General features: G+C 37.3%; 2 protein-coding genes across 4 annotated transcripts; one reads left to right on the top strand and one right to left on the bottom strand.

The window, feature by feature from the left end:
- Window positions 1–19,064: 19,064 nt before the first annotated feature.
- On the top strand, window positions 19,065–57,580 carry LOC133657685 (acetylcholine receptor subunit alpha-like). The gene is made up of 10 exons (XM_062059304.1): window positions 19,065–19,149; window positions 44,839–44,981; window positions 45,070–45,114; window positions 48,326–48,435; window positions 48,507–48,702; window positions 52,949–53,186; window positions 53,258–53,481; window positions 54,989–55,103; window positions 55,186–55,310; window positions 57,452–57,580. The coding sequence occupies exons 1-10, from the start codon at window positions 19,095–19,097 to the stop codon at window positions 57,578–57,580; spliced, it is 1,380 nt and encodes a 459-aa protein (XP_061915288.1). The 5' UTR covers window positions 19,065–19,094.
- lnpk (lunapark, ER junction formation factor) lies at window positions 52,462–91,472 on the bottom strand. Of its 3 annotated transcripts, XR_009827335.1 has the most exons (18): window positions 90,665–90,818; window positions 89,084–89,156; window positions 85,542–85,583; window positions 82,818–82,868; window positions 82,599–82,735; window positions 82,438–82,496; window positions 80,258–80,298; window positions 80,095–80,178; window positions 77,780–77,831; window positions 77,413–77,523; window positions 76,119–76,211; window positions 75,874–75,979; window positions 75,725–75,795; window positions 73,812–73,976; window positions 73,413–73,496; window positions 71,624–71,843; window positions 54,972–55,109; window positions 52,462–53,483 (listed from the first exon to the last, which is right to left on the bottom strand). XR_009827335.1 is itself a non-coding variant. In XM_062059302.1 (16 exons), the coding sequence occupies exons 1-16, from the start codon at window positions 91,430–91,432 to the stop codon at window positions 71,647–71,649; spliced, it is 1,386 nt and encodes a 461-aa protein (XP_061915286.1). In that variant the 5' UTR covers window positions 91,433–91,472; the 3' UTR covers window positions 70,215–71,646. The 3 variants fall into 3 exon arrangements, 1 of the variants encoding a protein (XP_061915286.1); XR_009827336.1 differs by lacking the exons at window positions 73,413–73,496; window positions 90,665–90,818 and adding an exon at window positions 91,413–91,472; XM_062059302.1 differs by lacking the exons at window positions 52,462–53,483; window positions 54,972–55,109; window positions 90,665–90,818 and adding an exon at window positions 91,413–91,472 and having other exon boundaries at window positions 70,215–71,843.
- Between the last annotated feature and the right edge of the window lie 16,028 nt (window positions 91,473–107,500).

Raw genomic sequence — 107,500 nt, forward strand, 5'->3', positions numbered from 1 at the left:
AAATAGAAGAGCAAACAATAACACCTTTTTCAGTGTGGCTGCTTGTTTTTGTTTGTTTGTTTTTGGATTCCGGGTCGCACAGCACAAGTTTGAGTTGAGTTTTTTCTGTGAGTCTATAAGTATTCTGTAAATATTTATTTACATACCTTAATTGTTTCCAAACGGTGTCTGTAACGCGGCAGTAAAACGGCCGATCAAACAAAACAGAAGTCATCGTCATGGACCCACTAGCTGCCGAAGCTAGCTCTGTAATCAGCTAAACAATACAAAAAGAATGCCATTGTAAGTTAATAATACTAACATAGACACTTGTAAATGTTTTAGCACATTAGCTAATGCTAACGACGCTAGCTTGATTACATTACGATAGCACGTACACATATGCATGAAAACACTCCTACAGACATTACACATGGGACGGTTTAGTAAGTAAGAATTGTTTTAGTTATATTGTAAAACTTACAAACGTTGCTCGGAGTGATGAATGATGAATCCATACGAGTAGTAACGCTATGGACGGCTAGAAGACCGGGCGGCAACTGTACATTCAATAGGTTTAAAAAAAACAAAAAAAACAAGAGCAAACAATAACACCTTTTTCAGTGTGGTTGCTTGTTTTTGTTTGTTTGTTTTTAGATTTATAACTGTTTTAGTTATATTGTCAAAACTTACAAACGTTGCTTGGAGTGTTGAACGAAGAATCCATACAAGTAGAACCGCTATGGACGGCTACAAAAAGGACGGCAACTGTACAACCAATAGGTTTTAAATGAAAATAAAAATAAAAATAAAATAGAAGAGCAAACAATAACACCTTTTCAGTGTGGTTGCTTGTTTTTTTTAGTGTTTGTTTTTGGATTCCGGGTTGCACAGCACAAGTTTGAGTTGAGTTTTTTCTGTGAGTCTATAAATATTCTGTAAATATTTATTTACATACCTTAATTGTTTCCAAACAGTGTCTTTAATGCGGCAGTAAAACGGATGATCACACAAAACAGAAGTCATCGTCATGGACCCACTAGCTGCCGAAGCTAGCTCTGTAATCAGCTAAATAATACAAAAAGAATGCCATTGTAAGTTAATAATACTAACACAGACACTTGTAAATGTTTTAGCACATTAGCTAATGCTAACGACGCTAGCTTGATTACATTACGATAGCACATACACATATGCATGAAAACATTTCTACAGACATCACACACGGGACGGTTTAGTAAGTAAGAATTGTTTTAGTTATATTGTAAAACTTACAAACGTTGCTCGGAGTGATGAATGATGAATCCATACGAGTAGAAACGCTATGGACGGCTAGAAGACCGGACGGCAACTGTACATTCAATAGGTTTAAAAAAAACAAAAAAAACAAGAGCAAGCAATAACACCTTTTCAGTGTGGTTGCTTGTTTTTGTTTGTTTGTTTTTGGATTTATAACTGTTTTAGTTATATTGTCAAAACTTACAGACGTTGCTTGGAGTGTTGAACGAAGAATCCATACAAGTAGAACCGCTATGGACGGCTAGAAAAAGGACGGCAACTGTACATCCAATAGGTTTTAAATAAAAATAAAAATAAAAATAAAATAGAAGAGCAAACAATAACACCTTTTTCAGTGTGGTTGCTTGTTTTTGTTTGTTTGTTTTTGGATTCCGGGTCGCACAGCACAAGTTTGAGTTGAGTTTTTTCTGTGAGTCTATAAGTATTCTGTAAATATTTATTTACATACCTTAATTGTTTCCAAACGGTGTCTGTAACGCGGCAGTAAAACAGCTGATCAAACAAAACAGAAGTCATCGTCATGGACCCACTAGCTGCCGAAGCTAGCTCTGTAATCAGTTAAATAATACAAAAAGAATGCCATTGTAAGTTAATAATACTAACATAGACACTTGTAAATGTTTTAGCACATTAGCTAATGCTAACGACGCTAGCTTGATTACATTACGATAGCACGTACACATATGCATGAAAACACTCCTACAGACATTACACATGGGACGGTTTAGTAAGTAAGAATTGTTTTAGTTATATTGTAAAACTTACAAACGTTGCTCGGAGTGATGAATGATGAATCCATACGAGTAGTAACGCTATGGACGGCTAGAAGACCGGACGGCAACTGTACATTCAATAGGTTTAAAAAAAACAAAAAAAACAAGAGCAAACAATAACACCTTTTCAGTGTGGTTGCTTGTTTTTGTTTGTTTGTTTTTGTATTTCGGGTCGCACAGCACAAGTTTGAGTTGAGTTTTTTCTGTGAGTCTATAAGTATTCTGTAAATATTTATTTACATACCTTAATTGTTTCCAAACGGTGTCTGTAACGCGGCAGTAAAACAGCTGATCAAACAAAACAGAAGTCATCGTCATGGACCCACTAGCTGCCGAAACTAGCTCTGTAATCAGCTAAACAATACAAAAAGAATGCCATTGTAAGTTAATAATACTAACACAGACACTTGTAAATGTTTTAGCACATTAGCTAATGCTAACGACGCTAGCTTGATTACATTACGATAGCACGTACACATATGCATGAAAACATTTCTACAGACATCACACACAGGACAGTTTAGTAAGTAAGAATTGTTTTAGTTATATTGTAAAACTTACAAACGTTGCTCGGAGTGTTGAACGAAGAATCCATACAAGTAGAACCGCTATGGACGGCTAGAAAAAGGACGGTAACTGTACATCCAATAGGTTTTAAATAAAAATAAAATAGAAGAGCAAACAATAATACATTTTCAGTGTGGTTACTTGTTTTTTTAGTGGGTTTTTTTTTGGATTCCGGGTCGCACAGCACAAGTTTGAGTTGAGTTTTTTCTGTGAGTCTATAAGTGTTCCGTGTCTGTAACGCGGCAGTAAAACGGCGGATCAAACAAAACAGAAGTCATCGTCATGGACCCACTAGCTGCCGAAGCTTGCTCTCTAATCAGCTAAACAATACAAAAAGAATGCCATTGTAAGTTAATAATACTAACACAGACACTTGTAAATGTTTTAGCACATTAGCTAATGCTAACGACGCTAGCTTGGTTACATTACGATAGCACGTACACATATGCATGGCGCCGTAGAACAAACAACAACACACCATTTCAATTTGCCGTTTTCTAAGCTGCAGGATTCAAAGTGGAGGGAAAAAGTAGCGGCTTATTGTCCGGAATTTTCGCTAAATACTTTTTGAGAACACGAAAATGCACCACAATAATAAGGATACCTGTGATCATTTCGGTCCCGATAACATATTTATTGTTTTGGTTGTGCATATTTGAGAGTCCACCATCCTTGCCTTAACAAAACAGAACCAATTTATTTGTAGTTTGTCATTTACGTTATTCAAATTTTGCTTACTGTCAGGTTCAAACACTGATGACAGCTATTAAACAAGACAAGAAGCAAGGAATTAAACAAAGACAGAATTAAATTTGGCTCAATGAGGAGAAACGCGTACACCTGTACCCTTGCACAGTTCCACGCTCTGACGAAAGATTGTACGCCTCCTCTTTTATTTGGACTTTCCCTGTTTACATGGCAACAGCTGTTTCTAAGGGAGGGGGGGTCGTAAACAGCCATTGCCTTTGATTAAAACAGTTCAAACAAAAGGTCGTAAAACAGTTCAAAGAAAACGGTGCCTGGAGGGGAGTCTGGTCCTGCTTCCTCTCCGCTTTGTAGTTCTCGGGTCAAGACAAAATCTTTTTGTGGATTACAATACATCAAAGAAACAGAACACCTTCATGTTGCTTCCCATCCTACACGGTGGAGTTTTACAAGCCTCCTCCTTGGTAGGATCAAAGACAGCTTTTGTCTGCTCGTTGGTAAAACATTGAAACACAAAGTTTTGTGATAACTTAGATACAATTACAAATACAAAGTATATTTTATTTTTAAGAATTGTTTTATTCAACTTGTATAGAATGCAGCTGACCCTGAAAAAGGGACAAGCGGTAGGAAATGGATGGACGGATGGATGGATTGATGGATGGATTTAAAAGTTTACAATCTATTTACAATGTTAAAATACACAAAACATACAAGTTAATTGCATTGTTGTTATGTATTATCACTATATCAGTGGTTCATTTGGTCTCAAAGTAGCGCTGGCAATGATATCATTTATCAATTTGTGGGTCAATATATATCATCCACATGCATACTTCCCACAGAATCGAACCATAGGCCTTCTCGCTGTGAAGCACGAGCGCCAACCACTGTGACAGCGTGCTGCCCTAATTGGAACTAATGGCAAGTATATCTAGTAGGGCGGTGACTCTTTGGGGACCACACCATTCAATTCCATACTTGGGGGTAACGATTCGATTCAGAATCGATTCAAAATCAATACTTGTTTTTAGCGATACCAGTTCTATGATGAACTACATTTCTCTATAAAATAGAAAACAGCTCTGATTAAGGTTTTACATTACTTGAAAGAAAACTGTTTTTGTTTAATAACATTTTACCCAAGCATGTAATAAAGTTGTAGAGGTTTCCCTCTTGTGGGTTCTCCTGACCGAAATAGATCTGCTCGGAAGCCCGGGGGTCTGGGTTGAACAATCTTTTATTGTGCTAACACACCAGGTCACAACTTTTCAGTCCCTGAATCCAACCACCTGCCAGCTGTACTTCGAGGCCGGGTTTTACACACCCCGCTTCGCGGCAGGCCCGCAGACCACGCCCCCCCTCCACAAAAGTCAAATACAAATAAGGCAACAAGAGAAGTATCCAACACTTCTTTTCAAAAGTAAATCTGTACAGCAGATATAGATGTGAAGTGAAGTATTAGTATTTATATAGCGCTTTTCTCTAGTGACTCAAAGCGCTTTTACATAGTGAAACCCAATATCTAAGTTACATTTAAACCAGTGTGGGTGGCACTGGGAGCAGGTGGGTAAAGTGTCTTGCCCAAGGACTAGGATGGCGGAAGCGGGGATCGAACCTGGATCCCTCAAGTTGCTGCCACGGCCACTCTACCAACCGAGCTATACCGCCCCGGTATCATCTGCATCACAGGTGTCAAACTCAAGGCCCGGGGGCCAAATCTGGCCCGCCACAATATTTGATGTGGCCCGCGAAAGCCTGGAAATAATATGCGTTAATAAAATGCTTAATCTTTTCTTACTAAATATATTTGTTGTTTCCGTTTTTAACATTAAAAATCATTTACTGCATGCAATTGCACATCTTTTCATATTAAATATTATTCAAATATTATATAACATATTCCAAAAATATTTTTTGTTAAAATAAAGATAAATACTAGGGATGTCCGATGCTTTAAAATGTAATATCGGAAATTATCGGTATCGGTTTTTCTATTATGGGTATCATTTTTTTTTTTTTTTTTTTTTTTTTTTAATTAAATCAACATAAAAAACACAAGATACACTCACAATTAGTGCACCAACCCAAAAAACCTGCTGCTGGTCCACTAATAGTACTAACCTTTAACAGTTAATTTTACTCATTTTCATTAATTACTAGTTTCTATGTAACTGTTTTTATATTGTTTTACTTTCTTTTTTATTCAAAAAAATGTTTTTAATTTATTTATCTTATTTTATAATTTTTTTTTAAAAAGGACCTTATCTTCACCATACCTGGTTGTCCAAATTAAGCATAATAATGTGTTAATTCCACGACTGCATATATCGATATCGGTTGATATCGGTATCGGTAATTAAGAGTTGGACAATATCGGAATATCGGCAAAAAAGCCAATATCGGACACCCCTAATAAATACTGTACTTAAATATCTGCCTGACTTACGATTTCAAAACAAATTATCAATCAAATTGTAGACTGTAAAATTGACAATAGTTTTACGGTTAAATTCCGCCGACTGAGTTTTTTACCGTAAAATCAACTTTGGTACTATTTTTTTTCCATATACAGTAAGACACTTAAACATTAAAACAAGATTTTACTGTAAACTGTAAAGATTTTACTGTAAAACAAAAAACCTGGCAGCTCTGTTGCTTGAATTTTACCGCTAAAAACAGTGGCATTGTTTCTCCATTCCATTTATTCAATTTTTTTATATGCTGTAAAAAAAAACACTGCTTTTACAGTAAAATTTTGGTAAAACTGCCAGTTTGTAAAGAATTTTTTTTTTTTTTTTTTTTGCAGCTAAAGTAAAAAAATATATTGATAATGTACTATATACAGTGTTTCCCACACATTCATTTATTTGTGGTGGCCCGCCACGAAAGAATTACATCCGCCACAAATAATTGTTTTTTTTTGGGTTTTTTTGTCCTGTCCAGCTTCTCAGGCAAATCATATAGTTGATGTAGATGCCCATATAGGCTGTTCAGATTTACTTTACAAAAGAGAAGTGTAGGATACTTCTCTTGTTGCCTTATTTGTATTTGACCACTACTGTTTTCTGTTTATTTGTTACTGACTGTGGCAGGACACCTCTGCCTCTGTTTCACTTTATGTTGCTGGTAAATAATATGGTTGTAGTAGTAGGCTAAAGTTAAATTATTTAGTATGCACTAATTAAAGGGGCAGAGCTTTAAGAGACATTTTAGCTTTTATATTTTATAATATATATTTTTTGAACCACAATTAATAAATATATTTCAGTGAATAACTTATTGTTCAAATCTGTACATAAATATGTACATAAAGTGTTGTAATTATATTGTAAAATGGATGGATGGATGGATGGATGGACGGACGTTTAAAACAAAACTGTTATTATTAATTAGTAAGTATACATTTTTTGAGCCTTTTTAGAGAAAATCATATCATTGTAGTAAATTATGCAAATAGGCCAGGGGCTGCCACTCATTCAGCGTTATGGCGAGTTGTCTTTTCCATGCACTTGTTTTTGTGAAAATAATGCCTACTATGAACGGCACCCTGGGGGCCAAAAAAAAAAAAGGGTTGGGGACCCCTGGTGTAGAATACATTTAATAAACATAAGTGTGAGGAGCGGACAATGCAGGATCAGGAACTGCACTTTTTGGGGATTTTTGCCTATCATTCACAATCCTTAGTTTGTTTTTGCATTCTAATGTGTAATAATCAGCTCCTTCTAGGTGGCTTGCAAAGCAGATAATGGGAGGAATCAAATCTACCTCTAAATCAGGGGTGTCAAACTCATTTTAGATCGGGGGCCACATGGAGAAAAATCTACTCCCAAGTGGGCCGGACTGGTAAAATCACGGCACGATAACATAAAAATAAAGACAACTTCAGATTGTTGTCTTTGTTTGAAAATAGAACAAGCACATTCTAAAAATGTACAAATCATAATGTTGTTGGGTTTTTTACACTTACATGTTGCGGTTAATAGTATTCTATCTTTATTCAAATTACAGTTTGTTATTTATGTAGTTTGATCATTTTCCACGACTGATGTACTTAAACATTCTGTGGTTTATTTTGTACATATGTAGCATCATCTACAAAGATACAAAGAATTGCCATTGCGACATCCAGTGGACACATTTAGAACAGCTGTTTCTTTCATTCAAAAATTTCAGATTAATTTTTATACTAAGTAAACTCATCCCGCGGGCCGGATAAAACCTGTTCGCGGGCCTGATCCGGCCCTCGGGCCGTACGTTTGACACCCCTGCTCTAAATCATTCTAAAAATGCCTCCAAAAAACGTCACTTTACAAAACATCTTGTGATCTGAATATCAACTAAGTGTTAACAATATTACCTGGATAGTAGAAAGCTGTGTACATAAACCCAGAAGTTGGTCAACTTTGACATCCACCCGATTCGATTCGATTCTTGGGGGTAACGATTCCATTCAAATCGATTCTCGATTCAAAATCAATACTTTTTTTTAACAACATTGGGCGTCAGTTCTATGATTGACAACATTCCTCCATGAAATAGATAAACAGCTATTATACATTTTTATCTTACTTAAAAGAAAACTGGTTTTGTTTGATAAAATTCGACCCAAACATTTAATAAAGTCAAATACAAATAAGGCAACAAGAGAAGTATATTTTCTAAAGTAAATCTGTACAGCAGATATAGATAATATACATCAACAATATGACTTGTCTGAGTGGCTGGACAGGACAGATTACAAAAAAAATAAAAAATTTAAACAATTTAAAAATAAATCCATTCATCCATTTCTACCGCTTGTCCCTTGCGGGGTTGCGGGGGGTGTTGAAAAAAAAAAAGAAGATATTTTTAAATGTTGTTTAATTGATTAGGAATCGTTGCAAATAAAAAATAAAAACGCAATTAATTTATTATGAATGTTACTACATTACATATACTGTATACTTACATAATGTAAGTATATATGTTCAATTACCTCCATTTTTAGCTGACTTTTTCTAACTTTTACAAAACCCAAAACCAGTGAAGTTGGCGCGTTGTGTAATTCATAAATAAAAACAGAATACAATGATTTGATAATCCTTTTTATCATATATTTAATTGAATAGACTGCAAAGACAATATATTTAATGTTCCAACTGACAAACTTGATTTTTTTTTTCAGATAATCGTTAAACTTAGAATTTATTGGCAGCAACGCATTGCAAAAAAGTTGTCACAGGGACATTTTTACCACTGTGTTACATGGCCTTTCCTTTTAACAACACTCAGTAAATGTTTGGGAACTGAGGAGACACATTTTTGAAGCTTTTCAAGTGGAACTATTTCCCATTCTTGCTTGATGTACAGCTTGAGTTGTTCAACAGTCCGGGGGTCTCCGTTGTGGTATTTTAGGCTTCATAATGCGCCACACATTTTTAATGGGAGACAGGTCTGGACTACAGGCAGGCCAGTCTAGTACCCGCACTCTTTTACTATGAAGCCACGCTGTTGTAACACGTGGCTTGGCATTGTCTTGCTGAAATAAGCAGGGGCGTCCATGGTAATGTTGCTTGGATGGCAACATATGTCGCTCCAAAACCTGTATGTACCTTTCAGCATTAATGGTGCCTTCACAGATGTGTAAGTTACCCATGTCTTGGGCACTAATACACCCCCATACCATCACAGATGCTGGCTTTTCAACTTTGTGCCTAGAACAACCCGGATGGTTCTCTTCCTCTTTAGTCCAGAGGACACGACGTCCACAGTTTCCAAAAACAATATGAAATGTGGACTCGTCAGACCACAGGACACTTTTCCACTTTGCATCAGTCCATCTTAGATGAGCTCGGGCCCAGCGAAGCCGGCGGCGTTTCTGGGTGTTGTTGACAAATGGCTTTCGCTTTGCATAGTAGAGTTTTAACTTGCACTTACAGATGTAGCGACCAACTGTAGTTACTGACAGTTTTCTGAAGTGTTCCTGAGCCCATGTGGTGATATCCTTTACACACTGATGTCGCTTTTTGATGCAGGGATCCAAGGGCTGTAAAATAATCGCTTACGTGCAGTGATTTCTCCGAACCTTTTGATGATACTACAGACCGTAGATGGTGAAATCCCTAAATTCCTTGCAATAGCTTGTTGAGAAACGCTGTTTTTAAACTGTTCAACAAATTGCTCACGCATTTGTTGACAAAGTGGTGACCCTCGCCCCGTCCTTGTTTGTGAATGACTGAGCATTTCATGGCAGCTGCTTTTATACCCAATCATGGCACCTACCTGTTCCCACTTAGCCTGTTCACCTAGGCTAAGTGAAGTGTATATACTCACAAGAAACCGAATAGCTTTGTCTTTGACCTTTTTTTTTACTTAAAGAAAGCAAATTAACATATTATATGAGAATGTTATGTTATGATTATCTTTAACCAAATCACAGCAGTGCTCAAATTAAAAAACAGCATTCCCTCTCATGTGATATTGCTTAATTAACATTAATGATGTGCACTTTAACAACTAGGCTTACAACTATACCTAATATATAAAGGGGTGGAAAAGTGACTATTACCTGCAGGGCAAACATTAGCTAACCAGAAGGCAATAACAATGTAAACAAAAAACACCTGCTTAAAAGATCTAATAAAAATGTCCCTGAGGAATGTAAGGTGGGAGTACTGTAATTACCTAACGTTACATTATTATTTTCCATAACAATTTAGCCCCCTCCACAATATTAACCCGACGTTAAAACAGAACTAGCTATTTATTGATTAGCAATTGCTGAATCATGTAACACTAGCTTAATGCTAAAAAAGCCAGGTTACTATCACATTCTGTAACAGACAAATAATTTCATGTAGGCTAACGTTACCTACCTGCTACACTACCGTTCAAAAGTTTGGGGTCACCCAAACAATTTGGTGGAATAGCCTTCATTTCTAAGAACAAGAATAGACTGTCGAGCTTCAGATGAAAGTTCTCTTTTTCTGGCCATTTTGAGCGTTTAATTGACCCCACAAATGTGATGCTCCAGAAACTCAATCTGCTCAAAGGAAGGTCAGTTTTGTAGCTTCTGTAACGAGCTAAACTGTTTTCAGATGTGTGAACATGATTGCACAAGGGTGTTCTAATCATCAATTAGCCTTCTGAGCCAATGAGCAAACACATTGTACCATTAGAACACTGGAGTGATAGTTGCTGGAAATGGGCCTCTATACACCTATGTAGATATTCAATTAATCAATCAATGTTTATTTATATAGCCCTAAATCACAAGTGTCTCAAAGGGCTGTACAAGCCACAACGACATCCTCGGTACAGAGCCACCTACGGGCAAGGAAAACTCAAGATATTGCACCAAAAACCAGACATTTGCAGCTATAATAGTCATTTACCACATTAGCAATGTATAGAGTGTATTTCTTTAAAGTTAAGACTAGTTTAAAGTTATCTTCATTGAAAAATAAGGACATTTTAATGTGACCCCAAACTTTTGAACGGTAGTGTACCTCTGTCTTTTTCTCGTTTCCCCTCCTCTTCTTTTCTCTTTTTTCTTCCCTGGGCACCTGACAGATTTGGCCGTTTTGACATCTTGTGTTGAAGGGAGGGAAGGGAGGGGGTGCACCGTGCGGGGGGAGGGGGGGGGGGGGGGGGGCGTAATGTTGTAACAAATAATATTTCTATTAAAGGCCTACTGAAATGATATGTTTTTTATTTAAACGGGAATAGCAGATCCATTCTATGTGTCATATTTGATCATTTCGCGATATTGCCATATTTTTGCTGAAAGGATTTAGTAGAGAAAATCGACGATAAATCTCGCAACTTTTGCTCGCTGATAAAAAAAAGCCTTGCCTGTAGCGGAAGTAGCGTGACGTCACAGGAGCTAGTATTCCTCACAATTCCCCATTGTTTACAATGGAGCGAGAGAGATTCGGACCGAGAAAGTGATGATTACCCCATTAATTTGAGCGAGGATGAAAGATTCGTAGATGAGGAACGTTACAGTGAATGACTTGAGAGGCAGCGATGGACGTATCTTTTTTCGCTCTGACCGTAACTTAGGTACAAGCTGGCTCATTGGATTCCACACTCTCTCCTTTTTCTATTGTAGATCACAGATTTGTATTTTAAACCACCTCGGATACTATATCCTCTTGAAAATGAGAGTCGAGAACGCGAAATGGACATTCAGTGCCTTTTATCTCCACGACAATACATCAGCGAAATGCTTTAGCTACGAGCTAACGTGATAGCATCTTGCTTTAACTGCATATAGAAACAAAAGAAATAAACCCCTGACTGGAAGGATAGATAGAAAATCAACAATACTATTAAACCGTGGACATGTAAATACACGGTTAATGCTTTCCAGGCTGGCGAAGGTTAACAATGCTGTGCTAACGACGCCATTGAAGCTAACTTAGCAACCGGACTGCACAGAGCTATGCTAAAAACATTAGCTCTCCACCTACGCCAGCCAGCCCTCATTTGCTCATCAACACCCATGCTCACCTGCGTTCCAGTGATCGGCAGAAGGACGAAGGACTTCACCCGATGCGTTTGGCGGCCCGGAGACGTAGGAAGTCAAGGTGAAGTCGGCGGCTAGCGCGGCTAGCGCGGCTAGCGCGGCTAGCGCGGCTAGCGCGGCTAGCGCGGCTAGCGCGGCTAGCGCTCCAACAAAGTCCTCCTGGTTGTGTTGCTGTAGTCCGCTGCTAATACACCGATCCCACCTACAACTGTCTTCTTTGCAGCCTTCATTGTTCATTAAAAAAATTGCAAAAGATGTCCAGAATACTGTGGAATTATGAAATGAAAACAGAGCTTTTTGTATAGGAATCTACGGGGTACCATAACTTCCGTTACTCGGACTTCGTCACGCGCATACGTCATCATACCGCGATGTTTCAGCCGGATATTTCCCGGGAATTTTAAAATGTCACTTTATAAGTTAACCCGGCCGTATTGGCATGTGTTGCAATGTTAAGATTTCATCATTGATATATAAACTATCAGACTGCGTGGTCGGTAGTAGTGGCTTTCAGTAGGCCTTTAAATAGGCTTTACTTTGCATTTGAATTAATGTGGGATTATTTTTTGTATTTAGAAATAATAGTACCAACTTTTTTTCTTTTTTTTTCTCCAACATTTGTGGCACTGGCGTGGCGCCCCCTGATGGACGGCGCCCTTAGCATTTGCCTATACGGCCTATGCCACGGGCCGGCCCTGGTCTAGTCAGTTGAATATAAGTTGAAAAGGATTCGCAAATCATTGTATTCTGGTTTTATTTAACTGGTTTTGTGTTTTGTATGTGCGAGCTGGAACGTAACGAGTAAGGGTGTTGTGAACGATCGGCAAAACTCTTCCCAAAAAGTGCAGTTCCCCTTCCAAGTGAGCGAGCCGCAGACTCTGAATGGCCTCGCTTGGTCGGAAGCTTGCAATCACTCCTCGCCCGGCGAGATTTGGATTGAGCCCCCGATGCTCACGCAGGGTAAGCCCGTCTTAACTCCCGCATACGCTCTTATTAATAATTCACTTCTGGCTCTGGCTGGCTTACATTCATCATCACGCCTCAACATGGCAAGAAAAAAAATCAAAACATGTTTCTTCATTTCCTCCAATGGGAACCCCTTTTTTTTTTTTTTCCCGCCCACGCATATTTAATTTATCTCTAATCCTCCGCACCTTTCTCATGTAATTACACGACGCTGCCTTGGCGTACGTCCTATGAAGACGTTTGCTCGCATGCTTCCTGTCAACAAGGAGGGAGAATAAAAGCCCGGTGACGCAACCTTCCAACCTTGCCTGATTATCTCCTTCTATTCAATCAGCCTGAGGAAATTATGCCTATAATAATAATTTTTTTTTTTTTTTTAAAGTGCCAACTCATAGAACACACGTCGTGTCCCCGAAGAAACCGCCATTGTCAGCACGGGAAAGTTGGGCCCAAAGGAGAAAATAAAGTTTCCTCTTCTCTAAAGATATGCATCTGCCATGTCAGAAGGGGCGCCGCTGCCAAGGAACAAAATGGCGATGTTATCGGCGCTATATTACAGACGCCATGAAGGACTTTGAGCAAGTATTTTAAGTCACAATGGCAAAAATTAAATATGCGCATGGCATTATATTCACAGATATTAGACGTTTCATCACTCAGGGGGGCTTTCTTCTTTCTCATTGCATGATGATGATTTAAGAGCGTCTATTTCTGGTTCACACACATATATATACATATAAATATATATATAAACACACACACACACACACACACACACACACAAGGAAAGAAAAGAGATTTAAAGGTCTGTTTGTATGTTTCTGTATAGGCAGGGGGAAAAAACAGACAAGGGATTATACATCAATAGCCTGGGAGAGAGTAGACCTCAGTTACACACACAGATACACACACACACACACACACACACTGGCAGTGTGCTTACACGGTGCTACACTGCCATCTAGTGGATGAGTTGCCTGCTGTACCAGTAGGGAAAGACGAGCAAGAGATACTTTGATTCGTTGCAGGAAATGCCATAACAGGTATTGGGTCTCCCTAAGAGAACTTTTTTTTTCTAAGTCCATTAAAACAAAATAAAAAATAAAACAATGATATAAGTGTAGTCATAATAAATTATTAAATACAAATAACAAATAAATTCAACAAAAATATTGAAAATAAACCTTATTAAGTGAGAATGTTATGACAATAATTATCACAACAGTGTATTTTACCATGTTATGTACATTTACATTTACACCGTTGTCCAGACTGCTTTGTCCTAATCAGGGAAAGTTGGAGCCTATCCCAGCTAAATGGAGTGTTCCAGGCAGGGCACACCCTAAAAAAGTTTCAATATACGATTTTCCCTATGTCTATTTAAAAACATTTTTTTATTTCAAGTTTTGGGCCGATTGCACTCAAGGAGGATTTAGAGGGGAGCAAAAATTGGTCAGTTTTGTTTTGTTTTTTGACATTTAAAGGCCTACTGAAATGCGTTTTTTTTTTATTTAAACGGGGATAGCAGGTCCATTCTGTGTGTCATACTTGATCATTTCGCGATATTGCCATATTTTTGCTGAAAGGATTTAGTAGAGAACATCGACGATAAAGTTCGCAACTTTTGGTCGCTGATGAAAAAAGCCTTGCCTGTACCGGAAGTAGCGTGACGTCACAGGTTGTGGAGCGCCTCACATCTGCACATTGTTTACAATTAGAGATGTCTGATAATATCGGCCTGCCGATATTATCGGCCGATATATGCGTTAAAATGTAATATCGGAAATTATCGGTATCGTTTTTTTTATTATCGGTATCGTTTTTGTTTTTTTGTTTTTTTGTTTTTTTTGGTTTTTTTTTAATTAAATCAACATAAAAAACACAAGATACACTTACAATTAGTGCACCAACCCAAAAAAACTCCCTCCCCAATTTACACTCATTCACACGAAAGGGTTGTTTCTTTCTGTTATTAATATTCTGGTTCCTACATTATATATCAATATATATCAATACAGTCTGCAAGGGATACAGTCCGTAAGCACACATGATTGTGCGTGCTGCTGGTCCACTAATAGTACAAACATTTAATTGTACTAATTTTCATTCATTACTAGTTTCTATGTAACTGTTTTTATATTGTTGTACTTTCTTTTTTATTCAAGAAAATGTTTTTAATTTAGTTATCTTATTTTATTATTATTTTTAAAAAAGTACCTTATCTTCACCATACCTGGTTGTCCAAATTAGGCATACTAATGTGTTAATTCCACGACTGCATATATCGGTTGATATCGGTATCGGTTGATATCTGTATCGGTAATTAAAGAGTTGGACAATATCGTAATATCGGATATCGGCAAAAAGCCATTATCGGACATCCCTATTTACAATCATGGCCACCAGCAGCGAGAGCGATTCGGACCGACAAAGCGACGATTACCCCATTAATTTGAGCGAGGATGAAAGATTTGTGGATGAGGAAAGTGAGAGTGAAGGACTAGAGGGCAGTGGAAGCGATTCAGATAGGGAAGATGCTGTGAGAGGCGAGTGGGACCTGATATTCAGCTGGGAAATGACTGAAACAGTAATAAACACAAGACATATATATACTCTATTAGCCACAACACAACCAGGCTTATATTTAATATGCCACAAATTAATCGGCATAACAAACACCTCCCCCCTCCCGTCCATATAACCCACCAACACAACTCAAACACCCGCACAACACACTCAATCCCACAGCCCAAAGTACCGTTCACCTCCGTAAAGTTCATACAGCACAGATATTTCCCCAAAGTTACGTACGTAACATGCACATAGTGGCACGCACGTACGGGCAAGCGATCAAATGTTTGGAAGCCAAAGCTGCGTACTCACGGTAGCGCGTCTGCTATCCCACTCAAAGTCCTCCTGGTCGTGTTGCTGCAGCCAGCCGCTAATACACCGCTTCCCACCTACAGCTTTCTTCTTTGCTGTCTTCATTGTTCATTAAACAAATTGCAAAAGATTCACCAACACAGATGTCCAGAATACTGTGGAATTTTGCAATGAAAACAGACGACTTAATAGCTGGCCACAATGGTGTCCCAATATGTCCGCTACAATCCGTGACGTCACGCGCAAACTACATCATACCGAGACGTTTTCAGCAGAATATTTCGCGGGAAATTTAAAATTGCACTTTATAAGTTAACCCGGCCGTATTGGCATGCATTGCAATGTTAAGATTTCATCATTGATATATAAACTATCAGACTGCCTGGTCGGTAGTAGTGGCTTTCAGTAGGCCTTTAAACGGGTCATATTATGATTTTTGTTTTTCAACATCTAAAAAGGGACATTATATGCACAACCAGCTTTTCTTATCTATTGCTGACGAGGACCGGAGGGAGGAAGCACATTACACCAGTTTTAAAGTTGCCGCATTGGCTCCCCCGTCCGCTTCAGGGTCGATTTTAAAGTTCTATTATTAGTTTTTTAAATGTCTTGCGCCTTCTTATCTATCTGGCCTAATTTTACCATATCAACCATCGAATATATCCTGAGGTCCTCTGGCACTGGCCTTTTATCTTTACCGAAGACCAGAAAAAAGACCCACGGCGAGGCGGCATTTAGCCACTATGGCTGAGATAGGCTCCAGCCCCCCGCCCCCCCCCCCCCCCCCCCCCCCCCCCGCCACACCAAAAGGGACAAGCGGTAGAAAATGGATGGATGGATGGATGGGCCCCCACCTGTGGAATGGCTTACCAGAGAGCCTCAGGACTGCAGACAGTGTTGAACTTAAAAAAAAAAAAGCTAAAGACACACCTTTTTAGTCAGGCTTTTCACTAATCATAAGTCTTTTATTATCTATTGTGGTATTTATATTTACATTTTTGCATTTGTTTGGTTGTATGTTTTGTGCTGTGTATATACATACATACATACAGTATATATATATATATATATATATATATATATATATATATATATATATATATATATATATATATATATATATATATATATATATATATATATACAGTATATACATACATGTATGTATATATATACACTGTAAAAAAAATCCTATTTTTATGGTTAATTTACTCTAAATTTCTACTGTAATTTTTTTTTTTTAATTATTGTTTATAAAACTGTAGAATTGAAGACATTATCTGTAAATAAACAATCCGCCTGTTAATTTAAGTAATATGCCAGTAATGACAAACTATGTATATTTCTATTTTTTTTACAGAAAAATACCAAATTAATTATACATAGCATTTTCTGTTTTCTTAAATTACTTTCAAATTCATGTAATATTACGACATGTTTCCGTAAATAAAACGTTTCATGAAAATGTCTGTAATTATAATGTTTTTGATCATTATTTGGTTTACAATGTTTTACTTTAATTTTATGGTTTTCGTTTGGCAGCCGTAGTTGCCAGTAGATGACCGTTTTTTTACAGAATGTTTTATATATATATATATATATATATATATATATATATATATATATATATATATATATATATATATAGTAGTAGAGCCCATTATTACATTTAAACTAGTGTAGGTGGCAGTGGGAGAAGGTGGGTATAGTGTCTTGCCCGAGGACACAACGGCAGTGACTAGGAAGGTCAGCAGCGGGGATCGAACCTGGAACCCTCGAGTTGCTGCCACGGCCGCTCTACAGACCGAGCCATGCCGTCCTTTATTTTTAAGACACTTCCTCCAAACGAGCCGTTTGGAATTAGCCCAGTTTGTTCATCCATATATGGTAAATATTTACCCAAAGTGCTTTGCGCGTGTCCGCCATTGCAGTAGTAGTAGTAGCACTGTAGTCAATAAGTGTGGGGTGCCGAATGTAAAAATTCAGTCGCACTATTTCTCACATTTAACTCACTTTTCTCACATTTAGGTTTAAATCAATTGATTAATCTAAATGTTGTATCTAAATATAAATGTTACATCTAAATGTTAACTATAAATAATCAATATAAATACACTAAATATCAATGTTAACATTCAAATTCAACATTCAGAATTAACGTTTGGATTTAATATTTAGATTTAACATTTAGGTCCAGCCACCCAAGAGGGACAAGCGGTAGAAAATGAATGGGTGGATTTAACATTGATTTAACATTGAGACTTAACATTTAGATTCAACATTTGGATTTAACATTCACACCCAACATTTAGGTTTAACGTTCAGGTTTAACATTGATATTTAACAGTTATATTTAACATTTAGATTTAATATTTACATTTAGATGTAACATTTATATTTAGATATAACATTTAGAGTCACCATTTATTTTAAACTTAAATGTGAGAAAGGTGAATTAAATGTGAGAAATATATCTGCTTGAAAACTGTGACCGAATTTTTACATCTGGCACCCCGTAATAACCTTCTTGTTGTGGGGCGGACTGGCTCGTACATGCACATGCATCCTCCGCTGTTGCCGTATTTAATGCAAAGTAGCGTACAGTCCGAACTTATATCCGTCAGGACACTTGCTATGGAAGCGCTTAAAAAAGGTGAAGACCCTGTCGAAGTGGAGGCATGTAAATAAGACCCGCCCACAAACATTTTGACCAAATAACCACCCTTACATGTTATGTAGACCACAAGGAAGTGATTTAAAGTTACAAAAATAATCATAATAAGACCCCTTTAATGCGCCTTACATGCAAAACAGAATATAGTAGGAGTGGGAAAAACTGTAAGGGGGAGCACAAAAATGGAAGGAATCGTATCACGCGTTAGATTAGGACACACCAGACTGAATTAAGACTCATAATAGAATCCCTATAAGAGGTGAGTTCCGTGTGACTCACACCGCTCACGTGTATGTGTGTGTGTGTGTGTGTGTGTGTGTGTGTGCGGACATACGTCCATTCCAGCAGTGACGGCCCTCAGCTGTCCGCCTATCTGTCTCTCCTGCTCGGTTGGCGTCCTATCTGGCCCGTACAAATGTGTGTGTCATTATTCACGTGCCCCAGAAACGATGACAAAGTTGATACACACACACACAGATAGATGCACAAAAAACACACACACACACACACACACACACACACACACACACACTCGCAGCTGTCCCCAGCGCCTCCAAGTGTGCTGAGAGGTCAGGATGCTGTCGGATGAGCGGGGGGTTAGTCAGAGGTTTGCCACCAGAAACCAGAGCCCACTCACTGACCGGCCCGCCTCTCCACGACTCCCCCTAAAGCGAGGGCCGGCAAACTTTCAGTGCAGGCTGTCGAATTTTGGGAGTGTTCTGACTGAAGCGGAGATATGAACTTGCCGGGGGTCCAAGTCCTGCTGGCTGGGATTCTCTGTGGACTGGCTGGTGAGTGTGTGAAATGTCAGCTTTGTTGTCTGTAAATGCATCAATAACGCCAATGAACTGCACAGGATACTCGTCCTATTGTACCTCGTTAGCTACTGTAGTGAATCAGTCATGAGTGACAACCAATCGTGACTATGCGGAATGAATGCAAACAAAAAATGCGTTCCACCACTTAAACCGTGCTCACCCTTTAGAGCACAGCTGTAACTTCCTGCCACTAAACCTGCAGAAATAGTTCTCAGGTTTCTCTCTGTTTACATTTTCACATTTTGCACTATTTTCTTACACTTTATGAAAGCATCCTAGGATGCAAAGCGGACAGGATTCGATAGTTAATGCCATATAATAATAATAATAATAATAATAATAATGATATGAGGTATTGTTCAGGATTGAGAGGGAGAATACCAGCGTAAGGTTCCAGCTCACATGGGCACAAAGGGCAATGAATTGGCCGATCAGCTGGCAAAGCAGACACTAACGCTAGAGCAGCACAGAAAAGGTCAAATCATTAATTAAAGGACATCTTATGGAAGGTGGAAATTACTCTGGGATATGAGTACAACAGAAGACATGTACCATATTGTTCGGACTATAAGGCGCACTTAAAATCTTTTCATTTTGTCAAAAATCGACAGTGCGCCTTATAACCCGGTGCGCCTAATATACAGACTAATTCTGGTTATGCTTAACGACCTCAAAGCTATTTTATTTGGTACATGGTGTAATGATAAGTGTGACCAGTAGATGGCAGCCATACATGTGTGGACTGCAAAATAAGATTAAAAGATTAATTAAAGATTAAAGTACCAATGATTGTCACACACACACTAGATGTGGTGAAATTTGTCCTCTGCATTTGTCCCATCCCCTTGGGGAGCAGTGGGCAGCAGCGGCGCCGCGCCCGGGAATCATTTTGGTGATTTAACCCCCAACTCCAACCCTTTGTTGCTGAGTGCCAAGCAGGGAGGTTATGGGTCCCATTTTTATAGTCTTTGGTATGACTCGGCTGGGATTTGAACTCCAACCTACCGATCTCAGGGCATAACGCCAGTGATCAACACCAAAACATTAAATGTTCCACTGAGAATATAGAACATTACACACGGCGCTCAAAAATCTGTGAAAATGTTTTAGTACGACTTTGGTAAGCTAAGAAGCTGCACTGCTATTACGGCTACCATAGTCAGACGTACTGTGCTTCAACATACGGTATTATTATGGCGTGTCTTTAAGGACCCCAAAATGGCACCTATTAGCAGACATATTATCTGGTGTTTTATTTTGCAATATTATGCAACTTTGTTTTACCTATTGGTACCTGCTGATATTTGGGATCTGCGTAAGTCCTGAAAATTTGCGTGCGTCTGCCATTGTAGTCTGCGCAGACTCCATAGTCGATAAGCTCCTTTTTTTTTTTCTATCTTCTTGTTATGGGGAATTTATCCTCTGCTGTTGCCATTTCTAATATAAACTAACGTAAAGTTCTAACTTATATCTGTCAGTAGATTCGCTATGGAAGCGCTAAAAACTACCGGTATAGTGGTTTTACACAACTTACCCATGGAACTTTCGTTATTGACGACAGACGGACGTTTTTTCACGGGACACTAGTGAGCCACGGATGAGGAGATGCTTCTCCGTTATTGATTGAAGTAAAGTCGGAATGTCATTAAAACATTTAGCTCCATTTTTTGACACTTCTTCCGCTACACCAAAGATGACGGGGAGAAGACGCTGTCGAAGTGGAGCCACGTAAATAAGACCACCCACAAAACAGCGCAACCTGCAGCGACGGTTCAGAAAGCGACTTGAAGATAAAACATAATCTATGCAACATTTTTGACCAAAAAAACACCATTACATGTGATGTAGACTGTCAGGTTCAAACACTGATGACATCTATTAAACAAGACAAGAAGCAAGGAATCAAACAGAGACAGAATTAAATTTGGCTCGGTGAGGAGAAACGTGTACATCTGTACCCTTGCACAGTGTCATTACGCTCTGACCAAAGATTGTACGCCTCCCGTTTTATTTGGACTTTCCCTGTTTCTAAAGGGACGGGGGTCGTAAACAGCCATCGCCTTTGACCAAAAAAACACCATTACATGTGATGTAGACTGTCAGGTTCAAACACTGATGACATCTATTAAACAAGACAAGAAGCAAGGAATCAAACAGAGACAGAATTAAATTTGGCTCGGTGAGGAGAAACGTGTACATCTGTACCCTTGCACAGTGTCATTACGCTCTGACCAAAGATTGTACGCCTCCTCTTTTATTTGGACTTTCCCTGATTACATGGCAACAGTTGTTTCTAAAGGGACGGGGGTCGTAAACAGCCATCGCCTTTGACCAAAAAAAACACCATTACATGTGATGTAGACTGTCAGGTTCAAACATTGATGACATCTATTAAACAGGACAGGAAGCAAGGAATCAAACAGAGACAGAATAAAATTTGGCTCGGTGAGGAGAAACGTGTACATCTGTACCCTTGCACAGTGTCATTACGCGCTGACCAAAGATTGTACGCCTCCCGTTTTATTTGGACTTTCCCTGATTACATGGCAACAGTTGTTTCTAAAGGGACGGGGGTCGTAAACAGCCATCGCCTTTGACCAAAAAAAACACCATTACATGTGATGTAGACTGTCAGGTTCAAACATTGATGACATCTATTAAACAGGACAAGAAGCAAGGAATCAAACAGAGACAGAATAAAATTTGGCTCGGTGAGGAGAAACGTGTACATCTGTACCCTTGTACAGTCTCATTACGCGCTGACCAAAGATTGTAAGCCTCCTCTTTTATTTGGACTTTCCCTGTTTCTAAAGGGACGGGGGTCATAAACAGCCATCACCTTTGATTACAAAACAGTTCGAAGAAAAGGTCGATTCAAAGAAAAGGTTGTAAAAGAGTTCAAAGAAGTTGTCGTAAAACAGTTCAAAGAAGAGGTGCCAGGAACTTGGGAAGATCCTGCTTTCTCTCCGCTTTGTAGTTCTTGGGTCAAGACAAAATCTTTCTGTGGATTACAATACGTAAAAGAAACAGAACACCTTCATGTTGCTTCCCATCCTACACAGTGGAGTTTTACAAGCCTTCTTCTTGGTCGGACCAAAGACAGCTTTTGTCTTCTCGCCGGGAACTCACGGCAACACAAAGTTTTGTGATAACTTAGATAAAATTATTCTGACATAGACCACAAGGAAGTCTTTTGACCCCCTTTAATGTGTCGTATAATCCGGTACGCCTTTTGTTTGAAAATACCCCTGAATAGACCCACAGGTGCACCCTGTGGCCCAAAAAATACAATATATGCAAAACAGAGCACAGCCGGAGTGGGAAGAACTGTAAGGGGGAGCACAAAAAAAGGAAGGAGCCGTATCGCGCATTAGATTAGGACACACCAGATTGAATTAAAGTTAAAGTTAAAGTACCAATGATTGTCACACACACACACGAGGTGTGGCGAAATAATTCTCTGCATTTGACCCATCACCCTTGATCACCCCCTGGGAGGCGAGGGGAGCAGTGGGCAGCAGCGGTGGCCGCGCCCGGGAATCATTTTTGGTGATTTAACCCCCAATTCCCACCCTTGATGCTGAGTGCCAAGCATTGAGGTAATGGGTCCCCATTTTTATAGTCTTTGGTATGACTCGGCACAATATATGCAAAACAGAACTCAGTAGGAGTGGGAAGAACTGTAAGGGGGAGCACAAAAAAAGGAAAGAGCCGTATCGCGCATTAGATTAGGACACACCAGACTGAATTAAGACATTGCACCTTATAAATAAACACCCCGACAGGATTATGTGACAACTGCATTGTGGGAAATACAGTAGAGAAAGTAGAAAACTAAGAGAGGGAGTTAGCGGCAGGAGGTTACTCTCAAAGGGGTACTAAGTAGCAACCAGAACATTTTAGTTTGGTTCACACTCCAATACAGTAGCTGGTGGTAAAAGAAGAAGAAGCATTTCTTACATATTCCTTATTTTTGCACCTTCATTTTAAGAGCTTATTGTTAAGGTTTGTTGTGATTTTACAATTTTGTTCACATTGTTTGTTTTCCATGCTTCCGTTTAATTTTCTGCCTTGATAGCTGAGGGGATAATAATCCGAGGAAGGTTACATTTCAAAGAAACATGTTTACATTTAACCTCTAAAGGCCTTAGTGGCCACATGCGTGGACAGCACCTTTTAGCTCTTATTTCCAAAATTGTGTACACTACTGAATTGGGGTGTTATGGTCGCTTATGTGGACACTTATACTGCCATCTGGTGGTGTCAGAAGAGTATAACATACAATAGAATTTGGAAGGAAAAAAAAGTGTAAAAATAAAAATGTGCATGTCACTACACATGAAGTACACGTTTGTGTACTTATGGACTAAGTACATCATATTAAAAGACGATTTTTAGTTTTTATTCTAATTAGGGTCCAATAAGCCCAAATAGCAAAGAGAAATTTAAAAAGAGCATGTAAACAAACAGCTTGGGCCTTAAAGGCCTACTGAAAGCCACTACTAGCGACCACGCAGTCTGATAGTTTATATATCAATGATGAAATCTTAACATTGCAACACATGCCAATACGGCCGGGTTAACTTATAAAGTGCAATTTTAAATTTCCCGGGAAACTTACGGTTGAAAACGTCTATGTATGATGACGTTTGCGCGTGACGTCAATGGTTGAAACGGAAGTATTGGGACACATTGCATCCCAATACAAAAAATCTCTGTTTTCATCGCAAAATTCCACAGTATTCTGGACATCTGAGTTGGTGAATCTTTTGCAATTTGTTCAATTAACAATGGAGACTGCAAAGAAGAAAGCTGTAGGTGGGATCGGTGTATTAGCGGCCAGCTGCAGCAACACAACCAGGAGGACTTTGAGTTGGATAGCAGACGCGCTATCCGACGCTAGCCGGCTGGCGTAGGTGGAGAGCTAATGTTTTCAGCATAGCTCTGTCGAGGTCCCGTAGCTAAGTTAGCTTCAACGGCGTCGTTAGCAACAGCATTGCTAGCCTTCGCCAGGCGGTACAGCATTAACCGTGTAGTTACAGGTCCAGTGTTTGGTAGTATTGTTGATCTTCTGTCTATCCTTCCAGTCAGGGGCTTATTTCTTTTGTTTCTATCTGCATTTATGCACGATGCTATCACGTTAGCTCCGTAGCTAAAGTGCTTCACCGATGTATTGTCGTGGAGATAAAAGTCACTGTGAATGTCCATTTCGCGTTCTCGACTCTCATTTTCAAGAGGACATAGTATCCGAGGTGGTTTAAAATACAAATCCGTGATCCACAACAGAAAAAGGAGAAAGTGTGGAATCCAATGAGCCAGCTTGAGCGAAAAAAGATACGTCCTGCACTGCACTCTAGTCCTTCACTCTCACAGTCCTCATCCACGAATCTTTCATCCTCGCTCAAATTAATGGGGTAATCGTCGCTTTCTCGGTCCGAATCGCTCTCGCTGCTGGTGTAAACAATGGGGAAATGTGAGGAGCCCTTCAACCTGCGACGTCACGCTACTTCCGGTACAGGCAAGGCTTTTTTTTATCAGCCACCCAAAGTTGCGAACTTTATCGTCGATGTTCTCTACTAAATCCTTTCAGCAAAAATATGGCAATATCGCGAAATGATCAAGTATGACACATAGCATGGATCTGCTATCCCCGTTTAAATAAGAACATTTCATTTCAGTAGGCCTTTAAGAGGTTAATATATTTTTATCCTCGACATTCCATAGGTCATAAAAAATACCAATAATTATCAATATGGACCGATATAAATCTCTTATATGGCGATACAGTTTTCAGCCGTATCGCCCTGGCCGTATTGCCGACATAACACACAACTAAGGGAGGATTGACAAATAAAAACTTGGTAAGAATCCCGCATGTAGACTTTGGTGGTCACAAACATGTGTTTCAAAGAAGGGGGGGGGGGGGCGGCGGAGGGTCTCCAACCTGTTGTCCTTGAGAATCCCCAGGAGACAGCTCCGCATTGTCAGCATTCCTCCCAGCCTCCATACTGGAGGTATTCAGTCAAGCAGGTGTCCTCTCCTCTCACGCACTCATTTGCCATCACTCAAAAGTTTTGCGGTCAGCTCACTAACTTTTCCACAAGGACGCCGGCTGTAAAACTGGAAAAAACCCGATTCAAATTCCTCAAGACTCAACCTCCAATTCCGTTTTATAAACACTGTGATAAGTACGGGCCGCAGAAGTACTCAGTTGTAATACACTTTTCTACCACCTGTGGCAGTAGTGAGACTATCAAACACTATGTGGTATTTTAAGCTTCATATTGCGCCACCTTTTTCTAATGGGAGACAGGTCTGGACTACAGGCAGGCCAGTCTAGTACCCGCACTCTTTTACTATGAAGCCACGCTGTTGTAACACGTGGTTTGGCATCGTCTTCCTGAAATAAGCAGGGGCGTCCATGATAACGTTGCTTGGATGGCAACATATGTTGCTCCAAAAGCTGTATGTACCTTTCAGCATTAATGGTGCCTTCACAGATTGTGTAAGTTACCCATGTCTTGGACACTAATACACCCCCATACCATCACAGATGCTGGCTTTTCAACTTTGCGCCTAGAACAATCCGGATGGTTCTTTTCCAAGACGTCCACAGTTTCCAAAAACAATTCGAAATGTGGACTCGTCAGACCACAGAACACTTTTCCACTTTGCATCAGTCCATCTTAGATGAGCTCGGGCCCAGCGAAGCCGGCGGAGTTTCTGGGTGTTGTTGATAAATGGCTTTCACTTTGCATAGTAAAGTTTTAACTTGCACTTAAAAATGTTGGTTTTCAGCCTTGTTGCTTACATGTAGTGATTTCTCAGGGTTATCCTTTTGATGATATTATGGACTGAAGATGGTGAAATCCCAAAATTTCTTGCAATAGCTGGTAGAGAAATGTTGTTCTTAAACAATTTGCTCACGCATTTGTTGACAAAGTGGTGGCCCTCGCCCCATCCTTCTTTGTGAATGACTGAGCATTTCATGGAAGCTGCTTTTACACCCAATCATGGCACCCACCTGTTCCCAATTAGCCTGTTCACTTGTGTAATGTTCCAAATAAGTGTTTTTCAGTCTTTTTCCCCACTCGTGCCAGCTTCTTTGAAGCATGTCGCAGGCATCAAATTCCAAATGAGCTAATATTTGCAAAAAATAACAAGGTTTACCTGTTGGAACATTAAATATCTTGTCTTTGCAGTCTATTCAATTGAATTTAGGTTGAAAAGGATTTGCAAATCATTGTATTCTGTTTTTATTTACCATTTACACAACGTGCCAACTTCACTGGTTTTGAGTTTTGTAAATACAGTATTACCGTGCCTGGAAATGAAATAGTGGTGACGACTTTAAGATATATATTCAAACAGTGTTCGCCACTTCTAGCTAATGCTAATGACGCTGGCTTGTTTACATTATGATAGCACGTACAAACATGCATGAAAACACTCCTACAGACATCACACATGGGACAGTTTAGTAAGTAAGAATTGTTTTAGCTGTATTGTAAAACTTACAAACGTTGTTTGGGAGTGACGAATGACGAATCCATACAAGCAGAAACGCTGTGGACGGCTAGAACAATCAGCAGCAATTCTACTTCCTGTTGAAAGCACTACCGGAAGCAAACTCGTCCAATGGACGGCACGATAGCACAAACAACAAAACACATCGTCAGTGTATTTACTTGTTTGCTTGTTTTTTACTTTTTATTATAATCCATAAATTAGCCGCACCCTTTTATAATCCGCGGGGTTCAAAGCGTAAGAAAAAAGTAGAGGTTTATAATCCAGGATTTACGGAATTGCTGATAAGACCGATGAATACCGGTATGCATATTGGTACTTAGACTTAGACTTAGACAATCTTTAATGATCCACAAGGGAAATTGTTCAACACAGTAGCTCAGTTACAATGATGGAAAGTGTAAGGATGGAAAGGACAATGCAGGTATAAATGGACTAATATAGCTATAAAAAAAAATCTAACATATATACGAATATATACATAATATGTGTACAGAATAATTTATATACAGATATATTATATTATGTCTATAACATATATACAATATAAACCACTGACCATGTACAATATTACAGTAAATACAGTATATATGACAGCAGCAGCATAAAATAGAGAGTAGGTCCAGCAGGAAATAGAAAATAGACATTATAAATAAAGAGAAGTAGCTAACATGTCAGGTGTCAGGTAATAGGCAGATGTCATCTATTGCTGTAAGGCGATCTATTATACAGCTGGATGGAGTACGGAATGAAGGAGTTCTTGAATCGCACAGTACGGGAAGGAAGTTGAAGGAGCCTGTTGGAGTATGAGCTCCGCTATCCCTTAATTGTCTGGTGGAGTGGGTGGGCAGGATTGTCCATGATGGCCAGCAGTTTGTCCAGTGTCCTCCTGTCCCTCACTGACACAAACGCCTCCAACTGCGTGCCAATAGTTTGGCCGGCTTTCCGGATCAGTTTATCAATCCGGTTTGAGTCCCTTTTCCTGGTGCTGCTCCCCCAACCAACCACTGCAAAGTACAGGGCACTGGCCACAACAAACTGATAAAAGATCTCCAACACACATTAAAGGACCTAAGCTTCCTCAGGAAAAAGAGTCTGCTCTTGCCCTTCTTGTAAACAGCTTTGCAGTTGTCCTTCCAGTCCAGTCTGCTGTTCAAGTGGACTACCAGGTACTTGTACTGCTCCACTACTGCCACCTCCCGGCCCTGGATCTTGATGGGCTCCACCGGGGTCACTCTCTTCCTGAAGTCGATGACCAGCTCCTTGGTCTTGTCCACATTAAGGACCAGATGGTTCGCCTGAGACCACTCCACAAAGTCAGCGATCAGTGTCCTGTACTCCAATTCCCGTCCCTCTCCGATACACCCGACCACAGCAGAGTCGTCAGAGTATTTCTGCAGGTGGCAGGACCTGGAACTATACTGGAAGTCTGAGGTGTACAGGGTGAATAGGAAAGGAGACAGGACGGTCCCCTGTGGAGCACCTACACCACTGACCACAGTATCCGACAGGGAGCTCCCCAGTCTGGGGCCTGTCAGACAAGTAATCAGTGATCCAGGAAACAATGGATGAACTGACACCCATCCGGAGCAACTTGTCACTCATCAGAATTGGCTGAATGGTGTTAAAGGCACTGGAGAAATCAAAAAACATGATCCTCACAGTGCCCCTCCCACCATCCAGGTGAGAGTGAGCATGATGCAGCAGGTAGATAACAGCATCGTCCACTCCTACATGGGGCTGATATGCAAACTGTAGAGGATCCAGGGAAGGAGCCACCAGTGGTCTCAGCTGATCCAGCACAAGTCTCTCGAGGACCTTCATGACCTGGGACGTCAGGGCAACAGGTCTGAAGCCATTTGAGCCCGATGGGATGGGCACCGGCACCGGCACCGGCACTATGCAGGATGTTTTCCATAGAACTGATATCCGTTCTAGCTTCAGACTCAGGTTGAAGATGGAGTGCAGGATCCCAGTTAGCTGAGCGGCGCAAGTCTTCAGGACCCAGGGGTTGACTCGGTCAGGGCCTGCTGACTTAGCTGGATTTACTCTCTCCAGCTGCCGTCTTACAAGTCCAGGTGTCAGACACACAAAATCCTAACAATTCACATCCCTAACAACAACAAGAGTGGGTTAGGGTTAAATCAGCTCTACTTCTTCCTGTTCTTTTTCGAACACGCTGAATTGTATATTTGTAAATGTGCAAATGTTGTGAAATTTCCTCGCTCCTAAATATTCCAAAGTCAACTGTCGGCTTTATTATAAGAAAATGGAAGATTTTGGGAACAACAGCATTTCAGCCACCAAGTGGTAGGCCACGTAAACTGACAGAGAGGGGTCAGCGGATGCTGAAGCGCATAGTGCAAAGACTTTCTGCACAGTCAGTTGCTACAGAGCTCCAAACTTCATGTAACCTTCCAATTAGCCCACGTACAGGACGCACAGAGCTTCATGGAATGGGTTTCCATGGCCGAGCAGCTGCATCTTGTCCCGACAAGAAATCTGCGTTCAAAGAACTCCGGCTTATTAGTGATTCCCAGAGCCAAAAAAAAGTCTGCGGGCTATAGAGCGTTTTCTATTCGGGCTCCAGTACTCTGGAATGCCCTCCCGGTAACAGTTAGAGATGCTACCTCAGTAGAAGCATTTAAGTCCCATCTTAAAACTCATTTGTATAATCTAGCCTTTAAATAGACCCCCCCTTTTTTAGACCAGTTGATCTGCCGTTTCTTTTCTTCTCTCCTCTTCTCCCCTGTCCCTTGCGAGGGGGAGTTGCATAGGTCCGGTGGCCATGGATGAAGTGCTGGCTGTCCAGAGCCGGGACCCCGGGTGGACCACTAGCCTGTGCATCGGTTGGGGACATCTCTGCGCTGCTGACCCGTCTCCGCTCGGGATGGTTTCCTGTTGGCCCCGCTGTGGACTGGACTCCCGCTGATGTGTTGGATCCACTGTGGACTGGACTTTCACAATGTTATGTCAGACCCACTCGACATCCGTTGCTTTCGGTCTCCCCTAGAGGGGGGGGGGGGGGGGGGGGGGTTACCCACATATGCGGTCCTCTCCAAGGTTTCTCATAGTCATTCACCGACGTCCCACTGGGGTGAGTTTTTCCTTGCCCGTATGTGGGCTCTGTACCGAGGATGTCGTTGTGGCTTGTACAGCCCTTTGAGACACTTGTGATTTAGGGCTATATAAATAAACATTGATTGATGATCTAAGCCATGCATCCACCAAGTCCAATTTTGGACTGCGTTGTGCCGAATGTGAATTTTGGTGGAGGAGGAGTTATGGCGTGGGTTGTTTTTCAGGAGTTGGGCTGGGCCCCTTAGTTTCAGTGAGAGGAACTTTAAATGCTCCAGGACACCAAAAACATTTTGGACAATTCCATGCTTCCAATTTTGTGGGAACAGTTTCTCTTCCAACACGACTGTGCACCAGTGCACAAAGCAAGGTTTATAAACTAATACAAATTTTAAAAAAAATCTATATACACCTGCTCAGTGGCCTTGTGGTTAGGGTGTCCGCCCTGAGATCGGTAGGTTGTGAGTCATACCAAAGACTATAAAAAAATGGGACCCATTACCTCCCTGCTTGGCACTCGGCATCAAGGGTTGGAATTGGGGGTTAAATCACCAAAAATGATTCCCGGGCGCGGCCACCGACTGGCCTGCACAGAGTCCTGACCTGAACTTTTGGGATGAACCCTATGGGTTTGGCACTTCAAGTTCTTATGTGAGTCAAGGCAGGTGGCCAAATACTTTTGGCAATATAGTGCATGTTGGACACTATTCTTCTTCGTCTTTTTCCTTTTCCTAAGACCGCTTGTTGACGCTACATCTTCCATCATATAAAAGGGGACTTCAGAGTTGCATGTACAGGAATATTTACAGAGCTGGTGGCTCCGCTGTATCTCATCTGAGGGTCACGTCACAATACGGCCAGGCTTTTTTTCCTCCGATGTGATGGATGACGATCGCATTGTCCAATCCGACCGTTTCGAACAAATAGATGCCGTGTCCAGAATACCAGCGGTGTTCCCGGACGAACGAGCCGGCGGCCGTTATCTGCATCGGGGGCAGATAAAGACGCGGTGAAAAACGCGCCTCTCGCTAAATCATTTGACGGACTTTATCGCCGGCCGCACGCTGACCCCCCCCCTTACAATATTTACTGTTGGAGGATTACGGGTGCGTACATCAAAAGGAGGATTATGTTGGCTGGAGAACATGGCTGACATAACACAGGAAGTATATGCAGCTTATGTAATCAACATCAACAACAATGTCTTTAAAGGCCTACTGAAAGCCACTACTAGCGACCACGCAGTCTGATAGTTTATACATCAATGATGAAATCTTAACATTGCAACACATGCCAATACGGCCGGGTTAACTTATAAAGTGCAATTTTACATTTCCAGCGAAACTTCCGGTTGAAAACGTCTATGTATGATGACGTATGCGCGTGACGTCAATGGTTGAAACGGAAGTATTCGGACCCATTGAATACAATACAAAAAGCTCTGTTTTGATCGCAATATTCCAGAGTATTCTGGACATCTGTGTTGGTGAATCTTTTGCAATTTGTTTAATGAACAATGAAGACTGCAAAGAAGAAAGCTGTAGATGGGGTCGGTGTATTAGCGACAGACTACAGCAACACAACCAGGAGGACTTTGAGATGGATAGCAGACGCGCTATCCGATGCTGGCCGCCGACCACATCTATGATCGGGTGAAGTCCTTCGTCGCTCCGTCGATCGCTGGAACGCAGGTGAGCACGGGTGTTGATGAGCAGATGAGGGCTGGCGTAGGTGGAGCGCTAATGTTTTTATCATAGCTTTGACGAGGTCCCGTAGCTAAGTTAGCTTCAATGGCATCGTTAGCAACAGCATTGTTAAAGGCCTACTGAAATGATTTTTTTTTATTTAAACGGGGATAGCAGATCTATTCTATGTGTCATACTTGATCATTTCGCGATATTGCCATATTTTTGCTGAAAGGATTTAGTATAGAACAACGACGATAAAGATTGCAACTTTTGGTATCTGATAAAAAAAAGGCTTGCCCCTACCGGAAGTAGCGTGACGTAGTCAGTTGAACATATACGCAAAGTTCCCTATTGTTTACAATGATGGCCTCATGAAGTGAGAGAGATTCGGACCGAGAAAGCGACAATTTCCCCATTAATTTGAGCGAGGATGAAAGATTTGTGGATGAGTAAAGTGCAAGTGAAGGACTAGTGGGGAGTTGAAGCTATTCAGATAGGGAAGATGCTGTGAGAGCCGGGGGTGACCTGATATTCAGCTGGGAATGACTATAACAGTAAATAAACACAAGACATATATATACTCTATTAGCCACAACACAACCAGGCTTATATTTAATATGCCACAAATTAATCCTGCATAAAAACACCTGCGTGTTTGTTACGCTAGCTCCTAGCTCCTCTGCTAGCTCCTAGCTCCATAGAACACGCCAATACAATTCAAACACCTGATCAACACACACAATCACTCAGCCCAAAAGACCGTTCACCTAACCCAAGGTTCATAAAGCTTATATATTTTTAAAAAGTTACGTACGTGACGCGCACATACGGTCAAGCTATCAAATGTTTAGCAGCCAAAGCTGCATACTCACGGTACCTGATATTCAGCTGGGAATGACTACAACAGTAAATAAACACAAGACATATATATACTCTATTAGCCACAACACAACCAGGCTTATATTTAATATGCCACAAATTAATCCTGCATAAAAACACCTACGTGTTTGTTATGCTAGCTCCTAGCTCCTCTGCTAGCTCCTAGCTCCATAGAACACGCCAATACAATTCAAACACCTGATCAACACACACAATCACTCAGCCCAAAAGACCGTTCACCTAACCCAAGGTTCATAAAGCTTATATATTTAAAAAAAGTTACGTACATACGCAAAAAAAAGTTGCGCACATACGGTCAAGCGATCAAATGTTTAGAAGCCAAAGCTGCATACTCACAGTAGCACGTCTGCGTCTTTGTCATCCAAATCAAAGTAATCCTGGTAAGAGTCTGTGTTGTCCCAGTTCTCTACAGGCGTCTGTGTATCGAAGTCAAAAGTCCTCCTGGTTAGAGTCTCTGTTTTCCGAGTTCTTCCATCTTGACTGCATCTTTCGGGAATGTAAACAAAGAAGCGCCGGCTGTGTACTGTTGTTGCTGACTACGTTCGAAAAATACGTCCATTTCGCACCGACAACTTTCTTCTTTGCTTGCTCAGCTTCCTTCTCCATAATGCAATGAACATGATTGGAACAGATTCACGAACACAGATGTCCAGAATACGTATTGGCTTCAATGTGGAAGGCATACCCGTGTTCCCCGGGCTACGTCACGCGCATACGTCATCCTCAGAGGCGTTTCGAACCGGAAGTTTAGCGGCAAATTTAAAATGTCACTTTATAAGTTAACCCGGCCGTATTGGCATGTGTTATAATGTTAAGATTTCATCATTGATATATAAACTATCAGACTGCGTGGTCGGTAGTAGTGGCTTTCAGTAGGCCTTTAAGCTTCGCCAGGCTGGAAAGCATTAACCGTGTAGTTACATGTCCCTGGTTTAATAGTATTGTTGATTTTCTGAGACAGTCCTGTAAGTCGCACCCCCGGCCAAACTATGAAAAAAACTGCAACTTATAGTCCGAAAAATACGGTAGTTTTTAACTCAGTATGACAGTATTGTTCTTGGAAACCGGAGAAAACTCTATTGAATCAAAAAAAAAAATGTTTCAAGGATAACTCCTAGACCAAACCAAAGTGGAAAAGTGGAGCCTTACTTTACTTAAGGCGGCTGAGTCGGAAAACCGGGGCGTGACATCCCGCACGACCCAGGTCCCGTACCATGGCTCCGTTGGAGAAAGTAAGAAGGACACAAGAAGCTAAAACCGCTAAAAAGTGAAGTAGCAAAATCACAGATGAAAGAGTGTTTGTACACTTTAATTAAAGTTCAGCTGGAATAACACATAGTTTATGATCTAGATCAGGGCTATTCGCCTACATAATGAAAAGGGCCGCAGTTTCAAGAGCCCAAGGTCTCACGTGGTGTTTCTTTAGAAAGTGCCTCCGCAGGTTATATTCCTTCGAGGCTGTGTTTACTTTGTGAATAAGCTTTCCCACAGCACTGTCAATAAATTCATTATTCTGCCCTGGCTACTCGTTCCCAGCGTGCGCCGCGAGACAGATAGTTAACAGCATGGAGAAACAGAAGCTATGTTTTGTTAATGATTGATATTCCTTATTTTGAATTATTGTATTTCTTTATAGGTCTTCCTTTATTTAGGTTTGTAAGACGGAAAATATTAACATTACGAAAGTTTAACATCCATTGTGTGTTTTACATAAATAACGTCCGTGGTGTACGTCAGTGTTTTTCAACCTTTTTTGAGCCAAGGCACATTTTTTTCATTGAAAAAATCCAGAGGCACACCACCAGCAAAAATCATAAAAAAATGAAACTCAGTTGACAGTAAAAAGTTGTTTTCGCAATTGTTGAATATGAATTCAAAGCATAACCAAGCATGGATCACGATAGCTCTTGTCTCAAAGTAGGTGTACTGTCACCACCTGTCACATCACGCCGTGACTTATTTGGAGTTTTTTGCTGTTTTCCTGTGTGTAGTGTTTTAGTCCCTTGTCTTGCGCTCCTATTTTGGTGGCTTTTCCTGTTTTGTTGGTATTTTCCTGGAGCAGTTTCATGTCTTCCTTTGAGCGATATTCCCCGCATCTGCTTTGTTTTCGCAATCAAGACTATTTAAGTTGTGCGGAGGCTGTCCTTGTTTACGGGGACTTTGTTGATCGTCGTGTCATGTACGGATGTACTTTGTGGACGGCGTCTGCTCCACACGCTGTAAGTCTTTGCTGTCGTCCAGCATTCTGTTTTTGTTTACTTTGCAGTCAGTTCAGTTTTAGTTTCATTCTGCATAGCCTTCCCTAAGCTTCAATACCTTTTTTTAGAGGCACTCACCTTTGGTTTAAGCATTAGATACCCGTTTACCTGCACGCTGTCGTCTGCATATTGTGATCACGACAAACCATGTTCCCGGCTTCTACAAAGCAATTAGCCTCCTGCTGCCACCTACAGATATGGAAGAGTATTACAACAAATTACATAATCTCCCACGGCACACTAGACCAGTGTTTTCCAACCTTTTTTGAGCCAAGGCACATGTTTTTCATTGAAAAAATGCGGAGGCACAACACCAGCAGAAATCATTAAAAAATTAAACTCAGCAGTCGATATTGACAATAAAAAGTCGTTGTCGCAATTGTTAGAGTTAGAGTTAGAGTTTGAGTTTATTTCGAACATGCAAGCATACAACATGATACATCACAATTTCCAGTTTCTCTTTTCAACATGTTCGAAAAGGAGTAGGAAGAAGCAGAGCTTATTTAATCCTACCCCTTTTCTTTACATAACAGTTGCTGAAACTTTTTTGTTCACTTCCTGTTCTCAATGTATTCACAATAAACTCCATAGGTAATCACAATAAAAATAAATCAATAAATAATAGTAAGAATTTAATAATAATAATTGGTGAAGAAAGTCATATTTCATATGATGAGATAAGTAAGATTACTTTAAGAATGAATGAATGGATGGATGAAATAAATGGAGAATGTTTGTCATGGTTCTTCTTCTTTGTACTTTGTAAACACTTTAAGTTTGAAGAGTTTCTTGAAGTGGATCATATTAGTACATTGTTTGATTGCTTTGCTTAATCCATTCCATCATTTAATTCCACATACTGATATACTGAAGGTCTTAAGTGTTGTACGTGCGTACAAATGTTTTAAATTACATTTTTCTCTAAGATTATATTTCTCCTCTTTTGTTGAGAAGAATTGTTGTATATTCTTGGCTAGCAGGTTATAGTTTGCTTTGTGCATAATCTTAGCTGTTTGCAAATTCACTATGTCGTGGAATTTCAGTATCTTTGATTCAATAAATAAAGGATTTGTATGTTCTCTATATCCAACATTATGTATTATTCTAACGGATCTCTTTTTGTAACACCGTTAATGAATGAAGTGTACTTTTGTAATTATTTCCCCATATTTCTGCACAGTAGCTCAGATATGGTAACACTAGTGAGCAGTAGAGAATATGAAGGGATTTTTTGTCTAGAACATGTTTTGCTTTATTCATTATTGACGTGTTTCTTGCTACTTTATGTTGTATATTTTTTACGTGAGATTTCCAGTTCAATTTATCATCAATCATTATACCTAGAAATTTGGTTTCATTTACTCTTTCAATTTCTATTCCGTCTATTTGTATTTGTGTTTGACTTTCTCTACTGCTATTACCAAATAGCATTATTTTAGTTTTACTGAGATTCAACGATAATCTATTTTTGTCAAACCATCTTTTTAATTTGTTAATTTCTTCTGTTATTATTTGTATTATCTCCTGTGTGTTCTCTCCTGAACAAAACGCTGTTGTATCATCCGCAAATAATACTAACTTTAAATCTTTTGTAACTTTACAAATGTCATTTATATAGAGATTGAATAATTTAGGTCCTAATATTGATCCCTGAGGTACACCACAGGATATATTTAGCGTTGTAGACGTGTGTTCGCCTAGCTTCACGTATTGTTTCCTGTTCGTTAGATAACTTCTTATCCAGTTTAAGACTAACCCTCTGATGCCATATCGTTCTAGTTTTTTTATTAAAATATTGTGATTAATTGTGTCAAATGCTTTAGTTAGATCCATAAAAACTGCTGCTGCACATTTTTATTATCTATTGCATTGGTAATTTATTTTGTAATTTCAATTAAAGCCATTGAAGTTGAGACATTAGCTCTGTATCCATATTGGTTCTCTTTGAGTATTCTATTTTTATTTATGAAACTCTCTAATCTGTTATTAAACAGTTTTTCAATGATTTTAGAAAATTGTGGAAGTAAAGAAACAGGTCTATAATTTGTAAATTTATGTTTATCTCCAGTCTTATAAATTGGTGCAACTTTAGCTATTTTCATTTTGTTTGGAAAAGTACCTGTTTGAAATGATAGATTACTAATATACATTAATGGTCCTGAGATCTCTTCTATAACCTTTTGTATCGTTTCCATATCAATTCCATTACAATCAGTTGAAGTCTTAGATTTACATTTTTTAATGATTGTCACTATTTCCTCCTGTGTCACATTACTGAGGAACATGGAGTTGGGATTTTGCTCTATGGTATCATTATAGTCCTCAATTGGAACTGGGTCTGGAATCCTTTCTTCCAATTTTGGTCCAATATTTACAAAATAATTATTGAAGCTTTCAACTACTTCCTTTATGTTGTCATTTTTTTTTATTTCCGTCTAAAAAGTATTGAGGGTAGTCCCTCTTTGTGCCATTTTTAATAATGCTATTGAGGATGCCCCATGTTGCTCTCATATTATTTTTGTTCCTGTCCAATAATTCACTGTAATATTCTTTTTTGCATGATCGTAGTATGTCTGTTAACTTGTTTTTATACTTTTTGTACTTAATTTCTGCCTCTATAGTTCTTTGTGCTATAAATTCTCTATATAGTGTATTCTTCTTCTTACAAGCATTTTTTAATCCTTTTGTCATCCATGGTTGATTATTCTTTCTCTGTTTATTACTGAGTTGTATCCATGGACAATGTTTGTCATAAAGTATTATGAACTTGTTTAAGAAATGTTCATATGCTTCATCAACCTCCTTTTCATTGTACACATTGTCCCAATCTTGCTTTTGTAGCTCAATTTTGAAAGCAGTCATCCTCTTCTCTGTGCACAGTCTTCGAAATGTCCTTTTGTCTTCCATTTTCTTCTTGTAGTGTCCATCATATATTGTAAAAACTGGCAGATGATCACTAACGTCGGTTATAAGTAGACCACTTGTAGTGTTATTGTCAAACTCATTGGTAAAAATATGATCAATAAGCGTGGCACAGTGTGCTGTGATTCTGCTTGGCTTTGTGATTTTTGGATATAAACTGATGCTGTATCAATGAAGTCATCAATAGACTTTTGCTTGTTAGGGTTCAATAAGTCAATATTAAAGTCACCACATAAGAACATTATTCTTTGACCATTGTCCATGTAAGTTGCCTTGATCCATTCTTCAAATGTTTCTATACTTGACTTAGGTGATCTATATATACAACTGATGAAAATGTTTTTGCTTTTTTCATGACATATTTCAATGGTTATACATTCTAAGATATTATCTATAGCAAATGACATGTTTTTTACCACTTTGTAGTTCAGGTTCTTCATTACGTACACAGCTACTCCTCCTCCATGTTTGTTGGTTCTGTTGATGTAGTTTAGTTCATATCCTTCCAGATCAAAATCTATTCCTTTTTTATCATCAATCCATGTTTCTGTGACAGCAATCACTTTGAATGGTTCGTTGATGTGTTCCAAAAAGTTCTTAATGTTGTTGTAGTTTGCATACAAGCTTCTGCTATTAAAATGAATAATTGACAATTTGTTATCACATGTAATGTTGCTATTATATTGATCATCTGTATAATAAAAACAATTATTACTGATGTGGGAGAAAAAATTTGTATCTGGATCTATATCATTTTCCAAATCCTGGTTTTTGTAATCTTTGTTGCAGAAATTTTTTAGTTCCATATTTTCTTGTTCAACAATCTTTGATGTTGTTTCAATAATCTCAATAAGTGTAGGTGGATGCAATCCTGAATGTAGGTCCTCTTGTTTAGTCGTCCCTTGGAACATAGTAGTGTCGATGCTGAATTTGGGTGTTTGTTTTCTGTCAGAGTCCATTATCATCGTTGTTGTGGTAGCTGTGTAAACTTTAAAAATTGTCCAGGTCCTTGATGTCATGGACAACAATTACTCTTGCTCCTGGACCTCCATTCAGCTTGATGTAGATTTTACAGTTGGTGCTCCAAGTTCCCTGGATTTTTCCCTGCTTCCTCAAGTCGCGTGCTTTCTTGGCGATTCCAGCATTACGTTTTGTGAGATGCTCATTCATGTACACATTTGTTCCCTTCAGCTTCTTTCCCTGTCTCAGCAATGCCATTTTAGATTTTCTGTTTACGAGTTTCACGAGCACGACTGGAGTGGCGTTGTTGTTTCTTCCGTTCAGTGGGATGCATGTTTCCATGGTATTAATGTCAATTTCAATTTCCTTTGATTGCAGGAAGTTGACCACTTGCTGTTCTGCTGAGATCATATCCATTTCATCTGGTTCACCTTCATTATTCACAGCTTTCGCATAGGATCTTGGTTTAATTCGGTGCCCAGTCACGATGATATCATTCATTCGTTTGTCCTGATCCATTTCATCTATGATGTTCCTCAACATGTTGTTGTCTTCTTGAAGGATCTTCATTCGTTTGCCCATTTCAGTGGCTTCATTATTTCTTCTGTTGTTCTGAGATTGCAGATTTTCTATATTTTCCTGCAGACTTTTCACATCTTGTTTGTGTTCTGTTGTTACTTTTCTTAGATATTCTTTCAATTCTTTTTTCATTTCTTTCATTACTTTTTTCATTTCTTTCATTTCTTCAAGTTTTTGTATTATCACTTCTTGATTCCCATCATGTCCTGTGTCCAACCTCAAATCTTGTTCCCAGTTGTGTTCTGTATCAGCTGACCCCGAAGGTTTCGGGATTTCAATCTTTCCTTTACCTTTTCGCATCGCGGCAGTCACTGACGTCAGTGCCTCTTGCTTGTGTCTTAACGGCAGTTGCTTCTTTAGCGACTTGCGGCACTTTAACTTGTTTTTTCCAACAATTTCGTATCTTGCGACGTTCAGAGATCAATTTGAGGTGTCAGCCTGTCAACTTATATCACTCTGCGACGTCGGGATCACTTTAAAACAGCTGTAAACTCGCCGTAGCTTTTGGTTGCTAGGCAACCGCTTTGAACTGCGGCAAGGCGCCTTTGGCTTGAGGCTAACGGCACTCCAAACTCGCCTTCTTTCAGCGTATCAGTGCCTCTCAACTGACCAAAATCAGATTGAAGATGCCAGGGTACTCTCCTGTGGCTGTGATCGCAAATCAGTGGTCAAAATCTTCAGATTTAACAAAAAACTCCGGTAGCAAGAGCGGAGCCTTTCTCTTTTGCGTCCTTTCTCATTGTTGGATATGACTTTAAAGCATAACCAAGCATGCATCAATATAGCTCTTGTCTCAAAGTAGGTGTAGTGTCACCACCTGTCACATCACGCCCTGACTTATTTGGAGTTTTTTGCTGTTTTCCTGTGTGTAGTGTTTTACTTCTTGTCTTGCGCTCCTATTTTGGTGGCTTTTTCTCTTTATTTGGTATTTTCCTGTATCATTTTCATGTCTTCCTTGACCGCTATTCCCCACACTTGCTTTGTTTTAGCAATCAAGAATATTTCAGTTGTTTTTATCCTTCTTTGTGGGGACATTGTCGATTGTCATGTCATTACATGCTCCACAGTAAGTCTTTGCTGTTGTCCAGCATTCTGTTTTTGTTTACTTTGTAGCCAGTTCGGTTTTAGTTTCGTTCTGCATAGCCTCCCCTAAGCTTCAATGCCTTTTCTTAGGGACACTCACCTTTTGTTTATTTTTGGTTGAAGCATTAGGCACCTTTTTACCTGCACACTGCCTCCCGCTGTTTCCGACATCTACAAAGCAATTAGCTACCTGCTGTCACCTACTGATATGGAAGAGTATAACGTGGTAAGTCTGCCAATGTCCAGACAGCACAGACACTCAACAACAACACATTATTAGCGGATTATAATTACTGGTTTGCAAAAAATATTTTTAACCCGAATAGGTGAAATTAGATAATCTCCCACGGCACACAAGACTGTATCTCACGGCACACTAGTGTGCCGCGGCACAGTGGTTGAAAAACACTGCACTAGACTATATCTCACGGTACAGGCAAAGTGGTTGAACAACACTGGTGTATGTTTAATAAAATAGAAGGTTTAGTGTTAACACACACAGCAAACATTGCACACACGGGGTTTAACGCAATTAAACCTAAGGTGCAGCTTTGTCGCCCTCTGCTGGTCAAACTCAGCGCTACACGTATTCAACCAGTTTGGATCGGCAGAGTTAAACACCCAAAACCAACACGACCACGAATACAAAAGACGTCAAAAAGTTGGCAATTTCGATACACTCACACCTTGTTGTCCGGTCGCTGTCAAAAGTCCGGCTATCGCGATACCACCATCTTCTTCTACTCACCCCACTGCTGGTTCATTGTGACTCATACGCCACGCTGTTGCCCCCTGTAGGGATGGTGGGAGTACTGCCTACAAGAGCAACCCGGCTTTAAATGGTTTCATCAAGCCTATTTGGGTGTTGTTGACCTGTTTTTAACAGGTTCTATTTTCATCGATATGCCCAAGGAATGTGTCATGATTTCTATCGATTTATCGTGATATGGATTTTTGGCCCACACAGCCTAGCAAATCAACAGCAACCGTCCAAACAAACCTCCAACCATTCCCACGTGCCTGTTTGTTTATCTGGGAAGTGCGACTAAATGTGGGGAGAGACCCCCGTGGAAGGTGAGGAGGAAACGGGAGTCGAGCGGTGACTGATGGCCCCGAGCGTCGGGTCGCTCCCTCCCTCCCCGTCTATTTCTGTCGCCGGACACATCAAAGGCGGCGCAACAGACGAGACGCCTTGTCCGTCAACTGCCTTTTAAGCCAGTTAAGATTATTTAAAAACGATGCGTGGCACACATCCAATTTGCATTACGCCATTTGTATCATAAGCAATACAGTACGTAAGTTTGGGGGCCTTCTACATCATCAGTGTTTAGTTTTTTTCCCTAAAAAGCCTGACGTATCAGATCCGATACATGCATTACACGTATAATCCACATTGGGGGCAGTAATTGACGTATTAGAGGGCTGTCCAGTTGCAAGATTGCCTCAAAGAAGAAACGAGAGACACCTTTTATAGTAAAATTGTTTTGAAAATGTGTGTATCAAATTTGAAACAGCAGGTATAAAAGGAAACGTAATTGTAAATTAGTCAATTGGAATTTTATTGCATTTCATGCATTATAAAAAAACATTGCGGTACTGCGTGAGAGGGTACACAATGAACAATAAATTTTAAAAAAACATGCCAAAAAATGATGTAATCAGAAGACTTGGAAGATGTTCATTGAGTTCATTTTGTAGGGGGGAAAAAGCAGATAAAGACAAATTACAGTTATTTCAAAAACTTTCTGGCTTTGAGAAACACTAAAAGAACATTGTGGTACTCAGTAATAGTTTCATTTTAAGATCAAGCCGAGTGAAAAAATGATGGAATACCCTGCAAATTTGCACTTCCAGAGGTAACAGCTGCATCAGATTGAATAGTCTGCAGTTATAAAGGACTGCTCACACCTCGGAGAGCTGTTGCATCAGGTGGATTGACATGAATCATGGGAGTTGCTAATTGGAACAAAGGAGAGGATTATCAAACTTCTTTAAGAAGGTAAATAATCACGCAGAGCTGCAAAATATGTTGATTTTTCACAGTAAGCTGTGTCTAAAATCTGGACCGTGTACAAACATGGAAAGGTTATAAAATCCTCTCCAGAAACTGGAGCCACCGTCTGTGACCCAACTGTAAGAAAGCGCCTAAGGAAATGGGTATTAAATACAGAAAAGCTAAACAAAAGAAGTCATTAACATCTAAACATTAAACAAACAAGGTAAGGAAAAGCCATGGTGGACTATTGATGACTGGATGGAAGTCACATTCAGTGACGAATGGTGAATCTGCAATGTTTGGTTTTGGTTCCAATGAGATTTATGAAGACGACTGCCTGAAGAAAGCGTGCACATTTGCACAGCCATTGATGATACGGGCTGCATGTCAGGTAATGATGGATGTCATCACATCTTTAATGAATGTACAAGTTCACATTGTGGCTCTTGAATAGGAATTTCCTGAAAATTTGGGAATTTCGGGAATTTTTGAAAATGTTGATACTAGCACAATTGTCGTAGATGATGTAAATGGGTTGGTGTAGGAATTTTTACAATTCATTGAAAAATGTTAACGTAGTAACAGTTTGAGTATTCCGGAATTCCTGGAAAACTGTAAATTTGAACGGAAAAAAAACGAAACTTTTGTTGTCCCAACTAAGAGAAATTATTTGATGGCAGAATGGTTGGAATTGGTTGAAAATTGTGGACTGTGAAAACTTTCCAGCAAGAGGTGAAAACAGGGCTTTGGAAAAACGGGAATTCTGGGAATTTTTGGAATTTCTTTGGACTTGGAAAATGGTGGTTTGATTGTTCAAGTTGAGTGGAGTGTGTGGATGGTGGAACGGCTCAAATTGGGTGGAAAATGTGGGAATTGTTCAAGTTCGAAAAATGGCCCATTTATTTTCAATAGGAAAAAGGTCCCAGAAAACCGGGAATTTTTAGAATTTTAGGCATTATAGAACTTTGAATACGTCCATTCATTTGAATTGGAATTTCCTGTAAATTTCTGAAAATGTTGATACTAGCACAATTGAATGAGTATTCTAGAATTCCTGGAAAACCGTAAATTTGAACGAAAAAAAACCTAAACTTTTGTTGTCCCAACTAAGAGAAATTATTTGATGGCAGAATGGTTGGAACTGGTTGAAAAATGTGTACTCTGAAAAGTTTCCAGCAAGAGGTGAAAACAGGGCTTTAGAAAACCGGGAATTCTGGGAATTCCTGGAATTTGTGTGGACTTGGAAAATGGTATTTTGATTCTTCAAGTTGAGTGGAGTGTGTGGATGGTGGAACGGCTCAAATTGGGTGGGGAATGTGGGAATTGTTCAAGTTCGAAAAATGGCCAATTCATTTTCAATGGGACAAATATCCCGGAAAACTGTTTTGGGGCGCTTACGATTTCCGGTTCAGCGGAACGTTTTGATACTAGAAAGGTTCTGATCGGATGAAAACTGTGGGCCGTGGCCTCCACCAGACTACGTGAATGCTCGGACATTCATACAATATTAGAGAGGCCCTTGGACCTCTGCCAGGCCCTACTTTCCAATAGTAAAAAAATAAGTCCTGAATCCAGACGGTGATCCGGATCAGCCCCAAAATGTAATCACATGTTTCTTATCCCATTTCCGCCAGCATACACGCACACTGTGACACAAACGCAAGGTAACGTAGGATAAACCGCCAGGATCAGGCCCGACATGTAATCAGTTGTTTTGTATCCCATTTTGGACATTTCCTGAAATGTTCATGGAAATCTGCACGTAGCTTTTTGAGTTATTTCGCATAACCAGCTCACTAGCTAGGTCATTAGAGTAGCATTGTTTCTTCAAAGGAAAATTGTAGAGCGAATGGAACAAATTGGGGGTCAAACATGCCAGGGCTATTCGACTAAATACAACTAAAAGCTAAGGACCGGTGGACCGGACTTCTCCCTTTACCAACCAGGACTATTTATTCTGTCAGAATTACACATTTCAGTAAAACAGCCCTGTGTTTTTGGGAATTTGCTGCAAAATTGTTAGATTTGTAGGAAATATGGGAGATTTGAACTGAACTAAGGGGTCAGTGGATTTGGTCCGCTAGCCGCCGGTTGAATATCTTGGCGTGCGATGTTCCAGATGCTGATTTCTACACATTAACACTCTGTAAAATGAGATGTATAAAGCATGGAGGGGTACTGCCAAGGCTCAGGAAGTGCTCTGTACATAAAGAATGTGCCATACGAGGTGTTAAATTCGGGTTAACTTCCTGTCAAGCGGCCTCTTAGCACCTAGATGAAGTTCTCTGGTCCCCAGCGGGACTTGATCGCCGCGCTTATCGCCGGCTCGCCAGTCATTCGGTCGGTCTGCTCGTTGATCCGTCTGCGTCCGCCTGTTCCTGCGCGTCTGTCATCTGATCGACCCCTCGCTCTTCCCGAATTCCTTCTCCACGCTGACCAGCTGAAAGGCTCTCGGGTTGCTGGTCGGACGTCACGGGGTTCATTGTGAGAACCACAGAGGCGTCGCTGTCACGCCAGTATTTGAGGGGACGCGGGACGTTGACTGAGTGACCGGCATGGCTCCGCCTCGCGCCTCCTGCTGGCCGCTGCGTGAAACAACACTGGTGGACCTGGTCCAAACCCTTCTGTCCATGGTCCAAAGCCTTCTGTCTGTCATGCTCTTGTGCGGCAGGTCCGGCCGCCTGCTCGGAAGACGAGACCCGCCTGGTGAAGCACCTGTTCACGGGCTACAACAAGGTGGTCCGCCCCGTCAACCACTTCAGCGAGGCCGTGGTGGTCACGGTGGGACTGCAGTTGATTCAGCTCATCAGTGTGGTCAGACCCTCATTGCAGAGACATGAATGCCATATTTCTTCTGCTGCCGAGTCGAAGCTGCGTTTATACGATTTGTTTTCCCCTTCAGGATGAAGTCAACCAGATTGTGACCAGTAATGTCCGCCTCAAACAGGTAAGAAACTGTTGTTCGGGAACTGAACAATCATTCTGAAACACACGACAGCGGTCCTCTATTCCGCCCATAGAACCCAATAAATAAACATCTAGAAAGTGCCAACAATACCCCATTTACAAATTGTGACTTGAATATTTAATATTAGTGATATTTTTATTACAAGCGCTAAAGTCGACCAACTATCTATAGCGGCGCTTGTGTGCCAATGTTGACAATAGACTGATCAATTATTTATGATCATAAACCATGCCTCTCACCAGGATAGTAGAAGGATGAGGACGTATTCCGACAAGTTGGTACACTTTATTTAGACCCGGGAATGGCGAGAACAACACGAAAATATGTTTCTTCACGAGTCATTCTTCATCTAAACCAGGGGTCACCAACGCGGTGCCCGTGGGCACCAGGTAGCCCGTAAGGACCAGATGAGTAGCCCGCTGGCCTGTTCTAAAAATAGCTCAAATAGCAGCACTTACCAGTGAGCTGCCTCTATTTTTTAAATTGTATTTATTTACTAGCAAGCTGGTCTCGCTTTGCCCGACATTTTTAATTCTAAAAGAGACAAAACTCAAATAGAATTTGAAAATCCAAGAAAATATTTTAAAGACTTGGTCTTCACTTGTTTAAATAAATTCATTAATTTTTTTACTTTGCTTCTTATAACTTTCAGACAGACAATTTTAGAGAAAAAATACAACCTTAAAAATTATTTTAGGATTTTTAAACACATATACCTTTTTACCTTTTAAATTCCTTCCTCTTCTTTCCTGACAATGTAAATCAATGTTCAAGTGAATTTATTTTTTTTATTGTAAAGAATAATAAATAAATTTTAGCTTCTGTTTTTTCGACAAAGAATATTTGTGAAATATTTCTTCAAATTTATTATGACTAAAATTCAAAAAAATTATTCTGGCAAATCTAGAAAATCTGTAGAATCAAATTTAAATCTTATTTTAAAGTCTTTTGAATTTCTTTTAAAATTTTTGTTCTGGAAAATCTAGAAGAAATAATGATGTGTCTAGCTTGGTCCAATTTGTTTTATATTCTAACAAAGTGTAGATTGGATTTTAACCTATTTAAAGCATATCATCAAAATTCTAAAATTAATCTTAATCAGGAAAAATTACTAATGATGTTCCATAAATTATTTTTTTAAATTTTCAAAAAGATTCGAATTAGCTAGTTTTTCTCTTCTTTTTTTCGGTTGAATTTTGAATTTTAAAGAGTCGAAATTGAAGATAAACTATGTTTCAAAAATTAATTGTCATTTTTTTCGTGTTTTCTCCTCTTTTAAACCGTTCAATTAAGTGTAAATATCATTAATTATTAATAATAACATAGAGTTAAAGGTAAATTGAGCAAATTGGCTATTTCTGGCAATTTATTTAAGTGTGTATCAAACTGGTAGCCCTTCACATTAATCAGTACCCAAGAAGTAGCTCTTGGTTTCAAAAAGGTTGGTGACCCCTGATCTAAACTATAATATATCAACGTCCTACTAGTCGGCATCCTAATGACGTACATTGTTATACTTCCGGTAACTTGTTTTTCTTTGTCATTTATGTAAATACAGTGTAACCTCGATTTCCGAACTCAAAACGGTTCTTGAACAGGGTTCGTAAATCGAAAAGTTCGTATAATGAAGAACATATATGCGTAAGAAACAATGTGAATATGAATAATGGGTTCAAGTGTCCCGCGGTACAAACTGTTGTTACCTTCACCTTTAAAGGAGAACTGAACAATCATTATGAAAAACATGACCGTGGTGCTCTATTCAACCCATAAAACCCAATGAAAAAACATCCAAAATACGCCAACAATACTCCATTTACATTTGGTGACTTGAATATTATTAGTATTCGTGATATCGTTATTACAAGCGCTTACGCAGACCAACTATTTATAGCGGCGCTTGTGTGCCAATGTTGACAATACCGACTGATCAACTGCTTCCTTGTTTCCTTGCACTTCAACCTTTATTTGTGATCATAAACCATGCCTCTCACCTGGATAGTAGCAAGATGAGGAGGTAGTCCAACAAGTTGGTACACTTTGACAGCCAATTTACTCCCGGGAATGGCGAGAACGACACGAAAAGATGTTTCTTTGCGAGTAATATGAGTCATTCTTCATCTAAACGGGAATATATGAACGTCCTAGCAGTCGGCATCCTAATGACGTACATTGTTATACTTCCGGTCACTCGACTTTGTCATTTATGTAAATACAGTGCAACCTCGGTTTACGAACTTAAACGGTTCTTGAACAGGGTCCGTAAATCGAAAAGTTTGTATAGTGAAGCACATTTCAGGGTAAGAAAAAATGTGAATATATGTGGGATCTGAGGCGAGGATGTCGTTGTGGATTGTGCAGCCCTTTGTGATTAAGGGCTATATAAATAAACTTTGATTGATTGATTGATTGATTGAATATGAATAATGGGTTCAAGCCTCGAAATAAAAAATAAATAAGATTTAACCAAATAAAATTACATTAAAATAATGAAATAAATAAATAAATAATTTATTTTTTTATTGTTGACATTGTTACTATTGTTGTAAAACAAAAATTGTATTAAATGAAATCCAATTTAAAAAATAAATCCAATTTGATCAAATAAAGTTACATTAAACAGTGAAATAAATAAATCAAATAAAATTGGTATTGTCGACAATATTGTCGACATTGTTACTGTTATTGTAAAATAAAAATAAAATAATATATATATATATTTTTTAAATATATATATATATATATATATATATATATATATATATATATATATATATATATATATATATATATATATATATATATATATATATATATATATATATACTGTATATAATTACATTAAAATAAATAATGAAATAAATTAAATCAAATACAATTTTTATTGTCGACAATATTGTCGACATTGTTACGGTTATTGTAATATAAAAATATAATAAAATGAAATGCAATTTAAAAAAATAAAAATTAAAAAATGTATATATATATATATATATATATATATATATATATATATATATATATATATATATATATATATATATATATATATATATATATATATAATTACATTAAAATAAATAATGAAATAAATTAAATCAAATGAAATTGTGGTTGTCGATATTTGACCTATCGTTGCACCCCTACTTGGTTGAAGCCACTAATTGAAGTGTTTGACTGTGACGCGCAGCAATGGACTGACGTGAACCTGCACTGGAATCCTGACGACTACGGCGGCATCAGTAAGATTCGAATCCCGTCCAGAGACATCTGGAAGCCTGACTTGGTGCTTTACAACAAGTAAACAAACCTTGCGCATGTGTGCACAAACACACACATACTGACCCTCTGCCATCTCTCCTCCTGGCTAGCGCTGACGGCGACTTTGCCATCATCCATGAAACTAAAGTCCTGCTGGAGCACACTGGAAAGATCACGTGGAACCCTCCCGCCATCTTTAAGAGTTACTGCGAGATCATCGTCCTGCATTTCCCCTTTGACCTGCAGAACTGCAGCATGAAGCTGGGGACGTGGACCTACGACGGCCGGCTGGTCGTCATCAACCCAGTGAGTTTGGACTTGAACAGACATGCATTAATAAAACCTTTTTGTTGTCTCAAATGCTGCAAATTCAAAACACCACAATGATAAACTGTGGAGGATTGTAATAGTTTACAATACTATTTAGTAGTCGATCTACATAGCTATATTCGCCCATGTGGTCGTACATTAAAGCAGGGTTGTGCAAAGCCATTTTTTTAACATTTCAAAATACTACAACTACAAAGAAATAACATTAAAAAGTGTAATGAAAGAGCAAACCGGTGAAATGTAAGGAGAAAAAGCTGCATTGTTGATTCTAATAACACAAAGCTGCTATGTAGGCTGTCTTTTTTTCTCTTTAAAATTGTCGTTGCTGAAAATATAATAATGACTCAAAATCAATGTTGGTACAAATTATTGACATGTTGAAGGCTCCAATTACTTCACATCAAATATTCCACTTTGAAATATTTTTTTGGGAAAAATATTTCATAATTTGTGTGTTTTCCATTAAAAAAACTAAAGTTTTCTTTGACAAAAAGGGCAGAACACAAACAAACAGAAACAATTAAAAAATAAAAACTTGACAGCTATATCTGAAGTTAATCTAGAGATTTGAGCGTTAAATGAAAAAATAAAAACAAATTGATGACCTATTTTAACATACACATATTTATATATATATATATATATATATATATATATATATATATATATATATATATATATATACATATATATATATATATATATATATATATATATATATAAAATGTAATATAATATATACACACACACATATATATGTATATATAATATATATATACATATATATGTATATATATACATATATATGTATATATATATATATATATACATATACATGTATATATATATATATATACATATATATATATACACACATATATATACATATATATATATACACACATATATATATATATATATATATATATATATATATATATATATATATATATATATATATATATATATATATATATATATATATATATATATATATGTATATGTATGTATGTATATATAAAATATAATATAATATATATACACATATATATATAAAAGTTATTTTTAACATTATGATTGAGATCATTCCAAAAACTTAATTGTATTGGCTTTTACAATGAACATATAAAAATGGCCCCCACATGCTTTAATTTTTCAGTGTGCAGCCCTCAGTGGAAAAAGGTTCGTAAACCCCTGCATTAAAGGCATAAAGAAAAATGTACCTTTTCATTCTGCCAAATTTCTTCCGGGCATCCTAATCATTTCATCTCGGGCGAACATCCCTCAGGTGTGGTGGCTAAACTTGCAGCTTTTCTCTCATGCAGTTGTTTTAGCTGGCGCGTTTGCCCCTGTCAGCCAATATAAATCCGAGAAAACAATTTAAAAACAGATGAATAATCAATGTATCAAACTTTATTTATATAGCAGTTTTCATGTAGAAACACAAAGTGATTTACACAAAAAAAAAAAATAAAGAGAAGAAAAACAGCACTATTGACAATAAAAACAACTAAATATGGCACTGAGGGTTGAGATATAAAAGCCACTTTTGCAGCGTCTACACTGGAGAATAACTAAAAATAACGCCACCAAAAAATACTATAGAACATAGTTTTAAAATATGTAAAATTAAAATATAAATAATACATTAATAAGCGAATGAAAACATAACATTGAAAGAATAGTAGTACTAATATTGACAAATGTAATTGAAAAAAATAACAATAAAATTATAAAAAAGCCTAAGAGTTCAAAATGATCAGTAAAAAGCTTCATTAAAAAGTGTGTTTTTACCTTTAAAATTTTAATTTAAAAAACTACGAAATAAAGAGGCAGCTCATAATTACTCTCAAGTTGGTTTAAAAATAATTTCCACTAGGCCGTGTTTCTCTTTCATAGTCAAACTAAAAAAATCAGAAGAATGTTTCTCAAAACAGATGCTTGATTAAAAATAGTTTAGTCTCAAATGTAAATAATTAAGTTTGGAAGTCACCGGCGTTCTTATTATGAAAATCTGTAAACAGGAAGTTGCACAATTAATCACAGTGAAGTGCAGCGGTACCCCTCATTCTGCAGTGACGTCATCGTCAGAGAAGTGTTGTTTTTTGTTTTGTTTATTAAAGCTGCTTCTTTGGCCCAGGATCAACGTGATGATATATCGAACGCCTGCAGGGTTTAACCCCCTCTTGTTGACTCGTTTTCGGGACAGAAAGTAATCCAACATCTGCTAGGTTAGCTAAAGTAGCAGCTAGCCATTAGCACGTAGCCAGCAGTAGCCTCCATTATTAGCCTTTGACGTTACCTTTATCACACAAAAAACATTATTACAGCTTGGTGATACGAAATGTGTTTAAATGAAATGGCAAGCATAAACAAAATGTTAGCGAGGGACTTCTTTCTACAGACTTGTCGAAAGCTCATTTGTCTTTTTTCCATAACTTTATTGACAAACTGACAACAACGATGCCCACTTGCGTTTTACTTCCGCCACCCGCCCCTCGGAAAAAAATGACGTCATCACACCAACAAGGAAACTCACCAAAACAATTATGCTACAGTGCGTCATATAAAGAAATGTTTTTTTTTTTTTAATACCGAAAGAACGCTGTTAAACTTGTATGTCCTCGAGTAAAATGTAATATTCACAAATCCAGAGTGATGTCATTAAAAACAAATATTTTGTTTAGTTCTGAAATAAATACATGTGTATGACAAAGATAAACAAAACGGCCATCAAAATTGCACACGCTATAAAAAAAAACATTAAAAATAAACAAAAGTTTTGTGATTTTAAATATATATATATATATATATATATATATATATATATATATATATATACATATATATATATATATATATACATATATATATATATATATATATATATATATATATATATATATATATATATATATATATATATATATATATATATATATATATATATATATATATATATATATAATAAATGGGTTATACTTGTATAGCGCTTTTCTACCTTCAAGGTACTCAAAGCGCTTTGACAGTATTTCCACATTCACCAATTCACACACTGATGGCGGGAGCTGCCATGCAAGGCGCTAACCAGCAGCCATCAGGAGCAAGGGTGAAGTGTCTTGCCCAAGGACACAACGGACGTGACTAGGATGGTAGAAGGTGGGGATTGAACCCCAGTAACCAGCAACCCTCCGATTGCTGGCACGGCCACTCTACCAACTTCGCCACGCGAATATACAGGTATATATATATATATATATATATATATATATATATATATATATATATATATATATATATATATATATATATATATATATATATATATATATATATATATATATACATATACGTATATGTATATACATATACGTATATGTATATACAAATATATACATATATATATGTATATACATATACATATATACATGTATATACACATATATATATATATGTATATACACATATATATATATGTATATACATATGTATATACATATATATATATATATGTATATACACATATATATATACATATGTATATACACATATATATATACATACATATGTATATACATATGTATATATATATATATGTATATACACACATTATATATATATATATATATATATATATATATATATATATATATATATATATATATATATATATATATATATATATATATATATATATATATATATATATATATATATATATACATTCAAGCCAGCATGTTTCCTGGTTTTGAAAATTCCCTGATTAGTTGGAATTACCAGGAATTTACCCCCATTGAAAATGAATGGGCAATATAAAAACCTCTCCATATCCCACATTTCTCATCCGATTTGAACCGTACATAGATTTTCTCCAAGTCTTTCTCCCGCAGAACGTGACTTTTCAGTCACGTCCTTATCCTCTCTCCCCTCCTGCTCCCGGCCGCTTACTGTTAAAGACAACAGATGATTAGATTAACACGTACCACCTGTGAAAACTAATCACTTACCAGCTGTGTCTCGCCGGCAGCACTGCCACGCCCCCGTCTGATGGTGCTCTGCCCTCAGCACCATGGACAGAGGCGGTGACCTTTGCTCCTGCAGGCAGCGCTGGCCACACCTCCCTCCACAAACATTTATTTGTGTAGTTGTTTGGACTCGCAAGTGTAATGGAAACAGGAATAAACTGTGGCCACCTTGCTGAGTAAAATGTTCTGTGATGCAGGACAACGACCGCCCAGACTTGAGTAACTTCATGGAGTCGGGTGAGTGGGTGCTGAAGGACTACAGGAGCTGGAAACATTGGGTCTACTACACCTGCTGCCCAGAAACGCCCTACCTGGACATCACCTACCACTTCCTGATGCTGCGCCTGCCGCTCTACTTCATCGTCAACGTCATCATCCCCTGCATGCTCTTCTCCTTCCTCACCGGGCTGGTCTTTTACCTGCCGACAGACTCGGGTAGGCGAGCATGCGCCAGGGTTGGTCTGTGATCGTCAAAAGTCCAAACGTCGTCTCGTCCCCCCGCACAGGTGAAAAGATGACTCTGTCCATCTCCGTCCTGCTCTCGCTGACCGTCTTCCTGCTGGTCATCGTGGAGCTCATCCCGTCCACGTCCAGCGCCGTGCCGCTCATCGGGAAGTACATGCTCTTCACCATGGTGTTCGTCATCGCCTCCATCATCATCACCGTCATCGTCATCAACACGCACCACCGCTCGCCCAGCACGCACACCATGCCCGCCTGGATACGCAAGGTCTGTTTCAAATCATCAGACAAGACCAGATTCATACTCAAACATGTCTTATTTCACTATTTTTTAATTCGTTTTTTTCATTACACTGTTTTATTCTCTATACTTAGTCAGGTAAAAATATATATTTTTTAAAACGCTCAAATTCTGAAAAAAGTGCTTGAAATTGAAATTACGAAACTATTTAGCGGTTTTTAATTAAAAAAAATAATTAAGTAAAATATTTTACTAAATTATCCACAAAATTGAGTTTTTTCAAAATAATCACATTAACAGAATTTAAGAATAAATTATTTATTTGTTTTATGTGTTATTTATTTCTCAACCCATTTATATATTATATGAAGTTTGAAAGTGTGTATTCATATAATGCAGTTTAGCATAAATGATGTGTTAGTAAATCAAAGGTTTTGCCACACAAAATAATTAGGCCATAATGAAACAAATTTTTAAAAAAATATAGAGACAACAAATAGCTAAAATATTAACATTTATAAAATTGTTATTACATTTTACTAAACTATAAAAATAATAAAAGAAATAATTAAGCCATAATTAAACTAATAAAACGTAGAGACAATAGACAACTAAAATATTAAAGTTGTGAAATATTTTACTAAATTATCCATAAAAGAGATTTTTTTTTTAATAATCAAATTTAGAGAATTTAAAGTTGTGAAATATTTTTACTAAATTATCCATAAAATTGAGATTTATTTTTCAAAATAATCACATATAAAGCATTTAAAAAGAAATTATCATTTGTTTCATTGTAAATGTAATCATTTCACAAATAATTTATATATTCTATGAATAGTGTAAATATTTAATGATGTATAATGCAATGTAGTATAAATAACGTGTTAATAATTCAAACATTTTCTACAACAAAATAATTGGGCCATAATTAAACTAATATTAAATATAAAGACAATAGATAGCTAAAATGTTAATGACTTTATAAAGTTGTGAAACATTTTACAAAAATATTCATACAGTAGATAGGGGAATTGTTTTCAAAATAAACACATTTAAATAATTTAAAAATAAATGAATTATTTGTTGTTGTTTTTTTATTTCACCACCAATTTATATATTCTATGAAGTTTGTAATTATTAAATGATGTATTCATATAATGCAATGTAGTATAAATTATGTGTTAATAAATCAATGGTTTTGCGCTACAAAATAATTAGGCCATAATGAAACTAATAGCTAAAATATTGACTTTATAAAATTTTACAAAATAATAGGGCGATAATTAAACTAATAAAAAACTGAGACAATAGATAGCTAAAATATTCTATTTTTTAGAATTATTTTGACAATTTATTAAAATATTTCATGTTTTAACGATAACAATTTAAACTATTGAAATCATATATTCAATAGGGTTATGGTTAGTATCGTAATATAATAGTCTGGTTGAAGTAGCGAAAAGTTAAGAGACACTTACTCATGCATAAACCCTAAACTTCTGAGTGAACCTCACCTGCTGGTGTGTCTCAGGTGTTCATCGAGACCATCCCCAACATGATGTTCTTCTCCACCATGAAGTGTCCCAGCCAGGAGGTCCGCCAGAAGAGGTTGTTCCCCACAGACATGGACATCTCCGACATCTCGGGTAGGACTGGGGGAAAAATTGCATCACTCGCGGGAGGGGGGGATTAAAAATCGTTCGCCGTAACACCGGGTGTGGTCTGCAGGTAACCCCGCCCCCACCAACGTCCCCTACCAGTCCCCCATCGTCAAGAACCCCGACGTCCGCAGCGCCATCGAAGGCATCAAGTACATCGCTGAGACCATGAAGTCGGACGAGGAGTCCAACAATGTAAGACCCACGGCTCACTATCCAGATTTGTTTATACACATCGCCATGGCGACGCAACATTTCCTCGTACGTTTACTAGTTATGATGAGTATTGGCTGTTTGTTATCGGAGGATGCCTTATTTCTGTATTTTTATATGAGTGATAATTTACCATTATTGTCCCGGGTCCGATATCGTCAAAAAAACAAGTAACGGACGATATCGGCTTGCATGTCCAAATGTGCGATATCATGTGCGATACAAGCAGCGTGTTTACTTGTGCAAAGTTAACATCTTGGAGCGCGCAGCTACACGACAGCTAAGCACACAAGCTGGACTGAAACAGCACGTTTCTCAATAATAATTATAGTAGCGTATTACTCACCCACGCAAAGTCTCCCAAGGCAGAAGCATATTAGAAGGTATCCAGTAACAAACGTGTCCGCATCATATCACTGAGTGAGCTTAACTTTGTGAGTCATTGTGACCACTAAGTGTCGCCAAAAACAAATGACCACTCACTTCAAGTTAAAGACTGCATAGGTCCATTCCATATCGTTAATGATAAATAAATTAGTGTTTGTGTTTCTGTTTGACTCATTTCACTTAAAGGCCTACTGAAATGAAATTGTTTTATTGAAACGGTGATAGCAGATCCATTCTATATGTCATACTTGATCATTTCGCGAATTTTGCCATATTTTTGCTGAAAGGATTTAGTAGAGAACAGACGATAAAGTTCACAACTTTTGGTCGCTGATAAAAAAAAGCCTTGCCTGGACCGGAAGTAGCGTGACGTCACAGGTTGAAGGGCTCCTCACATTTCCCCATTGTTTACACCAGCAGCGAGAGCAATTCGGACCGAGAAAGCGACGATTACCCCATTATTTGAGCGAGGATGAAAGATTTGTGGATGAGGAACGTGAGAGTGAAGGACTAGAGTGCAGTGCAGGACGTATCTTTTTTTTCCGCTCTGACTACCTTAGGTAAAAGGGCTCATTGGATTCCAAACCTTCATCTTTTTCTATTGTGGATCACGGATTTGTATTTTAAACCACCTCGGATACTATATCCTCTTGAAAATGAGAGTCGAGAATGCAAAATGGACATTCACAGTGACTTTTATCTCCACGACAATACATCGGTGAAGCACTTTAGCTACGGAGCTAACGTGATAGCATTGTGCTTAAATGCAGATAGAAACAAAAGAAATAAGCCCCTGACTGGAAGGATAGACAGCAGATCAACAATACTACTATCAGGAGACACCGAACCAAACACTGGACCTGTAACTACACGGTTAATGCTGTGCCGCCTGTCGAAGCCTAGCAATGCTGTTGCTAACAACGCCATTGAAGCTAACTTAGCTACGGGACCTCGTCAGAGCTATGATAAAAACATTAGCGCTCCACCTACGCCAGCCCTCATCTGCTCATCAACACCCGTGCTCACCTGCGTTCCAGCGATCGACAGCGCGACGAAGGACTTCACCCGATCATCGATGCGGTTGGCGGTTAGCGTCGGATAGCGCGTCTGCTATCCTCAAAGTCCTCCTGGTTGTGTTGCTGTAGCCAGCCGCTAATACACCGATCCCACCTACAACTTTCTTCTTTGCAGTCTCCATTGTTCATTAAACCAATTGCAAAAGATTCACCAACTCAGATGTCCAGAATACTGTGGAATTTTGCGATGAAAACCGAGCTGTTTGTATTGAGATACAATGTGTCCGAATACTTCCGTTTCAACCATTGACGTCACGCGCATACGTCATCATACATAGACGTTTTCAACCGGAAGTTCCCCGCGAAATTTAAAATTGCACTTTATAAGTTAACCCGGCCGTATTGGCATGTGTTGCAATGTTAAGATTTCATCATTGATATATAAACTATCAGACTGCGTGGTCGGTAGTAGTGGCTTTCAGTAGGCCTTTAATCAAACATTTTTTAATATTCCAAACTACAAAATAATACAAGTGTGACTGATTTCCTGCTGATATTGTATTGGATCAATATCAATATCGGCCAAAACGTAAGGTTCCACTATCGGTATCGTATTGGTGGTGAGAAAACAAGCTAAGCTAACATTAAAACACAATCTGGGGTGTGCTAAGAAGCTCAGCTAACATGACAACACAATCTGAGTGTTTGCTATACGTGCAGGCGGCAGAGGAGTGGAAGTTTGTCGCCATGGTTTTGGACCACATCCTGCTTTGCGTCTTCATGGCCGTGTGTCTCATCGGGACGCTGGCCGTCTTCGCGGGCAGACTGATGGAGCTCAACACGCTGTGAGGGCCACACCACTCCTACTTGAAACTTTCTCTGGGACGCGATTGGCTCCAGCCATGGGGATGATTGTGTTGTTTTTCTCTCACGTCAAAAACAATCAAGCGCTTTGTCTCCATGGCGACGGTTTGTCCTTCCTCACTCATTAGTGTCGACTATTTTATACAACCACTTTGTTTAATGACTTTTTTTTTTTTATGGCGTCTGAGCAAACGGTCTTCCTGTCTGGGAGGTTTTATTGTTTGGTTTTGCTCCACGCTCGCCTCGTGTCTCAGTCGGTGTTCCAACAATTTGTTTTCCGAGTCGTTTTGGCGCTTCCCACTTCGATTTTTGGAGAAATGATGGCGAGAAAAAAACAAAAGCTCTTTCTTGTCCGATAGACCAACTTCATGCAGCTTTCATTTGAAGGACATAAAAAAGATCTACTGTGTTATTACTCCATTATTGCAGGAGTTACCTGCTCAATTTCCTCTATTCTACAAAACTCAAAACCAGTGAAGTTGGCACGTTGTGCAAATGGTAAATAAAAACAAAATACAATGATTTGCAAATCCTTTTCAACTTGTATTCAATTGAATAGACTGCAAAGACAAGATATTTAACGTTCCAACTGGTAAACTTTGTTATTTTTTTGCCAATATTAGCTCATTTGGAATTGGATGCCTGCGACATGTTTCAAAAAAGCTGGCACGAGTGGCAAAAAAGACTGAGAAAGTTGAGGAATGCTCATCAAACACCTATTTGGAACATCCCAGAGGTGGACAGGCTAATAGGGCACAGGCGGGTGCCATGATTGGGTATAAAAGCAGCTTCCGTGAAATGCTCAGTCATTCACAAACAAGGATGGGGCGAGGGTCACCACTTTGTCAACAAATGTGTGAGCAATTTGTTTAAGAACAACATTTCTCAAGCAGCTATTGCAAGGAATTTAGGGATTTCACCATCTACGGTCCGTAATATCATCAAAAGGTTCAGAGAATCTGGAGAAATCACTGCACGTAAAATTGAATGCCTGTGACCTTCGATCTCTCAGGCGGTACTGCATTAAAAACTGACATCAGTGTGTAAAGGATATCACCACATGGGCTCAGGAACACTTCAGAAAACCACTGTAAGTAACTACAGTCTGTCGCTACATCTGCAAGTGCAAGTTAAAACTCGACTATGCAAAGCCAAAGCCATTTATCAACAACACCCAGAAATGCAGCCGGCTTCGCTGGGCCCGAGCTCATCTAAGATGGACTGATGCAAAGTGGTAAAAGTGTTCTGTGGTCTGACGAGTCCAAATTTCAAATTGTTTTTGGAAACTGTGGACGTCCTCTGGAACAAAGAGGAAAATAACCATCCGGATTGTTATAGGCGCAAAGTGTAAAATCCAGCATGTGTGATGGTATGGGGGTGTATTAGTGCCCAAGACATGGGTAACTTACACATCTGTAAAGGCACCATAATGCTGAAAGGTACATACAGGTTTTGGAGCAACATATGTTGCCATCCAAGCAGCGTTATCATGGACGCCCCTGCTTATTTCAGCAAGACAATGCCAAGCCACGTGTTACAACAGCGTGGCTTCATAGTAAAAGAGTGCGGGTACTAGACTGGCCTGCCTGTAGTCCAGACCTGTCTCCCATTGAAAATGTGTGGCGCATTATGAAGCCTAAAATAGCACAACGGAGACCCCCGGACTGTTGAACAACTTAAGCTGTACATCAAGCAAGAATGGGAAAGAATTCCACCTGAAAAGCTTCAAAAATGTGTCTCCTCAGTTCCCAAATGTTTACTGAGTGTTGTTAAAAGGAAAGGCCATGTAACACAGTGGTAAAAATGCCCCCATGCCAACTTTTTTGCAATGTGTTGCTGCAATTAAATTCTAAATTAATGATTATTTGCACAAAAAAAAAAGTAAGTTTCTCATTTCGAACATTAAATATCTTGTCTTTGCAGTCTATTCAATTGAATATTAGTTGAAAATGATTAGCAAATCATTGTATTCTGTTTTTATTTACCATTTACACAACGTGCCAACTTCACTGGTTTTGGGTTTTGTATGATTTCTAAGAATATTGTATGCAGTTTAGGTGTTTCCAAAGCCTCCAGCTGTTATTAACCTTTCACAAATACTTTTACTACACTCTTAATTGTAAAATATCCCATTTAATGACTGAAGAATTAGCTGCATGCTAATACAATACAGTATATAATATTAGCATGCTATTTTTTTTTTTTTACCAAGTCACATAACTTGTTACTTGACATATGCTAACTGTTAGCATGCTAACTTTTTAAGCCAATTTTGTCATCGTACACCTCAGTCATTTAACTTGGTATGTGACATATGCTAGTACGCTACCATGTTAACATTACCATGCTAAATTTTTAGCCAATTTTGCCGTTGTACACTTAAGAGTTGTTTAACTCTGTACTTGACACATGTTTAGTGCTGGCATGACATTAGCATGCTAACTTTTTTTTATAGCTAATTTTAAAGCCATACAGCTCAGGCATATAACTTGGTACTTGCTACATGCCAAGTTTTATCATGCTATGCTAATATTATCATGCTAGCATACTAACATTAGCATGCACATTTTTTTTAGCTAATTTTACAGTTGTACACCTTAGTGTCATAACTTGGTACTTGACACATGCTAACATTAACATGCTAGCATGCTAACTCATTTTTAGTTATTGATGCAGTCGTACAGCTCAGGGTCATATAACTTAGTATTTGACACATCCTAAGTGCTAACATGCTACGCTAATAAAAACTTGCTAATGTTGTTTGGGCTAATTTTACAGCCGTACAGCTCAGAATCATGTATTTGACACATGTTAAGTGTTACTATGCTATTCTAACATTAAGATGCTAACATACGAACATTAGCATGCTAACTTTTTTTTACCCTATTTTACAGCTGTACACCTCGGAATTATATAACTTGGTACTTGACACATGCTTAGTGTCAGCATGCTATTTTAATATTACCATGCTAGCATTCTAATATTAACATGCTAACTTTTTTTTAGCTAATTTTACAGCCATACACCTCGGTGTCATAACTTGGTACTTGAAATATGCTTAACATTAGCAGGCTAACGTCAACATGCTAGCATACTAACATTAGCATGCAAACAATTTGTTTTAGTTATTCATGCAGTCATACATTCAGAGTCATAAAACTTGGTATTTGACACATGATACTTGTTAGCATGCCATGCTAACAATAACATGCTAACTTTTTTTTAGCAAATTCTGCAGCCGTACGACAGTCATGTATTTGACACATGCTAAGTGTTAGCATGCTATGCTAACATTAAGACTAACATACTAACATTAGCATGCAAACTCTTTTTTTAGTTATTCATGCAGTCGTACATTCAGTCGTTTAACTTGGTTTTTGACACATGATAATTGTTATCATGCTATGCTAACAATATCATGCTAACTTTTTTTTAGCAAATTCTGCAGCCGAACAGCTCAAAGTTATGTATTTGACATATGTTAAGTGTTAGCATGCTATGCTAACATTAAGACTCTAACATACTAACAGTAGCAGGCTACCTTTTTTTTTTAGCTAATTTTACAGCCATACACCTTAGTGTCATAACTTGGTACTTAACATATGCTTAACATTAGCAGGCTAACATCCACATGCTAGCATACTAACATTAGCATGCAAACTCTTTTTTTTAATTATTGATGCAGTCATACATTCGGGGTCATATAACTTGGTATTTGACACATGATAATTGTTAGCATCCTATGCTAACAATAACATGCCAACTTTTTTTTAGCAAATTTTGCAGCCATACAACTCAGTCATGTATTTGACACATGCTAAGTGTTAGCATGCTATCATCAATCAATCAATGTTTATTTATATAGCCCTAAATCACAAGTGTCTCAAAGGGCTGTATGCTAACATTAAGACTCTAACATACTAACATTAGCAGGCTAACTTTTTTTTTTTAGCAAATTTTGCAGCCATACAGCTCAAAGTCATGTATTTGACACATGCTAAGTGTTAGCATGCTATGCTAACATTAAGACTCTAACATATTAACATTAGCAGGCTAACTTTTTTTTTAGCTAATTTTACAGAATTCTACCTAATTTTACTTTAGAGTTATATAACTTGGTACCTGCCACATTCTTAGTGTAAACATGCTATGTTAACATTAGCATGCTAACATACCAACATTAGCATGGTAACTTTTTTTAAACTAATTTCCCAGCCGTAAAGCTCAGGGTCCTATAACTTGGTATTTAACACATGCTAAGAGTTAGCATGTCATGCTAAGAGTTAGCATGTCATGCTAAGAGTTAGCATGTCATGCTAACAATAACATGCAAAAAAATGTTTTGCTAATTCTACAGCCGTCCACCTTAGAGTCATAACTTGGTACTTGGCACATGCTACATTTTACATTTGGAGACACTTTCTCATACAATACTATAATAAATAGGGCTGCTCAAAAACTAGGTTCCTCTGAAAATCGCGATTTTTATCTATTCCGATTCTAAATCGATTTATCATTTCAATCCATTTAAAGATATCGTTTTTAAGATTCCTACCTGTAATAATGAAGTGTCTACAAACATTTGACTGGAAGTGTCAACAAAACTTGACACATTTCCTGCTATTTGTCCTCAGTCATGTGATCAATATGGAGGGTTTGATTCTACACCAATATGTAAAATTGTGGCTGCAGTGTTGTTGGGTTTCCACGGCAACGCACTGGATTTTATTCAACGTGACCATGCAGTGAAGTTCATATTGAGCTCACCATTTTTTTGTTTTTCCTTCTGTTTGTGTGGAGGAGTTGGAAATAAACCTTATTAATGCTTTTAAAAAAAAACAACTCGCGATTGTGTTTTTTCCCCCTAATAACGGTTTGGAATGACAACACGATGCTCACTTCAGCTGGAAAAGCTTTTACTTGTTGGCAACAGTGACAAGGAGAAAATGTTGCAAATGGGCAGGACGGCTACTAACAGTTAAGCCGAGCATCAAACTACAATTCGATGTAAAATGATCTAAAGAATTTGCCTGAACAGGGGTGTCCGGAGTGCGGCCCGCAGCTTATTTTTTAATGGCACCTTCTAAAATACTATTAAAAAAAGAAAAGAAAAAAAAACATTACACTGCAAAAAGTCAGTGTTCAAAAACAAAAAAAAATTATACAAAAATTAGGGGTATTTTATTTGAACTAAGCAAAATTATCTGCCAATAGAACAAGAACATTCGGCTTGTCAAGACTTTCCAAAACAAGTCAAATTAGCTAACCTTAATTAACCCAAAAATACCTTAAAATAAGTACATTCTCACTAATAACAAGTGCACTTTTCTTGGTAGAAAAAAAAAAGACCTTTTTGCTCAATATGTTGAAAAATATTCTTAAATTAGGTAAATGCTAGTGCCATTATCTTGACATAATGATATGCACTCAGCATTACATTTCTTGAAACCAGCAAACTTATACTAAAAACTAATTTATTGTTCTTAATGGAAAGGCAACAAGGCAAGCGCTTGTTTCTCTCGGGGTCTCCTAGCCGCTCAGGCAAATCATATGGTCTAAAAATGCATTTTTCCATCGATAACATGACATCATCGTGCCAAGTTCGTGCTCTTTCAGTCAATTAGTGCGCATATATACAGCCCGGCCCCCGGGCAAAAAAATTTTAATTGTAATTTTGAGTAATTTATCTGAATGTGCATGAATTATTTCTGTTCAAAATTGTTTGAAATGTCAAATGTTAAAATATTAGCTGTCAGTTTACTGTACTGTGCCAACTGTACTACTATATGAGTGCGTATTTTCTATTGTTTCATTGAAAATAAAACAGCAAAGTTCATTTGGCTGTCGTCTGTTTTAATTATGAGACACAATTGTGTCAAAGTCATGATTTTTTTTTCCATGCTTGAAATAAGAAATTATTACTTTAAAAAAGTAGTTTTATACTTGTGAGTGTTGATGACGCAGCTTTGCAACAGTCATAAAATCTCAGCAATAAGCTGTAATATCTTACTGAGATAATTTAGGACCAAAACCCTTAAAACAAGTAAAAGACTCTAAAATAAAATCTGCTTAGTGAGAAGAATTATCTTATGAAGACAGAAAATAAGCAAATATCACCCTTTTTTGAGATATTTAATCTTAGATTTCAGTTTTTGCAGTGTACTAACAGTTAAGCCGAGCATCAAACTAAAATTTGATCTAAAATTATCTAAAGAATTTGCCTGAACAGGTCTGAAGTGCGGCCCGCAGCTTATTTTTTAACGGCACCTTCTAAAATACTGTTAAAAAAAGAAAAGAAAAAAAACATTAAAAAGTGGAATAAAAGACAGGTGGAATGAAACGGGAAAAACTGTTATTACTCCAAAAAAAAAAAAATAACGAATAGAAATAAATGTTGTTATGAATTATTGATCAAGTCAAGGCTCCAATTACTTCACATCAAAAATTCCACTTTCAAATATTTTTCTGGGGAAAACATTGCAAATTTTGTGTGTGTCATGTAAAAACTACACTGCAAAAACTGAAATCTAAGTAAGATTAAATATCTCAAATAAGGGTGATATTTGCTTATTGTCTGTCTGATAAGATCATTCTTCTCACTAAGCAGATTTTGTTAGAGTGTTTTACTTGTTTTAAGTGTTTAGGTCCTAAATTATCTCAGTAAGATTTGATGACCTATATTGAGTAAAACATGCTTGAAACTAGAATATCAACTGTTGCAAAGCTGTGTCATCAACACTCACAAGTATAAAACTACTTTTTTAAAGTAATAATTTCTTACTTCAAGCATGAAAAAAAATCATGACGCCGAGCGCATATCATTATGTCAAGATAATGGCACTAGCATTTACTTAATTTAAGATTATTTTTCAACATATTGAGCAAAAAGGTCTCTTTTTTTCTACCAAGAAAAGTGCACTTTTTTATTAGTGAGAATGTACTTATTTTAAGGTATTTTTGGGTTCATTGAGGTTAGCTAATTTTACTTGTTTTGGAAAGTCTTGACAAGCCGAATTTTCTTGTTCTATTGGCAGATAATTTTCCTTAGTTCAAGTAAAATACCCCTAACTTTTGTATTTTTTTTTCTTGTTTCTGAACACTGACTTTTTGCAGTGTAATGTTTAGTTTTTTTACAAGTGCGAAAAAACTAAACGAAAAAAAAACACGAAAAAAACTATAGTTGACGGATTAATGTGAAGTTGATTTCAAGACTTTAACGTTAAAAGTAAAAGAAAAAAAATGTATGACTTATTTTTAACACTTTTGTGTCCCAAATAATTTTAGGGGGATTTTCATTAAATATTTTTTATAGCTTATTGCTCAAAAATAATATAATTAAAATCAATGATGTTATAAATTATTGAACCATTTAAGGCTCCAATGACTTTACATTAAATATTCCACTTTGAAAATATTGCATATTTTGTGTTTTTGTCATAAAAAATAAGTTTTCTTTGACAAAAACTGCATAAAACAAGCATGAAAAAAAAAAAAAAAAACATACTCTTAACACACTTTTATTAGTGGGGCTTTTTTGGATCCCCATGTGTTGTAATGGGACTTATTTTTAAATCGTTTTTCAATCGTATTGCCTAAAAAAAAAAAAAAGAATTAAAATCAATGTTGTTATGAATTATTGACCAATTCAAGGCTCCAATTATTTCACATCAAAAATTACACTATGAAATATTTTTTGGGGAAAATATTGCAGATTGTGTGTGTTTGTCATATAAAAACAAAGTTTTGGTTTTGGATCCCCAAGAATTTTAGTGGGACTTTTTTTTAATTGTTTTGCTTAAAAAAATAATTATTAAAAAAATCAATGTTGTTTTGAATTATTGATCTATTTAAGAATCTAATTACTTGACATCAAAAATTCCACTTTTAAATATTTTTTTGGGGAAAATATTGCATATTTTGTGTGTTTGCCATATAAAAACAATGTCTATTGTTTTTAACAAAAAGGGGATAAAAAAACAAACATAAAAAAAAACAACTTATAATTGACAAACAGATCTGACGTTGATCTAAAAGACTTTAACGTTAAAAGTAAAATAAAATATATGACTTATTTTTAACACTTTTATGAGTGGGGCCCTTTTGTGTCCCAAAGTATTTTAGAGGGATTTTCTTTAATTGTTTTTAAATATTATTGTGGAAAAAAAATCAATGATCTTATGAATTTTTTACCTATTTAATGAACCAATTACTTCACATTAAATATTTCACTTTAAAAATGTTGGGGGGAAATATTGCATTTTGTGTGTTTTTGCCATTAAAAGAATATATTTTTTGTTTTACAAAAAAGGCATAAAACAAACAAAAAAACACAGAAAAATTATAAAAACTTACAATCAGTGAATGGATCTGAAGTTGATCTAAAGATTTAAGCGTTAAAAGTTAAAAAATATAAAAACGTATGACTTATTTTAAGTCAAGTTCAAGTTAAGTTTAAGTCTTATATTCACTTGTATTAGTGGGGCCCTTTTGGATCCCCAAGAATTTTAGTGGGACTTTTTTTTTTTTTAATTTGTTTTTCAATTGTATTGCTTAAAAAAAAAAAAATTCAATCAATTTTGTTAAGATTTATTGATCTATTTAAGGCTCCAAAAACTTCACAACAAATATTTCACTTTGAACATTTTTTGGGGAAAATATTGCATATTAAGTGTTTATGCCATAAAAACAGGGTTTTGACCAAAATAAACAAAAACGTTTTGTTTGGAAAAAAAAGGGCATAAAACAGTAAACATAAAAAAATCATTGTATCGACAGATCTAAAGTTGCTCTAGGGATTTAAGCGTTGAATTAATTAAAAAATATATATATAAATGACTTCTTTTTTTAATTTTTTTATTCCATTTTTTTGACTGAGACCCTTCCAGGTCACCTGAAACTTGAAGGGAGCCCTAATTGTTAACAAATATATAGACAGTACATTGGTCTTGAAAATAAAACATATCAAAATGGCCCCCGCATGATTTGATTTTTCAGTGTGCGGCCCTCGTGGAAAAAGTTTGGACACCCCTGGTTTAAACTTGCATCGCTAAAACCTGCTACTTGAAGAATAAAAGTTGTAAAGAGTACTACAGAGGGAAAAGTGTATACAAAGACAAAGCAAACAACATGATGAATAAAGTTGACTACAATACACATCAAGAAGTCCCAACGAAAAGTATGATGTCATCAAACATGCAGCAAATGTCTCAACTCAAACCATTAAGAGAAATGCAAAGAACAGGAAAATAAGTGGCACATACTTAGAAAATGGCTGGATGGCACACATTTATTCCTAGCTCACGCTTGAATGATACTTAAAGATAAATCTACTGTAGTAGTAAATGACATCTGAAAAGCATAAAAATGACATCTACACTACTAATACAATATTAGGATGGCTTGTAGGGCTGGTCGATACAACGTAATCAATATATATCGCGATTGTAACCGATATCAATTAAAAAATGTGTACGATAACATAACCGATAATTGTTTTCTTCTCACGTGGGAAGAAAGCGGAAGTATGGAAGCAAGGTTGGTTGCATGAACAAAGGCACTCGCTCTCTGGTAACCGAGCAACACAGGAAGTGATCAGTGGGCGTGACACGCTAACAGCCAATCAGGTAACAGTATCAACTATCAGGTTTGGTTGCCTGGCGCTTGATTCTTTGCGTGAAGTGAGAAGAGAACGTCAAAATGAAAAAATTGTGGATAAAAGGGGAAAAGTCACTTTTTTTTTGGGGGGGGGGGGTCTGTAGTCAGACCAATGTGGTCTGTAAATGATTCAAGGTGCTCGTCCCCACCAAGACCGCTAATGCCACACCACCTAAGGAGCGCTCACCCTTTAGAGCACAGCTGTAACTTCCTGGCACTAAACCTGCAGAAAATAGTTCTTCTCAGGTGTCTCTCTGTTTACATTTTCAAACTTTGCACTATTTTCTTACACTTTATTCAGCATTTCTTACATATTCCTTCATTTTTAAAAGCTTGTTAAGTGTTCAATGTGATTTTACTATTTTGTTTACATAATTGTCCACGCTTGTGTTGACATTTCCTTTCCGCCTTGATAGTTGAGGGGATTATAATCAGAGGAAGGTTACATTTCAAATAAAAATATTTACAATTTATATTTTTTCTCCCGGTCCTAATTTTTTGATAAGTCTTAAAAATATCAATTATTATTGATATCGACCGACAAAAAAACACTTACATCGTGATACTTTTTTCAGCCGTATCGCCCAACCCTAGTAGCTTGTCTCTAAACCTTTGACTCGTTGTGTATTTCCACAACAATTAAAGCCAAAAGTCGTTGTATTTTTGTACGTGATGATGGTCAAACGCCCGCCCCACAATCCTCGCTAATACAAACGGTAGCTTTTGGTGCTGCTCGCTATCGTTTAAAAGCGCTACATTCTAAGGCGAGGTCAAACATTTTGTCTTTATAACTTCAGTTCTCTGAAGGAGAAATTAGCATTAGGAAGCAAGTGACGTAATGCACCACCAGATGGCGCTGTGCAGTAAAGAAAAATAAATAAATAAAGTTGTCTCATGAACATTTTTGTGCTTATCAGAGTCATTTTTTAGTGGGTGTTGCTGACCGCCTGTCCATGTTCTTTCTAAGTGGTACAAAACGGTAGGAGTGTATGATAAATATCGGACCGATAATTATGTCATACCGATAAATAGCTGATACATTTCAAAAAACATTCCTCTGAGGTGATTACCCATACTGTGATGTAGGTGAATTGGTGAACAAACACTCTTTTACTCCATCCAGCCTGGCGTAAACTTCCCCTTGCTGTAAACAAACGATCGTGTCGGACTTCTTTACTCTTTCAGAGGAAGACATTCCGCATGCTATTTGCACCAAATGTTATTTAAAGAATTTTTAAAAAACATCACGCTTCAACACATCTGCCGTATGAAAGGCCAGCATTGTTATGACCGTGTTTTGAAAGCCTTCAAAGACTCCTGCTGCATAACCAGCCGCACAGAAAGGTGTGCGCAAATTACACTTACCGTATTACCGTAAATTCCGGACTATAAGCCGCTACTTTTTTCCAACGCTTTGGACCCTAATTTATGGCCTTTTCTTGGCCGACGGACGGTTTTTTATAAAACGCATGCAAATACATTGAAAAGTTGCGTTATTGTTTTTGCTTTGGCGCCATCTTTCGGATGAGTTCGCTCACTGCAAGTGCTGCTGGGTGAATGCCTACAGACAGCGTTTCCTGCTGTTTAAAGCTTTGAACCGGAAGTACAAGTGCCGTTCTGTCTTCTAGCCATACATACATACTTGTCAACCCTCCCGATTTTCCCGGGAGACTCCCGAATTTCAGTGCCCCTCCCGAAAATCTCCCTGGGCAACCATTCTCCCGAATTTCTCCCGATTTCCACCCGGACAACAATTTTGGGGGGCGTGCCTTAAAGGCACTGCCTTTAGCGTCCTCTTTCACCAGAAAAGGAGACTACCGTATTTCCTTGAATAGCCGCCGGGGCGCTAATTAATTTAAAACCTCTTCTCACTCCTGCGTTCACCAAAAGCATGCGGGATTGGCAAGCATGCGCTAATTATTTTAAAACCTCTTCTCACTCCGGCGCTTACCTTATCATGAAAATCACATTTAATAAAAAAAACGTTATTATGGTCTTACCTTTAGGTATAAATGAGTCCATGCGCAGCTCCTATAGAAGTCTTCCTTATCTTTCTTCAGTTTTAAAAGTCTCTCTGTCTCGATGGAGAGCTTCCTTTAATTATTACCTCCTGCTTGAAAGTCCAGTTTAGAAAACTGTTTTATTATAGATATGTAATCCTCCATGGTAAAAGTGCAAGCAAACAATGGCTGCTCACTCTTGCTGCGTGTTGTCTTCTTCTGCAGCACCGGTCTTCTGCAGTACCAGCAGTCGCAAGAAGGATCACTAGCGCCCTCTACCACCAGGAGGCGGAAGTCATTTAATGACTCATATTTGACCCGGCGGAAGTGCCAAGCATGCGCTAATTATTTTGCGAAACGAGTTTGACCCGGCTGTAATTCTAGGCAGGCGAATACTATATTCCCGGCGGCAATTCAAGGAAATACGTATTATATATGTCTCTGTTATCCATAGGTTTATCTATAACCCATAAAGTAGGCAGGCACGGAGCTATTTCTCAGCGTGTGTTTATTCCAGCCGGCACTGACACACTGACACACAACATCCGGATTCCCATCATGCATTGCTTCAAAACTACGGCAAGTAGTAATGTCCAAAAACATAACAGAGACGAAGAAGAACAACGAAGAAGAGACATGGCGACGACGAGTAAGAAGAAGTACGCTTGCAAGTTCCAAAATGATTGGAAAAAATTATTTCAGTTCATCCAGGACAGCTCGAAGGGGAAAGGGTATGCTGCCTGCACATTTTGTAGATCTGACTTCTCCATTGAACACGGTGGCCGAATGGCTATACTCATTCAAGAACGGATTATTTATATATATATTTATATATATATATATATATATATATATATATATATATATATATATATATATATATATATATATATATATATATATATATATATATATATATATATATATATATATATAAGAAATACTTGAAAATATATACACCCCGCCCCCCATCTCCCTAATTCGGAGGTCTCAAGGTTGGCAAGTATGCATCCATAGCGTTTGTACTCGTATGGATTCTTCATTCATCACGCAAAGCAACGTTTGTAAGTTTTGCAATATAACTAAAACAGTTCTTAGTTACTGAACTGTCCCATGTGTGATGTCTGTCGGAGTGTTTTCATGCATATTTGTACACGTAATCAAGCTAGCCTCGTTAGCATTAGCTAAAATGCTAACACGTTTACGAGTGTCTGTGTTAGTATTATTAACTTACAAAGGCATTGTTTTTGTATTGTTCTCAGCAAATTCACCAAAACGTCACTGTTTTAGCTGATTGGAGAGCTAGCTTGCGCAACAAGTGAGTCCATGACGATGACTTCACTGCTAACACGTTTACAAGTGTCTGTGTTAGTATTATTAACTTACAAAGGCATTTTTTTTGTATTGTTCTCAGTAAATTCACCAAAATGTCACTGTTTTAGCTGATTGGAGAGCTAGCTTGCGCAGCTAGTGAGTCCATGACTATGACTTCTGTTTTGTTTGATCAGCTCTTTTACTGCCGTGTTACAGGCACCGTTTGGAAACAATTAAGGTATGTAAATAAACATTTAAAAAATATTTCTGTGTAAATAGCTAATTTTACAACGTATATATATATATCTGCGGCTTATAGTCCGGAGCGGCTAATATATAGAAAAAAAATGTTTTCCTAAAATTTAGTTGGTACAGTGTATATGACTGTGTGCTCTATAGTCCAGAAAATATGGTAAATCTAAATTGTCAAAAAATAATTGATGTTATATTTCAATGTAAATTGATGAAAAATGTTATATTTAAATCTAAATTTTTAAAAAAAATTATAGATGTACATAACTTATCAGTATTGGTTTTAAGAAGCATGAAGTTATCTGAATTGGTTTGAGAGAAAAAAATCATGCACCCTTACATTACAGACAATGTATTATTATTATTGTAAGCTGCAGCATTTTTTTCTTAAATTGGGTTTTTGGGAGGGAAAACAGTTGATTGTGCTCCATGAATTCTGCCTAGCAACAACCGGAACAAACATAATCTTTAAATTCTGTTGATCTTTCAAGTAACACATATTGTAGCCTAGATTGTGTGATTTCGTACATCACATTTGCACTTTCAAAAAGCACATCAAACCTTAAAGCAGTTTATCTGGTACACTTTAGTGGTTGCTGCACCACTGGTCGTGTTTTCCAAATAACGCGATATCGTGTGAAGTCAATTACTAACTTTATGCCGTAAACAAAGGGCTCCTAAGTATTAAACAAACAATATTGGTTTTGCCTTCAAGCAGCGGCTCATTCAAATAAATATAAGCACATAAATGCGTCCTCCATGTGCAATTTTGCAAGCTTCGAGTGTCTGTGGCGGCGGATGCAAACACCTTTTCTCCTGCAGGCGGCGCAGCTACGACGGCCGATGTTCTGCATCGCTTGTGGAGTGGTCTCCTTTCTGCTCTTCCTCTTCCTCCTTCTCCTCTTCTGCTTCTTGGACAAGCTCCTCCATCGCCTCCTCCTCCGTCTCCATTTCTTGTTGCTCATCTCCGTGACTCACAGGATTCACGGCGTCAGGACGAGCGTCGTCGTCTCCTTGCTCTCGCTCGTCTGAAGGGAACACCACAGAGGTCAGTGGGCAGGTCGGACGTGTCGGACACAACAGCGAACATGCCAGATTATTAGGATCCTTGATTGGTAAATCGGCAGCACCCGTGGGATTAAAAGTAGTTTGGTTTGGACACAATTGTAGTTGTATTAATGGAAAATTAATATATCATACTATTTACACACCTTAGGATTGATTCACTAAATAATTATATTTGTGTATAATTACAGAAATACACCTCATTCAGACAGAATTTACAAACCAGGAGGAGATATAACATCAAATGTAGGTCTTTATAAAACAAAAATAACCAATTAGCACAGTGTTGAATTTCAGGTGGATTAAAAATGGCTATGTAACCCTTATGCCTGAATGCAGCTGGGATAGGCTCCAGCACCCCCCGCGACCCCGAAAGGGACAAGCAGTAGAAAATGGATGGATGGATGCATTATAAAGACATTTAATCAATCACACTCCTCCCGGTAATTACATTTGATCTGAACAGGTGATGAGGATCTTCACACACTTTGTGCACAAAATATATGTTTTATTTTAAAAAATACCATTTTCAATCAAAAATATTTTTATCTAAAAAAATAATCTAGGGATGGAAAAAAACCATCACAAATAATAATGATAAAAAATGGGAAAAACATTTTTTTTCCATTCAAAAGAACAGGAATTACCCTTCTTAGGATAAATAAATACAAATAAATAATATTTGAAAAAAAATAATACAAACGATTTTGTATTTAAAAAATAAAAATTACCCTTTTTGGGGTAAAAACTAAATAAATAATGTTGATTAAAAAAAAAAAAATTAAATTTGTGTTTTATTTAAAAAAATAAAAAAGAAGAATTACCCTTCTTAGGATAAATTTTAAAAAAATCAATAATATTGTTAAAAAAAATAATACTAATGATTTTTTTACCCAAAAAAAAGAATTACCCTTCTTGGGGTAAAAACTAAATCATAAATTATATTGATAAAAAATTAAATAAAAGAGTTGGTTTTTTTGTAGAAAAAAAAGAAAAGTATGACCCTTCTTAGGATAAAAAAAATCAACAACATTGATTATAAAAATATTACAAATGATTATAAAAAAAAATAAGAAATACCCTTCTTAGAATAAAAATAAAAACATAAAATCTTGATTAAAAAATGAAAAATATTTGAAAAAATAATTACCCCTTAGGATAAAAAAATTTAATCATAAAAAATATTATACAAAATAATACAAATTATTTATTACTTTAAAAAAATAAACTTTTTAGAATACAAATAAAAACATTAATAATATTGATTTAAATATATATTTTTTTAATACAAAACAGATACTACAAGCTTGATCTAAACAACTGATGCAGTTTTTATCCCAATCACTAGGGTAGCAAATATTTGGTGCACGCAGTGAGTGTGTTATTAGCAGCACCATCGGGTCGTTGCGTCACATTACAGATTCTACAAACAGGGAAAGGTTGTGGAGATGATTGGATCAAATCAGCTGGGAAACAAGGAGAAAAGGAAGGAGCAGGAGGAGGAGGAAGAAGTGGGCGGGACTGAGGGGAACCTGGACTGTGCAGAGCTCGATTCTGAGGGTTCTGCTGCTGGATCGGGAAACTGTGGACCAAATTCCACGGCGTCGGCGCCTTGGCTAAGAGGCGAGATGAGAGTTAGCTGGGAGGACATGATGAGTCTACTGTGTGCTGGCTCATATTCGTGTGAAGCACAAACAACCAGCGGGTGGAGGCGTTGGAGGCATGAAGGTTAGGAGACGGACGCAACAGAACAATGTGAGAGTTCACTTTTTTAGCGTTTACAACTAAAGCGTCATTTCAGCAGAGATCAGTGCATCACTATTTTGCTCTTGTTGTTAAAATGTGTGAATAACCACATTTGAGCAATAGCTGGCAAAGCTATTTCTTTCTTGCTGCTTCGCTGCATAGTCTGATAGTATTTTCTTTACTACCTCCAGATGGGGGGGCGCTCTCCTCCGTGTCGGACGGCGGTGGTGGGCCCGGGGATCGTGGCTCGGCCCGCAGCTTCCTCTCGTAGCTGAACTCGGGCAGCCGGGGGGCCTGAGGTCGCGTCTTCCTTGCCGGATTCAGGAAGTAGCAATAGGCACAACGGAATGCTGGCGAGAGAAAATACATATCTTCAACAGGGGCTCCGCAAAGGTACTGCTGGGGGGTCGTAAAACATTTCACTGATTGGACTTTTTCATATACAGTATATTATTTTCCCACAAATGTAAATGTTTTTTAATACGTTGATCTAACACACTGCAGTGTTTATAAAAGGTATTGGTATGTACACCATACTCATTGTACCTTGCAATGTCACAGTTAAAACATAAAACTACTAAATTGATGTATTCCAGTTAGCGATCAGCGCTGTAGTTGCCAGCTAGCAACTACTGTGCCAAATGTCAGATAGCTATTAGTCCTCTAGTTGCCAGCTAGCGATTAGCGCTCTAGTTGCCAGCTAGCTTTACTGTGCCAGTTGCCAGCTGGCGGTTAGCACTCTAGTTGCCAGCTAGTGTTTAACACTGTAGTTTCCAGCTCGCGATTACTGCGCCAATTGCCAGCTAGCGATTAGCCCTCTAGTTGCCAGTTAGCGATTTGCAAACTAGTTGGCAGCTAGCAATTAGCACCCTAGTTGCCAGCTAGCGATTAACGGTATAGTTACTAGCTTACGATCAAGCGCTCTAGTTGCCAGCTAGCCATTAAAGCACCATTTGCCAGCTAGCGATTACTGTGCCAGTTGCCAGCGAGCGATTAGCGCTGTAGTTGCCAGCTAGAAATTACTGCGGCAGTTGCCAGCTAGCGAAATACTGCACCAGTTGCCAGCTAGCAATTAGCGCTCTAGTTGCCAGCTAGCGATTACTGCACCAGTTCCCAGCTAGCGATAAGTGCTCTAGTTGCCAGCTAGTGATTAACGGTCTAGTTACTAGCTGGCAATCAGCGCTCTAGTTGCCAGCTAGCAATTAAAGCACCAGCTAGTGATTAGCGCGCCAGTTTCCATCTTGGGATTAGCGCTCTAGTTGCCAGTTAGCAATTACTGGACCCGTTGACAGCGAGTGATTAGCGCTCTAGTTGCCAGCTAGCAATTACTGCGCCAGTTGCCAGCTAGCAATTAGTGCTCTAGTTGCCAGCTAGCGATTACTGTACTAGTTGCCAGCTAACAATTAGCGCTCTAGTTGCCAGCTTGCGATTAGCAGACTTGTTGCCAGCTAGCAACTGGTGGTTTAGTTGCTAGCTTGCAATTAGCGCTTTAGTTGCCAGCTACTACTATTTAAAAAAATCTTAGTTAATTTGAATATCTTAGTATTGCATACTAACATGGTACCTTTATGACCAGTTTAATATAAAACAAGATACACAAGCACAACACAAGGGCCCATGGCCATGACAACATTGAAAAGCCATGTCCTAAATGGTGTACTTTTTAACTTGTACAGTTAATAGAAATTCTAATCTTAATACAAATGTATTTGACTAATCTCATGTGAAGTACAATTTATTTAACTATTTATTGAGAACTCTATTGTTTATGGAGTTCAATTGTTCACAGATTAAGAACAGGAAGTGAATGGAATGTGTTAGCAACTGCTATGAAAAAGAAAAGGACTAGAATTCAATACGCATTGCTTATTCCTCATTTTTTTCGGACATGTTTTGATGAGAAACTGGAAATATGTAATATATCATATTGTAATTGTATACATGTTCGAAATAAACTTAAACCATCAACCATGATTGAGGCAGCTTGACCCTGTACCAGATTTTTTCCAGTCCTCAGCTCAACCAGAGCCTGGACAAATTGTATTCCACTTGTACTCCTCGCACTGTGTTCTCTTTCTTAATGTGATGCTGTTCTTACCAAGGTATTCAAACTCTTCCTTCAGAGCCATGCCATTGTGGGAGAAACACTGCTGACAGATTAGGGCGTATCTGCGGGAGAGAAGAAGCGTTAGCAGCCCTTTGGCTGCAAAGACAATCACTGAATACGCTGCTTATTGCATGCATTACCTGTTCTGTGGTCCATCTCCCACCAGGTACTCAACCACTCGGTCCAAAGCACCCCTTTCTCTGGGCAGAACGGGTCTTGAAAGAGGAGGACCAGGAGGATGCAGACCTGCAAAAAAAATAGCACACGACACTGTTTCCAGGCAGAAACATGCTGAGGTTGCAGCATCTCCTCTAATTGCCATCATTCATCATCTTCGCATGGGGCAATTGAGAAAATATTTGGAAAAAAAGCCAAAGTTGCTTACCCACACCTGGTATAGTGGAGTAGGGCGACCTGGGCATAGCCCCCTGCTGGCCAGAGGCAGACATTACCGCTCTCTCAGGCGGTCCCCCTGGAGCTGAGAAAAGGACATGTTCTGGAATGGGAGTAACACTAAATGTCTTTGTCAAATGGAGTTGGAATTCTGGTTTGCTTTTCTACCAAAATGGATGACTGACACAGGTTCTAGAACAGGGGTGTCAAAACCTTTACCTTTTAGTCTCTCCTCAAGTTTGGTGCCGGGGACCCAAAAGGGTCTCAGTTAGAGATGTCCGATAATGGCTTTTTTTGCCGATATCCGATATTCCGATATTGTCCAAGATTTATTATTAGTTTTTAAACAATGATAGTTTTTTTTAATTTTAAATCCCACTAAAATTCTCAGGGATCCAAAAGGGCCCCACTCATAAAAGTTTCAAAATAAGTCATACATCATTATTTTTAAGTTTCAACACTTAAATCTCGAGACCAACTTCAAGCTCTATCCATCAATTACATTTTTTTAAATTGTTTTTATGTTTAATTTGTATATGTCAAACACATAATATGCAGTATTCCCCGCCAAAAAAAATGTAAATTGTATTTTATGTTTGAAATTAATTTTACAGACATAATCGTTATATTACAGTATTGTTAGTTTTGTTATTATTAGAATATGTCTTTTAAAAAGGGAATCTCTAGAAGCATAAGGCTTAAAGAGAGGGACCCCCAGTTAAAATATACATTACATATAATATACAAAATACAATACAATTACAAAAAAATAATAATTTCAAAATCTAACCACCCATTTACGATTGCCTACCTTTGTACCAACCTCGCAACAGGATTGCATTTACAGAGAAGGAAGCTTTTAATACACCCAATTGGTCTCAAAATCGTAGTATTAAAATTTATTAGAAAATTGCATCTTGAAAATTTGCGATAACCAAACCATCCATACAAGGGTATGTGTTGTGAAGTAATTGGACCCTTGAATAGGTCAATCATTCATTACAACATTGATTTTGATTCATTATTATGTTTTGAGCAATAGCAGTTTTAAGTGAAAAAAAACAGCCTGCTTGGCAGCTTTGTGTCTTTGAGTCAACATTGCAACTTTTTCTCGTGTTTCATCTTTTGTTCCACTTTCTTTTGTTTTTCTTTTTGTAATACCGGTAGTAGTTTTAGAATGTGCTGCGGAACGTTAAAAAATCAGCGGCGGGCCGCTAATGGCCCCCGGGGCTGCACTGTTCACGCCCCTGTTCTATACGCTCGGTGGCTGCTTGGCGTCCACATACCCACAGGCCTGGCCCCAGGGCCCGGTGGGGTTTGAGCCCCGTGCTGGGGAGTCATCACCATGGCGGCTGGGGTCCCCGGGGATCTCATGGCCACGCCCCGCTGGCGGATGTCTGCGAGGAGTAGAAGACATGTAAAGCTGCAGTCTGATACGTTATTAATTTACATACAACAAGCAATATACAGTGGAACATTTTGGCTTTACTTGATTTTGTGAATCTTTTTTTTATTTGCATTCAAAAGCCATCCACCAAGAACCCAAATGTTGGCACTTTTTAGAAATAAGAACACGGTGAACCAGGACTTGATAAGGTGGTTCCATTACATTACGCTGAGAAATGATGTATATTTCTGTGGTACATATACTACCTTGTCCAGGCCTGGGGGTCATCTGAGGTGACACTGGGGTGGACTCCATCTCCTGAATAATAGAATTAGTAACATATAAGTATGTCAAAAGCTAGATGTACGTAATAATTGAACAATACTGCGGTCTAAAACAGCAAATTTGTCAAAATAAACTAGTGTTAAATATCTACAGCTGCATGTTACCTAACATGCAAAGTCTCCAAGGCACAGGCATATTGGAAAGAATTCAGTAACAAACGTGTCCGCATCATTCGACGTAGCACGTCAAGAGTTTAAATCAAGAATGATTGTGAAAGCAAAGTGTCGCCAAAAAAATGATTACCACTCCACTTCAACTTAAAAGGGTTCCAATTTTGCAAAACCAACTTTTCTTTTGGAAACTACGACTTTAGTGACCAATTTTGCCATAGTTACATCAAAATACAGGAAAAACACGCACTCTCCAAAAAACTTAATAAAACAAAAAGAGGTACACGGCAAAAAGTGTACTTGAAGAAAAAGCAAGGCCAGCAACACTTGTGTCCTTCTTATAATTTTAATATAAACTGCACAGGCGCTACCAAACACAGACTGGTTTCGACAAGGTCTTCGTCAGTGTGCAATTTTTTAACAGGAAGTGATGCACTTAAATAGTCACAGCTGTGGTCAATCAATTGATGTAATAAATCAAGAACAACTTCAAAAATGAAAGAGCCCAAATAGACTAAATGGAAAATTCTACAAAATAAATAAAAGATTCAGGACAGTATCATAGGAAAATAAAGTAATAAAAAAATATGTGGACAACCATTATAATAATATCTCTCTATATAATAATACACATTGTGGAGGGTTAACTGAAGAGCTTCGCGCAACTCTGCCATTTTTACTCAGTGGTTTGAAAACGGTCCGTAAAACATAATATCGGCAAAGTTTTGACCAAAGAACCACCATTACATGTTATGTAGACCACAAGGAAGTCTTTTAAATGTAGAAAAAATAAATAATACGACCCCTTTCAAGACCGTTAGTACAGTATTTTTCGGACTATAAGTCGCACCGGCCGAAAATGCATAATAAAGAAGGAAAAAAAAAAAAAAAGTCGCATTTTTGGGGGAAATTTATTTGATAAAACCCAACACCAAGAATAGACATTTGAAAGGCAATTTAAAATACATAAAGAATAGTGAACAACAGGCTGAATAAGTGTACGTTATATGACGCATAAATAATCAACTGAGAACGTGCCTGGTATGTTAACGTAACATATTATGGTAGGAGTCATTCAAATAACTATAACATATAGAACATGCTATATGTTTACCAAACAATCTGTCACTCCTAATCGCTAAATCCAATGAAATCGTATACGTCTAGTCTCTTACGTGAATGAGCTAAATACAATTATTTGATATTTTACGGTAATGTGTTAATAATTTCACACATAAGTCGCTCCTGAGTATAAGTTGCACCCCGGCCAAACTATGAAAAAAACTGCGACTTATAGTCCGAAAAATACGGTAATACACTACCATTCAAAAGTTTGGGGTCACCCAAACAATTTTGTGGAATAGCCTTCATTTCTAAGAACAAGAATAGACTGTCGAGTTTCAGATGAAAGTTCTCTTTTTCTGGCCATTTTGAGCGTTTAATTGACCCCACAAATGTGATGCTCCAGAAACTCAATCTGCTCAAAGGAAGGTCAGTTTTGTAGCTTCTGTAACGAGCTAAACTGTTTTCAGATGTGTGAACATGATTGCACAAGGGTTTTCTAATCATCAATTAGCCTTCTGAGCCAATGAGCAAACACATTGTACCATTAGAACACTGGAGTGATAGTTGCTGGAAATGGGCCTCTATACACCTATGTAGATATTGCACCAAAAAGCAGACATTTGCAGCTAGAATAGTCATTTACCACATTAACAATGTATAGAGTGTATTTCTTTAAAGTTAAGACTAGTTTAAAGTTATCTTCATTGAAAAGTACCGTGCTTTTCCTTCAAAAATAAGGACATTTCAATGTGACCCCAAACTTTTGAACGGTAGTGTAAATAGGTTAGTGTTTCTCATACCTACCATTCTTCTGTGTTTGACTCATTTTACTTGATGAAACCATTTATAACATTCCACACTACAAAATAATAAAAGTATGCTTAAATTCCTGCTGATATTGTATCAGATCAATACCAATATCGGCCAGCACGCAAGGCTCCAATATCGGTATTCCATTGGGAGTGAACAAGTTGTAGTGGGACACCCCAACAAATAAGTACAAGTTGACCACAAAACATATATAATAAATTCACATGAATCGAGAAGCAAGCAGAACTTACCAAGTTCTTCTTTGCTTCCGGGTCAAAGCGTTCCAGTATGACTTTGGCATTTTTGTACGTCTCCGTTTCTTTCACTTCTTCCAGCTGGAAACACAAAGCAGGAAAACTCGACTACTTACTGGCAACATGTTTGCGGGGAAACATCAGTGTGAGGAGGACTCACTATCTTTTTTTTGGTAGCCTTCAAGTCTTCCAATGTGTCGCCTGAAGAAGACAGAGAAAAAAAAGATGTATTTTTGGGCCAATTCTCCCAAATGATGCCATTTGAGTCCCAGATAAATAACATGTGTGAATAGAGTATTGTATTACCAGAAATTCCATAGTATAAGTCGCTACTTTTTTCCTGCACTTTGAACCCTGCGGCTAATTAATTGATTTTTTTCTTCGCTGATGGCCATAAAGCAAAAAGTTAAAAAAAAAAAAAAAAACGAGGAAAAGCATTGAAAAGCTGTGATATTGTTTGTGCTATTTTTTAGACGAGTTTGCTCACTGCAGGTCCTGCAGTGTACTTCCAATTAATGCTTTCAACCGGAAGTAGAAATGCTTTGCTGTCTTCTAGCCGTCCATAGTGTTTCTACTTGTATGGATTTTTCATTCCTCACTCCAAGCAACGTTTTTAAGTTTTGCAATATAAACCATCTCATGTGTTTTCATGCATATTAGTACGTGCTATCATAATGTAATGAAGCTAGCGTCTTTAGCAATAGCTAATATTCTAACACTTGTTACGAGTGTCTGTGTTAGTATTATTAACTTACAATGGCATTATTTTTGTATTGTTCCGAGTTTGTAAATTCCTCTAGCTGATAGGCGAGCTCGCTTCGGCAGCTAGTGGGTCCATGACGATGACTTCTGTTTTGCTTGATCAGCCGCTTTACTGTCGTGTTACAGACACCGTTTGGAAACCATTAATGTATGTAAATAAACATTTACAAAATGTCTATAAATAACTCATTTCACAACGTATATATCTGGGGCTTACAGTCCAGTGGTAAGACCGGTGGGGTTCGGTCGATGCCAAAAAAGTACCGGATTCGGTACCCATCCCTACTAAGATTTCCCCAGTGGGAGGGCACGGGCTGTAGGCAAACACACGTGGACACGACAGCCGTCGTGATTGCAACCTATAAAGCCAATCACATCTACGTTTCCTCTGGCTCCATGCAAAGAATCAACCGCGACACAACAAAACAACGCAACTAAACTTGATAGTTGACACTGTTACCTGATTGGCTGTAAGCGAGACACACCCACTGATCACTTCCTGCGTTGCTCGGTTACCAGAGAGTGAGTGCCTGTTCATTTGTTCATGCAACCAACCTTGCTTTGCAACTTCCGCTTTCTTCCGACTAAGAAAAACAATATTAAACGTTTTATCAAACGCATTTTTTATGATATGTTTGCGTGTCTATTGCGATATATATTGATATTATTTCATCACCCAGCCCTAGTATTGTCATTAGAGATGTCCGATAATATCGGACTGCCGATATTATCGGCCGATAAATGCTTTAAAATGTAATATCGGAAATGATCGGTATCGGTTTCAAAAAGTAAAATGTATGACTTTTTAAAACGCCACTGTATGGAGTGGTACACGGACGTAGGGAGAAGTACAGAGCGCCAATAAACCTTAAAGGCACTGCCTTTGCGTGCCGGCCCAATCACATAATATCTACGACTTTTCACACACACAAGTGAATGCAATCCATATTTGGTCAACAGCCATACAGGTCACACTGAGGGTGACCGTGTAAACAACTTTAACACTGTTACAAATATGTGCCACACTGTGAACGCACACCAAACAAGAATGACAAACACATTTCGGGAGAACATCCGCACCGTAACACAACATAAACACAACAGAACAAATACCCAGAACCCCTTGCAGCACTAACTCTTCCGGGACGCTACAATATACACCCCCCCGCTACCCTCAACCCTGAATCAATCACGCCCCCCCCCCCCAACCTCCTCATGCTCTCTCAGGGAGAGCATGTCCCAAATTCCAAGCTGCTGTTTTGAGGCATGTTAAAAAAAAATAATGTACTTTGTGACTTCAATAATAAATATGGCAGTGCCATGTTGGCATTTTTTTCCATAACTTAAGTTGATTTATTTTGGAAAACCTTGTTACATTGTTTAATGCATCCAGCGGGGCATCACAACAAAGGTAGGCATAATAATGTGTTAATTCCACCACTGTATATATCAGTTGATATCGGAATCGGTAGTTAAGAGTTGGACAATATCGGAATATCGGCAAAAAAGCCATTATCGGACATCTCTAATCGTCACATTTACACTGTCAATAATTGCAGTGAAGGGCTGAACACTTACTGTTCCTCTCAGTGCGTTTGGAAAAGAGAAAGATCAGTAACTTCCTGATGAACCACACCCTGATGGAGAGAATGAGAAGCACGTCGGATTAAAGGCCGGATACTACTTAACGTGAGGTCTGAGTGACTTGTCACCGTGCTGCGTAGGCCACATATACTTACAGCGCAGGGTATACGAAGAAGGGCAGGGCCATGGCTAGTCTGTGCAGCCATGGCTCAGGCAGGTAGAGGCAGTAGACCACCAGGCAGGTCAGCAGGTACAAGATGGACGAGTAGATGAGCAGCCGGCCCACCCACAGCTGCGAAAAAACACAAAATCGTTGACGGGGTCAGGAAGACATTCGATTCCAAAAGTGCCTTTAAAGTGGTGAGGACATTTACCTTTTGAAGTCGCTGGTTTTTGGCTTGAAACTCTTCCAGGTTTGTAATCTCCTACAAGGAGAGCAAATGGAAAGATTCAAAGGTCATTTGGGAAAAGACAGCGGTCAAGTACACCTACCGTATATTCCCGACTATAAGCTGCTACCTTTTTTTTCCCCAAGCGTTAAACCCTGCGGTTTATACAAAGGTGCGGCTAATCTATGGATTTTCTTCACTTACGGATAAATGATGGCATGAGTAAGCAAAGAAATAAAACAATGTATTAAATGTAGGGATGTCCGATAATGGCTTTTTGCCGATATCCGATATTCCGATATTGTCCAACTCTTTAATTACCGATACCGATATCAACCGATACCGATATCAACCGATATATGCAGTCGTGGAATTAACACATTATTATGCCTAATTTGGACAACCATGTATGGTGAAGATAAGGTACTTTTAAAAAAAAAAAAAAAAATAAGATAACTAAAATAAAAACATTTTCTTGAATAAAAAAGAAAGTAAAACAATATAAAAACAGTTACATAGAAACTAGTAACTAATGAAAATGAGTAAAATTAACTGTTAAAGGTTAGTACTATTAGTGGACCAGCAGCACGCACAATCATGTGTGCTTACAGACTGTATCCCTTGCAGACTGTATTGATATATATTGATATATAATGTAGGAACCAGAATATTGATAACAGAAAGAAATGGGGGGAGGGAGGTTTTTTGGGTTGGTGCACTAATTGTAAGTGTATCTTGTGATTTTTATGTTGATTTAATAAAAAAATAAAAAAAAAAATAATAAAAAACCGATACAGATAATAAAAAAACAGACACCGATAATTTCCAATATTACATTTTAACGCATTTATCGGCCGATAATATCGGCAGGCCGATATTATCGGACATCCCTAATTAAATGATTCACTTTAACAAACAGTTCAAACTCAAAGTGTTTACAAAGTACTAAGAAGAAAAATCTAAATAAACATCTTGAACTTTTTTTTTTTTAAATTCTCATCTCAAAAGGATGACTTTTTTTGATCAGCTGTTTTATTGCTGTGCCGTAGGAACAATTAAGGTATGTTAATATCTCATTTCGCAACGCACCGGTAATATCTGCGGCTAATATATGAAAAAAAAAAAATTCTTAGTTTACAGTGAGTGGGGCTAGGGATGATGTTTTATAAGAAATTATCCAGTTTGAGCCTGTTATCGAATCCTCTTGTCGAACCGATTCCTTATCGATTCTCTTATCGAGTCCAGATAGGTTGTTGTATATGGAAAAAAACACAATATTTGGTTCAACAAAAGCTCACTTTTATTATATAAGAAAAAAATAAAATCTAATAAATAAATATTGACTGATACCCACCTAAAAAAAAAAAAAAATATTGACTGTTGTTACCCAAAGTATAGTAAGTGGGGTTTTTAAGAAAAACAAATATATACAGTAACACAAAAACAACCTGTCTCTGTGATCACTATAGGTGTATAAATAATACTATAGTGTTAAATAAAATCAGTCCTTTGGGCACAAAACTGAAAATAATACAGCTCTCCAAAAAGTGCACTTCTGCTGCTATTTGACATAACTGTTTGTTATGATGCTTTGACATTTTTGCACTTTATTTCTTTATTAAAAGAAAATTCTATGAAGAGAAAAGTTGTTTGCAAATGTGGTTACAATGCTAAAAAAGGAAAAGTTAAAGCTAAAAAAAGAAATACACTTTATTGAGTTAACATTATTTCTTTATAGGGGGAAAGCTGTGATGTTATGAGCTAGGTAATATAACACCTACACTACCCAGCATGCAACGGGAGTGACACGCATGCGCGGTAGCCCCGAAAAGTGTTGTTGCATGTCGCCACCCGGCAGCTAAGAATGAGGTTATGAGCACGCTGTGAAAGTAAACGTCAAGAACTCAGCCAACACGCCTCGTCTGCATTATTTATAATTAGACAGACAACACATATACAGTGTGATTTTGTTTTGTTTACAAGGAAAGAAAAACAAAAGTTAAAAAAGGGAGATGTCATATATACAGTATGTATGTGCTGCGGTTGCTTTAAGAACGTTGCGACAGCTGCCGTAAAGGAGGTGCGTTGCTAGCCTTGTTGCTATGTTTCCGGTTGGTCGTAAAAGTGTTCGTCATGTGTTTGTACCCTGCTCAAATCTCTCAGTAAAGTTATTCATTGGATTATATCTTTTGTTTTGAACTTTATTATCCCTTGGAGTGCTTTTTCAGGTCCATTGTTTTTCCTGCTTTCGTTATCTGCGCCTAATGACTGAGCTACGTGACGTCATTTCTTGTGATGTCTCACGGGGCATTTCTGGTCAGGACGGGATTGGTCCCAGGGATTCGAATAAAGAACCAACTCTTTTTCTTTACTATGGTGGTCTCGATAACGGGTACCGGTTCTCAAACAGGGATTCAAGTCCGAGGACTCGGTTCTTTTCTTATCGAACAACCGGAAAAACCGGTTTCGAGTATCATCCCTAGGTGGAGCTTATATACCAGTGCGGCTTATATTCCGGAAAATACGGTCGGTCAAGTTCGTTAAAATGTGATAAAGGTGCTGCTCTCTAACTGACCTTATTGCATTTGTGGCCTGTTTGCATCAAGACATACTAAAAGTTGTATTACATTTGTTTTTTTTAATAAAAATATTCACTAACAAATATGACAATTGTGAGTCCTGAGTTGAGGACAGGAGATCAATCAGTACCTTGTCCAGGTTCTCTAGCTGCTCCACAGTGGTAAGTTTGGTCTGCAAGAAAAAAAAAAAACATCTGAACATTGAACGCTCATTTACTGTCACAGTAAGTCATGAAATAAGCAAAAAGTAGTTCTGATGGAAACGCAACACACAAACAGCCCTGCATTGGACCTGGACTTCCAACACAAATTCCAATGGTTTGGAGTTAAGTTGAGCAGTGCTAGCCAACGAGCTATAATCAGTAACATTTTTATTGGCCAAGTATGTTTAACACACAAGGAATTTGACTTGGTGGTCTGTGCTCTCTTGACACTGGCTTGAGGGCTTGCGAGGTGAATGTGTGTCAACCGCAATGATTTCTGTTGACATCATACTTTGGAACCGATTGACTGGGGGTCGATTGTACTTAGTTGCTATTGAGCTGGATGTTAGACTTTATTTTAAGACACCAAAAGAGCTGGTGTTCAGGTTTCAGAACAAATTGAATGCCTTTTATTGTCACTATACACATGCACAAGGAGTTAAAAAGGAAACGGCACAATTTTGTTAAATGTTGTCCATCATTCACAATCATTATGTAAGACAAGAACACATGTTTTTGTTTTTTATGCATTATAACTTGTAAATAAACATTACCAAAAGTCAACTAACAGTGGAGATCATGAGACTTGCTCTATTCCGCCTGTAAAGCACTCTAAAAAAAACATCCAAACACATCCATCAAGGTTTTATATACATACTGTAAGTATATATGTAATGTAATAATATTCATAATAAGATGTAATATTGACGTATTTTGCTCATTTTAAGCATACTGTGGCTCATTATCTTTATACGATGTTTAAGTTTATATCTAGACTGCAGGGGTCCCAGAATCATCTTTTTATACAAATGTTATGTGGAAAAATACTTTCGATTGAATGTGTAGAAGTAATTTTTAAAGTACATTTTTCTTGCTGCTCTTACTAGATGCTTTTTGCTGAAAATGCATAAGCACTTGTTGTTAATATTATGTGACATAATGCCTTTTATTCTGTATTTTTTGTTTCCTGTACTGTATGTCTATTTTGGACGACGGAGTCTGCATCAGAACGTTCGCTTTTCCCCTCAACAACAAAACTACTAATCATGGCATAATTCATGAGACAACAAAGACTACTTTGGGACAAATTATGATGCGGAAACTTATACTTTTGATCCTGAATTTAAGGAGGATGATCTACAGGTTTTAAAAGCTGTGCACTGAACAGATCCACTTTGAGTGAAACACTAATCATCATGTAGCAGTATTGCTAAGTGCTAAACAAGATATACAAACATAATGCAACAATCACTTACTGAACAATGTCTGCTCTCACTGGGATTCCGACTGATGGGATGTTTATATCTTCTCGTTTGAATGAAGAATTACTCCTCCCGCAGGGTTAAAAAAATAAAGGTGCGGCAAACCAGCGTCTTTTCGTATCTTTCTCGCCACCTCCGGGTCTAAGTTGGGTGTCAAAGTGTCCTCAACCTTCTGCTATGCAGGTGAGACGCATGGTTTGAAATCTAGAAATAACTTTTTCCAATTCAGAGGAAATGCAGCAGCTAAATGGCTCAATATGTCAATATAGCTGCATAAGCTAGTTAGCTCTATGCGATCAAGGCGCAGCTAAAAAAATTGCTTGTTAGTGTCAATGCTTAAAATAGCCATGTCGCTAATACTTTGGTAATAATCAGGTCACGAGATGTAAATGGAGTATTGTTGGTGGTTTATGGATGTTTTCAGAGGGCTTTTTGGGTGGAATAGAGTACTCCCATTAGTTGCATTGTTAGCCACCTCTTACTTGCCGTATTTTACGAGTTAGAATGCACTAAGAAAAACATATGTTCTTGTCCTACATAAGGATTGTGAATAATTTGGCAACAATCCAAAAAAGTGCAGTTTTGCCTAAGCAGCTCCTTGTTTGGAGCAGACATGCAAATACAAAACAGAATAACAGAAAACATTGAAAAATAATAATAAAAAATAGCGCAATTATGTTAACAAAAATAAGAATGACAGGGGTGTTGTTTTGAATCTATGCAGCAGTGTGCAAAAAAATTACAGCACTTGCATGGCAAGACTTTGTATTCCAGTTCATGAACTGGAATACAAAATCTTACTTCAAAGAAAAGACCCCAATAAAACCTTCTGATATTGCATAATGAAAGTTCCAGAGACACCTGCATGATACCTTTGCCAATTTATGGAGAACATATTGCATTTTGTAAATGCTGAAAATCAGTCAAATCTCCCTTTATATTCTTTACAACTGGCTTCTGAGAGTGTGGAATGACATTGAAGCACTCCTGTGATTGTTGCCAAAGGGCGCTACACTAAGCATCAGAATTTGCCTTTATCCTTTAACAAATGCAAAACAGGGAAAAAAAGTTTCCTAAGATTTGTTCTGATATTTTTGCACACCACTGTACATGTGCGGAACATTAGTACGTGTGGGTTAATACTGTCCTCATACAATAATAAATGTAAATATTGAACAGACTGAATTAGAGATGTCCAATAATATTGGACTGCCGATATTATCGGCCGATAAATGCTTTAAAATGTAATATCGGAAATTATGGGTATCGGTTTCAAAAAGTAAAATGTATGACTTTTTAAAACGCCGCTGTACGGAGTGGTACACGGACGTAGGGAGAAGTACAGAGCAGTTGCGTCTCCCAGTCATACTTGCCAACCCTCACGATTTTCCTGGGAGACTCCCGAATTTCAGTGCCCCTCCCCAAAATCTCCCGGAGTCAACCATTCTCCCGAATTTCTCCCGATTTCCACCCAGACAACAATATCGGGGGCGTGCCTTAAAGGCACTGCATTTGCGTGCCGGCCCAATCCCATAATATCTACGGCTTTTCACACACACAAGTGAATGCATACTTGGTCAACAGCCATACAGGTCACACTGAGGGTGGACGTACAAACAACTTTAACACTGTTACAAATATGCACCACACTGTGAACCCACACCAAACAAGAATGACAAACACATTTCGGGAGAACATCCGCACCGTAGCACAACATCAACACAACAGCCCTTGCAGCACTAACTCTTCCGGGACGCTACAATATACAGCCCGCGCTACACCCTACCCCCCGCCCCCCGACACCACACCTCAACCTCCTCAGGCTCTCTCAGGGAGAGCATGTCTCAAATTCCAAGCTGCTGTTTTGAGGCATGTTAAAAAAAAGAATGCACTTTGTGACTTCAATAATAAATATGGCAGTGCCATGTTGGCATTTTTTTTCTATAACTTGAGTTGATTTATTTTGGAAAACCTTGTTACATTGTTTAATGCATCCAGCGGGGCATCACAACAAAATTAGGCATAATAATGTGTTAATTCCACGACTGTATATATCGGTATCGGTTGATATCGGAATCGGTAATTAAGAGTTGGACAATATCGGAATATCGGATATCGGCAAAAAAGCCATTATCGGACATCTCTAGACTGAATGGTTTCACAGTAGTGATGAGTGGACACTATACAGATATCACACACCACAGTACCTTTTTCCATCGCGATATCACTGCCCCCATATCTGCACGACACAGCAGGCGCCTTGTTGGTCCTTCGGGCTTACTGTGGAACAGAAAGAAAAGCTGTGTTAAGTTTGCGGTACATGCATGCTGCTTATGTTTAACGCCCAGCGGGATTTTAAGCAAGCTGCTCGTGGGAAAGCCAGGCACAATGGTCTCCCTTGTTGTTGGAACACTCACACAGCATTATTACACAAATATACATGAGTGTAACATTGAAGCATAAACAATAGGATTAACAATTGAAGTAGCGTCAAGTCATTGACCTTTTTTTTTTTATATTTAATTATCTTATAGCAAGACCACAGAGTTCACAACGCTAACATTGTTTTTTCATTGCATGCACACTTTATTAAACACGTGCCGTGTTAGCAATATTGTAGCTTAGGGCAGTGTTTTCTAACCTTTTTTGAGCCAAGACACATGTTTTTCATTGAAAAAATGCGGAGGCACACCACCAGCAGAAATCATTAAAAAATGAAACTCAGCAGTCGATATTGACAATAAAAAGTCGTCGTCGCAATTGTTGGATATGACTTTAAAGCATAACCAAGCATGCATCAATATAGCTCTTGTCTCAAAGTAGGTGTACTCTCACCACCTGTCACATCACGCCCTGACTTATTTTGAGTTTTTTGCTGTTTTCCTGTGTGTAGTGTTTTACTTCTTGTCTTGCGCTCCTATTTTGGTGGCTTTTTCTCTTTATTTGGTATTTTCCTGTATCAGTTTCATGTCTTCCTTGACCGCTATTCCCCACACTTGCTTTGTTTTAGCAATCAAGAATATTTCAGTTGTTTGTATCCTTCTTTATAGGGATATTGTCGATTGTCATGTCATTACATGCTCCACAGTAAGTCTTTGCTGTTGTCCATCATTCTGTTTTTGTTTACTTTGTAGCCAGTTCAGTTTTAGTTTCGTTCTGCATAGCCTTCCCTAAGCTTCAATGCCTTTTCTTAGGGACACTCACCTTTTGTTTATTTTTGGTTGAAGCATTAGACACCTTTTTACCTGCACACTGCCTCCCGCTGTTTCCGACATCTACAAAGCAATTAGCTACCTGCTGCCACCTACTGATATGGAAGAGTATAACGTGGCAAGTCTGCCGATCTCCAGACAGCACAGACACTCAACAACAACACATTATTAGCGGATTATAATTACAGCTTTGTAAAAAATATGTTTAACCCAAATAGGTGAAATTAGATAATCTCCCCACGGCACACCAGACACTGGCTTAGGGTTGCTGTATTATACAGCAAAGCTATATGGGTTAGGGTTATTCTATATGGGTTATATATAATGCTATATATAACAATGAGATTCATTGGCTTCCTATTAATAGTTCCACGGCTAGCATGGTCGCTAGGAACACGGTGTTAAATAACGACTACAATATATTAGTCAGGATGTAAAGATATATTACGTGTGAAATTAAGGCAACTACGCCCTAAATCAAAGCTGTTTGCCAATTAGCTTGCCAGCTAAGTAGCTTCTTCATCAACAACAGGCATGCAGACTAATTTTAAAAAGTATTCTACTGTGTTTACTCACATTCGTTGGTGTTTATGTGGTGTTTAGTCGCTCATTACGTCAAGTTAGAGTACGGGAAAAGGCCAACGGGATACTTTTTAAAGCTTTGTTTTCGAGCTCCAGTTCCAAAAAAGGGTTTGACAAGTCCGTCGGCGACGCGGGGTTATGACGTCATTACAACATGGCGGGTGGGCTCACTCGCTCCGTCAAACGTAACCCGTTTCAGTTGTATTTATTTAGATTGTCCGCGAAGAGTGCGATTAAAATTTTTTATCAAATAAATAATACTTTTTTTTTTTTTAAAGAATACATTTTAAGGCTACTATAGGAGCTAGAAGTTACGCAACAGTAATGGCTGAGGGCGGAAATACGTCACTTCCGCCTACCAATCCCCTAGCAACCGGGAATTCGTTTAAAACAAACCAGCTCACAGCGAACACAGCATTGACAGAAAAAGCATTTAACGAGCGTTGTGGCTTGGAAGTCGGCGTTAAATCCTTCATTTACGCATTTTTACTTATTCGCATATCGTGTGAAAAAACGAAAATGTATTATTTGCGTCAGACTCGTATCAGTGAACTTTAAAGCTTCTCAGGCTTAGCTTAGCTTGCTAGTTAGCTTAGCCTGCGCGCTACTAAGAAAGAGACGCGGAAGTTATCAACAACAACATCAAGTGTTAGTGTATAAAATATTGAGAGATTTGAGGGCTACATGTATTGTTTAAGTACAACTGTTCTTCGCCAGGTGTTCTTTGGCCGCCCTGGCTTACGTTTTCCCGGTGGTGTCCATCTTAACGCTGCCTTCGGTATCCTCTCGTTGTCCGGTTTTCGAAAATAGCTAGCTAGGCTATAGACTATATAGCAGAGGTGTGGACTCGAGTCACATGACTTGGACTCGAGTCATGAATTTGATTACTTTAGACTCGACTTGACAAAATGTAAAGAGACTTGCAACTCGACTTAGACTTTAACATCAATGACTTGTGACTTCACTTGGACTTGAGCCTTTTGACTTGACATTACTTGCTACTTTCCCCAAAACCTAAAGCTTAAAAAGTTATTTGGGAGCGCTCCGTAGCTTTCATTTTGTACGTGTCTGTCTATCAGCGTGTGTGCTCTCAGTACAACAGCCAATCAAATTAGATCTACATTGTTTTCATCACACAGCATTGATCCAATCAAATTGCAGGACAACCAATGAACAAGAGTTGTCAAACAACGCGCCAGTGAGAAAGATTTATACCAAAGTTGATTTCGTTCGGGTATAAAAACTACGACTTGGTCAACGAATTGCCGTATGCAAATCACGCAGTTCGAATATTACAGACGGAGAAGCAACAACTTCCAACTCCGTTCGACATTTGAAGTTGCACAAAGAAGGGTAAGTTTTGAATGTAAGATACCGTTTATTGGCTAAGTAACATGACTTTTATTTGCTGTGTAGTTAAATCAGTGAGGCTGTAAACTCACTGCTAACGTCATAACCATAGACATCTTAAGGGTACACAGCATCGAGCGCTACTGCCTACAGGCGCAGACGAGACGCGGGGCCGCCATCTTGGAGTGGTGATCCGCCCCACTCAGTGCAATTCATTTGGCAGGAGCAATGAACTGTCAACGCATTTAATTCATTTTACCTCACTGAATACCACTCATTTTCACGCGCTTTTTGTCATACGTGTAGCTATGATAACGGACACATGTTTTATTTTTCATAGTTTGCTTAACAGTAATAGAATATTCTTATACGCTATAAATGACCAGACGTCCGAGATTAAAACTGGGAATATAATCCCAGAGAAGGGGGAAAAAACGGTCAGCTATTTTTAAATTGAAGAAACAATATGATTACGTTATATATACATGCTACATAAACAATGTATGAATACATTAGATATCTATATATCTTATAGACCGTATCTCTGTAGCTGCAGCAGCAGAGAGTTTATTCTGTCGTGACACTTTGTATTGATATTTTGTATTAAAATCTTCCCCATAAATGATCATGTTTACAGTGATTGTTATATATGTATTTTTTATGTATGTCACTTTGGATAAAAGTGTCTGCCAAATACTTAAACATATATAAACACCTGAAAGTCTTTATATCAGCTAAAACCACCAATCTGTTTCACTGGATTCAGAATAAAACCAAATTCTGTTTTACCCAATAATGTTAGTATTTGAATATTGTTACTTGAAGACTTATTCCTGGTTACAATTATACTGTTAAGAAAGTATTGTCTTATATTTTGCCTAAAATGAGAATGCATTATAATCAATGGCGGCTGGTGAATTTTGTTTTAGGTGGGGCAGAAAGTTTGTAAACCAAACCCCTGTAAGGGGGTCATCCTCCCCCAGAAGATTTATCTGTGATTTTCACATACAAATATTGAAGATCTTTGCTCCTTCTCAACTCTGTGGTAATGTTATTTTCATAAAATGCAACCAATAGTACATTAATGTTAAATCTTACTTGTGAAAAGTAATCCCCCGATTCCTATTTTCAACAGTCCGCTCATTTGAGCAGGAAAAGGCTGAACACCAGTCCGGCATCTTTGTTTTCTACCTGTCAACTGTCAGTTTAGGCTGCTCGCCGGCTCCTCATCACCACTTCAAGATGCAAATTGCTCGCGTCACAGCAACCAATATTGCGTCTACTTATAAGATGTTTATGGTTATAACGTCATTTCAAACACGGCAATATGTTGCGTCCACTGCAGTTTGCTACCTTATTCATACTTTTTGTCAAGTGATTTTTTAAGCAGGGTTGCATGAGGTACCTAAACATAACGTTACGTTAGTCAATGTATCACACACAGTAACGTAACGTTAGACGGCGGTCAGCAGCACCGCGTATTTTAGCCACCTACAAAAAGATAAACATAGTCAAATAAAGGTCAGTTAAAATATATACTATATTAAGAATATGTGTACATATTGCATAGGGCCCTGACATCTAAAAAGTACAACTCTGTTCATTGTTATGTTCATGTATTTGTTATGTTTTTCATGTGTACGCACACATAAACACACATACAGTATGAGATGAGATCAATGAGATAAGGTAAGAACAGAATAGAAACTGCTGTGGAACTAGTTACAATGCAATATGCCATGGAAATACAATGTTAACACTTTTGTACAAATAAGTACAGTTGCACTTGTTTTTGCAAATGTGTTTATTCTGTAAAGGAATGAGTTAAATGTTTAAAATTGTTTAAACCATTAAAATGACTGGTTAATAGTGCTATTATGAGTTGCAATGTCAGTACTATTTTCTTTCCTGTTATTTCAAATGCACTTGTTTTAATAAGTAAATACAGCGGTTTAAAAGCATACACAACCTGTGTAAAAATATTAGTCTGTGGTTAAAAGGACTTGAAAGGACTCGAAACTCAAAATGCAGGACTTGTGACTTGACTTGAGACTTTCAAGTCTTGACTTTGGACTTGACTCGGGACTTGCCTGTCTTGACTCGAGACTTGAGGGCAAAGACTTGAGACTTACTTGTGACTTGCAAAGCAATGACTTGGTCCCACCTCTGCTATATAGTATATACCGCATGTTATTTTTGTATCAATTAATGTTTATTTATATAGCCCTAAATCACAAGTGTCTCAAAGGGCTTGTACAACAACAACTTCAGCTGTCGAACGTTATAAGGTAAAAATTCAACAAGTACAACATTAGCATGGACGGTATAGCCAAGTTGTGGTTAAGAAGGTGGATTTTTGTTCCTTATATTTACCAGAAACGAAGTGATCCGAACACACGACCCGGGACTTTGGGGGACTCCAGTGAGAACCGTCCTCGTTTTCCCGGTGTAAAGCTGCGAGCCATTTGTCTCGTCTCTGTGGGCTTTTATCGCGCTTTGGCAGAACAAAATACAACCTTTGTTTTCCCTGTTTCCAGTTGTGGTTAGCACAACCAAAAACAACACAGTTTTTCGGCATTTTGGAGGCAGAATGACGGGTTTAACCAGCGTAGGTCGACAGGTTAAAGAGTAATGGCAACGGTTTGTTTTCAACGCCAGTCTCGTTGCTATGGCTCGAAGAACCCGTATGTAGCTCAGTTGCCCGGATGTCGGCCCTCACCCATAAGTCGAGGTGCACAAAAACTAGGTTTACAACCAAATGACAATTTTTATTAATCCCGATTCCAAATCAATTCATAATTTCAAAAAATCTATAAAAAATTATAATAATAATATATATTAGAATTTATTTATTTAATTTTTTTTTTTTTTTAACCTTAATTTATAAATTTCAACATTTACAAACAGTCGAGAAACAATAATCAAAATAAGTACAAAAAACAGTACAAAATAGTCCAAAACAGCGCCAGGGGGGTTGTTAATTCAAAGCAACTAAAATAGAATGCAATATATATATATGTGTATATATATATATATATATATATATATATATATATATATATATATATATATATATATATATATATATATATATATATATATATATATATATATATATATATATATATATATATATATATAATAAACAAAGTGCAAAGCCATAGGCTCACTCAATTTCAGTAAATACCTTAAATTTGGAACACAGCATCACCGTTTTCACAGCTTTTTGGTAGAGAGTGTTTATATGTAGAGTTCTAAATCTTTTTTAAAGGCACAAAAACAGGTCAGGTATTGAGAAACTTACATTTATGAATATAAAACTTAGCCAATAGTATAATGAGGTTAGAAAGGTCAAATTAATTTTCAATTTTTTTTTCATACAGTGTAAAACATATGAGAATTTATTTTTATTTATTTTAACATTTATTTTTTATTATTATTATACATTTTTGTATATAAACCTTTATTTATAAATTTCTCATATGACAATTTATTTTGGAAGGTATTTATTTTGAATGACGTCATTACAACATGGCGGGTGGGCTCACTCACCCAGAATGCCTTGCGTTGTAGCGTTTGAGTTCGAGTTGTCGTTTTCGTAACCCGTTTCAGTTGTGTTTATTTAGATTTCCCGCGAAGACTGCGAATAAAAGTGTTTATCTAATAGGTCCCGTGCATATTTTGCCACATATGAGCAAAAGCAACAAAGTACAAATGCCAGAATTATCTATGGAGCTTAAATTTCATTTATTATTATTTTACCACTAGAGGGCGCACTTTCACTACACATGCTGGTCCAAAAACATTTTTTTCATTTTTTAGGTAAGAATGATTTCATGACGAGTGACGTCATTTAACTACGCGCAATTGCACGTGTCTTATGAGCCTATTGAAATTCACGGCAGGTTCCATAAATAATAATAAAAAATAATAATAAACAAGCACAATTCCACGTCTTCTATAGGTGATGTTGCACGACTGCACATTCGTCAGTAAATCAGCCTGGGAAAGAGACTAATTGACGCCACCGCCGCGTTAAAAGTGCGGAATATGAGCGCACGTGTGCACACGCGGCCTTCGTGCTTTAACGGCGGCGTGCTTCCTCTGCTCAGTCAAGAGTTATGGACGCAATAAAAAAAAACATTCTCACATTTGCGTTTCTAATCATGTGAGAACAACCAGTAATACAATTCTCCCCCCCCCCCCCCCTATTTTATTTTTTATTTTTATTTTATTTTATTTTTTTTTTAACCCCAAATCTAATTCTAATTTCATGCAAGTCCAATAAAGCAGCAGAGCGGTCAGAGGGAGCGCAGGACCTCCGCCAAGGCCATTGAGTTATTATGCAAATGAGCATATATTTTCCACCATGTTCAATTATGCGAGGATCCATCCTCATTATTTCGGCAAAGACACGATGCAGCCCCTTTATTGCCTCGCAGTGCATGAATTATAAGAGCAGACGACATATTTTACACCTCACTTGGATTTGTTTCACATGCACGCATGGACGAAAATATGATGTTTGAATACCAAAGCTTCATAAGATCCAGGGGGCTACCAACACAAAATAATGCTAAACAATAATATACAAAAAGTAGAGACAAAAAGGAGAGTAAATGTTGTTTTTACTAAATAAAATAAATGTATACAACAACTATTTTACATATACTCCTTTCATCTTGTCAGATGTTCCAGCGACCCCCGCGACCCCGAAAAGGACAAGCTGTAGAAAATGGATGGATGGATGGATGGATGGATATATATATATATATATATATGGCTCTTTTCCCTGTGATGTCGTGGCAACTTGTCCAGTGTGTACCCCGCCTTCCGCTCGAATGCAGCTAGGATAGGCTCCAGCACCCCCCGCGACCCCGAAAGGGACAAGCGGTAGAAAAAAATGGATGGATGGATGGATGGCTCTTTTCGTCTTCTCAGATGTTTTGTCTCAGCCGTGCTGCTTGACCATATATATATATATATATATATATATATATATATATATATATATATATATATATATATATATATATATATATATATATATATATATATATATATATATGGGGACAGCGTGGTGCGGTTGGGAGAGTGGCCGTGCCAGCAACCTGTGGGTTCCTGGTTCAATCCCCACCTTCTAGCAACCTAGTCACGTCCGTTGTGTCCTTGAGCAAGACACTTCACCCTTGCTCCTGATGGGTGGTGGTTAGGGCCTTGCATGGCAACTCCCGCCGTCAGTGTGTGAATGTGTGTGGGTGAATGTGGAAATAGTGTCAAAGCACTTTGAGTACCTTATATATACCGTACCGTGTATATACATACATATATATTACATATATATATATATATTATATATATATATATATATATATATATATATATATATATATATATATATATATATATATATATATATATATATATATATATATATATATATATATATATATATACATACAGATGCTGCAATACAAAACAATGCTATAAAATGAAAAGTAGAGACAAACTAAAAGGAGGTGAGTGAATGTTTTTTATTATATAAAATATATATGTGTATATATGTACATATATATATATATATATATATATATATATATATATATATATATATATATATATATATACGCAATACACGTACATACATGCACATACATATATATATACATATATCTATATATGTACATATATCTATATATGTACATGCATGTATATATGTACGTGTATTGTGTATATAAATATATATATGTATGTATATATGTATATATACATATATATATGTATGTATATAAATATGTATATATATATATATATGTATATATGTATATATATATATATATATATATATATATATGTATATATATATATATATATATATATATATATATATATATATATATATATATATATATATATATATATATATATAAAGGAGCTGAGTAAATGTTTTTATTATATAAAATAAATATAAATTATATATAAAGTATAAAATATATATGTGTATATATACATACATATATATATAATATATATATATGTATAGATATATGTATATCTATATATATATGTGCATGTATGTACGTGTATTGCGTATATAAATATATATATATGTATGTATATATATGTACATATATACACATATATATTTTATATAATAAAAAACATTCACTCACCTCCTTTTAGTTTGTCTCTGCTTTTTATTTTATAGCACTGTTTTGTATTGCAGCATCTGTATATATATATATATATATGTATATATATATATATATATATATATATATATATATATATATATATATATATATATATATATATATACATATATATATATATATATACATATATATATATATATATATATATATATATATATATATATATATATATATATATATATATATATATATATATATATCTATATATATATATATATATATATATATATATATATATATATATATATATATATATATATATATATATATATATATATGTATGTATAAAGGAGGTGAGTAAATGTTTTTATTATATAAAATATATATAAATTATATATAAAGTATAAAATATATGTGTATATATACATACATACATATATATTTATATACACAGTACACGTACATATATACATGCATGTACATATATATATATATATATGCTGGGCTAAATGAATCATTCTAAATACTGATACTGGCTGAGAAAATGTAATATATCCTAATTAAATTATTTCTTTTTCCACTGCCTCCTTTGTAGTAACGATACTTTTGAAGCATTGTGCAGTGAAATGTTTAAAAGCACATTCACATCAGTTAAAATACTATACATTTCTCTATGCCTCTTTAACATTCATTCTTACACAAAACAAAGAATTAAAGCAGGATTTGCCCATTTTCTGCACACTTGCGTGCGTGTGCGTCTGTGCGTGCGTGCGCGCGCGCGTGCATGTGTCTTCTGTCCTCCATTGAGACATTTTTACAGTCCACCATTTGCCTGCATCACTTCAAAGTGTCTGCAGTTTTGTGGCACTTTGGTTCAAAGTCACTTTAGCTCGGATGGGGGGATGTCGTTTATTGGACTTGGCAGTCTGCGTGTCAAAATATAAAGAAATAAAGAAGACAACAGCGGGCAGATGTCCACGAACACACACACACACACACACACACACACACACACACACACACACACACACACACACACACACACACACACACACACACACACACACACACACACACACACACACGCACACACACAAATGCACGCACACGCACAATAGAGTCGGCCGGTGGTGGACGTGTTCGGGCCTGCAGCGTGCAAGGTGGGTCTGCAAAAAATATGAATTAAAATACTTATTTCTGACAAATATAAATTATGTTTTTTTGCTATGCAAAAATGTCAAATTATTTAATATCTGGAAGGCAACCAGAAAAACGCATTTTTATTTATTTACGTGTCGGGCAATTGGAATGTATTTAATAAAAACACATCAGCTAAATATAGTATTAATATTTTTTAGGTTGTGTATTTGCAGTATTTTGCACAATGAAGCATTTTAAATGATTATATATTATATTATTCGTTAATTAAAGGAACCAACTAATCATTAGAAAGCTGCAGCAACAAATAATTATTTGGCTGCATTTAAAAAAATAAAAAATACGCATTTAAATGCTGGGTATTATATGAGGCGTCCAACTCTGAATTATTCGGATGCTGGAAAAAAATGTCATCTAATATGTCCAAGATTTCAAGATCCTGGCGCAGCATATTGTCTTAACATTCATCTTTTGTTTCTCATATGAGTCCTGAACGATTTAACAGTGCAGAACAGATCCGGTTCTGCATCGATCAGGGCCCAGGAGCACAGCGGGGAACCCAGAAGAATGTCCACATCCAGTCCAGATCTCTGGATCTTCCATATACTAACAGGGAACAACACTTTTTTTATTGCTATTTGCTTCAATTTTTTTTTTTTATTTACTTTTTTCCCCTGCACGTCCACAGAACTCTGACCACAACATTAGGCACACCTGCATTTAAAATAACCATCAGAGAGGCACTGAAAATATGTTTACATGTAACATTTTCCATTTGAAAGGTGGACAATATTACAAATAAGTGGGTGAATCTTAGAGCACCTAACGATTCGATCCAATTCCAATTCCTGGGTGACGATTTGATTCAGAATCGATTCTCGATTCGACGCAATACTCGTTTCAAACCGATTCTTGCTATGTATATTTACTAAAATAATCATAAGAAAACATTTTTAAAACAGGTTACAGGTTAAAATAGTTCCTTCTGGCCCAAAAACGTATTTAAAAAAAAAATACATTCTCTTTAAAATCGATAAAAAACAAAACAAAAAAAACAATAATGATTTAAAAATTTATTTTTTTTTAAAAAAAGAATAAATTACGCAACAGCTCAGCACGCAATAGCACCCAAGCTAGACATACCTAATAAGAATAGATTCTCTTTAAAATCGATAAAAATCGATAATTCGATAAAAAAACAAAACAAAAAAACAATAATGATTTTTAAATGTTTTTTTGTTTCTTTTTTAATAATACATTTTTAAGTCTCTAGGCTAGCAGCTCTGCAACAGCTAAGCACGCAATAGCACCCAAGCTAGACATACCTAATAAGAATAGATTCTCATTAAAATCGATAAAATCGATAAAAAACAAAACAAAACAAAAACAACAATGATTTTTAAATGTTTTTTTGTTTTGTTTTTAATCCAATCCAATCCAATCCACTTTATTTATATAGCACATTTACACAACAAGAATGTTTCCAAAGTGCTGCACAGCCATGTTAAAAACAATATTAAAAACAATATTAAAAACGATATTAAAAACAATATTAAAAACAATATTATGCTACACCAATGACTGAATAAAAACAAAGAATAAATTAATAGAAAACCAATACAGAGACAATATAAAAAAATACATATGATTAAAAACGATTTTAAAGGGTAAAACCAATTAAAACAGTAAAATAGACATCAAAATTTATAACCATAACCCTAACCACACAGGACAACAGAGGACAGAAGACCACACAACTCACGTAGTGTTAAAAGCCAAAGAATAAAAGTGGGTTAATAATACATTTTTAAGGCTCTAGGCTAGCAGCTGCGCAACAGCTAAGCACGCAGTAGCACCCAAGCTAGACATACCTACTAAGAATAGATTCTCTTTCAAATCGATAAAAATCGATAAAATCGATTAAAAAAATTTAAAAAAAACAATAATGATTTTTAAATGTTTTTTTGTTTTGTTTTTAATAATACATTTTTAAGTCTCTAGGCTAGCAGTTACGCAACAGCTAAGCACGCAATAGCACCCAAGCTAGACATACCTAATAAGAATAGATTCTCTTTAAAATCGATAAAAATCGATAATTCGATAAAAAACAAAACAAAAAAAACAATAATGATTTTTAAATGTTTTTTTGTTTCTTTTTTAATAATACATTTTTAAGGCTCTAGGCTAGCAGCTCTGCAACAGCTAAGCACGCAATAGCACCCAAGCTAGACATACCTAATAAGAATAGATTCTCATTAAAATCGATATAAATATCGATAAAAAACAAAACAAAACAAAAACAACAATGATTTTTAAATGTTTTTTTGTTTTGTTTTTAATCCAATCTAATCCAATCCACTTTATTTATATAGCACATTTACACAGCAAGAATGTTTCCAAAGTGCTGCACAGCCATGTTAAAAACAATATTAAAAACAATATTAAAAATTATATTAAAAACAATATTAAAAACAATATTATGCTACACCAATGACTGAATAAAAACAAAGAATAAATGAATAGAAAACCAATACAGAGACAATATAAAAAATAAATATGATTAAAAACGATTTTAAAGGGTAAAACCAATTAAAACAGTAAAATAGACATCAAAATTTATAACCCTAACCCTAACCACACAGGACAACAGAGGACAGAAGACCACACAATTCACGTAGTGTTAAAAGCCAAAGAATAAAAGTGGGTTAATAATACATTTTAAGTCTCTAGGCTAGCAGCTGCGCAACAGCTAAGCACACAATAGCACCCAAGCTAGACATACCTAATAAGAATAGATTCTCTTTCAAATCGATAAAAATCGATAAAATCGATTAAAATTTAAAAAAAAAACAATAATGATTTTTAAATGTTTTTTTTGTTTTGTTTTTAATAATACATTTTTAAGTCTCTAGGCTAGCAGTTACGCAACAGCTAAGCACGCAATAGCACCCAAGCTAGACATACCTAATAAGAATATAGATTCTCTTTAAAATCGATAAAAATGGATAAAATCGATAAAAAAACAAAACAAAAACAAAAAAACAATGATTTTTAAATGTTTCTTTGTTTTGTTTTGAATAATACATTTTTAAGGCTCTAGGCTAGCAGCTACGCAACAGCTAAGCACGCAATAGCACCCAAGCTAGACATACCTAACAAGTGGAGGTGCACAAAAAATAGGTTTACATCCGAATCGCGATTTTTATTCATCCATCCATCCATTTTCTACCGCTTATTCCCTTCGGGGTCACGGGGGGCGCTGGAGCCTATCTCAGCTACAATCGGGCGGAAGGCGGGGTACACCCTGGACAAGTCGCCACCTCATCGCAGGGCCAACACAGATAGAGAGACAACATTCACACTCACATTCACACACTAGGGACCATTTAGTGTTGCCAATCAACCTATCCCCAGGTGCATGTCTTTGGAGGTGGGAGGAAGCCGGAGTACCCGGAGGGAACCCACGAGAACATGCAAACTCCACACAGAAAGATCCCGAGGCCGGGATTGAACTCACGACTACTCAGGACCTTCGTATTGTGAGGCAGACGCACTAACCCCTCTCCCACCGTGCTGCCGATTTTTTTTCATCCCGATTCCAAATCAATTCATAATTTTAAAAAATCTATACAAATAATAATAACAATAATGTATATGATAATTTATTTAAAAAAATATGTTTTTAGGCTATCTCCATGCGACCAAAATTAACTTTTTTAACCTATAACCTGTGTATAAATACATATAATTTTTTAAATCAAATATTTTCAATAGATTTTTTAAAATTATGAATCAATTTAGAATCGGTACGAATAAGAATTGCGATTTGGATGTGATTTGTTTGTGTGTATACTTGTTAGATATATGTCAACATGAGTCTTGATTCGAAACAATGATATTTGGTATAATATTTGTTATAAAATGTTTTCAAAACAGGTTACAGGTTAAAAAAGGTATTTCTGGTTGCATAGAGATGGCCTAAAAACATATTTTTTTAAACAATTTTTTAAATAAAAAATATATTATATTATATTATATTATATTATATTATATTATATTATATTATATTATATTATATTATATTATTATAAATTATTATATATTATTATTATTTAAAAAAATAAAATAAATCAATTCTGAGATAGGCTCCAGCACCCCCCGCGGCCCTAAAAGGGACAAGCGGTAGAAAATGGATGGATGGATGGATTTAAAATAGGGATGAATAAGAATCGCGATGCGGATGAGAATATATTTTTTGTGCACCCCTACTACTAGGTATGTCTAGCTTGTGTGCTATTGTGTGCTTAGCTGTTGTGTAGCTGCTGGCTCAGAGTAGCCGTAAAAAATTGCTCTGATAAAAAAATAAAAATAAATTAAAGTAAATTAAAAAAATAAAATTAAAAAATCCTAATTGTTTAGTTATTTTTAATCAATATTTGAAAATTATGAATCGATATATTATCGGGATGAAAAATAATCACAAGTCGGATGTAAATTGTTGTTGTTTTTTTGTGCAGCCCTACACTGTAAAAAAAAAAAAATCCTATTTTTATGGTTAATTTACTCTAAATTTCTACTGTAATTTTTCTATTTTTTTTAAATAGTTTATAAAACTGTAGAATTGAAGACATTATCTGTAAATAAACAATCCCCCTGTTATTTTAAGTAATATGCCAGTAATGACAATTTATGTATATTTCTATTTCTTTTACAGAAAAATACCAAATTAATTATATATAGCATTTTCTGTTTTCTTAAATTACTTTCAAATTCATGTAAAATTACAGTAATTATCTTTCATTAAATATGTAGCTTGTTATATAAAAGTCTATGTCCATACTAACAATCTGTAGAATAAAGGTATTTTTCTGCAGAACTGTTTGCATCGTCACTTTATTATTAAAGGTGGTGGATCTTAACAATTCAGAAAAAATCTGTAAGATAATGGTATTTTTCTGTGGAACTGCCAACATTGTCACTTCCTTAAAGGTGTTTGATCGTAATAATTTGGAAAAACTCCGTAGAATAAAGGTATTTTTCTGCAGAACTGTTTGCATCGTCACTTTTTTAAAGGTGGTTGATCTAAATAATTTAGTAAAAATCTGAAAATGAAAATTTCTGTAAATATAAATTTTTTTGATCATTATTTGGTTTACAATGTTTTACTTTAATTTTATGGTTTTCGTTTGGCAGCCGTAGCTGCCAGTAGATGACTGTTTTTTTACAGAATTTTTTTTTTTACAGTGTAATTAAAACAGCTCTTTTAGGGAGAGTAAAACCCACACAAACACTTTAATGGAGTTCACCGCACGTGTGTGCATGTATGTGTGTGTGCGTGTGTGTGTGTGTGTGTTTTGTGGGTTGTTAAAGTTTAACAACAGTGTCCTGCTCAGGTAATGGGCCATTATACGTTTTAATGTTGTGTGATGACATCAAAAACAGGTGAAGTAGTTAAAAAGCTTTGACCCTGCAAAGTGATGTCGTGTGTGTGTGTGTGTGTGTGTGTGTGTGTGTGTGTGTGTGTGTGTGTGTGTGTGTGTGTGTGTGTGTGTGTGTGTGTGTGTGTGTGTGTGTGTGTGTGTGTGTGTGTGTGTGTGTGTGTGTGTGTGTGTGTGTGTGTGTGTGTGTGTGTGTGTGTTTGTGTGTGTGTGTGCGTGGGTTCGTGCGTGTGTGTGTGCGCCACCAAAATATCAATAAATGCACATTTGGCTTCTCTTTTGACTGTGCGGGTAGAATCTACCCATAAAATATGAAGTCAACCATTGCCTGTTACCAAAAAAAGACACTTGATGCATTTTCTTCAACAATGTGGTGATTTTTGCCCATGAAAAGATGCATTTGAAGCTACACACCCGTGCAATAATGTCAGGCTCAACTGCATGCAAAACAAATATCAAGTATTGTGACCCGTTAACTTAGTAAATAATGCTAAAGAAGTCAACACACACACACACACACACACACACACACACACATATATATATATATATATATATATATATATATATATATATATATATATATATATATATATATATATATATATATATATATATATATATATATATATATATATATATATATATATATATATAAATATATATATATATATATATATATATATATATATATATATATATATATATATATATATATATATATATATATATAGCCTATACTTTCTTCTTTTTTAGTCAAAAGTCTTCTACAGAAGGCATACATGCTAGACTACAAGCTACTACGCGCTTTAGCAGCCAGCTAAGCACACAATAGCACACATGCTAACCATACGAAATAATCATTGAAGAATATTGTAGTGTAAAAAAGCACATTTGTCAATATGAACAAGTATCAAATCATTATAGTTGCATATTACTTACACGTACAAAAACTCCAGGGCAGAGGCGTATTAGAAAGTATCCAGTAACAAACGTGTCCGCATCATTCAACATACTGCGTCATGACCTTAATTCATTATTATTTATTGCGACCACTTTGTGTCATCAAAAACAATGACCACTCCACTTCAACTTAAAGACTGCATAAGTCCATTCTAGACGGTAAATAGTCAACAGGTTAGTGTTTTTCATACCTATTGTTTTTTGTTTGACTAATTTGACCTCATCCAACCCTTTCTAACATTCCCCACTTCAAAATAATAAAAGTATGTTTGATATCTGCTGATATCGTAAAACAAGATGGAGCCACATTTTATTGATTTCAGATGGGGGCTGGGGGAGTGATATGTGTTTTTATTATGTAAGTCACCGAACTCGTTTAATACAAACAGAAACACTCAGCAGATCTGTCGCTCGTCTGGATAATTGTTAAGCTTTCAAAGTTGGCAACACGCATCCTTCCTGCTACGTCTTCTTATTCTCTGGCAGACCGGGTGTTAAGAAGCAATGGCGACGATTACAACAAACTACATTTCCAGGCAGTCTTATACGATGTTTATGAGGGAAGGCAAATCTCTTTGTGGCGGGCTAAATGTACTTGTGGCGGTAAATGAGTGTATGTATATATATATATATATATATATATATATATATATATATATATATATATATATATATATATATATATATATATATATATATATATATATATATATATATATATATATTTATTATTTTTAAAATTTATTTATGTATTATTAATGTTATTACTATTATTTTCTCTTTTTAATATCATTATTATTTTACACACACACACACATGGTTGAATTTTTTTCCCCTGCACCATGACTAGGGAAGGTTGTTTGGATTGGGTCATATAAGTATATGCTGTGCGTGTGCTCATGGATGTACTGGTCACTGACTTGAATTTTTTTCGTTGGCCACCAGAATGTGAGTTGGCTGGCTGTATGAGTTTGATATGAAAACACTTGCGGGCCAAATTGAAGGCGCCGGCGGGCCGCAGTTTGGACACCCCTGAGATATAACAACTGTTATACAGCACAGTTAAAATTTTACATTACAAAATTAACACACACAAAAGTAACGAAAATTGGTACCGGTATCAATTCCCAGGTACCGGGAGTCGGTACCGTATCGGTTCAAATGTGAATAAAAAGTACCCGTTTTGTATGAAAACACTAATCTAAAATTACGCACTACAAAATTTAAAATATATGTATGATCCCTGCGTGCTGATATCGTACATCGGATTAATATCAGTATCGGGACAATACTCATGGCACCAATATCGGTTTTGGAAGTCAAAAAGATGTATCAGGAGTCAGGACATGCCTTCAATTTTACGACTCGACATAAAAATTGTCCTGTCAAAAATCCTGGCGGCTGATTAGCATTAGCATTAGCAGCGAGTAGCGCTTGTGTTGGTGTCGTGGCATAAACGTGTGCATTGATGCACGCACACAAGAGTGACAAAGTAGCACAATTTGACAAACAAGCTAATCCGACGTCAGCACTTAAAAGAAATCCCCTGCACAGCTGCAGTAAATCACACCTTCAGTGGAGGTGGCGTTTGACAGCAGGAAAGGTACGTCTTTGTCTTTTCATTATAATTTATGGATCGTGTTAGAAACATAGCTTGATGTGCAAAGGTTTTTTTTTTTTTTTTTTTAGCTCCCCCTACGCGTCATGGCTGTTAAAAGAAGGGAGAGAAAAAAACCTCATCATGAGGACAACCCGCTGACAAACAA

The sequence above is a fragment of the Entelurus aequoreus genome, linkage group LG09 (assembly GCF_033978785.1).
Source record: "Entelurus aequoreus isolate RoL-2023_Sb linkage group LG09, RoL_Eaeq_v1.1, whole genome shotgun sequence".
NCBI lineage: Eukaryota > Metazoa > Chordata > Actinopteri > Syngnathiformes > Syngnathidae > Entelurus > Entelurus aequoreus.

What these genes read in the sequence shown, in the direction of transcription:
- LOC133657685 (XM_062059304.1), top strand. Translation starts at nt 19,095, where the DNA reads ATGAACTTGCCGGGGGTCCAAGTCCTGCTGGCTGGGATTCTCTGTGGA. An exon ending in GACTTGGTGCTTTACAACAA is followed by an intron (nt 48,436 to 48,506) that starts GTAAACAAACCT and finishes CCTCCTGGCTAG; the next exon opens with CGCTGACGGCGACTTTGCCA. An exon ending in CGGACGAGGAGTCCAACAAT is followed by an intron (nt 55,311 to 57,451) that starts GTAAGACCCACG and finishes CTATACGTGCAG; the next exon opens with GCGGCAGAGGAGTGGAAGTT.
- lnpk (XM_062059302.1), bottom strand. Translation starts at nt 91,432, where the DNA reads ATGGACACCACCGGGAAAAC. An exon ending in TGATATCGCGATGGAAAAAG is followed by an intron (nt 85,584 to 89,083) that starts GTACTGTGGTGT and finishes TTTTTCTTGCAG; the next exon opens with ACCAAACTTACCACTGTGGA. An exon ending in GGAGATGGACCACAGAACAG is followed by an intron (nt 75,796 to 75,873) that starts GTAATGCATGCA and finishes TCTCTCCCGCAG; the next exon opens with ATACGCCCTAATCTGTCAGC.